Here is a 144,179-nt window from a genome sequence, read left to right as displayed (position 1 = left end):
TATTTAAATAGCCAGGGACTATGTTTAAGGAGACTTTGATTGGTTTTCACTTGGGAATGGTTTTAGGGACATACATCCAGTTGTGGATGCTCCTATCCAAGTATCCTCTGGGTAACCACGGAAAATCTCTTTGACAGCCCAACACCGGCGTAATAAGTTTAAAGGAAAATTGTAGGATTTCATAAATGACTTCTGGTTACCATGAGATGTGGGTGCAAGCGCAAACGTTTATAAACCTATTAACTATGTGCGGCATGTACCTTTTATTGGAAACGCTCCCTCCCTTTCGGTTAATTAATGCCCTCGTAAAGGCAAAAGCTGATGTAATACCAGAAAGAGAGCAACAGAAAATATAGAGACTTCATGATTACAATGCACATCCAAATAGTGAGCAATTTTAATAGATCAATAAATTTCACAAAACTGCCCATCCCTGTTTTGATCTTAGGCCTAGATTCGTAAAGTATTCTACAATTAATTTGAATATCAAAAATCAAACCTAAATGTTTCTCATTAATGCATAAAGTTCTCATTCTGGAAAAATTCATTCAACAATCCTTCGCCACATTAAATTTACTGAAATATGTTTTACTATGTATAAAGTAAGGGTAAAGAATAAACACAAAAAAACAGTAGAAAAACGAGTTATAAATAGAAATTTTCAAAGTGCATTGCTGTTCTGATGCGCTAAACGTCCAGCTTTAGATGTGTGGATCGCTGATGATAAACCGTCATGGGTTTTGAAATAGTCGGCTATATGGTCTATGAACTATGTCTTTTTTATAATTTACTCGCTTTGTAGGTATAATAATTTAATATAATATAACTTGTAAAATATACATTTTAAAAAATAACAAACTTGATCTTGAAGACAACAAATTAATATAATAATTAATTATTTACAGACAAGTAAAACCAAACATAAAAGTAGTTATTTCAATATAAATAAATTTTTAATTAGCTTAAATATTTCAATGTTTTTTATTTATTGAATTTACGAAAACTAATCGAATTGTTATTTATAATTAATTAGCAATCATGTGTTGCAATCATACTTTTTATCATTAAAAAATTTTGATGTATGCAAATTTTGTGTGGGAAAATATTTATCTCCATGCAGACAGTGTAAAATCAAGGAAAAAACTTAGAAAAATAAAAATTTAAAAATGCCAACTGATTTACATATGAAAACATGCGTGGAAGGAGCAAGGTCTTCGGTATACCGCAATGATCTGAAAATAAACAGATCATACAACTTGCTAGATTACTAGAGCCTTTTTTATTCGGAAGTAGTAGCCGTAACAAAATCGGCCGAAGCACTAGAAGAAAAAAGCTTAAACTGCAGTCGTTTCAACATTTATTTTGACAGCCGAGCAGCACTTAGGGCAATCTTAGCGCGCCCAAAAATTCCACAAAATTAGGTTTAAAAGCATATAGAATTAGTATGTACTTAAGTGGTGAGTACAGGAATAGCAACAAAAAGGCAATACTTAGAGACCAATTGCAAAGCGAGCAGCGTGGCATTCATATGGCTGAGTGGTTAAATGCATCTGCCTTTACACCAGTATGAATTATGAATGTTGGAGATTCGCGTTCAATACTCAGCTCCCGAGAAGCTAGCTGATGAAAAAATGAAATTCAGAAACACGTCCTAGTAACCAGCGCCGTTTTTACACTTTGCAAATTTTCTCTAATATCAAAAACCTTTACGCCAACGATAACGTTGCTATCGATTACAAACCGATAACTGGTCGATATTAAATCAATATGCTTTCAATAAAAAATCAATACTTTTTCGATAACAAGGCGGTAACTTTTCCATAAAAAAATTTATAACTTTCTATTGATAATTGATAAATTTTTTAAAAAAGACGGACAATTTTCTTGAATAAATCGATTAAAAATCGACAAATTTTAGATGAAAACCCGATAATTCGCCGATTTCAGTAAAACATCGATACTTCTCCGTCAAAAAACGGATAAATTTTCCATAAACATCTTATAACTTTCGATTGCAAATCGATACCTTTTCATAAAGTTCCAATATCTTGACGATAATGTTTGCTGTCGATAAAAAGCCAATAACTCGTCTTTACCTCGTTGATAACACGCTAATAAAAAATCGATAAACAAATGGTTACAAACCGATTAATCGTCGAAGATACTTGTATCAATCACACGCCTACAAGCCGCGATAATAGATCGATAATCCCTCATATAACGCCTACTTCTATCCTACACTCACATTATGTACTCCCACACGGTGACTGAAATTACTATATTTCTCCGGTTTTTTTTTTGTTTGTTCACGCTTAGGGGAGCTCTCAGTTTGTCGTTTCTAGCGCTACTACTCATCTACGACAACTTGGAATGCAACCTGAGAATGTATGTAGGTAAGGGTCCCGACGAAATTACAATAACAACAAAAACAAAAACAAAAACAAGAAGCAATAACAACAACTTAAAGACCGACAAATAAAACCACGAGTACAAAAACAATAACACCACAATGCTACATCAGCTCCACCAAGAAAAATAAGATAAAAGACAAAGTTCTTCATAACAATGCCTAACGGAGCAAATAGCAATACATTTTTTTGTTGCACTGTTCCCTCACACCATATCCACATACTTGTCCAACATATTACGCTTAATCTTACCTTACACTTCTATTAAGCACTCCCACATATTACATTAGCCTTACACTTAAGCTTACACCTACATTTTGGACACTGTCATATCGTAAGCATAGAAGTTTATACCAACAAGTCGATACTTAGGGGCAAATAATATTGTAACGAATATTAGCAGGACTAAGGGATTCTATCATCTCTAAGCCGATGCTAAGCAGTGATTCAAGTCACATCAATAATTCAATCATTATGACTACACATATGTACGTACACGCAGCAGATTACCAACGCACAACCACATGCAGATATCTTATCTGAGATATGCAATTATAACTGTGGAAGTGTCGCTCACAAACACACGCGCATATGAGAGCTATACACGTATATCTGTAGTTATAATTATAGCAGATAACCAACTAGTAGATTCTAGAACAGAAGCGTATAAAAGGCATGAACAGTAGAGGCGCTGCAATCAGTTTCGATTAAGCACGCTATCTGTCGGGCAATAGTAGAGTTATTTATTGTGAAGAACTTGAATAAAGGCCATTTTGCATTATTAAATATTGGAGTCATTTATTAAACAGTTTAGTGATTCGAACTTAGCAGAAGGTTTAAAATAAGAGGATTTGCAGTAAATTCGTTACAATTGGTGTCAGAAGAGGAATTGTTGAATATATTCCAGAGGACAACAAGGACATGGCAAAGTTCAGTAAATTGAAGATCCAGCAACTGAAGAAGGAGTTGAAGAGCCGTGGATTGAATACAACCGGCATTAAACTCGAACTTCAGGCACGACTGCGAGAGGCAATGGAATCAGAAGGATTTAACATAGAAGAGTATGCTTTTCATCTTGATGTCGACGAGACAACAAAAATTGAAGAGAAAAACGAAACATCGCAGACAGTTACGAGCACAGACTTGAACATGATATTGGTTGCAATAACTGCTCAAACATCGACAATGTCATTACAGATGGAATCCCAAGAGACACGCATAACATCCAAAATGAAAAAACAACTAGAATCGCAGGAGAACCGTATAACAGCGAAGATTGAAACACAGGAAACACAAATTTCATCACAGCTGGAGGAACAAAAGACATATATGGCAACTCAACTGAAAGAACAAGAGACACGCATAAAAGTACAACTAGAAGCACAAGAGGCGCGTACATCATCAAAACTCGAAGCGCGCATCGACAAAAAATAATGCAGTTTGAAGAAAAATTCGAGGCAGAGGTGGGTGCTTTGAGAGGTCGTATACAGGAGTTGCAACTAAATCGCCCAGTTGTTTCAGCAAGCAATACGAAGGTAAAAACTCCATCTTTTGACGGCTCTGTTCCTTTCCAGGTGTTTAAGACTCAGTTTGAGAAGACTGCAGCAGTGAACAACTGAAGTGTTGAAGATAAAGTTGCTGCACTATTCGTGGCATTGAAAGGATCTGCTGCTGAAATCCTACAGACTATTCCCGAGGTGGAGCGGAACAACTACGAAACATTGATGAGTTCTCTAGAGAGGCGATACGGAAGATACACCAGATTGAGTTGCAAAACCGTTACCAAAGAGCTAATGAGACTTTGCAAGAGTTTGCTTCGGATGTTGAAAGGTTGGCTCATTTGGCAAATGCGGACGCACCCATGGAATACACCGAGAGGGTAAAAATCCAGAGTTTTATAAATGGCATACGGGACGTCGAAACGAAGCGAGCCACATACGCAAAACCAAAGCCAACATTTGCTGAAACGATATCACATGCATTGACTCAGGAAACTGCCTCCCTATTGCGTAAACCAGTATATAAGGTCCATCGTGTGGAAGTAGAAAGACCAGAGTGGGTAGACACAATTTTGGAAGCATTGAAGGGTACGCAGCAGAAAAACGATGGTGCCGTCAAATGCTTTAAATGTGGAAAGCCAGGGCACATTGCACGTTATTGCAGTACCAACCCTAACACTTCCAATTATGTGGGTGGCCGTAAACGCAGAGCTGAAGGAGGTGAGCAAATCTCCAAGTCCACACAGTCGTTAAACTAAAGCGAGTCAGCCGCAAAGGGGGACAGCAGGCTCCCTCAATTGAATGCCCTATAATCTCTATCTCGCAAATTGGAAGAAGGTCAAGCAAACTTACTGTCGGAGGGCTTGTGGATGGAAAGGAACGTTTACGGACTGTAGATACAGGTGCATTTCATTCCATCATTCGAGCGGATTTAGTCAACAAGAAGATAAGACGATTGCATGAAGCAAGATTGCGTACAGCCACTGGAGAAGACACCACGGTTCTAGGGGCAGTAGCATGTGAAATCGCAATTGGGAATGTCACGGTAGTACACAATATTATAGCGGCAGAGATTGCTGATGAAATCATAATTGGAGTGGACTTCTTAATCAACCAAGGTATCAAGAACGATATGCAAAGCAAGACGATGCGATATAAGAACATGGATGTGCCACTTAATTTCGGCTACGAGAGAGGCTACAGCAGTAAGCGAGTGCTGGTGGAAGAGAGTCAGCAAATACCCCCAAAATTCGAAGCAGTCATCTGGGCAAAGGTTGATGGAGATTGTGGGACAAACAAATTGTGGATTGTCGAGGCAGCAAGCAAATCAACACCGGACATACTTGTAGGAAAAACCCTGGCTATAACAAAACAGGATGGACATACTCAATGAATTCAAGTCACCACTCAAACTGATCAAAGGACCTATTTTGGGAAGATGCCATGACGCTGAAGTAGTTATTAACTGTGAACAGTTCCAGGAACATGTTTCATCTAGTAATACTGATCTTTCAAATTACGTCACGGCATGGACGCAGGGGCTAGAGGAAGCCAATCAGAGTAAGGCAAAACAACTGCTCCTAAAGTACGCGAACATATTTGACCAGGGTAGTTCCAAACCAGGCCGCACCAACGCACAGTGTTTCGTGTAGAACAAGCTAGCTGGACAAAAACAAAGTTCTTATTCCAAGAAAAGTGTAATGAGAAATGAAAGAAAACAAACAAAGTAACGGGATTTTTGCTCTTTTTTGATATTTTTTCTCATATATATTGAGTAATTGAAGTAAAAAGGCAGGAGTGGCCGTAAAATGCATTGATTAATTTGCAAAATTCTTGTTGAATATTAAGCTTCATATTTCTTTTAAGTGAACACTTTTATATAATTTTTTTGATGGATTCTAAGCTCGAAGGTAAGTAAAATTTTTTAATAGTAATTCTTTCGCAATTAGAGTATTTTAAATATATTTAACATTTCGTTATTAAGAAGAAAAGGTATTTTTTCTCTATATTTTTAAATTTAGGGACAAAAAAGTTACATACATCCGCCGACATCCGGGCTAAATTTTACATATGTTATAGTCGCAAGTATTCTCTAATAGTCCAAAGAAAAAACCATTGCGAATTCTTTGCACATACATTTTAAATTTTTTTTTTGTAGATTTAGTTATCTCTACATATAAAATAGGATGTATGTACGTACCAGCTCCGACGAGATATTTGAACCTTTAAAGCTGATCTACAAACGGCAAAGCCAATCCCCAGGTACAGGAAACAAACACGTAGCCATAAAACACACAAAATGAACGCGCAAGGTCAACAAGAGCACACCAAAAGCAAAAAAGGCGAAGATCACTGACTTCAACCTGCCACAACCTACCGCACCAGTCACCAAGGCATAAAAACAGGTACATATAATGGATTGATGAAGATAAACCAAAACCAGGTTTCGGCAATACCAATGACGGCAACACTGCTCGTGGGTTTTTCGAAAATTCTGAGGCTAGTGCTGAGATTACGGGATTGGATGTAACGCTCATCAAAAGATTCGACACTCTCCTTCGCGCATTAGCATCTGGGTACAATATAAATATCCAAAGATTTGAAAAAATTTGCGGTCGAGACTAAAAAACTATACATATATCTCTATCCATGGTTCAATATGCCTGTTACAGTTCAAAAAATTCTTAGTGCATAGTACTGAAATTATAAAATCAGCAATTTTACCTATTGGTCAGCTTTCTGAGGAAGCGCAGGAAGCCCGTAACAAAGATTTGAGACGATGCAGGGATTATAACACGCAAAAGCAGACGCGTGAAGCCACGAATAGAGATCTTATGAATATGTTGCTTATAACATCGGATCCTTTAGTTAAAAGTTTTAGGGAGATACCTAAGAAAAAATTTAAAAGTCTGACTTCAGAAGTCTTAAATTTACTGTCCCCCGATATTGTTGAGGAGTCAATAAATACCCCAGTTGTTTCAAGCTTTCACAGTAGTGTTGCTGATGTTCATCACTATTCCACAAGTGACTCATCCAATGAAAGTGATGATAGCGAATAATAACATAATTATAAAAGATAACCTACCCTATAACTTTTTGTTGGATCAGGTTTTATTCAATTTAAATCTTTGTCTTTTCTACTTTGTATGATACTTTACTTTTAAGTTTTTGTAATAAGTAATTTTGACATAACTAATTTAATTATTTACATTGTTATTATTATTATTGTAATTCACTTTTACATTCCTGACTGGTACTATAAAATAATTCTGTAAAAATTGTAGTGCCAGGATAAATACTCAAATAAATACAAAATATGTATGTAAATATAACAGTCACTCACATAAATAAGTAGACACCCCTTTTTGGATAATTCTTACAATTTCCGCTTTCGCAAATTTATTTTAACTAATTACCCATAAGAAAATTTGTCACGATCTATAACAAAAACTAAATTATATTTAAAAAATTCGACGAATTTTCATAAAAAATTTTAATTTTTTTTCCGAATTTTTTAGAGTATTGAGATTTGTATTCCATTCAATTTAAGTACAATAAAGTAATATTCTTAAGTCCTTTAAATTTTTTTGGATCTATGTCACTTATTCACATGAGTTACTGTATATGAAATAAGCAAATGTATGCATATGAAGTAAAATTATGGAACAAAATAAAAAAAAGAACACATGGCTGAAAAAAATGACGTAGTTGTAATAAATGACTGCATATGAAACGGAAAATCTCATAAAATAATTTTGTCCAGCTAGCTTGTTCTACACGAAACACTATGCAACGTTGTGAAACATCAAATTGGCACTGGAGATGCGAGGCCGATCCGTCGAGCTCCACGTAGTGTTCCACTGGCGAAGCGGGAAGTTGTGAGTCAAATCATACAAGAAATGAGCGACAGCGGCGTCATCGAACCAGCAAGCTAGTCCATGGAGCTCACCGGTAGTACTTGTAAATAAGAAGGATGGAAATATGAGGTTTTGCGTGTACTCCCGGAAGTTGAATGACGTAACGAAAAAGGATAGCTACACTCAAAAAAAAAAGTATCACTATCATTTTAATACACGGTGTGCAAAAATGAAACTAAGAACGGTATCATTTTCGTGGTATCAATGCAACGATAAATATTATAAAAAGTATAATTAAAAGTATCAGTTTTGTATCTTGACTATTGATTTGCTCATGGAAAATATTTGTTTCGCCCTTAAAATGTATCAAAATGATAACTGTATAAATTTCGTAGTTTCATTATGATAACATTTAATACTAGATTGATTATAAAACGCACTACATTTGTATGTAATCTATTAACTTGACAAATACAAGTACCAAACTAGTATTTCGAAAATGTCAATAACATAAGATCATTGATGACGAAAAAAAGATAAGCAAAAATTGTACATTGATACCTAGATGGCATCGCCTTGATGATAACTTTTTTGAGTGTACCCATTGCCAAGAATTGACGACACTCTGGATTCGCTATCTGGTACGAAATGGTTTTCCACGCTGGACTTGAAAACCGGCTACTGGCAAGTTGAGGCGAAGGAGGAAGATAAAGAGAAAACAGCCTTCAGTGTCGGCGATGGTCTTTGGCAATTTACAGTGATGCCTTTTGGACTTTGTAATGCACCAGCTACTTTTGAGACACTCTTGGACCAGGTACTGAAAGGACTACATTGGAAAACATGCTTGGTGTACCTGGACGACATCATCGTATTGGGCAAGAACTTTGATGAACATCTTAAGAACTTGGAGGAAGTTCTCCAGAGAATAGCTGGCGCTAGTCTAAAGTTAAGTCCCAAAAAGTGTGCGCTGTTTAAAAAGGAAGTAAATTATTTGGGTCACAAGGTAACGACAGAGGGCATCTGCACTGCGAACGAAAGGTAGAGGCTGTAAAGGATTGGCCAAGACCACAGAACCTACATGAATTGAGAAGTTTCCTTGAGCTGTGCACATATTACCGCCGATTTGTACCAAATTTTTCCAGCGTAGCTCATAGCCTCCATGAGCTTACAAGAAAAAATAAAGCTTTTGAATGAAAGAAGGAGCAAGAAGTGACTTTCCAAACATTGAAGGAGCGTTTGTGCACTGCCCCAATATTAGCATATCCGATTCCAAGAGCAACATTTATTCTAGATACAGTGCGAGTGGATATGCTACAGGAGGCGTTTTATCACAACTGGTCGATGAACAAGAGAAGGTAGTTGCATATTACACCCGTTCGATTGGAAAACCAGAGCGGAACTACTGCGTTACGCGGAGGGAGCTGTTGGCATTGGTAGAGTGCATTAAACATTTTCACAAATACCTCTACCGCCATCGATTCCGTGTCAGGACAGATCACGCAGCGTTTAAATGGCTTCGGCAGTTCCGTAATCCGGAAGGACAATTGGCACGGTGGATCGAGCGACTACAAAGCTATGACTTTTCCATTGCGCATCGAAAAGGTAGTTCCCATGGAAATGCTGATCCAATGTCACGATGGCCGTGCATTTCGGAATGCAAGCACTGTTCAAAGGCCGAGGCTAAAGAAGACATTATAGATGTCCGGCTAATGACTATAACGTGTACGGATGAATGGGACAAGGAACAACTAAGAAAGTGTCAGCTAGAAAATGCAGATCTGTCACATGTTATGCAAGGGCTCGAACGAAACGAAAGACCAAACAGAGAAGAGATATCAGCAGAGAGTCCCATTGCGAACTCATATTGGGCACAGTGGAACAGTTTAGAATTGATATCCGGTTGCCTTCATCGAGTATGGGAGAGTGAGGATGGTAAATGCAAGAAGACTCTGATAGTTGTTCCCAGAAAGAGGATTCCTGACGTACTCAGTGAGCAGCATAATGGTCCAAGTGGAGGTCATCTTGGAATCACGAAGACGCTCGAAAAAATTAAGCAGATATTCTATTGGTTGGTTGCCGTCAGTCGATCACCGAGTGGATTGCCAACTGCGAGGTTTGCAACAGAGCGAAAGGGCCCAAGACACGGGGTCATGGCCAGATGAAGCAGCATATTTCAGGTGCACCATTTGAAAGGATCGCATTGGATGTCGCAGGACCATTTCCTACTAGCAACCGCGGAAACAAATACGTACTGGTGGTTATGGATTATTTCAGTAAATGGCCAGAGGTATACCCAATCCCAAACCAAGAAGCAGAAACAGTAGCAGAAGTGGTTACAAACGATTGGGTTGCAAGATATGGGGTACCAATGGAGTTACATTCTGACCAAAGCAGGAATTTTGAATCAGCTGTGTTCCAAGAAATGTGCAAGAAGGTAGGCATTCGGAAAACACGGACAACTGCATTGCATCCTCAGTCCGATGGTATGTTGGAACATTTCAATAGAACATTGGAGGAGCATTTAAGGAGAGTAGTAGACAAGTACAATAAGGACTGGGATATACACATATCATTATTCTTGATGGCCTACCGATCGGCAGTACATAAGACGACGGGCCAAACTCCCGCAAAGGTAATTTTTGGCAATGACCTTCGACTGCCAGCTGATTTGAAGTATGAGATAGATGCCGATGCGGAGAGAAATGTCGAGAAATCCACGGGTGTCTTGGAAGAAGAGCTGAGGGAGATACACGATCTGGTAACGCAACAAGCAAAGATTATGAATGACAAGATGAAATCGAGGTACGATAAAGCAATTAATTCGGAAGGGGTTCAGGAAGGAGAGTTGGTGCTGTTATACAACCCACAACGAAAAAAAGGTTTGTCCCCGAAATTGCAGTGTAACTGGGAAGGCCCATGCAAATTTGTAAAACGGATCAACGATGTAGTGTACCTCATACAAACCATTGGCAAGCAACGAACCAAAATGAAAGTGGTTCATTTGGAAAGGCTGGCAGCGTTTAGATCGAGAGATTTGTCTGATCGGGACGATCAGACTTAGGTGGAGGGCAGTGTAACTAATATTAGCAGCACTAAGGGGTTCTATCATCTCTAAGCCGATGCTAAGCAGTGGTTCAAGTCACATCAATAATTCAATCATTATGACTACACATATGTTCGTACACGCAGTAGAGAAGCAACGCACAAACACATGCAGATATCTTTTCTGAAATATGCAATTATAATTGTGGAAGTGTCGCTCACAAACACACGCGCATATGAGAGCTATACACGTACATCTGTAGTTATAATTATAGCAGATAACCAACTATTAGATTCAAGAACAGAAGCGCCTAGAAGATGCAACGAGGAAATCAAAGAGTCTAAAAGGCATGAACAGTAGAGGCGCTGCAATCAGTTTCGATTAAGCACGCTATCTGTTGGGCAATAGTAGAGTTATTTATTGTGAAGTACTTGAATAAAGGCCATTTTGCATTATTAAGTATTGGAGTTATTTATTCAACAGTTTAGTGACTGGAACTTAGCAGAAGGTTGCAAATAAGAGGACTTGCAGTAAATTCGTTACAATATTTAATGCAAATCTCGTGTGAACTGAAATCAGTATGATAATAGTGAATTTGCTCACATCGGTGAGTGGCGAGACCCGTCCCTTTTTTATTAATCTTTCCAAAATAATTTTAATGTTATAACTCGAACAAAAATATTCCAATCCAAACGAGATTGCCCATAAACTTTTTTTCATAGCTACAACGGTTATACTGCATTTGTTGTTGTTGTTGTAGCAGTGCTTCGCCACATCCAATAGGTGTGACCCAATCAGTGTTCTCAGGTTCCGTATTTCCTCATAATTCTCAGCTCCTGGGAGGTGCAGCCTCATCAATCTGTTGGGATGTCCGGGTTTCTGGGTATTCAACAGAAACTGTTTGTTCAGCATTTCATTTCTCTCCCTAATGGAGAGCACTCTCCCCTCATTGTGTAGGTGGTGTTCTGGGGACATAAGAAGACAGCCCGTAGCCGTTCTGGGGCAGTATTTTGGCTGGCCTTTGATTTCTTCTAGTGAGTAACCTTTAGGATTGGCGCTCGTTTAAGCTCATTAGTGGTAGCCTCTGTACCCTTTTGCTTCTTTTGAACGAAAATGAGTTCAGATTAGAACCAAATACAGGCTGCGTAATAGGCCTTATAACAGCGTTTCAAGTGCACAGCTTGGTATGTAATGTTCGGTTTCATTGACATAGACTTTCTTACTTGTTTTTTGTTATTCTTGTCAAGTACCTACTCGGGTGCCACATGATTAAACTGTGAGAGCTAGTATACATATCTTTTTTAATTTTTATTCGTTTTTAGCTTGTATGATATCAAAGCAGGTACACAAGCAGCAGGGAGGGCAACATCAAGTTACCAATCTCATTGCTTTTATGGCTTCCTGAGGCGAACCGATCCTACCAGTAAACACGCTACTGAATTCAAGATTAAATAATTAGGTAAATAATTTTAGTCGTTTTATTTTGAATATAATTCTATGTCTACCTTTAAGAATTAATTTGCTAAATTTAAATATCAAATAGCAACATTTTTCGCTCTCTGCATTTATTGATACATTTCTACGAAAATATGCAAATATTATTTTGGCTACTCTTAATAATTTTTTTGTTTTTGAATCACTACCCAGCAATCATTTTGATTCAAAAAAGTGTCAGAAGGAAGTCCTAATTTGGATCGTTAATTTATGAATCCGGAATGAATGTATTTACCTTCTTGCGAGGGTCGACCGACATAAGCTTAATTTCAAATATTATATGCGCCTAAATAAGAGTCTGATATGACTACTAATAGGCTCTTAAGCCTCCCATAATTTGCCTCTTATAGAACTCCTTTCGCAGTCATTTATGTGGTTCATATAAGGAATTAGATTGGCTAGATCAGGGCGGATTTTGGACGCATGGCCTCAAAAATGGGGAAGCATATCTCCAATATTAGTTTGAAAGCAGACATTTCCTAGGAAACCCATAAATGTAGGGCATGCCGACGTCAGCAGATTATTATGGAGATTTTTAGATAGAAGCGTCCATCCCAAATTAAAACGGGAATAGCAAGACACATTGCACGACTCTACAAAAAAAAAAAAAAAAATGTTGTTCTTTGTCCTAAAGTTTATTTCATGATTTTCTGTTTTATTATAAATAAAAACGAAATGAAAATACCTTTTTTCGGTATAAGGTTTGCTTTCGTAATAGTTATAGTAGCAATACTCATGGCGCTAGAGTGATAACTAAACAACGATCAGGAGTTTTGTACAAATCTAGAATAACCTAAAATGTCGTCACGAAAGTGTAAATATGAAGCTGAGACTTTTTGTTATATAAGTTAACATAGCAAACATTTAAGAACCAGAAATTCATTCTCTCACGCTGATTCAAAGTATCCAGATGCAAATATTGCAATTCTAAACGCGCAATCGCCAAAACTGCTGACTGCATGTCTGGACACCAGATATCTTGAATCAAGGCCATATTTTCTGAGCTGCGGCGGAACAACGAATATTCACCAAGCAGTGATGCGACAGCGAAGATCAGGGTATATAATTAAGCATATTTCCAAATTGTAATTCAGTTCTATTTTTAACATTAAATAAAAAACATACGGCTTCCTGCCGTAGAAAAAAATATTTTTTTAAACAATTTAGTGCAGTCTAAATTAACTGGCGCCCAACGTCAAAGGGTCTAGTCGCGAAATAAAAAGTGCATAAGTCGATCCAAAAAGGCTCTCCGTTACCATCGGACCAAGGACCAAGAGCTCACCCCCTTACCCACGCTTGAGGAAGGGGCAGCAAGCGAGTGTAATTCAAGTGGAATAGCCGATCTTTAGTACCCGGAAGGAAAAGAGAAGAAATCGAAAATCCATGCTTGCTGTTTTATCGTAAGAATATTTAAGTGAAATTATTTAAAAAAAAAAGAAAAATAGGTATTTTACCTGTATCAAATTAAGAGTTTTAGGGAGATATTGCAAATAGGTTATTAACATTTGCATTTCAGAGTTTTTTTTTATCCCTAATTGCACTGAATAATAAAGAGCTCGTACAGCTCATAAATTAAATAGGCAATTAAAAATAACACAAACCCAACTCTGCGATTCACCTGAAAAGGGACCCTCCAGAGATTGTTAAAGGAAAACACATCAATAACTTAGAGCAAAAATGGCACAAAATAATGTGCTACGACCACCCTTGTTGGGTAATGCAGGTGCACCTCCAGCAGGGGCTCCAGTACAACCACAACCTCAGCTGCAACCAGCTGGCATTCCCCAATCGGTGAATGCCTCCCCTGAGTTTAGGAACCTTATTAAGGATCTAATAACTGAAATTCTGGTGACGGACGAGAATAACATAGTTTGGAGCGTACTTCATCCCACACAACAACCCTTAACGGACCAAATAATTGACGAACAATTTCGAAGTAACCTCTCAGACATGGACAAAGTGCCCGACGTCGTGAGATCCCTGCGCGAGTTCGGTGGCAACCCAGCAGAATTCAGTAGCTGGAAAAAAAGTGTAGAGCGAATCCTGAAGATTTATGAACCAAGTATAAGTTCAACTAAGTTCTTTGGCATTCTAAGCGTGATTCGCAACAAGATTGTAGGCAGTGCAGACGCTGCACTCGAATCCTACAACACCCCCTTAAATTGGAAAGCAATTTCCTAGTGCCTCACAGCGCACTATGCTGACAAGCGGGACTTAAGCACCCTGGAGTACCAGATGACTTGTTTGGCCCAAAGCAGGAAATCGGTACAGGAATTCTACGCGGAGGTGTATTCCCACCTTTCGCTGATACTCAACAAGGTATCCTGCATGGATGTTGGCGGGGAGGCCATGCGTGTCCTCACGCGTACATACCGTGACAAGGCATTAGATACTTTTGTCCGAGGACTATCGGGTGACCTGTCTAGACTCCTCGGCATGAAGGAACCGTCTGATTTGCCCGAAGCCTTGCATTTATGCATTAAGCTGGAAAACCAGAACTTTAGAGCTGCTCACGCTAACAGCCAGTACAATTTACCCAGAAGACCAATGCTACCTGCAGCATCATTTGGCACATACCAACAAAAGCCTGCACTTCCACCGAGGAAACAACCCAATCAACCATTTTACCCGCACCTTGCGCATTTGCCCCAATCAATATCTCCATTTACCCGATTTCCCCAGCAACCTCAATACCATCAGCAACAACAGTATCAGCAACCTCAATACCAACAATATCAACGCCCATATCTACAGTACGCAAATACACCGAATACCCAAGGACCCATTCATTACGGTAATCCGCCGCCAAGGCCATTACAACCAAAACCACCACACCTATGGACGTGGACCAATCGATGCGAACAAGAAATATCAATTACATGAACAGGCCAGGATACAGCAACGTGACGTCGAAACGACCACTCCCGGCGAACACAGGGCAATTCAATAGAAATGCTGTTCCTAAACTTCAAAGGATAGAGCACATAGAACCATCACCTGACGCTGCCGTAGCCGAAGCACAGCAATACGAAGCAGGTGCGTACGGACGCAGGACTGACGAACTGAACACAGAAGAAACATAATCCTGGGAAGACTACAATCAGGATTATTCGCGGTACGCACATGACAGCGAAAAAGAAGGCGAAGAGTTTTGCGACGTTCATTTTTTAGGCTGACGCACTCGACATTGCCCTACATCCAGTGCAAAACCGGCAATGGAGAGGTATTAAAATTCCTTATAGCCACTGGCTCCAACAAAAACTACATACAGCCTTCATTAGCGAAAAACCCCTTACCAAACGAAAACATTTTTTATGCGAACTCTGTCGGAGGTAAAGTAAGAGTATCGCATCATATATTTTTCAATCTTTTCGGTTTGAACGAGGAACGCCTTAAGTTTTTCGTTTTGCCTTCATTGGTGTCATTCCACGGCATCATTGGGAATTACAGCCTCAAACAATTGAATGCGATAATTCATACCTCTAGGGATTACATGATTATTAAAAATGGTAAAAAAATCAGAATAAAGCAATTGTTATCAAGATCGGTAAATAATATGGAACTAAAAACTGAGCACCTAACAGAAGAACAAAGGGGAGGGCTTCATGATCTCTGTGACCAGCACTCAAAACTTTTCGCAGAACCCGATGAAAAACTGACATATACCACTGTAGTGGAGGCAGAAATTAGGACAACGACCGACAACCCTGTCTACTCGCGAAGTTATCCATACCCAATGTTCCTAAAATCAGAGGTTGAAAGACAAATTAATAAACTCCTGGAGGACGGCATCATAAGGCCATCACGATCACCCTATAATTCGCCTGTCCGGATAGTGGATAAAAAACAGATTCCCTGGGCAACAAGCAATACAGACTAGTTATAGATTATCGGAAGTTGAACTCTGTAACAATAGCAGACCGTTACCCTATTCCAGAAATTAACGGGGAGCAATAAACTTTTCTCGGTCATTGACCTGAAGAGCGGCTTTCATCAAATTCCTTTAAAAAATTCAGATATAGAAAAGACCGCTTTCTCCATAAATAACGGGAAGTATGAGTTCACCAGGCTACCATTTGGCTTAAAGAATGCCCCTTCAATTTTCCAGAGAACGCTGGACAACATTTTACGAGACTACATAGGACATTGCTGCTACGTTTACATAGATGACATCATAATATTCAGCAAAACTGATGCGGATCACACAGCTCATCTAAAAAGTATTTTCGGCACACTCGAAGATGCGAACATAAAGGTACAACTGGATAAGTGCAAGTTCTTTCAAAAGGAGGTCGAATTTCTGGGATTCTTTGTAACGCCAGAAGGAATCAAAACAAATCCTTCAAAAATAGAGGCTATTCAAAATTTCCCAGTTCCACGGAACCTCAAAGAGCTCAGATCTTTTTTGGGTCTGTCGGGTTATTACCGGCCCTTCGTTAAAGATTATGCGAAGCTAGCTATACCCCTTACAGCCCTTTTAAGAGGGGTGGAGGGACGCGTGTCCAAAAATCAATCGGCAAAAAAACAGATTACCCTTGATGAGGACGCAATGGTGGCGTTTACAAAACTTAAAAATGTTCCTGTCTCAGAAGAAGTAATGCTGACCTACCCCAACTTGAGCACAGGGGCGGATAATGGTCTCCAGATGAGGGGGGGCGATCATGGCCGAAAGCTCAAAATCCATTTTTGCCATGGAAGTCAGTAATATAAATTAATGATTAACTTCAGAACACCATTTTGCCATATTTACAAATAAAGGTATCGAATTTATCTTTAAGCACTCAAATTAGCTCAACTAATTGAAAGAATTCGAACAAAAAACAATCAAGAAATGATTTTATACAGCTCAAAGGTAGAAGCTAGTTCTTTCTGATAAGAGAGTTTCACTTGTGGCTTTAACTAAGTGGAGTTATTTTGAATCTATATCTATTGCAGCAATCAAAAAAGGAAAAAAAGAGATGAATAATTTGACTTCAGACCCCATTCTTGGAAATGAATGAACTTTTGTTTACAACGAATGAACTTTTGTTTACAATTGAATGAACAGACAGCTGATTTCGAGCCCCATTCCTGGAAACGAATTGAGAGAGAATAAAAGTTTCGTATCAGGTCATCAGTGGCTCTGATCAATGATGACATGATACGAAACATTCATTCTCTCTCAATTCGTTTCCAGGAATGGGTCTTAAAGTTCATTCAATTGTAAACATTGGTTCATTCGATTGTAAACAAACTTCATTCGTTTCCAAGAATGGGTCTTGAAGATCAGAGTTGCGTAAACCGCGCAAAAAAAAATCCAAGAAAATCGGTGCGTTTTCATTATTTTTCATTTCAAGTGTATTCAACTACATAGGCGGATCAAAAATTTGTAAAAAAGGTACAAGAAATAACAAAATTAAATGAGCTGTTATATTAACGCACGAAAAGAGATAAGTACGTTTTATCTTAGCTATCAAAAAATTAAATTTCACGTGTTGTCACGGAAAAATTTTTAACGGGTAAAATAAGCTTTTTTTTGTATTTGTGATCCTGAAAAAATTCGAGTTTTTTGATATCCCATTTGACAATCTTGAGTAAGTTTTCGGTGAAAATCATAAATTAAACCTTTACCATGTAAAATACCCCAAAGTTATTCCGAAATGCCCAAATTTGATTTTGAGGATGATGGCATCTATGGTCAATGTTATAAAAAATGCACATTTTCACGCGCTCTCAGAGAGCGAGAAGTTTCATATCATGTCATCATTGGCTCTGATATTGCATAAATGAAACGACATATTAGGTGTGTTCCGGAACTTTTATAAAAAAAAATGAAGTTGGTTGGTGATATGAAGAATTTTTGTTTACAATTGATTGAACAGACAGCTGATTTCGAGCCCCATTCCTGGAAACGAATTGAGAGAGAATACAAGTTTCGTATCAGGTCATCAGTGGCTCTGATATTGCATAAATGAAACGACATATTAGGTGTGTTCCGGAACTTTTATAAAAAAAATGAAGTTGGTTGGTGATATGAAGAATTTTTGTTTACAATTGAATGAACAGACAGCTGATTTCGAGCCCCATTCCTGGAAACGAATTGAGAGAGAATACAAGTTTCGTATCAGGTCATCAGTGGCTCTGATATTGCATAAATGAAACGACATATTAGGTGTGTTCCGGAACTTTTATAAAAAAAAATTAAGTTGGTTGGTGATATGAAGAATTTGTTTATGTTTTGCAAGGTCACCATGTTTCAACTATTTTATTCACAAACCATGGCATATCTGCGGCAATAAGCGGAAAAAGCAAAACTCACTTATTTATTATTCACCTTTTTTCGCTAGACGAGCAGACAAAAGAAGATAAGAAATATTTCATTCAATCTCAATTTTACGGAAATCTAAAAAATGCATTTCAATTTCTGGCAAATTAAGCACGCCCAATATTTATTCAGGTAGGTCTAGGGGGGGCGATACCCTATACAGACGCACCCATCAACACATTCAAGAACCAACTTTTCATTTCCATAGGTGAAATCTCCTCATACCAGTTTCAAATAATTTTCCCAACCTATCATAGGCACACTGTGGTGGAGAGAGAATTCACGGAAGATGGTATTATTGCTTTACTAAAAAGATATTTGAATCCCTCGGTTACAAACTGCATAAAGACAGAAGACAGTATATTAGGAAGAATCCAAACCATTTACCAAACCCACTTCAGTAGATACAGGGTGCGCTACACGCGAAATTTTGTGGAGGATATCCTTACCGAGTCTGAACAGGAAAGAGAAATTATCTGCTAACACAACAGAGCTCATCGCAACCCAGCAGAAAATAAAGCTCAACTTTTGGAGAGATGCTATTTTCCCCAGATGAAGGCGAAAATAAAAAAAATTGCGAAACAGTGTAGGATTTGCCTTGAAAATAAGTACGAGCGACACCCAGTGAACCCCATTCTAAAAGCCACTCCAATCCCCAATTATCCAGGACATATTGTTCACGTAGACCTGTATTATACCAGCAATAAAATAGTGTTAACAGCAATAGACAAATTCTCAAAATACGCCCAAGCAAAGATTGTAAAGTCCAGATCATCCGAAGATATAAAAACCCCTTTAAGAGATTTGGTGGAGATATTTTGATTTCCCGAAAACATTGTGATAGATAATGAAAAATCACTGAATTCGGCTCCCATAACCTTCATGCTGCAAAATCGATTTGGAATAGAAATATTCAGAACCCCACCATATAAAAGCACAGTGAACGGACAGATAGAGCGATTCCACTCCACCTTGTCGGAATTATTGCGATGTACCAAAGCAGAAAATGTTCACTCCGATTTCCGCGATCTCCTTAATAGATCCCTATACAAATACAATTTCTCAATTCATTCCACTACTAAACGAAAGCTCATAGAATTATTTTTTGGACGGACGGTTGGACCGCACCCAGTCGACCTGGACAAAGAGGAAAACATACAAAACTTGAAAATTAAACAAGGAAGGGGTTTAGAGGTCCACAATAAGAGAAGAACAGATTTCAGGACATACAGTGCCAATGACGTTGTTTATGTAAAATTAAACAAGCGAATAGGAAATAAATTGTCACCCCGTTACAGGAAGGAAATGGTACTTGAGGACAAGGGAAATACACTTACGAATCTGTCGGGAAAGTCGGTGCATAAAAGCCATATTAAGGCCCAATAAAAAAAAAAAAAAAAAAAAATAATAAAAAATTAAAAAAGAGTAAAAAAGAGTAAACAAACTTTTCAAAAAGCAAAGAAACAACAAGCAAGAAAGAGGGAAGAAGGAAGTTTTTCTCTTCTAAAAATTAATCAGTTAAAGGAATGAAAATAAAAATTACAAATTATAATAATAATAATAAAAAGGATAGTGCAGGAAGGTTTAAGGAATGCTCTGATTATGCGGGTCTTATATGACCAAAGAAACATAATTACTAATAATAATATTGACAAATATTTAATATACAGAATTTTAAGTTCAATACAATTAATCTTCTTAAATTTAAGTCAAATCGAGAAAAATGCCATTGGCTCGCGATCTATTCTAGCAATAATTTAAGTCAAGTCGTGCTATATGCCATAGGCGTACGATTTTAGATATAAGCAATAATTGAGTGTTCACGGTCATTAAAAAAATAAACCCCTTTTTCAGTCTCCTTGCCTGCATGGCACATGCGGATATCCAAATCCACGATTATTCATCATCCCACTTAATAACTATAGATAACGGCCTCTCAAAAATCAAAGATGGCACCCTCAACTTCATCCACATTATTAACACCCAAACATACAGAAACCTTTTGGAAAATATAACGGTGACCATAGGAAAAAATTTACCACCATCGAATCCTTTATATCCACCCTGCGGCATGAGGCCCAACAAGCTATTGAGATGTTGAAACTCATTGAACCCATCCGAAATACTAAAACCCGAAGATCCCTAGATTTTCTCGGTACCGCTTGGAAGTACAAAGCGGGAAGCCCCGACCATGATGACCTCAATATTATAAATTCTAACTTGGGAAAATTGATTATAAACAATAATAAACAAATTATTATAAATAATGTGTTGAAACACCAAGTAAATAAAATTACTGAAATTACTAATAGTTTGTTAAACGCTATAAAAAAGAAAAATGTTATAACAAATGAGGTAGCAGTAAGCCTCCAAAATAAGCTAAGATTAATCAAAGAAGAAATTGTAAATGTTAAGTACGCATACAATGGGCAAGAATTGGAATTGTAAGCCCAATAATATTAAATAAATTGGAAATTGGTTTAGCTATAGGAGAAATTAATAAAGAACATATGCCATTTGATACTGCCGAGGAGGCATTAGAACTAGCTGAAGTAAGTGTACTTAGAAATATTTCATCAATTTTATACATTGTTAAAATACCGTTAACCACCATGGATATATATGAAAATTTAATAATTAAAGCTGTTATAAGGAATAATATTATAATAGACCTAAAATATAATAATGTCATAAAAAATAAAGACCGTATATTTGGCATAACAAATGATTGTAGAAAGTATAAAAAAATAAGCATATGTAAGCAAAATGAGTTAATAGATTTAAGTAATGATTCTTGTATACCTAAGTTAATAAAAAGCCTCAACTCTTCGTGTCACTTCATCAACTGCCACCACATCCCAAAGGACGAGCTTGTTGCGCCCGGAATGCCTTTCCTAAACAACTACAACGGCAATATTACCACAAGCAGCGACGTGAGATACATGAATGGGACCTACATCGTAAATTTTAAAAATGAGACAATTGTAGTCAATGGGAGAACATATAGGAATTTCGAAGCACCCCCTTTAAGGATATTGCCAGCGATAGCACAACCAAATCCAATAGAAGAGAGCCTGACTAAACTTCTGTCATTAGAAGCGCTCAGTGAGCTACACATAAACAATACCATTGAAATCCAGTCACTCCAAACAGAAAGAGTAATAAACCGATTTTCTTCAGGACTTACCCTTATATTAATTATTGTCCTGATGGTTAGTTTTGGCAAATATTGCTACAAAAGGCACAAAACAAGTAAGCCGTTAAAACAGCCATCGGAAACTATTGGACAGGCAGATCAAGAAGAAGAGGCTGTCAGAAGTTCCCACACCCTCAACAAGAGCGTTTAAAATTTTTCAGACGCTTGGGGACAAACGTTTTTAAGGAGGGAGTAGTTAACATAGCAAACATTTAAGAACCAGAAATTCATTCTCTCACGCTGATACAAAGTATCCAGATGCAAATATTGCAATTCTAAACGCGCAATCGCCAAAAGTGCTGACGGTATGTCTACACAAGATGCCTTAACGCGCCATCGCCAAAACTGCTGACTGCATGTCTGGACACCAGATATCTTGAATCAAGGCCATATTTTCTGAGCTGCGGCGCAACAACGAATATTCACCAAGCAATGACGCGACAGCGAAGATCAGGGTATATAATTAAGCATATTTCCAAATTGTAATTCAGTTCTATTTTTGACATTAAATAAAAAACATACGGCTTCCTGCCGTAGAAAAAAATATTTTTTTAAACAATTTAGTGCCGTCTAAATTAACTTATACACCTGCGTTTGTATCATCAGCAAGAGAGGAAGTGTTCGTGGGGTGCTCACTTTCATAAATATATTTAAGAAGTTTTGGTGTTTTATTATCAAAAAAATGAATAGTCTTGTCTGCAACGAAAGGGTTGAGCGCTATAATCCAAATAAAATTATTTGCTTCGACTGCAAACACTTTTTTCATTGCAATTGTGTAAAATTAAAGTCTGTCGATATAGAATTTTTCAAAACAACAAATAATAAATACCGTTGTGACAAGTGTAGTACATTGCGAAGGAAATCTCTTCAACAAGCAACAATACCTACACAAATAACAGAGAGCCAACCTCAGCAATTGCCTGCTGTTGTGAGACAGCAAGAAAGCGCTAGCAGTGGAAAGCAAAACAAAGCAGTGGGTGAAGTTGAGCAAGTGAAGAAAACAACAATAGGTGCTGATGCACACAATGTAAATGATGACGGAATAATACTATGTTCAAACAGAAAAATAAATTGAGGAAATTTAGATTTGAATTGAACGCTGTTCATACAACTCGATTTAGCTTACACAATAGTAATTTGATAGCTGGTTGACTCATCTCTACAGCAAGAACATACCTTTGTTCAGACTGTCAAAATGAACACGCACATTATTGGGCGAATGAAATGGAATGAAAACATAAAACTTTGAAATTTTTGTGTGTTGTAAGAAAATGTGTTCAATGTTTTGGTTTCATTTTGAGTTTGCCATCTTCTTTTGACAATCCCTACTCCAGTGAAATGAAAGACATAAAAACAGCTGATGAGATGAGCCAACCATATAGTTCAGCCATGCGTAACTGACGTTTAAATATACTCAATAAACACACTTTGCAATGTTGCATTTGCAGTTTGAAACAATTTATTACGCAATTTTTTTTAAATTGGCAACTTATTATTACAATTTATTATATGACAAATTGCGTAATAAATTGCCCAAATAGTATAAATTGCCAATTTGGTGTGTGTTTGAACCTAGTATAACTCTTCAACTCTTATACAATGAGATAATTAGCTTGAAGCAAATAAATATTGACTTCCTCGCAACAATACAACAACTAAAGGAAGAAAACAATGAACTAAAAAGTAAAGTGAAGAAGTTGGAAAATAAGTTGAATTGGAACGAACAAAAAAAATTGGAAAAGTCAATTGAGATAGTGGGAGTGCCGATAACTAATGAAGGGAATGCTAAAGAATGTGTCAAAAAACGTTTCAGTGATGTATTGAATGTGGTGGTTCCTGATGATGAAATTGAGGAATTAAAGATAAAACATATAAAGGTAAGGGGACCTTCACCAGGAAGTAATGTTAAAAATATCTGTATCAAATTCAAGTCGTATGAAAGTAAAAAGAAAATTATGGTCGCTAAGAGAACTGCAAAGAAGAAATTAAATACATCGGTTTTTTCGAGCACGAACGCAAATTGTAAAAATATCTTCATTAATAATTGTTTTACCGGCTATAACCGTGCTTTGTTTTTAGAAGCTACAAAAGTTAAAAAGGAAAAAAATTTTAAATATTTGTGGCTAAGTAACTCAAGGTTACTTATGAAAAAATCTGAACATGATAGAGCTGTTGTCATAAGAACGTTTGAAGACCTAGCGGTTTTCTCTGTTTAGTTCTTTATTATTTCATTTTTCATTTCATTTTTCATTTCCATAAATGAATACTAGAACGTTTTTTATAGACGACAGCTCTAATATAAATGTCAACATAAATGTCATAGAAGATTTAAACTTTTTAACAGTAGAAAGTAATACGTTAACCATTGTTCATCAAAATGTGAGAAGCCTAAGACAGAATTTTAATTCATTATGTTTGAACTTGGAAGCCTTTGCACATCCTCCAGATATTGTTTTTGTGACGGAAATATGGATCTATTCTTATGAAGTTAATGATTATCATATTCCCGGTTACGATTTTTCGCGAATACTAATGATTCATACTCGGCTGGTGGTGTCGGAGCATTCGTACGTAATATATATGAGCACGATATTTCACGTTTTTGTCTACCAAGTGCAGATATTTTTAAACTTAAATTGAATATTAATAAGGAACTAATTAGTCTCGTATGTGTTTATAGACTTCACTCAAAATCGGTACAGGTATTTCATGAAGAATTTTCTTCTGTTTTAGATGAGGAAACCACAATTTAGTCATATTAGGAGATATCAATATTGATTTATTAAGCGCTAATGCTACAGTAGATAACCATTTTGAATTGTTGGCCAGTCATGGCTTAACATCTTTTATTAATAGTATTACCCGTCCAGTTTCTGGAACAAATATAGACCATTTTTATGGACGCTTTGATAATAGTGCACTTAGCCCATCTGCTGTTTTGAACTTTGATCTTGGAGTTTCTGACCATTGTATGACTGGACTGAAAATCAGTTGTCTAAATAATGTGCGTAATGTTAAGCACAAGAGTCCGGCAGTCGTTCAAAAAATAAATTTTAGCGCTCTTTATAATTCACTTCGTTACGAAAAATGGGAAACTGTTTATGCTGAAATGGATGTGAGTAAAGCTTACAATTTATTTTTGACTACGCTTCAATCGCACATAGCAAATTCTAGCTTTGTTACTTCACCTAAACGTTCTGAGACTATTCTAAAACCCTGGATCAATCGCGATCTACTTAAAAAAATTAAACTTAAAAATAAATTACGCGTCAAAAGTCGCAAGCATCCTACAAACACTCGCCTCCGGAAGCGTGTAAAACACCTCACATGCAGTATAAATAAAGAATGTCGTTATAGCCATGACATTTTTTATAAAAATAGATTTTTAGCTGCGAAGGGTGACGTGAAGAAAGAATGGAATGTCGTAAATGATATTCTTAATCGGAATAAGGAAGACCAAACTAATTCGTTTGTTCTAGATATCGACGGTAAACTTGTTTCTCACCCGTTAGAAATTGCCACTCACCTGAATGATTTTTTCATTACAATTGGTAAAGAGTCCGCTCCAAATAATAATAATATACGCTACACTTGCAATAACCGCTTAACTTACTCTGGAGATACTTCTCCAGGTTGTAGTTTCTTCTGCGAACCAATTTCTGGGTCAGAGATTTTAAGTTTAATAAATTCTTTAAAAAATACTGATTCTTCTGGGAATGATGGTATCTCAAATCGTACTTTAAAGAACATTGCTTTCTATGTTGTTGACATTTTAAAGCACTTATTCAACTTAAGTATAGTCACAGGTGTGTTTCCAGCCGATCTAAAATGTGCTATTGTCATACCATTACATAAGAAAGGTAATAAGAAAGATAAAAATAACTACAGACCTATTTAGTGTTAAATGCAGAGTCTTGCAATATTTGGATAAAATCAAGTTTTTTAGTCCATTGCAATATGGATTTCGGTCAGGAGTATCTTCTGAAGAGGCTCTTTTTAACTTATGCTCGTTTATTTATAAAACAATGGATGTAAAAGGGACTTGTGCTAGTCTTTTTGTTGATATTACAAAAGCTTTTGACATGGTTGACCATAATATTCTTTTAAGTAAGTTGCACTCAGCAGGTTTCCGTGGAAACGTTCTAGATTGGTTTAAATCATATCTAAATTTAAGAAGTCAAAAAGTGAAAGTAAACAATAATCTAACCTCACCTAGACTAATTGATTTGGGTGTCCCGCAGAGCTCAGTCCTAGGACCAATTTTATTTCTGATTTATATAAACTCGCTTTTTTCAATGTCTTTTGTAGGAAAAGTCACAGCATTTGCCGATGACCTGAAAATCGCATATAGATCAAACAATACTTTTAATCTTTATGTGGATATAAATCACGATGTGAGCCTCCCAAGAGAATGGTTCGCTTCTCATAAGCTTATTGTAAGCCATAAAACTAAACTAATGTATTTTGGTCTTGGTGGAAAGGAAGCAACTAGTGGTGATATTATTTTGCACTCTGCAAGTTGTTTGCGGCACAAACTTTGTACTAGTGCTTGTATTGAAAACGAGTCTCGAGCTAATTATTTTCCTTATTTAAACTGTGACGCAATGTGTTTCAACGTCGAAGTTGTGAATAATTTTAGATATCTGGGTGTTATAGTCGATCATAACCTAAGCTGGTCTTCGCATATCTCAGCTATGAAAGTTTACTTGCTAGCAACTGTTCGCTCTTTTTATCGCCTGCAAAAACTATGTGCAAATAGTGTATTGAAAATGATGTATTATGGACTTGTACAGTCAAAACTTCAATATGGCATAAGTTGCTGGGGCAGTGCATATTCTAGTAGAATTCGACCACTCTTAATGTTGCAAAAGTGTCTTATACGAAGAATTTGTAATGCTAACCGTTTAACGCACTCGATTATTCTCTTTAGAAGATTAAATATTCTCCCTGTAAGACACTTGTACTACTTTAAAGTATTAAAAATTTTTTTTATGAGAAGTGGTTATCTACATAGTCCAATATACACGTCACGTATATTAAGGAGCAATTCTAATGCAACTGTTACTGTTCCTGCCTCACGCACAACTCTTTATCGAAACTTCTATAGCATAGTATCATGTATGATTTTCAATAAGCTTCCCGAAGATATAAAAACAATTCGAAGAATAAGCGTTTTCTTAAAGCAGGTAAAACTATGGCTTCTTGGGTTGGGCCATGAAGATATTGAAGTTCTGTTACGGCCTATCACATAATTGGCTTCAAATTTAAAAACATTGCAACATATTTTATTACTACTTTTTTATTTTTATTTAATGAGTTCACTTGTAAGTTCCTTGCTATATAATGAACCGATGTACTTTATTTCTATTGAATTTAAATACGTTATTTCATTTTATTTTAAAAACTTTCATTTTGATACATTTTTTATCATCAATTTGTAACCTTTATAAAATTGCAACATGTTTTCTTGCTACGTAATGAACCGATGTGCTTATTTCTAGTTATTTTAATTACTTTATTTTAATATTTTATTCATCATCAATATTAAACCTTTCTAACTCTGTTTAAATGTTATTTGATTGCACCCCGCATTCTAACTTCCATTGTAATCATTAGAAGAAATGGCGTTATCACTGTTCTCATTTTGATCACTCAACGCCATTAGCTATTATCTTATTGTATCTACTTATTGTATGTTCACTAATGTAGTAATGTTAAAATCTGTTAAATTTCATTCATAAGATAATACTGAATAATAATAAAAAAAAAAAAAAAATATGTATGTGGACAATTTATTAAAGTTCCAGATATAAAATAAGAATTTAATACATCTCTCATCTTCTGTGAAACCTACGAAGCATATTTTGGCTGTCCTGTTTGGAATCAGGACAAGACATGGGCTCCACATGTTGCTTGTAGTTATTGTAAAAGATGTTTGGCAGGTAAGCAGATTTTATTTATATAAAGTAGATATATTGATTTCTCTTTGTATATTTTAGGTTGGTATCGAGGTGAGAAAAGATCTATGAAATTTCCAACACCAAGAATCCGGCGATAACCAAAATACCACGTTAAAGACTGCTGCTTTTGTATTGTAAATCCGAGTAAATGACGTAGAGGCAAAAATGCAAAACCTATTGAATAGCCTGATCTTGAGTCTTCTTCTGCTCCAGTCGCACACGATCTGACACGTCCAGTACCAGAGCCACGAAAAAAATTATCGTAGAGAAGTGGCTCATCTCTTAGTTCTTATAAAAGCAATGCCGATAAGGAGTTTGTACCGACACCAGAACAACCAAAACATCATTTCATCAATACTGAAGATTTTAATGCTCTGACTGACTAGAGATCACAACAGACTCTTACATAATCGCATATCTGAGGCTCATTTTTTTACATATTTGGAAGTCATATCGGATTCCTAAATTATGAGCGCTTCGAGAATGTCTCAGGGGTATTTATTGATGCAACAATTTATGTTTACATATATATGTACATATTTACATAAGTGCCTGTATACTCACGCATATGTTCATACGTATGTGAATTATTTTGTGGTGTATCGGCATATAAAATGTTTGCAGTTATTTTCAGCGCATTTGTTGAAATTTAACTGCACTCGAATTGTTGTTTTTTGTAAATATTTACAAAAGATTATCAGCCACTGATGGTTTGAAAATGATGCAGTTCAGGCAAATATGCTTTGATACGTATATCTATAAACTCATTAAATGCATTTTGACAACAACAAGAGCTATTTGCATACTAACATGTGTGAGTGCCTAAGTTTAAAAAAATAATAAATACTTGACGCGATTTACCGCCAAAGAGATTAAGGCACAGATTCTTTTCCAATTTGCGTTGTGGTAATTTAAATTTTCTCTACAAATTGACGGGACGGGACCTACAACTTTTATGCTGACACCGAATAGCAGCTGCAAGGCAGGTGAAGTTTTACTGAGAAGCTTTTCATGGCAGAAATACACTGGGAATATTTTCCAAACTACCGGTGTGGCGGTTCTCTGAATTTAAAATTTTATATTTTGACTGGAACTTGAGTCCACTTGTTATATAACTTTCACTTCAAAACAAATTGGTCAGAAAGCCTAATTTCAATCAAATTATAAAATTAAATTGACCGGAAAAGCAATAAATTGAGTCCAGGAGCTTCGGTGCGGTAGGCGGGGCATGCTACAATTATTATTTTTTTTTTTTTGCTTGGGGACTTTATGGATTTATTTAGTTGGAATTAAAATATTTAATTACATCAATTGTAATTTTTAAACACAGAGATTGTTGATATAATTTGCTGTGGGATGCAAGGGGTTGTGGAGCACAATTTATAGCTTCTTCAATCTAATTGTCAACCTCATCTACTTGTGGCGAATCCTGTTACTTTAGCAGGCGAGGCTCTGGCGATCCCATGTTCCTCATGATCAATGTTGAATGTGGTCATATTAAATGTGGTTGAATGTGGTCATATTAAATCGTTCCAGAGATGGTGGTCCTTGTACCTTAATGGTGCTTATCACTGGAACGTACCGAAGCTATATCCGAGTAAGGACCATCAACATCGACAACACTCCTCAAAACCTTTGGGGAGTGTATTTATCGCTACAACAACTACAACAATGATTTCTTGTACAAAGGTTATTAATTTAAAAGTAATTTTTCCAAACTCTGTAGCCATACCACCAATGAGTTACTCATGTTTAGAGTTGGTGTATGCTGATATGCCTGAGTTTGTGTGCCTTTTAGGCTTTATCAAAGAACATTTTGCAAAACCACCAGCTCAATTAGTATTGAGGAGGATCTAGGTTCAGGTTACAAAGGTACCAGTAATATCGTATGCAGGTCATGTTGATATTTTAGGTCTTGAAAAACGCTCCATAATTTCTACCACTTCTAGCTTGTATACAGAGTACGACGACAAGACACCGAAGAACTCACTATTAACAAATAATGAAGCGGCGCACTCGCACCTTCCCATCCATGCCACTGTCCATGAATATAAAGTAGGGACTGTGAAAGACTTTATCTAACAATATCAGCTTGAATATCAGATTACAGGCAATTGAATAGTAAAGTCCCCTTTTGTCGAACAGAAACTTAATGAAATCTCTCATCATGTCTAACTTCATGTATATGCTGAATCAAAGACGGTGTTGAGCGAAGGTGGGATGACGCCTGGAGGGTGCCCCCCATAAATTCAGAAAACAAAAATTCAGAAACACATTTTTTCAGAAAACATTAGTCAGAACCTTTTCAGAAAGACGAAATTCAGAGGTCAAAACTCAGAAGTCAAATCTCAGAAGTCTAATTTCAGAAGTCAAATTTCAGAAGTCAAAATTCAGAAGTGAAAATTCAGAAGTCAAATTTCAGAAAGCAAAATTCAGAAGTCGAATTTCAGAAAATAAGTACACGACAGAAAAAACATTCAATTTTTCTCAAAATTAATAAAAGTTTATTTATTTGAAGGAATTATGTATAAAGAAAAAGTAAGTAAAGAAATTTAATATTTTTTCGCTGTCTGATTACTTTCCGAATTTTGACTTCTGAAATTTGACTTCTGAATTTTGACTTCTAAATTTTGCCTTCTGAAATTTGACTTCTGATATTTGACTTCTGGATTTTGACTTCTGAATTTTGATTTCTGAAATTTTGTTTCTAAATTTTGACTTCTGAATTTTGGCTTTCTGAAAAAAGGGTTCTGACTAATGTTTTGTGAAAAAATGTGTTTCTGAATTTTTGTTTTCTGAATTTATGGGGGAAACCCTCCTGGAGTATTCGAGAGAAAAGTTCTCTGATGAGCTGTTTTGAAAGCAAGAGAAGGGCGAAATTTCCTCTGAGTTTAGAGGGAGGGACAAAGAAAGACTTGGACTCCATTAGTGTCCCCAAAGAGGTCAGTTATTACGGTAAATAAAGATAGGTTGCATGAATTATGATCCAACAGGCAAAATCACGTAGTTTGTTTTTCGATATCTTTTTGATGTGATTGCTAAGATTTATTGAATTTGACAGTCTCCAGAAAGGTGCATGGACTGCTCATTTTTCTTAACTTTACTACTACTTTTCCTTTAAGATTAATTTACCAATACTGTACTGGCTTATAATATTTAGTTAAATATTTTTTATCCCACTTCTCCATCTATTTCCATTCTTCTTCTTCTATCAGTGCTTCGCACCAATAGGTACGATCACTTACTCTTTCTCCTTCCTTTACTCACATATCCATTTAAAATTCTCCGATATCTCTTTCCCTCTCTTCCTCCCACCAGTCTAAATCATAAAAGGATCACTCTAGTAAGTATTGGCATTTTGCAATAAAGAATGGCACCTTACCTTGCCAGAACTGCCCTGCCGAAAAAATGGATGACAATCAAACAAGGCGACAGTTTAGCACTACACGGTTAACTGACTGCCTTCGACAGCGCGGAAGTCTAAACTATCTGGACTTAATTGTACTATTTAGCGGAGAGCTTCCTTTTTTGCTTTCAAGGTATGAAAATATTTTTAAAGCAACAGGTTTTGCCTTGTCCGTACTGATGTCACGTTGTAGAAAGCTTTCAAAAATTATTAAATATATGTACTTAAATAAGTCAGTCAAATTCTGCGGCTATCTCAGAATGGGGTTCTAGGGGTTCTTAAGCTTAATACCAAACTTTATAGCTTCAAAGCGTTCCAAACCCAATTGTCAACCTTAACTCCTAGATTCGATTCCTCCCTGCAGCGAATATAGGAAAAATTACGCAAAGCGAGATTTTCACTCCACAAGTTTATTGTCTTCTTCCGAACTCGTGCTAATTGAAAGCAGATAGCCACACTTATGTCAAGAGCACTTCAGTCAAAGCTCTGTTTAGTAAATGAGTCAATCAAAGGTTGCGACTATTTCAGAACCTCCTGCGACTGAACCACTTGAGAACGCGTTCAAGATATTTCCAAAGTGCAGCAATCGCTATTTCGTATAACAATACAATATCAAAATGGTTGAAAGTTGAAAGTACTGCGAGTGCGAGTAGACGAAATTAGTAATTGTTACGTTTCCTAATATGATAGCTATGTGTAGTTCGGAATTAGTAATCTATACTATTATATTTAAAAATTTTGTAACTCTACTTAATTGGCTCGCAGCTATGACGACTGCAATACATTTTTCTCAGAGCGCGTGGCAACACACCACTTTTGGCTAATAACTCTGCTCTTTATTAATTTTTCATTTTCTTCCACTTTCCCGTTCTATCTTGAGAGCAAAAATAAGATAGAGAGTAAGGGTGTTGAAATGGAAATGAATGGTGGAGCGAAAGAACAGAGAGAAGTGGAACCGAATTGTGAGAGGAAGCAGAAGACAAAGACCGAACCAATGACGAACATATTCGCCCATATTTCCTTCTTCTTATTCTCCGTCTTCCTCTCAACTCCTGTTCCCATTTCACTACCCTTTCTCCCCCTTAATTTAAATTTGTTTCGTTATATATGCCCTTTATTTTAATTTATTTTTGCTCTCCACTTTACTCTCTATTCTTTGAGTTTTCCACAGTCCACATTCTTTCGCTTACCTACCAGTTTCCCTTTATACCCAGCGCGCTTTGCACACATAGTATACTAACTTTGATTGGATAACGGTTCGTTGTACAGGTATAAAGGAATCGAGATACATAAAGACTTCCATATATCAAAATCATCAGTATCGAAAAAAAATTTGATTGAGCCATGTCCGTCCGTCCGTTAACACGATAACTTGAGTAAATATTGAGATATCTTCACCTAATTTGGTACACGAGCTTATCTGGACCCAGAATAGACTGGTATTGAAAATGAGCGCAATCGGGTGATAACCACGCCCACTTTTTATATATATAACATTTTGGAAAACACAAATTTATTTAGTATATAATACACCAAGAATGTTGAAATTTGACATGTGGACTGATATAGAGAATTTGAAAAATGTTTTTAAAATGGGCGTGGCACCGCCCACTTGTGATAAAATCAATTTTACAAATATTATTAATCACAAATCAAAAATCGTTAAACCTATCGTAACAAAATTCGGCAGATAGGTTGCCTTTACTATAAGGAATTCTTTGAAGAAAAATTAACGAAATCGGCTAAGGACCAAGCCCACTTTTATATAAAAGATTTTTAAAAGAGTCGCGGACGAATAAAATAAGCTATATCTTTGCAAAAAAGAGCTTTATATCAATGGTACTTTATTTCCCAAGTGAATTTTTAACAGTAAATTGGAAAAATTTCAAATTAAAAAAAATGGTCGTGGCACAGGCCCTTTTATGAAGAAGCACTTTTCTATGTTTCGGGAGACATGACTCGAAGAAAAATTAACGGATCGTAATAAAATTGTGTACACAAATTTTCCCTATAGCAGAAAATATTTCTAGTAAAAATGAACGGGATCGGTTAAAGACCACGGCAACTTAGATACAAAACAAATTTAAAAGGGTCGTAGACTAGAATAATAAGCTATAACTTAACAAAAATAGTTTTGAATCAATGATATTTCACTTATCAAGTTTTATTGTAAGAGGAAATCGGGAGATATTTTTTTTAAACGGGCGGTGCCACGTGTTATGTAGAAAAGTAATATATCTGAAACGAAATGTACAATTGAAGCTCACGCTGAGTATATAATATTCGGTTACACCCGAACTTAGACACCTTTACTTGTTGCCTTTACCCTTCACCCTTGGTTTACCACCCTTAATCTTATTTTTCTTTTGCGATAGGGAACCCTTTGAACTCCAAATTTACACTCCTCTTCCGCCTTTTTTCACTACTCATCATTTTTCTCCTTACTTACTTAATTGGCGCTTAACCGTCTAAACGGTTATACCCCTTATTTTTCTCCTACTCTTATTTATATTCTTGCCACCCGTGTTCTCCTCCCACACCCAAACGCTACATCAGCTCAAACAGCAAAAACACGGGAAAGGCAAAGTTCTGCATAACAATGATCTCGCTCCATTACAAAATGAATTTCGTTTGGAGTTTTTATTCTGCTCTTTGCTCTGCCCTAAAATATAACGTAGTTCGAAGAGAGCATAAGAAATGATATCACTTTTCTATGCTGGCGTTGTTCAGAGCCAGAGCAGTAACATAGCATGTTCTTCGTTGCTGCTGCTGCTCAGTAGCAAATTCAAACACTGTTTTAGAGCACGGGTGTGCCCTATTTATTCGTATGTTTAGTGCGTTTGATAAGTATGAATTTCATTTTATTAAAACTAATTGCATTAGCCACTCATTGTGAGCAGATGTCAATAATTAAGTATGACTCAATTAAATATTCATTAATTATAATCCATTCGTTGCATCATAACCGAAAACTTATTATTTATGCATACAAGGATATTAGTTTAATCTATTGCAGAGCCGGCCACACAAATACTAAAACAATTGCATAAGTGTGTGTAAAAATTGAGTGACAACTCCCCACAGTGTGCTAAAAGAAAATGTGGACTGTGAAGTTCGAAATTAAAAAGGACTATGGTTATTTGATTTCAAGCTAATCCTAACAGTATTTACTTACATTCATATAACTAAGAACGCGGAGGTCGGGCTAGCCAGATAAAACTTTTTTATAAAAGAATGTATGGTGTTTATTCAATGCAAAATTTACTTAAAAAAATCACTTTTTCATTAAGAAAGAACTATAAAACAAAGTAAATGTAAAGATAGAAATATATATTTTCAAAACATAAAGTTATTCAATAAAAAAAATGTAAAAAATTAATAAAATTGAGTAGAACGTACAAAAAGGTACTTATGTTGAATTGTCAATATTTCTTAATAATTAATTAATTATTATTAATTATTAATATTTAAATTGTCAATATTAATATGTATGTTCAAAGAAACTTAATAATACTAACTAAAACGTATTAAAAGTCACTTTAACCTTGCAGTATATTGTTTTTATTATGTGCCCAAAAAGTAGCATGGACTTTTCCTTTTGCATTCACTGTTGGTATTAGCGAGTGACAAGCGAAAGCAAACGATCGTGATCGCACATCGTTAGTGTCTGTGTGAAAATACGAACTCAAATTGCACAATGTGCAACTTTTGGCCGGCTCTGATCTTTTGCAAAAAAGAAGTACAGTCAATTAGTATGACATGCAATTGACAATTTCATAATTATATTTATGTTGATGAGATCTCTCTGGAGTTAAATATGAGTGACTTAATCAAGGATGCAATGTGAATTATAAACAAAAAGACACAGTTGCAACCCAAGGCAATGTAAACCATTTCGTTCTGTGAGGTCGACAAAGACTTCATAAATGGTTATGCCTATGTCTGCAAAGTAGTAGAATGTGCTCTTCCTATTTAGCCTATTTTGTGTTGATCGACTATCCTCACTTAATCTTCAACCGTCACGTCCAACTTAAGAAAATTTAGAGCAATTCTCAAGGACACTAAAATCGCGCAAAGCCGCAAAAGCTCGGGCCAAAATTTTTTTACTTTTCTCCTACTAAACACAATCACGTACATGTATAATGCTAACGAATAAAAGCTCAAATGTAAACTGCTTTGGTTGTTTTAATTTATATATGTACTCCCAAAACTGTCTATAATATTTCATCAATCTACAACCATATAAATGGGTTCATGTATTTGTCGTATAATTAGATGCAGATGTGGTCCGGTGATATTTGCGCCTGTGTCACATTGTATGTATGTATATGTATGTCTGTAACCTTATTGAATTATGTCGATTTGCATGTTTATTGCTGCTTAATTGGGTGTATTTATGCGTTGCTGTTGTTGTTGTTGGTCAGAAATTGTATTATAGTTAAATATTGTTACGCGTGATTACAATGCAATTTTTGTTATTGTCATTCAATTTTGAATATGTTAATTCCGTTATTGTTGTTGTATGTGGAACATTGGTCTCAATTTAATTATGGAAGCAATTAATGTGAAAATCCTTCAATTGTCAATAAACCGAAGTCGTCACCACATCATGCACTCACACACACACACACACACAAACACGTATACACAAAAAAAAACAAATACATTTTGACCAAAATCGTGTACCACGAGAGCGGGATGTGCTTATCGTTGATTTAACGGCTGAGTTATACACATCCACACAAACATACATATTGCGGCGAGTTTTAGCATCACTAAGCTGTTAGTAAATAAAGGTACAACAATTGTGGAGTACTTCTCCCAAAGTAATCTATATAAAGACCAGTTTGCAATACTGGATATTAATGAACGTTAGCAGAAGGTGAATAAATATCAGAAACCCCCAGAGTTCTTTACAATATGCTGTGTGGTACCGTAACCAAGGAAGCATGTCATTTTAATAATAATGGCAGGTATCAAGAAGTAAAATTTATAAGCTTAATATATAACACGGGTCAATACCAAATTTGACTTTGACTTCAAAGCTTAAATTTCAATTCTTTAGGTCATAATTTGACGAAAAAAAATATATGGCATGAAAAAGTTTGCTTTCCTATTTAGGAACCGCCTGAACGAAATTTTTCAAAATCTGTGGTTTTAGTTTTTACTTGAAAATGAAAAAATTCAAATAAATATTTTTATTAAGTATTAATATCGAAATAACTTACAAAAAAGTGGAAAATATTAAAGTGGAAATATTAATATCGAAATAACTTACAAAAAAGTGGAAAATGATCTAAAGTGTACACTTTTACTTTTTCTTTTAGTTTATAGGTACTATCCCTCAATAAACTCCAAATAGAGTATCCCATCATGTTTTCATTATATTGGCCTTGATAACGTTGTTCGAAGAAGAGCCTAAAATCTCTGCTTTATACTTTTTGGTAAATTTAAATCTCTAATCTCTCACAAATCATTAAAATCTTCAGTAGTGATGAAATCATGTTTTGGTTGTTCTGGTGTCGGTAAAAACTCTCTATCAGCATTGCTTTTATAAGAGCTAAGCGATGATCCACTGGCTCTGGTACTGGTCGTGTCAGATCATGTGTGTCTGGAGCAGAAGATTCAAGATCAGAATATGCGATAGGTTTTGCATTTTTACCTCTACGTCTTTTACTCGGATTCACAAATCAAAAGTAGCAGTCTTTAACGTGGTCTTTTGGTTCTCGCCAGATTCTTGGTGTTGGAAATTTCATAGATTTTTTCTCACCTCGATACCAACCTAAAATATACAAAGAGAACTCGCTATGTCTACTTTATTTAAATAAAATCTGCTTACCTGCCAAACATCTTTTACAATAACTACAAGCAACATTTGGAGCCCATGTCATTTATTGATTCCAAACAGGACAGCCAAAATATGCTTCGTAGGCCTCACAGGGGATAAGAGATATATTTAATTCATATTAATTTCAAATTGTCCACATACATATAAAACAAAAAGCATCAGCTTCATATTTACACTTTCGCGACGACATTTTAGGTTATTCTAAGTTTATCTTTACCTTTACCTTTACATTTACCTTTACCTTTATTTTACTTTTACCTTTACTTTTACTTTTACCTTTACCTTTACATTTAAACAAGAGGCGTATACAAGTCTTACGAGATGCTGTCTTCGTAGAAATTGGGGGGTAGGCGGCTCATCGATATTTTTTCCCATTATTCCAGATCCTACTTGACTGGATAAAAAATTTGGTTTAGGTGGTATACCTGCATTTCTGACCAAATTTTATTACATGTAGACATGTATTTTGAAATTGAAAAATTAGAAAAGTGTAGACATCCCTAAAAAGCATTAACAAACTTGAAGCGTGGCCTTCACTGATTTCCTTAGAAGGCCTGTAGAAGCAAACTATAACTTGGCGTCGCTCTTCATAACGTTCCTCTCCACCAACCATTTTAAATGAGGTTCTCTAGAGCAGAGAGTTATTTTTAAATTTTAGGTAACTATGGACTAGTTCTCGATCCTTTTTTCTGTTGTGAATTTGAAAAATTTTGGGTTTTTCTCAGTTTTGAGGTACCCAGATTGTTAAGCTTGTGGTTTGTTTACAATAAACTACACTAAAGACTAACATAATTTGCATAATTTCAAAATATCAAAATTCAGTTTATGTTAATATTAAAACTAGATTTATGATAGCAAAATATTGACAAATAATAGTGTGCTAACAGACAGAGTGTATCTGGGTACAGAAAGCAAGTGTAAACTTTGCCACCAAACTGTGGTTGCCCGAATTATCTTGAAAATTCACATTAGAGCGTATCACTAAAAAAATTTGAAGATGTGTTCCCGGGCACAAATAATTTTATCGGGAAAATTAAAAAAATTTTAACAAACTTTTTTCAGCACACTGTATAAAATGCGAAGCTAGTTTTATCTTTATAACGCATCTATTTGATAAATGTTCCATTGAGTGATGCATCGTTGTAAAGGGCACGACTCAAGCGAAGAAGTGATCAACCCATCTGGTCACATTCAACTTTCATAAAGATTTTCCTCAAAACGGCATAAATTTTAAACATATAAAAAATGATACCTTTTTACTATTTACAACAGAGTAAAGTAGAAGATCGGATATAAGATAAAGAAACCTTAGCTCAATATTGCGGCCTTACAGGGTGGCGAATTTTTTATTTTTTTTTCTCATAACGTATGTAGGCAAGTGTTTAAGCCCGGGGAGTATTTTCAAATTTCATTTGCTCCATACATCGTGATACGCTTTAATGTGTAGAAACAAAATATAAATTTGTGGAATTTTAAATAAAAAAACATGTGTGAAAATAGTTCACCGCAAATAAATAAATATATATATTAACAAGCAAAGTGTATTGCAATTCATTTAAATATTCAATGACGGAGTGCAGCTCATTCCGCAAACACTCGTCAAAATTAAAAACAAACAGAAAGTACTTTCATACAATAACAGATTAACAAATTTATTTATATACGTACATTTACATGTAGCATAGTACAAATAGGTAAATGCTAAGTATGTATGTATATTAGGGTGGTATTTATACATCAAATAAATGATTTTTTCCAGTCTCACCCCTTCAGACGGTAGGTTGAAAATAGTAAATAAAATAAAATAAATTGAAATAGAATAAAATAATATAAAATAAAATGAAATGATCATAAAATGAAATAAAAAAAAATATAAAATAATAAAACCAAATTTTAAAAAATATAGAAAAATTTAAATAAAAAAGAGTAATTATTATATTAATTTGTTGCCTTCAAGACCAAGTTTATTATTTAATATAATATAACTTGTAAAATATACATACATTTTACAAAAATAATAAACTTGAAAACAACAAATTAATAAAATAATTTATTATTTACAGATCAGTAAAACCAAACATAACCTTAAAAAAGAGTAAAGTAAAAAAATATAACAAAACAAAATAAAAAAAATCAATTAAAATAAAATACTATAAAATAAAATAAAAAGGTAAACAAAGGTAAAAAAAAACAAAAACAGAATAAATAACATAAAAGGAAACAAAACAAAATAAAGTAAAATAACATAAAATAAAATAAAGTAGAATAAAATAACAAAGAAATACAATAATTTAATATAAAATAAAACAAATAAAAAACAACCGCGGGCATTATGTCTCTGCACCATATCCTACTATAGGACTTTAGATTTAGGGTATTAGAAATCAAGAAATTTAACTTAACTTTGTAACCCCACGTAGAAAAATCTTAGCTTTGACGTATGTGCGACAGCCTTTACTGGTCTCCAATCGGGACTATGATATATGAGTAGCTGAGACTAGAAAATCTCGTTTATTTTAGTTATAAGGACCACCCTTATATTCATATAAATAGATGTGTATGTGCGTACAAGTTAATGAAGCTTGTTGAATACTGAAATTCTCTTTATTGTTATATTTCACTCAAACTCTGAGATCCATTTTATTCTCTGAGTTTAATTAATAAACATCAATTCTCTCAATCTATGGGGAGCTTATGTCTGCAGCTCTCAGATGCATAGGTATGCATGTACATATGTACATATGTACTTATACTAGATATGGGAGTGAAAAATCGGGATTTGCTGAATCAGCTTTACCCAAGAATTTGGAGCTTGCATCATTCGATCACATTGACAATGGTCTAAAAGGCTGCATTGATGTTTTGTTATGGATGTTGGAGCGAGAGGAAACGAGTTAAATGTCAGTTTTTGGGATATTTTTAAAAATGTTTTATATTGCGACATGATAGTGAAAATTGATTATTTGCGAAACATTCTACAAGTTATGGTTCTAGTTTCGTGTACTAAAACTGTTAGGTGGAACTTCGAAAACACCCTCGAAATCGGGTTACAGGGCTCGCATGCCTCTTTATATTAAAAAGGGGTATGTGGCCCCTTACTTAAAATTCTGAGAATGTATTTTAAATATTAGGCATACCGCTTTTGTTAACTCAACTGTATTTAAATTATTTCATATTTATTTACCACCTACGACTGAACTAATTCAAAGGTCGGCATACGGGACAATTGCCCTCGCCTTAGAATATTAGAATCAAAAGTATTAGCTGAACACACAAAGGTAAGAGTAAGAATAAGTACAGTTGTGACACTAGTTTGCGGGAAATTACGGAAAGTATCCCGCTTTCAAATTCCTACTAAGGGTTGCGAACAGAGTGAGCGCTGATACCGAACGGAGCCGAGCTTATTGATGCTTATTATTATGCGGGAAGAAAATTTTAATGTAACACAGCGAATGCGAGAATCAGCGCTGAAATTCTGTTTATTCCATGTGTTTTGCTTTTAGGTATTTTAGTCTTGTTGTTCATTTGTGTTTATAAGATTGCTGTACACGATAATGAATGCACCCGATGAAGGGCATTTTGCTTCTCCTAGTGTCATTAATGCAATTATTAACACAAAAGAATTTGGAAAACATCCAATTACACTAAAAAAATGTGTTTCACTTATTATTTAATCGATTTCACTTATTATTTGATTGATATTCATTTTTTTACTTTTAAACCATTAAAAAACACGACTACACGCTAAAAAGCAAGTATCAACAATGCAAAAAAGCGCGCAAAACGCTTCAAATCCGTTTTCCCGCACTCATCGGGTTTTCCCTCTGCTCTTGTCGGCATTCACTATGTTATACACAAGCTTATTTGTATTGACTTGTATGTAATCAGTTTTATTGCAGTGACAATCTTTATCGCAATAACAATCTCGGCTCGGCTTTCAGCGTTCACTATGTTCACACCCTAAGAAAGTGTTTCACAAACACGGTTGCAACAACCTGTTTTCATTTGGGACCAAAATTCGTCGGAAAAAGAACCAAATTTCCAAAAAACGACCAAAATTTGTTTTCATTTATTGGTATAAAAACAATGTAATAATCAACAACTTAAAAAGTACAAAACAACACAATGTTACAAACAAACAAAAAGTGCTTCAATTAAAATTGATGATAATTATTGGTGATGATAATTAAATACATTTTGTTACATATGCGCATATTTTTCAGTCTTATTAACATATGTATATGTATATATTTAAAACCTTAAACCATATATTTTTATAATATATTCTGGGCTACATCGAAAAAAACGTATAATAAAAACAATTTTATATCGGTCATTGTATAACTTTTCTAGGACCAGCCTATGTCTTTCACCGAGCAAACCTAATGAGGACCTGGGTTTTGCGTACAAAGTTCTTTGGCTAACATTATGTGGTTGATTGAAATAAACTCCAATTTATTGCGTAATTTGGTTTTAATAAGAGACAATTCAAAAAATTTTCGCTCTGCCGCCGAATTATGTGGCAGACTCAGTAAATCATATACAAAACCAAGCAATTCTTCAAAACAATTTTCGTTCATACCATTTCTATAAAAGCTTACTTTTTCCCAAAAACCTTAAACGTCTATGTCAGGCTCAAAATCACAATTTAACAGTCTTAAGAGCTTCCATTGAGTAACAATGGTATCTTGATCGCACGGTATTATTATGTTGTACATAAAACTTGTATATAACATCTAGAAAGATAAAAGCGTTTTTGCATTTGCTGTAAGAGTTCAATATAAAAATCTAAAATATTTTTGTTTACCGCAAGTCGTTGTACATCTGTAAAGTTATCGCTTTCAAGAAATACGTCAGCTTTACTAGCAACAAAAATATTTTTTAATTCAAGGTAGTAAGTTTTATCACTTAAATCAAAATTTTTCAAGGGAGTGTAGTAGTTTTACACAAAACGCCAAAAAATAATACGGCTATGCATTTGCTACGTCATGGCAAATACGCAACACAAAAACCCGTAGTTTTTTTTTTAAATTTTGAATACCAAATTAACAACTGTCAAAACAAAACAAAATATGCAAAATAAATTTAAAACGAAAAAAGTTGTTCAGGATCCGTAGCTTTCATTTGCTGTAACAGCGTTTCCAACACCAAATACACAATATTCTGAACTCCTAGGTATAAGAGTATAAGGGTACTTTTTGGTAATTTTCGTAATTTCTGCCCCATTTTAATAGATAGAAACTTCGAATTTCAAACAATGCTTACATATATTACAAAAAATGTTGTATAAAAAAATCGTAGAGATCGGTCATATATATAACTTATATCACACGTTTGCAACGCATCAACAAAAATAAACTACGGTTTTGCGGTTGCGTATTTGCCATGACGTAGCAAATGCAAAGCCGTATATATTTTTTGGAGAATGCAATGCTAAATATCTATTGCTTTTGGAATGCAATCCACAAAGCATGTTTTTGATCCAATTTGTGTGGTATATTTACAGGCGCGCATCAACAGAGCCTAGTTACATTGGATTTATAGCAGCGCTTTATTTAACAATGCCTCTGCTGTTCACTACTACTTACTTACTTACTAACTTACTTAATAGGCGCTTAACCGTTTAAACGTTTAAAAGCTATAAAACAACGAAATATTTTGTATGTTCTCATTATGCATGAAGTTGCTCAAGATAAGCTTGAAGTGTGCTTCAATTTGATGGTATAGCAATGGTAGGCGAATCTTTTGTGATTGGAAATCTTATTTAAGGTATTTATAATTTTAAGAATATAGGCGAGAAACCACATATACGCTTTTATTTCAGGATCTGACATTAATCTTGCTTATTGTATTGCACTAACTCCACTTACTTCGAGATACGCACAATGTTACCCGACAAAGCGTTCTACCTAAAAGCGGAGTCATTGGTGCCGTTTGTCGTATCGCTGTAGTCGTATCCCTAACGTAATCAGCTGTTTATCGTTATGACGGAAAACCAAAAACCAATTGGTTGGCTACGATACGGTTACGATCTTAGCGGCACCAATAATCGATTGCATTGATTCCCATAAGGTTGGTCGAATCAGCTGTTATAAGGTTACCGATAAAGCAACAATGTATACAGAATATAAAATGACATGACAAAACGAGGATTTTCAAAATTAAAAAAATTAAATAACTTACTAATAAAGTACAAGCAATGTTTCCTGAAATGAAGTTCTTCTTTTATTCAGCACACTCGAGATAATGATATAACAACCATATAAAAATAGTCATAAAAACCTTTCTTTCAAACCCAATTATTGCTGGTTCAATCTTCTATCCAAAGATCTTCAATCCAAAGATTCGAGTCGTCGGGGCTTCGATTTACAGAAAATATCGGTTATTTCTTCAATGTACGTTTATATTTCTTTGTGGACGTTCCCTAGTGCCAGACCAGTCAGTCGATTTTCAGACATATTGACTCTCCAATAAGTCTTCAAGGGCTTTAGAACAGAAAAAGAACACTCTACGGTCTCTGATGTCACGGGGATAGTCGCAAATATTTGCAACAGTGTCGTCACGTTTGGAAAAATTGAAGAAAAGTGTGCTGATTTAATGATTTTCAGGGCATCAGTAGCTGTTTGAGCACTCTTGAATGGATCACTTCTGCAATGGTTATGCCACAATAAAATCTCATTTTTCAGCACTGTCTCATTGTTAATGGTGAGATCTTCTTTTTAAACTTTAGCAGCAAGTACAATTTCTTCAATCGTTACTCCTGCAGAGTATGCTGGAATCAGTTCCTCCAGAGGCAGTATTTTCAAAAATTCACCTTTGAACCTTGACGTCAATGAAGAAGTAATGTAGTCCAGGAAAGGGTAGTAAATTGTAGCTCTGTAATTCGGGTTTAGCCCCTAGCCCTTTTTTTTTTGCCCTCTTTAAAATGTTTGCCCTTTTTTGGCTCCAAATCTATTTGGGCAACTTGGATTGTGAAATTTGTAATGTGTGTATCAAATGACATCGAAATTTTATTTTATTTTTTTCGTTATGATGATGTGGCAGCTTGGTAATCAGCTGATAATAAAACATTAATCGATTATCAAGTGTCATCACTTACACAACGTAGAAATGAAAAGGTAAGGAAATATTTTGCATAAAACGCTACTAAAGAATTTTTTTTATCAGATATTTAATAAAAAAGTAAGTGCCAGCAACAGCAGAAAACTTCGAAAATTAAGAAAGCGAGCCATATGTGCCGGCGTTAAGTTTTTTCTTATATTTGGCGGAACAAAGTAATTACTGCTTACTTAACGTATTTTTATTATTAAAAAATATAAATATTGAAGTGGATTGCGTCGTATCTTTCAAATAGACAATGCGTTGTTGAAATAGACAACGCCACGTCCCAGCCCTTCATTGCTTTCTCTGGGGTCCCGCAAGGAAGTATTCTAGGGCCTCTATTTTTTATATTATTTATAAATGATATCGGCTCATGCTTCGCTTTTGCGGAATACTTGTTGTATGCATACGATTTGAAAATTTTCGCCACCATAAAGAGTTCTCGTGACTCTGAAAAGCTGCAATCGGACCTCCTCAATGTTGAAAACTGGTGTTGTCTAAATCGTCTTACTCTTAACATCAAAAAGTGTTTTCACGTGACTTTTTCTAAATCGGCTAATGTTCTACGGACTTCATATAGTATTGCGGGCTGTGCCCTGGAATCCGTTGAGGTAATTAAAGACTTGCGTGTATTTTTTGACGCGAAATTTGGTTTCGCTAACCAAGTTAACTACGTTATTACTCGGTCTTATGCCATGCTAGCGTTCATTCGTAGAAATTGTTCAGCTTTCACTAACCCTCACACCCTCAAGTCTCTTTATTGCTCTTTTGTCAGATCGAGACTGGAGTATGCTGCTATAATTTGGAGACCATACCATACTAGTCCCTCTAATCGTATCGAGAGAGTTCAAAAAGTTTTTTTACGTTTTGCTCTCCGTTCTTTGTTTTTCTGATCCTTTGCCGTCATATGAATCGAGATGTCTTTTAATTGAACTGAGTACGCTTGTAAATAGACGAACCATCTTATCGTGCTCGTTTATCATTGGCTTAATTTCTAGAGCTGTTGATTGTCCATCGCTCCTGGAAAAAATTCAGTTTAATGTTCCCTGCAGAAACTTGCGGCACTTTGAGACCTTTAAAATTAGTTTTGCAAGGACCAACTATGCGGTAAATGCGCCTTTTGCGAGGGCTTGTGCGGATCTCAATTTGTTTTTCAGTTCTTCAGGTGTTGATTGCACTTCTTCGTATACAACCCTAATTAGTCATTTAAGATCTTTCTACTCTTAATATTATGCTAGTCTGTAAAAATTTGTAAATTTAAAGACTCAAATAAATAAATAAATAAATAACAAGTAAGGACGGGGCTGACAATATGCTGTTAAGTTTTTAACGAGTAGAGCCCTCTATGCCATTTATTTCAACTTTCAGAGCTTCATAACCATAAGAAAGTGAGTTTAATTAAATTTCTGTAAAAAATGCGAGATGCATTCGGTAAAAATATTCACAGTAGACAATTTTTGGCTTAAAAAATTTAAAACCATACCGTGTGTCCTCAGTATGCCGTTACGTGCAAAATGCACGCAACTCGCACGTATGATACCTCAACCTTGCACGTAATGACTTAGTTCGAACGGAGGTGGGGATTTAGCAAATGAAAAGTATTAATGAGTATTTTAAAATGGCGTGGACCTAAGTTCTATAGATGGACGTCTTTTCGAGATATCGCCGTAAAGATGGACCAGGGGTGACTCTAGAATGCGTTTGTACGATATGGGTATCAAATGAAAGGTGTTAATGAGCATTTTAAAAGGGAGTAATCCTTAGTTCCATAGGTGGACGCCGTTTCGAGATATCGCCATAAAGGTGGGCCAGGGGTGACTCTAGTATTCCTTTGTGAAAGATGGGTATCAAACGAAAGGAGTTAATGAGTATTTTAAGAGGGAGTGGGCCTTAGTTCTATAGGTGGACGCATTTTCGAGGTATCGCAATAAAGGTGGACCAGGGGTGACTCTAGACTTTGTTTGTACGATATGGGTATCAAATGAAAGGTGTTAATGAGTATTTTTAAAAGGGAGTGGGCCTTCGTTTTATAGGTGTTCGCCTTTTCGAGATATCGCCATAAAGGTGGACCAGGGGTGACTTTAGAATTTGTTTGTATGATATGGGTATCAAATGAAAGGTGTTAATGATTATTTTAAAAGGGCGTGGGGCTTAGTTCCATAGGTGGACGCCGTTTCGAGATATCGCCATAAAGGTGGGCCAGGGGTGACTCTAGAATTCGTTTGTGCAATATGGGTATCAAACGAAAGGAGTTAATGAGTATTTTAAGAGGGAGTGGGCCTTTCTGGACCAGGGGTGGCTCTAGACTTTGTTTGTACGATATGGGTATCAAATGAAAGGTGTTAATGAGTATTTTTAAAAGGGAGTGGGCCTTCCTTCTATAGGTGTTCGCCTTTTCGAAATATCGCCATAAAGGTGGACCAGGGGTGACTCTAGAATGAGTTTGTACGATATGGGTATCAAATTAAAGGTATTAATGAGAGTTTTAAAAGGGAGTGGTGGTAGTTGTATATGTGAAGGCGTTTTCCAGATATCGACCAAAATGTGGACCAGGGTGACCCAGAACATCATCTGTTGGATACCGCTAATTTATTTATATATGTAATACCTGCCAAGATTTTAAGGGTTTTTTATTTCGCCCTGCAGAACTTTTTCATTTTCTTCTACTTAATATGGTAGGTGTCACAACCATTTTATAAAGTTTTTTCTAAAGTTATATTTCGCGTCAATAAAACAATCCAATTACCTTACCATATTTCATCCCTTTTTTCGTATTTGGTATAGAATTATGGCATTTTTTCATTTTTCGTAATTTTCGATATCAAAAAAGTGGGCGTGGTCATAGTCGGATTTCGTTCATTTTTCATACCAAGATAAAGTGAGTTCAGATAAGTACGTGAACTGAGTTTAGTAAAGATATATCGATTTTTGCTCAAGTTATCGTGTTAACGGCCATGCGGAAGGACAGACGGACGACTGTGTATAAAAACTGGGCGTGACATCAACCGATTTCGCCCATTTTCACAGAAAACAGTTAACACCATAAAATCTATGCCCCTACCAAATTTCAAAAGGATTGGTTAATTTTTGTTCGACTTATGGCGTTAAAAGTATCCTAGACAAATTAAATGAAAAAGGGCGGAGCCACGCCCATTTTTAAATTTTCTTTTATTTTTGTATTTTGTTGCACCATATCATTACTGGAGTTGAATCTTGACATAATTTACTTATATACTGTAAAGATATTAAATTTTTTGTTAAAATTTTACTTTAAAAAAATTTTTTTTTAAAAGTGGGCGTGGTCCTTCTCCGATTTTGCTAATTTTCATTAAGCGTACATATAGTAATAAGAGTAACGTTCCTGCCAAATTTCCTCATGATATCTTCAACGACTGTCAAATTACAGCTTGCAAAAGTTTTAAATTACCATCTTTTAAAAGTGGGCGGTGCCACGCCCATTGTCCAAAATTTTACAAATTTTCTATTTTGCGTCATAATTTCAACTCATCTACCAAGTTTCGTCGCTTTATCGGTCTTTTGTAATGAATTATCGCAGTTTTTCGGTTTTTCGAAATTTTCGATATCGAAAAAGTGGGCGTGGTTATAGTCCGATATCGTTCATTTTAAATAGCGATCTGAGATGAGTGCTCAGGAACCTACATACCAAATTTCATCAAGATACCTCAAAATTTACTCAAGTTATCGTGTTAACGGACGGACGGACGGACGGACATGGCTCAATCAAATTTTTTTTCGATCCTGATTATTTTGATATATGGAAGTCTATATCTATCTCGATTCCTTTATATATGTACAACCAACCGTTATCCAATCAAACTTAATATACTCTGTGAGCTCTGCTCAACTGAGTATAAAAATAGAACATATAATAAAGTATACAAATCAAATTCACACGCCCACGTACAGTTAAATTTAGCTTTGTTTGGAAGATTTTCTCATTACAAAAGATTTATGTATTCGTCTCTTTGAATACCTAAATATATATCTACATATCTACTTATCAAGTAATTCAATGCATGTCTCAAGCCATTTGTTTTTGTTAGCAACAATCACTTAATTTGAGAGCCTCACTGGTGGCGGCATATCAATGTGTTGCTTCTGTTTTTGGCATCATATGATATATGTTTATATGTATTGTAAAGTAATAAATTTACCTGTAGGAAAAATAGTAATAGATTTTTTTGTAAATAACACATTTATGCATATTTTTAAGGAGTTATAAAAACCCATATATTCTGGAATTATGATGGGAAACTGTGAATGGTTAGAAGACTAGTCCTTTATTTCATTCGTTCGTAGAGTTCTAAGCCAGTTTATGAATACCACGAACCAATTCAGATTTCCGGTATCAGGTTTTTTCGGTGATCTGTTTTTCAACCTAAGGTAAATCTAACTGTATTTATATTGATTTTAATCTATTTTAGAAGATTTATAATTAAACTAAAGTTGACAGTTCGATGTGTTAATAGTTATCTACAGCAGCTACCCTGGAAATATTGAAAACAGCTTATATTGCAAATATGTATTCCCCTAGGATGAAAGCTTACCCTGAGATAAATTTGGATGATGAAGATTTTAGTCCTGAGCGAGTTCTAAAACCAAAATCTACTAATAAACTTGAAGTCGCCGTAACGAGTTTGTTTGTTAATATTTTTTCGTTTCAATTATTGTGAGAAAATAATATTTGTGTATTACTCGTTTTAAGCGATCTAACTCGACTTAGTGACTGTTTAAATTAAAAGGGCATTATAAGGATATATAGTACTGACAAATACCTTTCCAAGGGGGTATGAAACTTTACAATTGAAGATTTGAGATAAATAAAAACGATATGGCTATTTTTAGGGCTTGCAGAGGACGAAGTGTCTTTGCCTCAAGTTCACCGCAAAGTAAGCCCTCTTTTGTATGGGCTCTGACCCTGTCCAATGTACACTAAACTAGGTTAGGTTAGGTGGTAACTGCAGTGATAGGGGAAGCTTCCTTCGACAACATGATGGTGCGTTGTGATACCACATAAAATAAAATAATTGTGACGTAGATATAGCTACTTAGAGTATCGTTGGGTAGCAACGCTAGTGCTCCGAATGATACCGATATCAACCTTGGATAAATCCTCGGGAGATCCAAGTGAGTCGCGAACGAAATACTTTCGCCTAGTTCTGGCAAAAGCTGGGGAATCAAGCATAAAGTTACTTGATGATTCGACCTCATAATCCTACATATGGCTACAGCAGGATAGATTTTCCAGTACATTGAGATATACCGCATGGATACCCATCGGGCAGTGCTCTGCCAAAACCTCAATGACAATTGATAGGTGAGCCTTAGTGAAATCAACTATTTCGGCAGACCTCCTGCCACCCAATTCCGGCCAGAAAGTTATTCCTAACCTCCAAAATTTGCTGAGCTGACTCGAGACCAAGCTATGGAGGAGCAAACTACAGGTGGCTAGTGGAATCTTGAAATTCCTAAAACCATCATCATCCGGTTCAGTTGTACCGATGCGGGCTAAGATATCCGCTTGATAACACTTTGGCCCGGGAACCAGATAATCTTAATTATAAAATAGTTCGATGCAATCGTTCTCCCAGACCACTACCAACCACTAAACTATCTAAAGTGAATTGTAACAAAAGTAACAATAGTAAATACATGAAACAATTTTTATCAGTCTCCAATCTAAATAAGGTAGGGACAACGTTGCTGTGAAAATTATTTTTCAATATCATCACAGTTTCTCGCACCAGGGAAATATGTGAGCTTGCAACAATCACTTGATTGTCTCCGAAAGGAAACGAGCATTTAAACCGCTTTCTGATTTCACCAGCAACTCGTTAGAATTGTAAAAGAAAATTGTAGTTTGGTATTCACATTGCGCGAAGAATTTTAAAAGTGTCTAAAAGTTCTGGAAACTTTAAATAAAAAATTCGAAATTTTCGTGCAGAATTTTAAAAATTTTACGAAAACGATTTTGAGATTATTGAATAATTTGGGAAAAATGTAAACAACCTGACATCAGGACGGGCAAGGCGACAACTGTTTTCTCCCGGAAGTGGGATTTGAAACCGCATTCAGCCACGTCATCCTTTAGTTGTTGTAAACTTATCCCAATTGCCTTCATCGCATATTTTATTTTTAGCAAAGTACATGCTTCGTATATATTGAGTTAATGTTGAGGTGAAATATAGACACATATTTCAGTTACATCTGAGTATAATGTTCTATTTATAGAAATACAAAGAATTAACCAATTTTTCCCAAATTATTAAATAAATTAAAAATTGCTTCAAATAAATGTTCTCATACATTTAAATGCAAAAAAGGCAATACGATTTTAATTGCGTAAATTTATGAAAACTTACACCTTCTTGTTTTTTATGCTGGCAGCTGTATAATCAAAAGTAATAATTTCCTGCTGGGTGTAACGACGTATAGGCATATCCATAGATATGAATGTAAATATTTGCCATGTGTATATCAAGAGCGTTACCGCATATGGTGTGAGCTTTTTGTGTTCAGAATTCATTGGTGCATAAGATATATACACGGTGAAAAATTCGAATCGAGATATATTTAAAATGCAATGATAGTAGTTTTTTTAGGATGGAAAAGTAAGGTAGTTCATAATTTTGTGTATTTGACGTTGGAAACGCTTTAGTAGCAAATATGATATTTTTTGGAATAATATATAAGGCTCGCCCTATTAATGGCTCAGTTGAAATTACGTTAAGCATTCATTTTGATTGTAAGAAAAGTAATAATTTACTGCTAATACGCGTCCGAAAATATCTGGAGAGTTGTCAAACAACTCAAAAACAACAAAAATCCGAAGACGAAAAAGAAAAGTTTTAACTCTGCCCGAAGATAATTGCAGTTGAAGTTGGCAAGTTGTTGTAATTTTGTCGTATATAGGGGAAAAAATATGTATGTGTGCAAAGGGATTTTGCACGTATTTAATTTTGATCCCATACTATTAGTGGGCCTTCCAGGGTATTTTTTTTAAAAGCGCAACTGAGGGCGCCAATGTAGAACTGTGTTCTGCGCAAAATACTATGAACTCCACCCTCTATTTCGGAGAGACCTGGGGTCATTTTTCGGTTTTTCATTAACCTTCCTATACTCGCTCGTTGGTTTTTAGTGCTGTTTTGGCGTTTATGCGAGACGGACGTATTGGTGTATTTGATAGCAATTGATCTGTGAGACCGGCGCGAGTATATGTGTAACTGCAGGTAAAAAATTTTTACGTTGGCGGTTTTCGAAATGGTTCCATAGCAATATGCCAGTAAATGTTTTATTCTTTTCAGTTTCTCTTAGAAAACATAATAATTGAAATTCAATAATTATAAGCCGGTGTTAAGCTCATGAATTCTTAAATATAAGTATAAACTGAACACACCATTAAACAAACATACAAAAAATTGTTGTGTTTGTGTTTTTTCTTCATTCTTGTGTATTTTATTATTTTGCAGGTACCCTTAGTTATCAAAATGAATCAAGAGCAAAATCAGACTACTTTTGTAGAAAGAAATTTCGAGTTCTGAATATGAGGATGAAAATGACAGCGAGGTTGAAGATTTTGTTGTTCTAACTATTACCATAAGGATAGTGAAAAAGTTATCTTATTGTTTATTATTGCAAAAAAAGTATTTTTTAAGCTAAGGGAGTTATTTTTTTTTTCTAAAGGAAGCAAAATTTAAGTTTTCTTTTGCAGCAACACTAACGTGTGTGAAGGCTGTTTTTTTTATGAAATGTGATATGCCCTAATTTTTTTTAGGCTGTTAAAAAATTAATCAACCTGTGATTTATGTATTGCACAAGGAGTGCCCTTAAAATTCTTAGATTAATTTTCGTTTATTTGAAGACAAAAATATGTTTTTGTTTTATTTTTGTAGCATGTAAGAAAAAACGATCGATTTTGAAGACTATTATGTTAACGACTGAAAATCAATAAAATTACTGAATATCAATTTCATGAATGTTTTTATTTTTTTATTATATAATCGAGTTTAAATAAAAATCGTTTTTTTTTTTAGTCTTATTTCAAAAAACTAGTATTTCATCTAGTTCAAACTTTCGGTCCGTGAGACCGTGCGCGAGTATATGTGTTACAAAAATTGGCGCGAATATAGGAAGGCTAATATCGAGGTCAAGTCGCGTCGTTTTACACGCACCCCGATATTTTTGCACACGCATTAGCAGTCGACCCGTATTGTAAATTATTACCGTTAGTAGTATTAAGGAATGTTGAAAAATCATTTATGATATCTTAAAAAGCATGGATCCGAGAAATAAAAGCAACCTCATCGACTCTGTAAGTCTATCTTACAGTTTTGAAACAGTATGTAAGCATACATGTCTTTTCTTACTCATTTCAACAGCTAGAAGGCTGATATTTTACCCGATGCTTACTTATATGGCATAAGTTATTATTATAATCAATCGTTTATCAATATGGTATATATTCCATACAACTTATTGTACAGATTTTATGAATATTCCGTCCTAACTCGGTCCTCATGGACCGGCCAGTTCAACCTAACCTTCGTCCTAACTTTTTTTTAGGATAAAGTTCGATCAATTGGAGTTATTTTCAATCCCTGGTTCTCTGAGAAATGTTTACAAAACAAAAAAACTATTCTGCGTTCTTTGCCGCTCTCTGCTTCATCAATTATCGCCAGAATCATTGTACGTATAGTGCCGCCGACTTTTTTAAGACAGCCACTTTCAGTTTTACTGCTAGCTTCTGAGCATAAAAATGTTATTTTTATAATCGTGCGCCGGCAAATTGATCGTTCTTTGAAAGAAGTACATACATACAGATTAGTCTTTATTTTGTTTTGCATATATATGTACCCCGTTTGTGCTCTTGTATCCAATATTGTATAAATGGTTTAAGTGAGGAAATAAAAAATAATAATAATAAAGAAAACAAGAACTTAGTGCAGCGCGTCATATTCATTAAAATATTAAAAGCAATAATTAATGCAATTAAAAAAGAAACGTATGAATAAATGTGCAAGAATTTAATTGAACTAAATAATTGATAATTAAAAAATAAAAATTAATTGAAAAAAGTGTAAAAAAGTTATTTGAAAAACTTCACTTAACAGTCAAACAAATTTTGCCGTAATAGCTAAAACTGCAGGTAAGCAAAATATTGGTATGTTCTTATGATCAATTAGGCAAAAAAGTCGGTAATAGTCTAGTTTAGGGGTCGACTGCTAATACGGTACCAAAAATATCGAGATAGGTGTCAAACGACGCGTCTTGACATCAGTATTTATAATCCGAAGGTGGAAAATAAAAATTTTAACTCATTCAAAAGATATTAACGAAAAGCCGAAAAAAGACCCGCGGGTACCTCCGAAACCTGGGGTGGGATCCATAGTATTTTTGCGCAGAACACCTTTCTGCGTTGGCGGCCTTCGGCCGCGTTTATAAAAAACAACCCTGGGCTACGCCATGCCAAGTCCGGGTGTGTGGTTTAACCGTGGCTACCGCCCCGGTGATGCACAATTTTTTTGGTGGTTACTAACACAACAACAACCACATGAAAATCGCCAACTTCAACTGCAAATATCTCCGGACAGTGATACTATTTTTGGTAGCGTATTAGCAGTCGACCCCTCAACTAGACTATTACCAAAAAGTCTAGCGTCGCTGCCGCTACATTTCGCGTTGCTCAGGGCCGTTTTCACCATCTCCAATTAAGTTAGATAACACAGGGTGACCAACTAATGGTTAAATCGATAATTGTGAATATTTTGTAGACAAATTGCAAAAATCTATTGAGAATAAAGGACAACTAACCTAACAGCTGACTTTTGTTTACACTTTTTCCTTGCACCTAATTGAGACGCAAAGCTTCAATTAGTTTCGAGAAAATTTCGATAACGTATTATTAACTAAGGTAGTAGAGCAGTTTAGGGGCCCACCCTAAAGTTGGGCCAAGATTTTCGAGTGATGTATCAAAAGACGCGTATTAATCTCGAGAACAATAATCCTCTGTCCGGAGATATTTGCAGTTGAAGTTGGCGATTTCCATGTGGTTGTTGTTGTGTTTGTACCCACAAAAAAATGTTTGCATCACCGTGGCGGCGCAATTTTAGGGTGGGGCCACCAAACTGCACAATTACCATAACTAATTTAAGTTTGTGTAAAAAAAAAATTGCTGCAGATGCATATGTGTAAAAGTAGAAGTATCCCCAGGAAAAAAATCGAACCTTATATAAGCCTTATTTCATATGACCAAAAGGCTTATGGCATCATACCTTAACTCTATAAAGAATATTATATGTATGGCGTATTCCTTATAACATTTCTTATATATCTGTACTTATGTCACACCGAAGGTCGTGGGTTCAACTCCCGCTCAAAGAAACATCAAAAATTTAGACCCAAGTTGTTTCAATTAGAAACAAGTTTTTCTAGCCGGGGTCGCCCCTCGGAAGTGATTTGGCAAACACTTGAAGTGTATTTCTGTCATGAAAAGCTTTTCAGTGAAAACTCATCTCCCTTGCAGAAGCCGTTCGGAGTCTGCGTAAAACATGTAGGTCTCGTCTCGCCGATTTGTATTGAGAATTAAAAGGAGCATGATACAAATTGGAAGGGAAGTTCGGCCTAAAATCTGTTTGGAGGTTATCGCGCTTTACATTTTTTTTTATGTCATCAGACCTAAGGTTTATCTGAAAGATAGCGTTATGTATAAGGATTATACTTACTTACTTAATCGGCGCTTAATCGTTTAAACGGTTATGGCCGTCCAACAAGGCGCGCCAATCGCTTCTTCTGCCAACTGGCGCCAATTGGTCACACCAAGGGAGTATAAATCGTTTTCCACCTGGCCCTTCCAGCGGAGTGGGGCCGCCCTCTACCTCTGCTTCCATAGGCGGGTTCATAGAAACACTTTCTTGGCCGGAGCGTTATCTTTCATTCGCATAACATGGCCTAGCCGGCGCAGCCGCTGCGTTTTAATTCGCTGGACTATGTTGATGTCTGCGTAGGGTTCGTACAGCTAAGGATTTTAGCTTATATAAAATGAGGCTAACATAAAGAAGTATTATAAGCCATTAAAAAGAATATAATAACTTTATTATAAGGCTTATGGACCAAATAAAATTAGACTTGCATAATGTCTTATTGTAAGATACTGCTTGCCGTAAAGGCATTTTATATAAGGCGTATAACGCACTAAGAATCAGTCTTACATAAAGCGTTTTAATAAAATAATACATGGAGTACAATAACCTTATAATAAAAGTAAGATCCAATTTCCTAAAAATATGACGAATATTTATCGACTAGAGCTGGGTTCTATTCATCTTGTATCCTTTAAGTTAAGGCAAAGCTCCAAATAATTAAAATTAAGGCAACATTTACTTTTTATTTTTTGGTTTACCATAGGGCATACGTCTTTTTTGAGGCATACATAAGCCTAAAATAAGGCGTTTTTTAAGACGTATGATGTATTTTTTTTTTACCTTATTCTAAAGTTTGTCTGCCAGGAGTGAAACCAGTATTCCTTATTGCTTACAACCGCTTATGCCAGTTTTTGCTTGGTTCGTTCTTATTTCGAATAAACAATTGTAAATAATCAACAAAAGTGAAATAAACAAATGTAAAATTAAACGTATATTTAATAAAAATGTAAATTAGCAAAACAACTAAAAAAGTTTTAAAAGAAAAAACATTTAATTAGAATCATTTTTTTACTAAGATAAAACACGTTTTTATTCAAACAAAAGCCCACTCCTCCCAATTTTCATTAGCTTTAATTGGCGAAGAATATACATCTGTAGTAATAATTGACTCTTAAACACTTAAGTACACACACATGGGCGACCCCGCTTAGAAAAATTTTCTTCTGAAAAAACTTGTTTCTAAAATTTTGATGTAGCTTTGCGAGGGGCGTGAACCCAGGATTTTCGGTGTGGTAGGCGGAGCACGCTACCATCACACTACGGCGGCCGCCCTTGTTTTGCTTTGTTTTATTTATTTATTACTTTAACCAATAATGCTCATTGCTTTTAAGTATGAAAGAACTTCTTAACGTAATTTTTTAATTTTAATTTACATATTTAATAATTTCAAACCAATTCTATACAGTTTTGTAGCTCAATCAGTTTTAGGTTCATAAACTACAAATTCTAGTTCTTTCACAGTTTGGGAGCCGTATCGTGTCATACGATCACGGATGGAAGACCACTTTAACGATAAATATGAATCTGTCAAACCATTTGTAAAAATATAAAAAAATTATAGAGCTTATGAGTGTGCTTGGTCCCAAGTTCAAATATCTTTGCAGAGATATTACGTTAAAAAAAAGGTTTCGATGATGGATCGTATAACACAATTCAGGCCCATACAAAAAAGATTTTTTCACACTTTGCATGGAGAACGGTAACATATAAACCTTTTTTTTTTGGGTATAAGATGATCTATAGCAAGCGTACTAAAGGAATTTGACTAACAGAGCCCAACGACAACATTGCCGATAAAAAGGTAGGCGGCTTCCTTCCTGGAATTAAAACAAATAGTACGAGCAAGATTGGTTTTTCATTGATATATGAAAAAACATAGCAATGCAGTAAAATTCAAGATTGCACTGCTAAAGCAACAACAACGGCAAGTAACGAAGTACTATTAAACAATAGCAGGTGTAGGCCGTCCAGCAGAGAATGAACGTTGATCGATGCCGTTCGTTTGATTGTGTGACATGCCGGCACTAACGCAATTCTAACTTGGGTCCTTAAAATTTCAAAGCATGTTATGATCATTTTGCATACCGAAATCGATTCTGCTGTTGTTGGGAGCCAACGTGATGTTGGGATCCATGGGGAGCCAAAAGAGACATTGTATAGGCACCCTTAGGCTGCAGGCCACTTCATGTAAATATTAGCCTAAATGAAGTTACCTATATACCGGGACCATTTTCCGGAATTACGTATACGCCTGAAGTGGGCAACATGAAGGGTTTCACTTGTATGAGAAGTGAAAATACATCTAAAGAGGAGACATCATTCGGCATCAAAATCCTCGGGACAAAGATAGTCGTGTAAAGGCACTGAGAAAAAGAAACAGATCCCAAATGGGGAGTGCTTATGTTCAACTTCTTTCGGTTTCAATGCGGTCTAAACAAGATACTCGATATACCTTAAATAATTTTGTTTATAAATGAAAATTTATTAAACATTTATTAGCATATGAACATTCCTTGATACATACATACACATGTACATATGCTATAGCGAATTTTTTTCTTATACCAAGGGTAGCACATTATTAAATAAATTCATAAATCTCTGCTGATGTTAGCATAATTCCAGCCGCTACCACACTTATAATCGTCTTATGCCTTTCTTTTCATCTCTTCTAACCAAGTTTTTCTCTTTGTTTTAGCATTGACTATCTTTGTTTGACTGGCGCCTTTTACTTTTTAATCAATTTTTATTAATCAGCAAAACACAACAATGCATTTCCTACTTATGGTAACGTTTTTATACTCAGTTGAGCAGAGCTCACAGAGTATATTAAGTTTGATTGGATAACGTTTGGTTGTACAAGGAATCGAGATAGATATAGACTTCCATATATCAAAATCAGCAGGATCGAAAAAAAATTTGATTGAGCCATGTCCGTCCGTCCGTCCGTTAACACGATAACTTGAGTAAATTTTGAGGTATCTTGATGAAATTTTGTATGCAGGTTCCTGAGCACTCATACCAGATCGCTATTTAAAATGAACGATATCGGATTATAACCACGCCCACTTTTTCGATATCGAAAATTTCGAAAAACCGAAAGAGTGCAATAATTCATTACCAAAGACAGATAAAGCGATGAAACTTGGAAGGTGAGTTGAACCTATGACGCAGAATAGAAAATTAGTAAAATTTTGGACAGTGGGCGTGGCACCGCCCACTTTTAAGAGAAGGTAGTTTAAAACTTTTGCAAGCTGTAATTTGGCAGTCGTTGAAGATATCATGATGAAATTTGGCAGGAACCTTACACCTATTACTATATGTACGCTTAATAAAAATTAGCAAAATCGGAGAAGGACCACGCCCACTTTAAAAAAATTTTTTTTTTAAGTAAAATTTTAACAAAAAATTTAATATCTTTACAGTATATAAGTAAATAATGTCAACATTCAACTCCAGTAATGATATGGTGCAACAAAATACAAAAATAAAAGACAATTTCAAAATGGGCGTGGCTCCGCCCTTTTTCATTTAATTTGTTCAGGATACTTTTAATGCCATAAGTCGAAAAAAAATTTACCAATCCTTTTGAAATTTGGTAGGGGCATAGATTTTATGACGCTAACTGTTTTCTGTGAGAATGGGCGACATCGGTTGAAGCCACGCCCATTTTTTATACACAGTCATCCCTCTGTTCTTCCGCATGGCCGTTAACACGATAACTTGAGCAAAAATCGACATATCTTTACTGAACTTAGTTCACGTACTTATCTGAAATCACTTTATCTTGGTATAAAAAATGAACGAAATCCGAGTATGACCATGCCCACTTTTTCGATATCGAATATTACGAAAAATGAAAAAAATGCCATAATTCTATACCAAATACGAAAAAAAGGGATTAAACATGGTAATTGGATTGGTTTATTGACGCGAAATATAACTTTAGAAAAAACTGTGTAAAATGGTTGTGACACCTACCATATTAAGTAGAAGAAAATGAAAAAGTTCTGCAGGGCGAAATAAAAAACCCTTGAAATCTTGGCAGGTATTACATATATAAATAAATTAGCGGTATCCAACAGATGATGTTCTGGGTCACCCTGGTCCACATTTTGGTCGATATCTGGAAAAGGTGACCACCTATACAACTACCACCACTCCCTTTTAAAACCCTCATTAATACCTTTAATTTGATACCCATATCGTACAAACATATTCTAGAGTCACCCCTGGTCCACCTTTATGGCGATATTTCGAAACGGCGTCCACCTATAGAACTAAGGCCCACTCCCTTTTAAAACACTCAGTAACACCTTGCGTTTGATACCCATATTGTACAAAAGCATTCTAGAGTCACCCCTGGTCCACCTTTATGGCAATATCTCGAAAAGGCGACCACCTATACAACTACCACCACTCCCTTTTAAAACTCTCATTAATACCTTTAATTTGATACCAATATCGTACAAACACATTCTAGAGTCACCCCTGGTCCACCTTTATGGCGACATCTCGAAAAGGCGTCCACCTATAGAACTAAGCCACACGCCCTTTTAAAATACTCATTAACACCTTTCATTTGATACCCATATCGTACAAACATATTCTAGAGTCACCCCTAGTCCACCTTTATGGCGATATCTCGAAAAGGCGACCACCTATAGAACTAAGGCCCACTCCCTTTTAAAATACTCATTAACACCTTTCTTTTGATACCCACATCGTACAAACAAAGTCTATAGTCACCCCTGGTCCACCTTTATTGCGATACCTCGAAAAGGCGTCCACCTATAGAACTAGAACTAAGGCCCACTCCCTTTTAAAATACTCATTAACACCTTTCGTTTGATACCCATATTGTACAAACGCATTCTAGAGTCACGCCTGGTCCACCTTTATGGCTATATCTCGAAAAGGCGACCACTTATACAACTACCACCACTCCCTTTTAAAACCCTCATTAATACCTTTAATTTGATACCCATATCGTACAAACAAATTCTAGGGTCACCCCTGGTCCACCTTTATGTCGATATCTCGAAACGGCGTCCACCTATGTAACTAAGGATCACTCCCTTTTAAAATACTCATTAACACCTTTCTTTTGATACCCATATTGTACAAACAAATTCTAGGGTCACCCCTGGTCCACCTTTATGGAGATATCTCGAAACGGCGTCCACCTATGGAACTAAGGATTACTCCCTTTTAAAATACTCATTAACACCTTTCATTTGATTCCCATATCGTAGAAACAAATTCTAGAGTCAACCCTGATCCACCTTTATGGCGATATCCCTAAATGACGTCCACCTATAGAACTATAGCCCACTCCCTCATAAAATACTGTTTAATGCCTTTCATTTGATACACATGTCATACAAACACATTCCAGGGTTTCCCTCGGTTCATTTTCCTACATGGTGATTTTCCCTTATGTTGTCACCATAGCTCTCAACTGAGTATGTAATGTTCGGTTACACCCGAACTTAACCTTCCTTACATGTCGTATTTATTTTTGTTGTCATCTCGTTTCTGTTATCACGCCAGGGACCCAAATTGTTACACCTTTAATAATAAGTCTTTCAGAAAAATTTATAGCCGGACTTTAAATTTTTTCGTCCAAAAAAATTATTAAATCCGCACTTTTATTCGTTTATTTTATTTTATAAGTCCGATAATAAAAGTTAAATCCAGAATTTCATTTTTTAAGGACAGAATAAAGGTCCGGCCATATAACTATGGAACGGCTCATCCAAAGGAGACGAAATTGTTTGTTGTTTGTATTTGTTTTATCCTTCTTAATTAAACAGAAAGCGATGTATTAAATTTTAAGGAAATATCTCAATTGGATCAAACTTTTTGGTTGAGAATTAGCTGCAAGTTTGCTATGGAAGGTTATAAGTAAAATACTGTGAGAGTTGGTTTTAGTTTTCAATGACAAATTTCTGGTATTAGTAGCAAGAACTTTCAATTGATCATTAAGGCTTCAAATATAGACATTTAGAAGAATCTATTGATACAAACTTCATTTCCGTTCCGGGATTTTATTTGTTCTTAAAAAATGTAAGTGTAAAGACCGAATTTTACTTTTTTTCGGTATTTAAGTTACTTCATTGCGCATAAATAAAATACCGGATGAAGGTCGAATCAGATTCGAATTTTACTTTTTTTTAATTAATTTAAGGTTCGAAAAAAAGGATGCATGACTCGTCATGAAAATGGTATGGAAATCCCTGGGATTGCACGAATTTTCACCTCGGATAATTTTTTCACCTGGACCTTTTCGTCTCAAAAAAAGAAAATAGTTATTTAAATTGGTGCCTGTTTTATGCCGGTGTATGAACCATTCGAATTTTAATGACACTGCACAACAATGATTTTGCAACAAAATAACCATGATATTTTTTCGAAGGGCCATTTTTCACAGATATATTTTTCTAAAGAAACTCATGGTCCAACTAGTCAAGGTACTTTTAATTTGCGTTTGAAAGTTAAACCGGTCACAACTAGCCCATGTGAGCAGAATCCTGTATGGTTCTTAAAAAATATTTGTTCATATAAAATAAGTAAAATTTCATACTAACACTTGGAAACGCTATCATTTCTCCTTACACCACTTTTTCACATTTTTCCCGAAAGTACCTCGTACTTGCTACGTGTTGATGCAACATGTTGCTAAAGATTTTTGCGGAATTTTCTCATTAGGTGTACAAAAACTGGGAAGGAGGAATATTTTCAACCAAGTTGCAACTCGTCCACATTTGTTGCAACCTTACCAAAGGCCCCTTATAACCCCTTAATCTTTAACTGCAAACAAAAAATAATTCTAATGTGTTGGACTATAAGTTTGTTCAGTAGAATGATCTGTATGATGTGTGTTATCTGAAAAATACCATGATTATTCTGTTGCACGAAAAAGTTCAAATTTTGTTGGACTGTTTAATTAAGCCGTACCTACATCAAAAATTTTGCCATATTGTCAAAATCCGATATAGGCATATATGTACGTCGTACACACTTTAAACTTGGTCACAATGGTCGCTGTTTATTTTATATTCAGTTCAGCAGAGCTCACAGAGTATAATAAATTTGATTGGATAACGGTTGGTTGTACAGGTATAAAGGAATCGAGATAGATATAGACTTCCATATATCAAAATCATCAGTATCGAAAAAAAATTTGATTGAGCCATGTCCGTCCGCCCGTCTGTCCGTCCGTCCGTCCGTCTGTCCGTTAACACGATAACTTGAGTAAATTTTGAGATATATTGATCAAATTTGGTATGTAGGTTCCTGGGCACTCATCTCAGATCGCTATTTAAAATGAGCGATATCGGACTATAACCACGCCCACTATTTCGACATCGAAAATTTCGAAAAACCGAAAAAGTGCGTGGCACCGCCCACCTTTAAAAGGAGGTAATTTAAAAGTTTTGCAAGCTGTAATTTGGCAGTCGTTGAAGATAGCATGATAAAATTTGGCAGGAACGTTACTCCTATTACTATATGTATGCTTAGTAAAAATTAGAAAAATCGGAGAACGGCCACGCCCACTTTAAAAAAAAATTTTTTTAAGTCAAATTTTAACAAAAAATTTAATATCTTTACAGTATATAAGTAACTTATGTAAACATACAACTCCAGTAATGATATGGTGCAACAAAATACAAAAAAAAAAAGAAAATTTTAAAATGGGCGTGGCTCCGCCCTTTTTCTTTTAATTTGTCTAGGATACTTTTAATGCCATAAGTCGAAAAAAATTTACCAATCCTTTTGAAATTTGGTAGGGCTTAGATTCTAGGGCGGTAACTGTTTTCTGTCAAAAAGGGCGGAACCGGTTGAAGCCGCGTCCAGCAGACGACGGTCTGTCCTTCCGCTCGGCCGTTAACATGGTAACTTGAACAAAAATCGATATATCTTTACTAAACTCAGTTCACGTACTTATCTGAACTCACTTTGTATTGGTATAAAAATGGCCGAAATCCGACTATGACTACGCCCACTTTTTCGATTTCGAAAATTACGAAAAATGAAAAAAATGCCATAATTCTATACCAAATACGAAAAAGGGATGAAACATAGTAATTGGATTGGTTTATTGACGCAAAATATAACTTTAGAAAAAAACTTTGTAAAATGGGTGTGACACCTACCATATTAATTAGATGAAAATGAAAAAGTTCTGCAGGGCGAAAGCAAAAGCACTTGAAATCGTGGCAGGAATAGTGCTCGTGATATTACATATATAAATAAATTAGCGGTACCCGACAGATGATGTTCTGGGTCACCCTGGTCCACATTTTGGTCAATATCTCGAAAACGCCTTCACATATACAACTACCACCACTCCCTTTTAAAATACTCATTAGCACCTTTCATTTGAGACCCATATCGTACAAACAAATTCTAGAGTCACCCCTGGTCCACATTTTGGTCGATATCTCGAAAACGCCTTCACATATACAACTACCACCACTCCCTTTTAAAACCCTTATTAATACCTTTAATTTGATACCCATATCGTAAAAACACATTATAGAGTCACCCCTGGTCCACCTTTATGGCGATATCTGGAAAAGGCGTACACCTATAGAACTAAGGCCCACCCCCTTTTAAAATACTCTTTAACACCTTTCATTTGATACCCATATCGTACAAACAAATTTTAGAGCCACCCCTGGTCCACCTTTATGGCAATATCTCGAAAAGGCGTCCACCCACAGAACCAAGGCCCACTTCCTTTTAAAAAACTCATTAACGAAAAGTGTTAATGGTCCACATTTTGGTCGATATCTCGAAAACACCTTCATATATAAAACTACCACCACTCCCTTTTAAAACCCTCATTAATACCTTTAATTTGATACCCATATCGTACAAACGCATTCTAGAGTCAACCCTGGTCCACCTTTATAACGATATCTCGAAAAAGCATACACCTATAGAACTAAGGCCCACTCCCTTTTAAAATACTCTTTAACACCTTTCATTTGATACCCATATCGTACAAACAAATTTTAGAGCCACTCCTGGTCCACCTTTATGGCAATATCTCGAAAAGGCGTCCACCCACAGAACTAAGGCCCACTTCCTTTTAAAAAACTCATTAACGAAAAGTGTTAATGGTCCACATTTTGGTCGATATCTCGAAAACGCCTTTATATATAAAACTACCACCACTCCCTTTTAAAACTCTCATTAATACCTTTAATTTGATACCCATATCGTAAAAACACATTATAGAGTCACCCCTGGTCCACCTTTATGGCGATATCTGGAAAAGGCGTACACCTATAGAACTAAGGCCCACTCCCTTTTAAAATACTCTTTAACACCTTTCATTTGATACCCATAACGTACAAACAAATTTTAGAGCCACTCCTGGTCCACCTTTATGGCAATATCTCGAAAAGGCGTCCACCCACAGAACTAAGGCCCACTTCCTTTTAAAAAACTCATTAACGAAAAGTGTTAATGGTCCACATTTTGGTCGATATCTCGAAAACGCCTTCATATATAAAACTACCACCACTCCCTTTTAAAACTCTCATTAATACCTTTAATTTGATACCCATATCGTACAAACACATTATAGAGTCACCCCTGGTCCACCTTTATGGCGATATCTGGAAAAGGCGTCCACGTTCTCTAGGCCTACTCCTTTTTAAAATACTCATTAACACCTTTCGTTTGATACCCATATCGTACAAACAAATTCTAGAGTCACCCCTGGTCCACCTTTATGGCGATATCCCTAAATGACGTCCACCTATAGAACTATGGCCCACTCCCTCTTAAAATACTCTTCAATACCTACACACAATACTCTTTAATACACATGTCATACAAACACATTCCAGGGTTACCCTAGGTTCATTTTCCTACATGGTGATTTTCCCTTATTTTGTCTCCATAGCTCTCAGCTGAGTATGTAAAGCTCGGTTACACCCGAACTTAGCCTTCCTTACTTGTTTATTTCTAATCTCATAAAGATAGCAAAGGTTCTTGTTTATTTTTATTGACCAGAAAAAATATTGATTTATGACAGGTTAACTACGAATTTGTTAATAAAAAATTGATAATAATTTATGAATAGCAAATAGCAATCTGTCATATTAATGATAGTATTAGTATAGTATGCAAATATTAAATTTAAAATCATACCTTTGTTAAAATCACACAAAGACGATTCGGAAAAAAATATTGTTATCTTATTCAGAAGTGATTTGGCTGAAGATCATTTAATTTATTATTTATATATTTTCTATTCACAAATGATAGATTGATTTAATCTTATAAAAAACAAGTAAAGGTATCCAAGTTCGGGTGGCACCGCCCGTTTAAAAAAAATGTCTCCCCATTTCCTCTTACAACAAAACTTGATAATAAATGCTTGCATCGATTGTAACAATATTTAAGTGAGTCTCAGTCTGACTTTTGCAGAGGCTGTACGACTATAGACAATATTTTTGTGCTTTCTAGCATTGCCCAATTTTTTACGTAATAAAAGAAAATTTGCCTTTTTTGTAGATTTCTCGTGTGCTTTTGATACGATTCCCCGCAACATGCTCTTTTATCTAGCTCCTATGGTCTTTCAACTCTTGGGATTGAAATTTTAAGATAAGTCTACGCTAATAGGTCTTGCAATGTTCTGTTTGATGGCAATATGTCAGAACCTTTCCCTGTTAATCACGGTGTCCGCCAAAGCTGCCTCTTAAGCCCTGTTCTATCCTCTTTGTACTTAAGTGACCTAAATGACTATTTGTGCGGGGTTGTCAGGGTTAAGAACATTAAGGTGAAGGTGCTTATGTATGCAGATGATCTGGTCTTGCTTGCGGAATCACCGGAACAGCTACAGGAAATGATAAACTCCCTTTACAACTATTGTAGTCAATGGGCACTAACTGTCAACTTGAACAAGTCAAAAATCATGGTATTTATTAAAGGTGGTAGAGCCCCCGGCTCATGGAAATGGATCTACCGTAGCGAAGTTATTGAAGTAGTTAACGAATACAAATACTTAGGTGCACTTCTCATTTGTCAACTATCTTTTAGTAAACATTTGGACCCAAAGCTAGTGGATGCTAAAAACGCTATTAACGCAACGTGGCTGAGCTCTATTAAGAACCCTCGGATCTGTTTGTCGCAGAAAATCAAAATCTTCGAGGCTGCTTCCAGGTCCATTATGTTTTACGGCGCGCAGGTATGGGGGGTTAGCGAATTCGACCAAGTTGAGGAACTTCTTAGATTTTTCGCAAATAAACTGATATTCCTTCCCTCTAATACGGCAAAATACATGTTGCATCTGGAAACACGCTTGCAGCCCCTATATTTACATACGCTTCGCCTGCACATGCTCTATATCGCCCACTGCTTTAGCTAATTAAATGACATACTTGCGCGTATTCTAGCAGAGGAGACTTCCAACCTGGGGATTTCTTGGATAAAAACTTGGAAAGAACTTGCCAACACCTTTCATTATGCAATTGCCATCAGCTAATATACAGTCCTTCACTTCCTCGCTCTTAGAACGCTTAGCTGAGTATAATACAAATAGGTTCCTCGAAATGGCTCGGAAGTCCACTACACACGACCTTTACCCGGCCCTTGTGCCGTTGGAGAGTATGTATTTCACTGATGATTACAATGCATATGCAGGCAGTCTGATTCTCCGGGCACGGGGAGGTTTGTAGAATCTAAACGCAATAATCTATAAAAATATATCGTCTCCTCTTTGCACAGGATGTAACTCGCAGGAGCCAGAAGACGTTTTTCACTTTATTGGCACATGTCCGATATATAACAACATTCGTTCCCTTTACTTTGGTAAAAGAACTTTAGATATGGCCAAGGTGGTTGCCAGTTTAAACGGATTTAACTTCGAGGCTCTGGCCAAGTTTCTCGCGGAAAGCTTTAAAATTAGAGACTTATTATTGAATAAATTTTTGTAACTCGATAGTATTTTATTTAACACGTGGTGCGACACACAGCATACTCTGTTATTGTCGCTAGTATCTACTTTAATTTATTTATTTAAGTGTTTTGATGTACGCAAAAGCATAAATCATACTCTGTATCTGATTTTTTGGAAAAAGTAAATGTATACTACTACTACTACTACTTGATAATTGAAATATCATTGACTCAAAACTATTTTTTGCTAAGTTATAGCTTACTATTCTAGTCTACGGCCCTTTTAAATTTGTTTTATATCTAAATTGCCGTGGTCTTTAACCGATCCCGTCCATTTTTACTAGAAATAATTTCTGCTATAACGAAAATAGGTGTACACAGTTTCATTACGATCCGTTAACTTTTCTTCGAGATATGGCTTCCGAGTCATAGAAAATTGCTTAGTCATAAAAGGGGCGGAGCCACGCTGACTTTTTCCTATTTATTGTTACAAATCTACTTGGGAAATGAAATACCAATGATATAAAGCTCTTTTTTTGCAAAGCATTCCATATAGTAAAGGCAACCTCTCTGCCGAATTTTGTTACGATAGCGATTTTTATACTCAGTTGAGCAGAGCTCACAGAGTATATTAAGTTTGATTGGATAACGGTTGGTTGTACATATATAAAGGAATCGAGATAGATATAGACTTCCATATATCAAAATAATCAGGATCGAAAAAAAATTTGATTGAGCCATGTCCGTCCGTCCGTCCGTCCTTCCGTCCCTTAACACGATAACTTGAGTAAATTTTGAGGTATGTTGATGAAATTTGGTATGTAGATTCCTGGGCACTCATCTCAGATCGCTATTTAAAATGAACGATATCGGACTATAACCACGCCCATTTTTTCGATATCGAAAATTTCGAAAAACCTAAAAAATGCGATAATTCATTGCCAACGGCGGATAAAGCGATGAAACTTGGTAGATGGGTTGATGTTATGACGCAGAATAGAAAATTAGTATGATTTTGGACAATGGGCGTGGCACCGCCCACTTTTACAAGAAGGTAATTTAAAAGTTTTGCAAGCTGTAATTTGGCAGTCGTTGAAGATATCATGATGAAATTTGGCAGGAACGTTACTACTATTACTATATATGTGGTAAATAAAAATTAGCAAAATTGGATTAAGAACACGCCCACTTTTTAAAAAAAATTTTTTTTAAATTAAAATTTTAACAAAAAATTTAATATCTTTACTGTATATAAGTATATTAAGTCAGAATTGAACTCCAGTAATGATATGATGCAACCAAATACAAAAATAAAAGAAAATTTCAAAATGGGCGTGGCCCCGCCCAGAATAGAATGTCTAGAATACTTTTAATGCCATAAGTCGAACAAAAATTTACCAATCCTTAAATTTGGTAGAGGCATAGACTCTATGACGGTAACTGTTTTCTGTGAAAATGGGTGAAATCGGTGGAAGACACGCCCAGTTTTTATACACAGTCCACCGTCTGGCCTTCCTCTCGGCCGTTAACACAATAACTTGAGCAAAAACTGATATATCTTTACTAAATTTAGTCCACGCACTTACCTGAACTCACTTTATCTTGGTATAAAAAATGGCCGAAATCCGACCATAACCGGGCGGATATCGATATCGAAAATTACGAAAAATGAAAAAAATGCCATAATTCTATACCAAATACGAAAAAAGGGATGAAAGATGGTAATTGGATTGGTTTATTGACGCAAAATATAACTTTGGAAAAAACTTTGTAAAATGGGTGTGACACCTACCATATTAAGTAGTAGAAAATTAAAAAGTTCTACAAGGCGAAATCAACAGCGTTTGGAATCTTGGCAGGAATACTGTTAGTGGTATTGCATATATAAATAAATTAGCAGTACCCGACAGATGATTTTCTGGATCACCTGGTCCACATTTTGGTCGATATAGCGAAAACGCCTTCACATATACATCTAAGTGCCACTCGCTTTTAAAACCCTCAATACCTTTAATTTGATATCCATATCGTACAAACACATTCTAGCGTCACCCCTGGCCCACCCTAATGGCGATATCTCGAAAAGGCGTCCACCTATAGACCTAATGCCCACTCCCTCTTAAAGTGCTCAGTAACACCTTTCGTTATTTACCCATATCGTACAAACATTCTAGAGTCACCCCTGGCCCACCCTAATGGCGATATCCCAAAAAGGCGTCCACCAATAGACCTAATGCCCACTCCCTCTTAAAATGCTCAGTAACACCTTTCGTTTGATACCCATATCGTACAAACATTCTAGAGTCACCCCTGGCCCACCCTAATGGCGATATCTCGAAAAGGCGTCCACCTATAGACCTAATGCCACTCCCTCCTAAAATGCTCAGTAACACCTTTCGTTTGATACCCATATCGTACAAACATTCTAGAGTCACCCCTGGCCCACCCTAATGGCGATATCTCGAAAAGGTGTCCACCTATAGACCTAATGCCCACTCCCTCTTAAAATGCCCAGTAACACCTTTCGTTTGATACCCATATCGTACAAACATTCTAGAGTCACCCTTGGTCCACCTTTATGGCGATATCTCGAAAAGGCGTCCACCTATAGAACTAAGGATTACTCCCTTTTAAAATACTCATTACCACCTTTCATTTGATACCCATATCATACAAACACATTCTAGAGTCACCCTGGCCTACCCTAATGGCGATATCTCGAAAAGGCGTCCACTTATAGACCTAATGCCCACTCCCTCTTAAAATGCTCAGTAACACCCTTCGTTTGATACCCATATCGTACAAACATTCTAGAGTCACCCCTGGCCCACCCTAATGGCGATGTCTCGAAAAGGCGTCCACCTATAGACCTAATGCCCACTCCCTCTTAAAGTGCTCAGTAACACCTTTCGTTTGATACCCATATCGTACAAACACATTCTAGAGTCACCCCTGGCCCACTCTAATGGCGATATCTCGAAAAGACATCCACCTATATACCTAACGCCCACTCCCTCTTAAATGCTCAGTAACACCTTTCGTTTGATACCCATATCGTACAAACATTCTAGAGTCAGCCTTGGTCCACCTTTATGGCGATATCTCGAAAAGGCTTCCTTCCACCTATAGAACTAAGGATCACTCCCTTTGAAAATACCCATTAACACCTTTCATTTGATACCCATATCGTACAAACACATTCTAGAGTCACCCCTGGCCCACCCTAATGGCGATATTTCGAAAAGGCGTCCACCTATAGACCTTATGCCCACTCCCTTTTAAAATGCTCAGTAACACCTTTCGTTTGATATCCATATCGTACAAACATTCTAGAGTCACCCCTGTCCCACCCTAATGGCGACATCTCGAAAAGGCGTCCACCTATAGACCTAATGCCCACTCCCTCTTAAAATGCTCAGTAACACCTTTCATTTGATTCCCATATCGTACACACACATTCTAGAGTCGCCCCTGGTTCACCTTTATGGCGATATCTCGAAACGGCGTCCACCTATGGAACTAAGGATCACTCCCTTTGAAAATACTCATTAACACCTTTCATTTGATACCCATATCGTACAAACATATTCTAGAGTCACCCCTGGTCCACCTTTATGGTGATTTCGCGAAAAGGCATTCACCTATAGAACTAAAGCCCATTCCCTTTTAAAATACTCATTACCACCTTTCATTTGATACCCATATCGTACAAACACATTCTAGAATCACTCCTGGCCCACCTTAAGGGCGATATCTCGAAAAGGCGTCCACCGATAGACCTAGGGCCCGCTCCCTCTTAAAATGCTCAGTAACACCTTTCATTTGATTCCCATATCGTACAAACACATTCTAGAGTCGCCCCTGGTTCACCTTTATGGCGATATTTTGAAACGGCGTCCACCTATGGAAATAAGGATCACTCCCTTTGAAAATACTCATTAACACCTTTCATTTGATACCCATATCGTACAAAAATATTCTAGAGTCACCCCTGGTCCACCTTTATGGCGATTTCGCGAAAAGGCGTTCACCTATAGAACTAAAGCCCATTCCCTTTTAAAATACTCATTACCACCTTTCATTTGATACCCATATCGTACAAACACATTCTAGAGTCACCCCTGGCCCACCTTAATGGCGATATCTCGAAAAGGCGTCCACCGATAGACCTAGGGCCCGCTCCCTCTTAAAATACTCATTAACACCTTTCATTTGATACCCATATCGTACAAAAAAATTCTAGAGTCAGCCCTGGTCCACCTTTATGGCGACATCCCTAAATGGCGTCCATCCATAGATCTATGGCCTACTCTCTCTTAAAATACTCTTTAATACCTTCCATTTGATACACATGTCATACAACCACATTCCAGGGTTACCCTAGGTTCATTTTCCTACATGGTGATTTCCCTTATTTTGTCTCCATAGCTCTCAACTGAGTATGTAATGTTCGGTCACACCCGAACTTAGCCTTCCTTACTTGTTGAATTATAATATTTGTAAAATTGATTTTATTACAAGTGGGCGGCGTAACGCCCATTTTAAAAAATTTGTTTAAATTTTTATCGAGGGTCGCAATGTCAGTCCACATGTCAAATTTCAACTTTCTAGGTGTATTATTTACTAAATAATCAGATTTTTTGTGTTTTCCAAAATATTTTATACATAAAAAGTGGGCGTGGTTATCATCCGATTTCGCTCATTTTCAATACCACTCTATTCTGGGTCCAGATAAGCTCGTGTACCAAATTTGGTGAAGATATCTCAATATTTACTCAAGTTATCGTGTTAACGGGCGGACGAAAGGACAGGCGGACGGACACGACTCAATCAAATTTTTTTTCGATACTGATGATTTTGATATATGGAAGTCTATATCTATCTCGATTCCTTTATACCTGTACAACCAACCGTTATCCAATCAAATTTAATATACTCTGTGTGCAAAGCACGCTGGGTATAAAAAAGAAACAAAGGCCATAAATTTACTACTGATGGGAAAATTATAAAAACGAGCATTGCTATAAATGTATATTTTAGTAAACATATAAACAATGTGACATTAGAATAGACAAGGCAACACCTGTTTCGATTAAACTATACAAATTTCCTAGAAGCCTTTCCTTCTTTAATAAGTGTGACCATATATGCATTAAAACCTTTTGTTTTATTTTATTTTTTTATTTTTTGCTGTTTTCATACCATTAGTCTACCTGCAAGTACTTGTATATAAATACATATATAATTCCTTGTATTGAAAATAACACCGGTACATTTCTGACTTTATCAAATATTGAAAAAGCCAGCGCTGTCAGCCCCTATCAGCAAATATTTAAATTCGCTTTATCCCCGTATTATTTGAATCAGGTATCCAATATTTGGTATAGAAATCCCAAATATCAAAAAAATTAAGTGGTGTAAGTGAAGGGAGTAGACATGAAATTCAAAGTAGGAGCAAGAGTGGAGGTAGGAATTAGTGGGAGTGAAACAAAAATTTTAAACTCGCTATATTTCCTTTGGTATATATTTTCCGTATATGAGGTTATTTAGGTTGGGAAAGGTCGAAGGAGCGGATGTGGGAATGAGGGTGAACAAATATTTAAACTCACTATATCTCCGTTATTATTTGGAGGGGTATGCAATATTTGGTACATATGAAGATTCTATAAAAATATTTTAAATATTGTGTTATTTGGGTGGGAGAGTAGATGCCGTGGAATAAAAGTGTGAACTCGCAATATCTCCGTAAAGATTTGAAGCGGGTATCCAATATTTGGTATATAGGTTCCATATATGAGGTAAGTTGGGGAAAAAGGTAGAGGCCGTGGAAGTGGGGGAGCAGTGAGAGCGTGAACGAATTAAAAAATTTAATCTCAAGGCCTCTGTGATTTTTTGAAAGGGTATCCAATATTTGGTATATAAATTCCATATATTAAGTATTTTAGATGGGAGATAGAGAGTGGAATTGGGAGTTAGAGTGGGAATGGGAATGAATGAGGGAGTGAGATTGAGAGTGGGAGTAAGAATGAGAGTGGAAGTGAAAGCGGTAATGGGTTTGGGAGTGAGAGGGTAATTAGAATGATAAGGGATTTGAAATAAAGGCAATAAGGAAAGGCCAGAAATAAGAAGGAGAAATGGAAGAAAAAGTAGAAAAGTTGTATTGTATTCAATGATAAGGAGAGTCATAGAGGGCAAGGAAGTCCACTTATCAAATACAGTGCAAGACAATGTCTGCTGGGTACGCTAGTTGTTTATATTAAAAGTACTAGCTTTACCCGGCGTACGTTGTAACGCCCGAGATCGAATGAATGTTGCGTTATTTTTTCTGTTTTTTTTTTTGTTGATAATTTAATTTATTGTTGTGTAAATTGAACTGAATTTTGTACGAATATTTGGTGAAATTTTCGTTTAAAACATTTTATTATTGTATCTTATTGTAATGCATGTGTGTACACAATAGTTTTGGTTTATTCGTTCGGTGCAAAGATAAACAAATTTTTTGGTGCTCCAACTCTAGAGCAAGCATCATATAGCTGACCATGGGAAAAGCACGGACTCTCTAAATTTAAGCTTGCAACAGTAAGCGATTGTCCTTGTGCTTTGTTGATTGTAATTGCAAAAGCAATTCGTACAGGAAACTGTAAGCGCTTAAAATGGAATGGCAAATCTGTAGGAATCATTGGGATTCGTGATATGAGCACATCTTCTTTTACCGCTGATTATTGTTGCTTCGATTACATTCGGCATTAATTTCTAAACGCAAAGTCTGGTCCCATTGTACAATTTTGGTGGGTTTAAATTCCGAAGAAGCATGATTGGTGAGCGAATTTTCAAAGTTGATATATGCGCAGGCATTCCTTTTGGTTCTAAGGAGTTTAGAAATTCATTTGGATAATTCACAATTTTATCTTCATCTGTAACTATGTCGATCGATTTATATTTCGTCACTTCACCAGGAAGTTGGTTTTGAATGCGATCATTGATTTTGTTAACATGATCATTTTTTGGAGCTAAGATAGTTCGTTCGCATAGCCAAAAAAACATTTAAATGTAAAATTCTTAATTCTGAAATATGAAAAACTTTCGTCTTGAACGAAGGAACCCAGAGACAAAATTTGGTGATGATTGAAGTATGGCAAACACGTTTTCATATGGAACAAACACACAGAATTTGATTTTTATATATATAGATGTATATAGACTGAAGTAAACATTTTTTTTTAACGGCGGCAGATTACTAAACGTCCAAAAGGCATAACAGCCAAACTCAACAATGCAGTCAAACTTTAGTTGTTAAAATAACTTAAGTTTGTATGGCAGCCATAGTTTTTCCCAATTCCACATTTTACTGGAGGTGTTAGGACTTAATGTCACATAGCTCCTTACCAATTTTCATTATCCTACCATTACGACATCCAGATATAAGCAGTGTAAGATATTCCATTTGTATGGGAGGTGCCACGCCCCCTTTTCCCAATTCCATATTTTCTTGGTGGTGTTTGGGATTGACCTCATATCACTCCTTACTAAATTTCAATGTTCTGGCTTGTATACCTTCAAAGTTATGCATTACCAAAGATTCCATTTGAGTGGGAGGTACCACGCCCCCTTTTCCCAATTCCATATTTTCTTGGTGGTGTTAGGGATTGACCTCATATAACTCCTTACTGAATTTCAATGTTCTGGCTTGTATACCTTCAAAGGTATGCATTACCAAAGATTCCATTTGAATGGGAGGTTCCACGCCCCCTTTTTCCCAATTCCGCATTTTCTTGGTGGTGTTAGGGATTGACCTCATATAACTCCGTACTGAATTTCAATGTTCTGGCATGTATACCTTCAAAGTTATGCAGTACCAAAGATCCCATTTGTATGGGAGGTGCCACGCCCCTTTTTCCCAATTCCGCATTTTCCTAGTGGTGTTAGGGTTGACCTCATAACTCCTTACTGAATTTCAATTTTCTGGCTTGTATACCTGCAAAGTTATGCATTACCAAAGATTCCATTTGTATGGAGGGTGCCACGCCCCTTGTATATATCGAAATTATTTTTAGCCTAAAACCTTCCGAAGGAACCCATGACCAAAATTTGGTGATGATTGAAGTGTGGGAAATACGTTTCCATAGCGAACACACACACACACAGAATTTGATTTTTAACACGCTTTTATTTGCTTGGCCTGTATGTAGGCCCCGGTTTCTAGAAGTCTGATTCATTTGAAACTTTGCATACGTATCAAGGACCGATGACAATGCATTAATGTGGTGGTGTGGTGACGTAAGGTCAACGGCCATAAGGTCAATTGGCCTTATCACCACTTTGAATGGTCATAAGTTTAATTGAAACTTTGCACACATATCAAGGCTCGATGACAATGCATTAATATGATGGTGTGTTGACATAAGGTCAACGGCCATAAGGTCAATTGGCCTTATTACCACTTTGAATGGCCATGTTTGATTGAAACTTTGCACACGTATCAAGGGTCGATGATAATGCATTAATGTGATGGTGTGGTAACATAAGGTCAACGGCCATAAAGTCAATTGGCCTTATTACCACTTTGAATGGCCATAAGATTCATTGAAACTTTGCACACGGATCAAGGCTCGATGACAATGCAATAATGTGATGGTGGGTTGACATAAGGTTAACGGACATAAGGTCAATTGAACTTATGACCAACCGAAATGGCCATAGATTTGAAACCTTGCACATAATCCGAAAAACGCATTCCTTTATTAATGATAGAAGTGGATGCATGGCACATCTACGAAAGAGCATACTGGAGCCCTTTTTTAACAGGCTTTTATTAGCTTGGCCTGTATGTAGCGGAATCTTTGAGCTTAATTTTCACCAGTTTCTGGAAGTCTGATTAATTTGAAACTTGGCATTCGTATCAAGGACCGATGACCATGCATTAACGTGATGGACTTTGAATGGCCATAAGTTTTATTGAAACTTTGCACACATATCAAGGCTCGATGACAATGCATTAATATGATGGTGTGTTGACATAAGGTCAACGGCCATAAGGTCAATTGGCATTATTACCACTTTGAATGGTCATAAGTTTGATTGAAACTTTGCACACATATCAAGGTTCGATGACAATGCATTAATATGATGGTGTGTTGATATAAGGTCAACGGCCATAAGGTCAATTGACCTTATTACCACTTTGAATGGCCATAGGTTTGATCTGCCGACCCTTGGCAATTTCGGCGAAAGACCGCGTCCAACCTTCCTGCGTCTTGGCCCTTTTGGGTGCCGTGGGGTTGGATTCATCCATGGACCGTGGCGTTTCGAGGTTTCATCACTCTCGACTAAAACTTTTAAAATTATTTGAACTAAAAAATTAAAAATAAATAATAGTTTAAAAAAACTAAAAAAACACGCTTTTATAGCAAACCGAACTAAAAAATAGAAAATAAATTTCAATTAAAAAGAGTTTATATAACAGTAGTAGAAGGTTAAACAATCGTTTATAGTTAATCACCTCAAAATAAAATTATAATAATATTTAAGTTATTAACAGAATAATTTAATTCACAGTAAAAAGCGTGGGGTGCTTGATATTGAATGTTACAATCATTCTATTGGCAGCTATCTGAGAGGAAAGGTATGAAATGTAGTCAAATGCACCCCACGCTTTTTACTGTGAATGAAATTATTCTGTTAATAACTTAAATTTTATTATAATTTTAGTTTGAGGTAATTAACTATAAACGATTGTTTAACCTTCTACTACTGTTATATAAACTCTTTTTAATTGAAATTTATCTTCTATTTTTTAGTTCGGTTTGCTATAAAAGCGTGTTTTTTTAGTTTTTTTAAACTATTACTTATTATATATAAAGATTAACTCTTTTGGTAATAAAATACATACATTTAACAAAAACAATATGCTGTTATTAGTTTGAAGAAATATGTTTTTTATTGAAGACATTTAATATTATTGAGCACATGATGTATTTCACAATAAAGTGCTTCATTTTTCGATAATAGTAGAAAAATTAAAAAGAAAAATTCATTATACAATTATGAGCGTCTCTGTGTCATGGGCATTGATTAAAAAAATGTGTTTTTATCAACCATGCTTTCAGCTGTAAATAAACTAAGCAGTAATATGAACAGTATTAGTCATTTGTATGGAAATTATTTAATAATTTTATTAATGCTGTAGTTTGAGTATAGATTGTAGTTGCTTAAATTTGATTTCTTACTTAAGTTAGGCTGACGGCAGAGTGCTTGCTATAAGCTATGCTGGGAAAGAAGCGAATTTTATTTTCATATACTTTACCAGCTTGAAACGTTCTGATACTGTGACTTTTTTCTGAGATATATTGATAAAATTTGGTCAGCAGCTATATTTTGGTGTCTAATTAGGCATTTGTCGAAACGGACCGGATCGGATCACAATAGAATACATATATCCCGCATAAAAATGGATTTTCAGAAAAGTGTCCTTTGCTATTTTTTCCTGAATTTATCAGATAGAAGCTTAAAATTTCACCAAATGCTTTCATATATAGCACATATTGTTGCCTGAAAAAATCGTAGGGAGCGGTCGCATATATCCATACAACCGATTGTTCGGAAAAGACACTTTTCGTAATTTCTGTCCGTTTATAACATCTAGAACCTTCAAATTGCATTAAGTACGCATATGGCATTTATTGTAGTTTGAAAAAATCTTGTAGAGCGGTCGTATATAAAGCTTGTATACCAAACAACCAATGAATAGGGAAGGAGCTTTTCGTCATTTTAACAGGTAGAATAATCAAATTTCATTTCATCAAATACTTACCGAGTACGTCCTATATTGTTCAGATATGTAATTGATTCATGATCATAGCTTTCTCATGCAGGCGGCCACCGTGGTGTGATGGTAGCGTGCTCCGCCTATCACACCGTATGCCCTGGGTTCAACTCCCGGGCAAAGCAACATCAAAATTTTAGAAATAAGATTTTTCAATTAGAAGAAAATTTTTCTAAGCGGGGTCGCCCCTCGGCAGTGTCTGGCAAGCGCTCCGATTGTATTTCTGCCATGAAAAGCTCTCAGTGAAAACTCATCTGCCTTGCAGATGCCGTTCGGAGTCGGCATAAAACATGTAGGTCCCGTCCGGCCAATTTGTAGGGAAAAATCAAGAGGAGCACGACGCAAATTGGAAGAGAAGCTCGGCCTTAGATCTCTTCGGAGGTTATCGCGCCTTACATTTTTTTTTTTTTTTTTCTCATGCTGACAACAAGAAACGTGAAAATTTATGTGAGGATTACCGATCTATTTTTTATTATTATTCGGATATAACGAATTGGATAAGTTTATTGGTGAGCTGCATTCATGAAAGGTGTGAAATCTTCAGCATAGACGAATACAGTCCCGACCTTGTTTTTGTCTCAGATAGTTTAAGAAAAAATGTCGATGAATTTCGTAACTGAAACTATGTAAACCAATCCCAAAAACGTTTCCGAAAATAAACTATAAAATATTACGAAAATAAGCTATAAATATTACGAAAACTGTGAACTTTTTTGAGTATGCAATTTTGCAGTAAAATAAATTTTATCCTAGCAAAGTACAAGTTATAGTTCCCGAATCGTATTCGTACCGATATTTTAAACTTTTTTTTCCTCATCGTTCGGAGTTTTGACGAGATCGATAGCGACAAACTATAAAAAAAATTCTTCTGTCGAAAGCATATTGAATGAGCCACTGCAGCGCTGCAAAAATTGGTTTAACTTTCAGTTCGTATCAAATATTTCGGTACGATTTTAAATTGGCTAATGATTTAGTTATTCAACAGAAAATTGCAGTTTTCCGGCCAAAATAAGCTCACGTCCCTGAAATATACAACCAAGCATTAAGATCGCCGATTGTAATAAAATCAAATAAAAAATAATTGTTTGCAACAAAAATCATCAGAAGCTATTTACATGCTTTTAATAATAACTTTTATGATGAAAAAGTTATTTGCATGATAAAAACGCTTGCGAGGTATAACCATAAAAAATAAAAAAAAAATTGAAATAATAAAACTTTTTTATGTTTGAGAAATAAATAAATCAGCCCAAAGCTAAATATTCCCTTGGAGTTTCGTTCTCCCGGACATTTTTATTCCCGCTGAAAAATTCTTCCAATTCTTTTCTACTAGGGAGAACAACAATTGGAAAATAGGGATTTAGAATTTTTGAATTCGAGCAGTTTTGGTAAATTACATTTTCTTGTGCATTTTTATTTTAGTTTAACAAACTAAAAAGTTTGATTAAATTTGATAAATAAAATATAAACAAAGAACCGTATTGTATTTCCTGTGCTATTGGACGAGACGACTTGCCATATAAGACTGCGCGATAACGCAAATCTGTTGAAGCAATTTTCTGACGACCATGTCATGTTCAACTGCTCTTTCGTCATACGCCACATATCTTTAAGTCTTCTTAAATAATCCTTGCCCAATTTCTGGATGGGTATTCTCGCCTAACAGCGTTTCGCTTTTTCGAACATTCTTCAAATTAAGAAGAAAGGGAGAAGTGAAAAAACTCCGAAGGATATTTCATTTAAAATATGAGGAATGGGAGAAGGGAAAAGACTCGCAAGGAATTTTTGTATAGAATTGGGCTGAATAGATATGTATGTGTGTAGTTTAGAAATTTGAAATTTTTTCATTGATGAAAAACGTCAATAATGTCAGAAACGGTTATACCTTGTAGGTGTTTTGTTTGTGGCTGTTTGTGTATCAAGCGAAAAATGTTCTATCAAATCATTTGATTTAAGTGGAATTTTTTCGCCGCCTTCCTAAATTTTTTATATGTGTATTTTTTTCTTTGAAATATTTCCTTTATTGGTAGTCATAAGGCAGGTTTGTGCGTTTGTGCAAAATATTTGTTTACCTTAGTCAAATGAGTGGAAATATTATTTACTGCATTTGATTGCGGTATCGTATTGAGCAAATTTACGCATAACTTAATCGAAGAAAACAGCTGGACGCCATCAAATCCGCAAACGAAAAGGCAATGAGGGACAAATGATGGGGGAAATAAAAAAATTAGCAAAAAAATCGTAAAAAAAACAAAAAAAAATGTATGTAGGCCGCGATAACCTCCGAAGAGATTTAAGGCCGAGCTTCTCTTCCGATTTGCGTCGTGCTTCTTTTAATTTTTCCTACAAATTGGCGGGACGGGACCTACTTGTTTTATGCCGACTCCGAACGGCATCTGCAAAGCAGATGAGTTTTCACTGAGAGCTTTTGATGGCAGAAATACACTCGGGGTGCTTGCCAAACACTGGCGAGGGGCGACCCCGCTTAGAAAAAATTTCTTCTAAGGAAAAAAACTTGTTTAAAAAATTTTGATGTTGCTTTGCCCGGGTCGTGAAACGCAGGATCTTCGGTGTGGTAGGCGGAGCACGCTGGTGAAGTATATAAAATTTAACTGGCGAATGTAAATATTCATAGTGTGAACGCTGCATAAATTATTATGTTGATAGTTTATTTTATATTTACTCAAAGCAACCGAGGTGGAAACTTTTTTTGGCCAATTCTCTTTTAACACATATTTATAATTTCCTTTTTAAGTAATTAATGTTTGTACATAATTTACCTACTTATAACTGTAAAAGGAAAATTTCAGTGCTACAAACATGGTTTTGTGTTGCCCGTAAAGGCGGTGATTTTGAAGGAACTGCTAGGCAAACATGTGCAGGTTTTGTTGATTTGCGCATCCATTGCAAGTGTATTCTAAAAAACAGAAAATATTTGTTATTTTTGTGGAGAAAAACTTCTTTATAACATGTTTGTCAGTATGTTTATAAACATATGCATGAGTCTAAGTACCGTGTTATCATATACATAGGTGTACTTCCAGAAAACTAATGTTTTTAAAACAGAGGTACATATATGTATTAACCAGATAAAAATAAATATGTAAAATATTAGAGATAAAATATTAGGGATTCGTTTTAATTTATTGCTTTTCCGACAGAGTGGATAATTCGATTGCTGAGTGGAATATCACCCTATCTCGGCTGCCGTTCAAAAACAATCTATCTCAAAAAACGTTTGAATAATGCTCTATTTCAGAATTTATTTCAAAAACTCCCTCTCAAGCCAACCTAATATAAACGCACGCAAGTCATTTTCTGTCAAAAATGTCTCATGCACATACAACTTCTATGAGAGCAACCCAAATTGAATTTGCTGCGTGAAAACCTAACTCGATTTCCAATTTTTGTTCTGCGTGACATTTAGATTTGACGTTTGTACACATGCTATGCATTGTCGCAACGCATGCTTATTTGGGTTAGAGCAAAAAAACGCCGGTTGTTTGCGTGCGCTAAAAAAACTCTGTGCGGTTTTATTAGGTTGGCTTGTCTCTGAGCTCAAATTCAATACATTTTGACATAAGCTGATGTGTTAATGAAAATAAAATCTGAGACAGAGCGTTATTCAATCGAATTCTGAAATAAAGCGTTTTTGAAACAAATTCTGAAGTAAGGCGTTACGTAAACGTTTTCTGAGATATGGCGTTTTTGAAACGGCAGCCGAGATAGGATGATATTCCACTCAACAATCAAATTGATGTATGTATATTGGAAAGATTTGGTTTAGAGACAAAGCGGGTTGGACATTGCGCAATCACCAGTATCATTTTTCGCTCTGAACTGTTGCAAGAGCATTAGCATTTCAGCAGGAAATTAACGTTAAAAAGACAACCCGCATTTATTATAAACGCTTTTATCAACTTTTTGAAAAGTTTGATTTTTGATTCAGAAATAGTTTGAATTATTCCCAAATCCATTAATTCATTAAATTGTAGACCAGGCTTTGGTCGTAAACCGACGAATAAGCACACTAGCTACCGTTAAGGCACTATGGTGAGCCTTCCTAATTTAACCGATTCTTTGGCTTACGTTGCCCAGCTAGTACAACTCCACACTACATTTAGACCACAACGTATAAGGCTGCAGATGGTGGTGTTTAGTGGGACAACAAGATTTGTAAGACTAAAACAGTATCCTAAGGCGCTATACATGTGTGATATAAAATAAGTATCTACGGAACGAAGTATCTTTCTCTAAACTATACCTTTGAAAAAGCATGCCCCGCCCAACCTAAAATTCCAAAGCCTACTCCGCTTGTGATGGTCCTAGTACCCAACAAGTGCCGCACACTTTCACACCGCAGCCAAACTGGTGCCGTATTGATACTATTTGCAGCTGCTTTCACCATTGGTTGCTTCATTTTTTAGCTGGTGCGACCCGCTACTACCGTCTCAATTGTTCCACCACTCGTATGATCGTATCGCTCAAATGTTGCAGTCCACCGATCAGCCTTAGAAGTTATTCCCGATACCCTCGACCGTACACCATTTTTTTTCGTCTCATACCGGTAAGCTGGGACTCCTTGCTTTTCGTTTTTGCATGCTGTGGGTTTACCTGTCTGTCAAGCTCTCAAGAAAGTTTGAACAGGTAAGATGTTCAGGTCATAAACCTGCAGTTTTTGCGGTACAAATGGCTGATTTTCACGTATTTGGTATTGGCACACGAATTTGTCATATGTACACATCATGAGCCATTCTATGATCCCTTTTTCCAGTGTATAAAGCATGTCAGAGAATATTTCATTTCAACGGAGCGACATAAGTCTTGAAAAATGCTTGCTTTCCACTCGATTTTGTTATTAGGGCCAAATTCTCTTGAGTGTGTGACAATAAACCTGAATGCCTTTGTGTGGTTTTTGGTACTATATAGTGGTGAGTAGGAACAAAGGTGACTGCGACATAAACTGTCACATAATTTGGCCTTTTGGACTTAGTCAACAATATTGGCAGTTACTGTAGAAGGAACTCTGCAAAATAATGTCGATCCTGCAGGCGGTATCGGATCGGATAGGGCAGATGGCGTTCGATACCAGCTAAAATACTGCGTCGACTGACTTCATTCCTTAGAACTTCGAGAGATATGTACAGTTAAAATATTAAAATATTTTTTATCTGCCCCTAAAATTTTAAATCCCGATGAAATCAGAAAACAAGTAGATCGTGTACTGTCTTTTTTCCGGGTTGATGAGTGTTCTGCATTATCGCCTAACGTTGGGTTTTGTAATTTTGGAGATTATGTGTTTGGGGACTTCGTGTTTGAGGCTTCGAGTATCAATTTTTTTTCGATTTGAGCTCTCATTTGCAAACACTTTCTTACCTCATCGGGATTTTCAGCAGAATACCACTTTTCTGCCTTCAATAGACTCGCCACGGCTTCATTTAACTGTGTCTTATTCGGCTTTCTGCTGAAAAACTCATCCACTCTATAAAAGAAAAGTTAAAAATTATATATATATGCATAGAGTGGATTTATCCATCCTCTCCCTTATTATACGCACTCGTCTATTTCTGATGAGCCACGTCTCGAGCCTCTTCTTTGCTGATTATATAACGCTTCATTGGTTAGTAAACAACGTTCCAATTCTACACGCATACAAAATGCTTCCAATAGGGAAATCGGTTCGACAGGTGGCAGTGTACATGGCAAAGGGTCACAACCAAATATCAGACGAAAGGACATTTCATTAAAATCCTCGTCACAATCAATTGTGCTTTGTATGGCACCAGGACAATATTGATCTTTCACTAAATTTTCCATTTGTAATTTACGCATGCGACACTTGAATTCAGTCTCGGCTGGAAAGACAAATGGAAATGTCTATAGTCACTAGTATATGCTGTATGCAGAGTCCTTAGAAATTAATTTAGTGCATAGTACAACAACACATACACTACTCCCATACGCCTATGCGTTGCACTTACGTGTTCGTTTCTCCTCCTTTGGTGGTTGAGCCTTTGCTCTACAAGGCAATGTACGCTTCGGTGGCGGCGGACATGGGGGTGATGATGCTTGTAATGGGTCTTGTGGTTTACCACATTGTGGACAACAACAACAGCAAGTATTTGTATTTGTGTTTATATTTTGACTGCAGCTTGGATCTTGTATTAGAGATGACACCGAGGGTCTACAGCTTCCATGTTGTAGCGAGTACGATGCCTACATAAATTTGAGGTAAAGTTAAGTTCTTGTTGGTGGACTTTTACCGCTTTATTTTTGTTGTTGTTATTTCAATTTGTAGCACATATTATCTGCCAAGCTCTTAACTCACCTGTGGTGTTGATGATATTATGCCGGCTGATAATATGCCCACGCCTGAATTGCAGTCACTTGTACGTGATTTTGTTGTTGTATTGTAAGTGCTATAACGGTTTGGTGGTAATGATGTCTGTTGTGGTGTTGATGGGAGAGATGAATTGCAGTATAAACTCGAACGCATTTGTTCAGATTTTGCGGTTTGGCAGTCATTCGTCGTCTTTTGGGGGCAACAACAACTTTCGTAACTTTCACGCGTTATTACAGCTGCTGCTGCATTGGATGTGGAGGGCCCGCAACTATTCCTCAACGCAGAAGATTTTTGTTGCTGAAACTTTGGGAGGTTTTGGTAAAATATTTTGGAACTTGTGTGGGTGGGTGTGTGTGCTTTTCACATATTGCGAATACCTGTGGTCTGCAATCAAAGCCGCGTTGCCGCTCGCTGTTGCTGCGAAAGCTGCGTCTTGTGCTTCCGCTATTGCAGTAATTCTAAAGTGAAAATTCTATGAATTCTTATATTTTTTTGGTTGTAGTTAATAAAGCACTTACTTCTACCATTTTACTATTAATTTGGATGTGCTTTGCTAATTTTTATTTTGCGTGTACTATAAGAATTTATTTTTCAAAGGAATTTATTTAACATGTTTTGTTATTGTATCACAGCTGTCATATTATGGAAAGTAGTATTGGAAAATATTTTTTTAAAAAGAAAACTACTTCGATATACATATACTTAAGCTCTAGGAACATCTGCGTATCGCCAGTTGCTGGGAAAATCGCTTTAGCTCGGAAGCTTATCCAAGAAAGCCTTCACATCGCAAATTGAAAGAAAAATGCTTTAACTGGCAATCATAACTTCTTATGAGAAATAAAAATCTATCTCTTTTTCTGATAACTGACACCAGATAAGCATGAAAGGTCAACATTTGGTCAAAAATTATGTGACAATTAGCTGCGAAGAAAAACCTGTTTGCCGCGTTCTTCTTGGTGATTCGCTAAGTACATCCAAAATGCACTTAAAAAATGGTGACAGCACTTTTATTTTCGCAGCTAATTAGCCAAAAATACGAAGCAAATTACCACGCTTAAAAAAACGTGAGTCAATTTTGACGGAAGCGTTTCGAAATTTCACGTCTATTTAGCGAAGAACCCCAGTAAGTACTTAAAATAGAATGACGGAATTTTTCTTTCCGCAACTAATTAGCGGCTAATACGCATCAAACTACCAGCATAGTCGCATTTCGATGAGCGAAGTGTGAGTCAGTTTTTGCGAGTGAACTTAGCGAGGCAATCAAAAAAGCTTTTAAGAAAACGGGAAAAATTATCTAATCAAAATACGGATATAATAAGTTTTTGATTCGCCAAAGGTGCCTCGCTAACTTCATGTTGATGGCACCAGTTGGGAGTTACAAGGAAGATGAAGTCTACCTCCACCTGCCACTTCTAACACAGCGATAATGTCCACCTTCCCATGCTTCCAAATGCGGGTGTCGGTAGGTTCTGAGCCCTATTTGCTTATTGCCTTTGGGTTAAGGAGGGGAGTAGCTCGAAGAAGTACTTCAAAATCCTAATGGGGCTACTACTGTCACTCAACGATATTTGACAAAGCGTCTAAGACGTTGCACTGAACTTAGATTCAGACATACCGGTAGAGAAGACACTTTTTTCTTGTCATCCAAAGCTGCTTTGAAGTCGAAAAATTATGAGTAGTATCGATTCTCTTTTCCAGGAAGTGACGCGGCGTGAAGATCTGGTCGATAGATTTCCCAGGTCTGGATATAAAGCAGGTTCATTCCACCATTATAAGCTTACAAATTAGACTGCAATCTGGAGGCATGCATTCGCATGATCTTACTTTGCATAGGAGTTAGCGCCTTATATACTTTTCGACCCCGTGATTGAACAGCTCGTCGGCGTCTCCGTCCGGATATTTCCATTCTAACTTATGTCATAGTAGGGTGGTAGAACAGACGTTCCGTCCTCAGGGTTTTTGTAGCGAATTCGACATCTCCCTTACTATTTAGCCCAGACGATAAGTGTTCCCTACATAACCTAAGCATATTCTATACGTCGGTTAAAAAGTCGACCTTATGATTCCTGAAGGTATCTTCTTAGGTCTGAAAACCCCTCTTCATCTACCGTAATTTATGATGTGAGTTTTTGCGATCATTCCTTTACGTCAACATCTGCAGCTTATTGTACTCATGACGCTCTACTTTATTTCTGTCACAATAGAACTCCAATGCATGACGCGTTGCTGCCCTCTTGCGCAGAGTGCAACCCGACATTTCTCATACCAATAGTTGCTTTTAGAGCTCCATGTAAGTCTACGGTGTGTCACGCTCAATTACTGGGGCTGATCGTAGACTGCTCTTAGTGAGAGTAATGAATCAGCTTCTTCACCACATAATTTCTTTGGGTCGTTGTGTGTATTCTTTAAACCGCACTAAGCGTTGGCGTATCTGGGCTGTTCCGCGGTAGTAGGCCGAGTTGTTATTTGGGTGTTATAACGCACATTCAAACCATTGATGCAATTTCCTTTCTTCTTTTTTGATCAGGAGAGTAGCTTCGTGTATGCGTTTATGTTAGAAGAACCCAATCTAAAAATATTCTGGCTACTGATCCGGACTATTTAAAATAGTACTGACAGTTCTGAAAACGTTCCAAAATATTCCAGAAATCATTTTAAAATGAGTTCGAATCATTTCTCTCAATTTTGTTTTTGTAAAATGTTTTATCTAAGAATATATTTAGAATATATGGTTATTTCATATGTAATCACTGCCAAAAGCACAAACCACGGTTGGCTTGAATATTAGCTCATCTAGCGATGATTACCTACCTTTTTTCGGGATTAATGTGAGTTCTTAAAATATATTTAGAAAATAATATAACATTTCTTGCCAGTGATTTATTTGTTGAAATATAAGCTTTTCTAGGATATATAATAAAATATATTCATTCTGAAATATAGTTAATACAAAATGTTTTGCATAAATTATATAGAGTAAAATTTTTTGCCAAACTCAGTTCCGCGGTTTGGTAGTACCAGTATAACCTTTTATAGTTATTGGTATACCCGGCAAATCGAAACTTGTTTTATCCAGAACTAAATTCATAGAAGGTAGTTCCTGAAAATGAAATTGATATTAAGCGGTATAAATGAAAACTGAGGAATTGCGCTTGTTTAAAGCCCAAAATAGATGTGTTGCAGAGGCCTGTATGTAGCGCTTCTATTCGTGCTGCTGTCCTTTTGTTTTGTAGACACATGTGCAGTTTGAAAAAAGGGTAAATGCATTTGAGTATTTGGAAAACATATTTCAGATGAGATCTGAAACATTAGCAAAACATATTAGTGAAATACACTTGCCTATTTTTAAACAAATTCGGAATACTTGGATGTAGCTCTGCGCACAAAAATTCCGTTTTTGGAGGCCACGTATTTCAGAAAAACTGCAATGCATATCAGAAAAGAGGTAATGAAATTCAGGCAACTTTAAATATATCTCCAATATTCCAGCTGTATTTTTTTAATTCGGACAAGCTCAAGCATATTCCAGAGAAGTGGAAAGTATGTATTTCACATTTTCCACATGTATTGGAGAAAGTGGCAAGTGTATTTCAAAAAATCATAAATGTTTTTGGCAGATGGGAAAGCTATCCATGACGGAACCAGGAACAGGTGACCGCCGGAAGTTTGTTGAATGGCACCTCCCCAGCGGGTTAAGGGGGCTTAGAATACGCCCACGGCAGGTATGCCTGTCGTAAGAGGTGACTAAAATACCAACTTGATTCATGGGTTGTGCAGTGCAACCCTCTCAAGGGGTTGCCAGCGCAATATATAGCTGCTCCAACCCAATTGTCAACCTCACTTATCCGTGGCGAATCCTGTTTCAACCCGAGGCTTAGGCGACCCCGATCTCCTGATGGATGTAGGAGGTGGGAGGGCGGAATGGCCCAGAAGGTTTCATGTGGTTATACCAAATTGTTCCCGAGATGGTCGGGCTGGTGCTTCTTATGTATGGTGCTTGTTACCGGAGCGTACCGGATCTGCATCCGGCAAAGGACCATCAACATCGATATCACTCCCCAAGGCCTTCGGTGAGTGTCCTTATCGCTACAACAACACACCAACAAGCTGAATGGTACCTTTTTAATATGATTTGACACATCAAGTTTTTGACATTAGTTCATCGATTTAAAAACCGAACTACCCCACCCACCTCTGAAATGTTTTTGAAAAAATTCGCGAAAATACCACGAAAATTTCGAAATTTTTTTGTAATGATTTTCTGAATTTTTTGATTATGCAATTTTGTAGTCCAATCAATTTTAGTCTAACAAAGTACAAGTTAAAGGTTTCTCAAAACTCGCACTGATTTTTGATATTTGTTTTCGAAGGATATATCACATTTTCTTCCATATAGAAAATAAAGCTACCTATGGAAGAAAATCTGAAACATTCTTCGCAAAAAAAAAAAAAAAAAACACAAAAATTGTCAAAAATCAATGCGAATTTTGAGGGACTTTAACTTGCACTTTTTAGACTACAATTGATTGGGCTACATATAGAAAATAAAGCTACCTATGGAAGAAAATCTGAAACATTCTTCGCAAAAAAAAAAAAAAAAACACAAAAATTGTCAAAAATCAATGCGAATTTTGAGGGACTTTAACTTGCACTTTTTAGACTACAATTGATTGGGCTACAAAACAGCATACTCAAAAAATTTAGGGAGCTTTAGATAAAAAGTTCGAAACTTTCGTCAAATTTTCTTGAATATTCGAATTATTTAGAAAATATTTTTGCGATTAGTTTCCACAGTTTCGGTTAAAAAACTCACGAGTATTTTTTTTTTTTTTTTAAATTAACGAAAATAAAAAAAGAGTTTAGCTGACGAAATTTGATATACTGCCACTAACATTTTCATGTTCGCTGCTGTACACCAGAAAATCAAAAATTTTTTTTTTCAGAAAAACCGAAAAATATTTACGGAAGTGGATGACTTTAGACATTGGTTGGACAGATCAAATAATAAAATTCGAAAGTGCTAATATATGAAGTATTTGAGATACATTGGGTTTTGCTGAATTACCTTTAAACTCTTCTAAAAAACATTTGAATTTTTTCGAATTACATTTGAGACTGACTGAAACACGTTTTGACAATCTGAAATACATTTGACTTCCTTTTGGAATACTTTTTAGCTTTTTTGAAATGCATATGGAATATCGACAAGCATTGAGCGTTTTTAAATATAGTGGCCCTTTCTGCAATTCATTTTTTCGGAGAAATATTTACGGTTTTCTGAAGTACAATTATTTTCTTCTGAATTGTAAATGGAGAAGGTGAAGTGTGTTTCAAATTTCTCTGCTGCATATCTATTTTGGGCATAAGGTGAAGCAAATGTTATGATTTAAAGATAAAATAAGCTTTTTCAGTGCACAGCAGGGTGGACCAATAAAATAATTTTTTATCTGTTCGTTTAGTGGTAACATTTTTGGACGTCCTAAACAATATTTTCCCTATATCAAGGGAAAAAATTATTTTGGTCCACCCTGGTGTACAGCATTCTTTATGAATAAAGTACTTCGTGTTATGGGAATGTGCACATGTGCTACTTACGGGATCTGGATTTTCGAAATCAAATCCTTTTTCCGCTTTCAGCAGATTTTCTATTGCCTTATTCAATTCCGTTTGATGTTTACGTTTAAAACATTTTTCAATTAATGAGCAGCTATAAACAAACAAACCAATGCAAAAAAATACTTCCTTATAAGTATAGTGGGGCCTGGTGCACTAAATATTTAGAGCACTAAGCATTCCTCTACCGCTAATTGTGAAATGTTGGCACTACCATTTAAAATTTATTGAAGTTATTTTAATTTGATTAACTATTTGTATAGTCATCACATAATTTAAGTCGTAATAGAAATTCAATGCACTGTGCCCAACTATGCTTATATACCATCATAAATAAAAAACCCACTCATCATTTCGTGGTGGTTGCTGATGACGATCATCATCATCGTCGGCATTCTCCTTTTCATACGTCAATTTCTCCAATTTCCTTATTTGACAACGCTCAAAACTGACGCGCATAAAGAATGCTTCGATCAATGTAATCGGATCAATAGGCGGTAGACATTGGGGAAGACGTGCGCCACCAAAAACAATATCATATGCCACCGCATTGAAATTGAGCTCACCATCGGTGGTAGATTGTATAGCGCCTGGACAATCTTGATCCTTAACAAGAACTTCCCATTGTTCACGGCGTTTTGTGCAAAAAAATTCATCCGCTACTGAAAAAAAGGAAGAGTTTCTTTAATACAAATTATTCAGATATTTTTTAATCTAATTTATATTTACTGCATCTTGGTATTTGGAACGGCGGTAAATCGCAGCATAATTTCTATAAAAGCAACAGAAGTTGGCATAATATAAAGCAGCAGTACAATATTATAAAAAAAGCCTACTTTTGCGATTTCCGGATCAAGTGGCTTACAACGCGGCGGTGCCTTGAACGATTCACCTTCCTCCTGATCTTCTTCACAACCATCGCATGGCAAACTTATGCGCTCCTTGGGACATGGACCCTTAAAGAAATTGAATGCGCATAATATTAAGAAATGTTTGCAAGATATTTGCATTAAGTTAGTACCTCCTCTTTTGGTGGGCAACTAAGAGGTTGATCCATATTCTTTGTAATGAAAAAATTTAGATTATTACACGTTTTTATGTATCCTATATTTGTGTTTAAAATGACACAAATGAAAGTGTAATTACCCGAGGACATGGCGGCGGGTCCCAACGACTTTGCTGAGCAACATAAAAATATATTTATTGGGTCAAATATTACGAGCACATACATTCGTATTAGGGGTGGGACTGTTTTCAACTCTTTTTGGAACAAGCGTATCTTCTTATTATAATACAAATTTTGAATGCAAGTTGTCATATTTTTTAATGCTTCCATCTATACCTTAGAGCTTATCGTAAAAGCTACTTTCATTGATCGACTTCAAAACCGTCGGTATATTCATAGCAGCAATTTATATAATTCCGTCGTTAGGTCAGGTTAAGTTGAACTAATCGTTCAATAAAGAACTTACACAGACTAAATGTGTTCATAATGCAACCAGAATTTGTTTGACGACCAAACAGAGAAGCTCAACAAAATATATTATAGCACTTACTTATTCCTGTTGGCAAATACAAGAAGTTTTCTAGGACCTAGCTTAACTGCTGCCACTAGTAACTGGAGCCTTAACCACGCGGGCGGTGAATACGTACATATTTATTAATTTATTTAAAATCATAAAAACATCTTTTTTCTTTCCTTTGAGGTGTTATACAACTTTTTTCTGCAAATAATAAAAAAATAAAAATAAATCTATACTTTTTAAATGTTTGAATAAAATTTTTTAAAATCAATTTTTGTCATGGTGCTGAAATTGTTGATCAACGCGGCACCTCATTACTTATTTGAACAAAAAGCAGAGCAGAAAATCATTACCAAATGACAAAAAAGAAAGGAGGAATTTGAGTTGCGTTTGTGCCTTTTAGCTTAGAATATATACATAACTTAAAAATCGATCAAAATTTGAACCCAGTAAGGTCTAAAATTTATTTGTTTCATACGAAAATATCGACTATGACACGCCTGATATATGGCTTCAATAAATGGTGCCAGTTTTAGGAAAACGTCCATTAAGGTTGAACGTGATCAGATATTTCAAAGACTTCTTCGGATGTATTGGGTTCTTTACAACAATTTATTATTCCTTTAAATCGATGATCAGATACATAAGTTATCAAGAAAAAAGCAGTTTCGCGGTTTTTACAGGGTGCTAAAGAAGTTTTTTTTTCAATTATTGAAATCTCCACGAAATATTCGAACCCAGGGGCACATTTACAACTTTCTTTTGTGGTATGGTGTTAAAAGGAACTAAAGCAGGGGCTGAAATCTACCATTCTATTAGCTGTAAAATTTTCGAAAACACCGAACAAAATGTAGCCCTAGGTATGTTCAATATATGCAATCAGCTTCGCTGTAACTCAGAGTTTCTTTGAATGTGTCGTCTCCCGCGGCGTTGCTTGTCAACTTTTCCTCTTTTCTGTGGGCCTTTCTTTTGCCTCGTTGGTGTGCTTCTACGCTCAAGATCGAACAGGTTAAATATTGGAATCCTCGCGGTTTTAAGTGCATGCGCTTCATGAACGAGCTTTGCTCCCTCTTCCCTTTGCGCTCTGATTGTATTAATGGCAGAAAGCTAATTATTCTACTATCTCCCTGTGAACAGAATCGCAGGGAAAGGCTAATAAGGCCATAAAAGGTGACACAGTTGTCACTTTATGAGAGAGCTAGTTCTATATTGAATTTCAAACGTTCAACTCATGACCCTCCTGTCTACTGCTGGGTTTAGCCCTACTTCAGCCCTACCCTACTCCAGAGCTATGTAGCTTGAAGAGCGCTCTGTCTCAGAATGTGTATCAAAAACGCCTTACGTTGGAATTGTTTTCAAAAACGCCTTACAGAGCATAGATTCAACCCTTTTGATATGAGATATGGTGTTTATGAAAATAATTCTGATATTGTACGTTCTTCACCCGTGTTCGGAGATAGGGCGTTTATATAAAAAATCGAGCGATAGAGCGTTTTAGAAGTGGCAGCCCAGACAAGCTGATAAGACACTCCGCAGTCAACATTGAAGTCAAAGTTAAGATTTTGTATGGACAAACAAATTTCTCATCACAAATCAAGAACGAAATCTATAGAATGCTAAATTAACTCATATTACCTATGTACACACAAATAAAATATAGGGTATATCGTATATAAATGTATACTGTGAAATTTAAATGTCAAATCTGTTTATTTATATAATTTTTTACCTGAATAACAAAATCACGTCTTTAGCAGAATCAAAAGCAATTCAAAAGTTCATTTATTGTCTTGACTACTCAAAATGTTGATAGTTGCTCCCACCCCTAATTCCATCTAATAAAATAAAAGATATTCCTCTAAGGTACCTGTGGCGTTGAAGCCGGATATAAAGATGATTGCTGCCCAAATCCAGATGGCATATTACCTGGTGGTATCAACCATTGTGTTTGCATTGCTTGCCGTGATAGGCCCTAAGTGAAGAAAGAAAAAAAGTACACTATGAATATCGATGTGAAAAACTTTCACTATACGTGCAATATAAATGAAATTTTGTTTAAATATATAAATAAACCAAAATTGTAACTACCGGTATTTTAAAAGGTTGCCCTGGGAGTTCCATGTATCGTGTGCTATTCAGTGGCTAAGAAAGATTAAAAAAAAAAAATTTAACGGTTTCAAACGTATAGGAGAGCGTTTTTTGTTTTGAAGGTACCAATTTTTGTACTTACTATTTGCGGGGCATATTGATTGCGTCTAGGGGACTCATACAAAATGCTGGAAGTATCCCGAGAGTACTGAAGAAAGAGAGAAAAAGTTTTGAGTAATTATTACAATCAAAATCGGTGTATACATAAAATATAAAATTGGATGTTTCTTTCATTGTATCTACTAATATCGAGCTACATTCGGTAAAAAGACGTAAGCGGTACAATTACGACTTTTCATTTTTGATAAAATTCGATAAATTATAAGCAGCTCCATAAACTTAAAAGCTCAATACAGCAACAAAAAAGTCATTATTACTTGGCGTTTTTACTATTATGTCTACAACTGTACTTACCCGTGGCCTTGAGGACGGTCTGGACATTGTCGAAGTTTGCATCATTGGTGGTGACCATGGCGACATTGGAGGACAAATTGTTGACTATGAGAAAACGAGAAGAATTATTGAAATTAAACTAAATTATAAGCGAAAATTTACCGGAGGTCTTGCAGGTATGCTTGCGTACTGATCATAAGACTGAAAGTATCCACAAAGTGAGAAAAAAGTGTTTTTATAAATATTACATTTAGGCCCGGTTTATCAGTGGTTGGTTAAGCTAAGCTTAAACTAAGATTGCTTAACCTCTAGTCAAATTTAAACGCCAGTTAAACTACTGAGCAGTTTTTCAGTCACAGTTTAAGGCCGCCTCTGGGGTATGCCTTTTTTTTTTGCGGCAACATTGCTTTTTTTATTGTCTAGATAATTTGTAGATACGGCAACATCTGGATTTTGTTTACCCAACAAACATGAAAAAAATTCTCCGGCGAAATATACATATATCTATTTCCGGAAGTGATATCCAACTTCATTCTCCAGTCACTATCCAACCTTTGAAAAATTTTGTAAAATTAAGTTTTCCAGTTGATCTCCAACGTCATTAGTATTTTCCAATCATTATCCTAATTTCGAGAGATTTTGAGAAATGTACAGTTCTCAGATGAATATTCAACCCATTTCTCCAGTTGATATCTTACATTATATATCGAGTTGAGGTGGAGTTGATAAAAATCCCCAAGGAGGTACTACCAAAACCAACAGCTGTTTATTGTGAGAAATAAACACCTGGCTGATAGCAGTAATGAAGCGTAATTAATCAAGAATAAATTATATAGGCGGCCGCCGTGGTGTGATGGTAGCGTGCTTCGCCTACCACACCGAAGATCCTACATCAACATCATTGAATCTTACATTTGCGTCCAGTTAGAGAACCACAAGTTGTTAATTACATTTTTTTCAGCTTAAGTAATATCATATTTTGCTTTATAAAAAGTTCCCTCTTTTGCTGAGAACGCTATGATTCTCGAGATGAGCCATTGTTTCGAAACAACTCTTGAGATTTTAGAAGTATGCCTAGTTATCAACATGAGCTCTAATGGTACTCAATTCCAAATGCTTGTTGGGTATATTCGACGCCATTTCGTACTGATAGGTTAACTAGAGTTTAAACGTGGTAGATCGGCCGCGAAAGCTTAGGTTAAACTTCAGTTAAAGTACACTGAAAAACTTCAGAATAAGTTTAGGCTTAGTTTAACTGACAAACTGAGTTGAACTTGTGCTGAAAAACCGGGCCTTAAATAGAAATACAGGCCTAAAAGTATGCAACATTTTCAGCAAGAAACAAAAACTTACCGAACGACGTGTTGGAGATGGAGAGCCCCCACGATGAGGCTGTGCGAAAGAAAAAAATATTAGAAAACTTTCAACGTAAACATTTTTTAAAAAACCTATTCCACATTTTTATTAGAAAACTCCCTATCTCAGTGATAATTTCAAAAAAAAGTTAGATTGGCACTTAAACGGTTGAACGGTTTCGACCGTCTAGTCATTTCTATGTTGCCTACCACCGAGGGAACTCAAATAGCTTCAAGAGGGCGCATTTCCCTCTTGTTGTTGTATCGACTTAGACATTCCCCGGAAGTTTTGCGGAGTGTTATCGATGTTGATGGCCATTTGCAGGATATAGATCCGGTACGTACCTGCAACATGCACCATTAAGGTACTAGCCGTTTTGGTAGAGAACGTCGAAAAATAATTTTTTCCCGTCGGCGTTGGTCTTCTGGATTACTAAGTAACTTGTAGAGCTTGATATTTATTTACCAACATAGGATGTTACCTTTCAAATGCTTAATCAGCACTAAGGTAGTGGTGACTCTACGCGAGTCCACCGCATTTGAATAGCTCCGCAGGCTACCCGTCAACTCGTGTGGCGGTGATGGTTTTTAATCTAAATATAACTATGTAATCTATAACTAGACGTACCTCGTCATTGTCAGAGGTTCAGAAGTCTGGGATTCCGGGCTCTGGAGCACCATCCTACCTACTTAGTGTCATCGATATCTTCGTTTGCGAACAAATGTTTGCTCCATAATCTCAGCACGTTCTGGTCATCGATAACCAGATTGTCTTTGTCATCATCCACATGCATGAACGGCAATACTTGAAAATGAAATCCCTTTCCCAACACTAATCGGAATTCAAAACTGCGCTTATCTATTTGATCCATCTATGTTTAAATGGTCCCTTTCCATGTTGCGTCCTTCGCATCTCTTGAATGACGGTGATGCCGGATTTTGCCTTCCCAGGGGCATGAGAGGTGCATAACTTCCAATCATTTACTTTTAGTTTTTTCAAAGGGTTATCGGACTTATGTTTGGGTTTCACCACAATGTAATTTTATATGTCGGGATTCCTTACCCTGAGTCATGACAGACTTGCAGTTGCACTCAATGATCGTCAGACGCTGCCGTCGGAGTCCTGAAAACTGCCCTCTGTGATGGCTTCAGGACCTCAATTCCCTCGAAGAGGATTGGGTTCAGGGATGTAGATGGTGCAGTGAACTAGGTGGGAAAGATGGCAGAGGGTTTCCTGTCAGAAGGTCAATGTAAACCGCAGCTTCAAGCTGCCTTAACACTTTTGTATCTCCCAGGCCGAAGTCACCGTGGTTAAGAATGCAGTTGATGGCATGTTCTCCACTGCTACTATAACCATTCGACTGTGTAAGCACTATGCAGTGGTATGGGAGAGCCTGACCTTGCTTGAAAGGATAAAGGATCATATGAATTCCGTGGCTTAGAAGTTTCCCACGAAACTGACACGTGGATCACTTACTGCGATTGAGTACAACTGAACCGCTCTTATTGGAGTTCAGTGACCTTGGTTTTCTGATGGCTCTTTTGAGTTTGTTCTTGCACTGATGGACATTCAGGCACCTGAGCAAACGCTGGGTAAGCGCTTCCGTTTGTCGCTTGGGTTCATTAAAGCTAATTTATACCTGATAATTGCAGTTCTGAAAGCTCAGTATCCAATGGGAGTCATTTTTGTCCTCATGTTGTGGAGTCACTGAGTCACTCCAAGCTTGACTATCCAGATTAAGCCAGAAATAGCCGAAAATATTTTGGCATAGAGTTACGCGAACCTCCAGTGGATTTATCTAATACTGCGATTACCCAAATAAGTTAAGCCTACGTCACCAGCAAGTCATATTACTTAGGAAAGGTTCTTTATGTAGTCTATTTAGACTCTCTTCTTTTATGCGGATAGCTGTCACATATCCTAACCCAACCTAAATTTAACTTTGTCATATTCGCATTCGTATCCGTACTCGTATTTGTCGTCAGTCTCTATTTCTCACTAACTCCTTACCCCTGAGGTGTTTCCCTGAGGGCAGAATGATGAAAAATTATGCGGCCGTGAGTATTGGTCGCAGTGTCTGCCATAGGAGGAATTTTGTTGAGATTGCGGTGGACAATTAATTGGTGAACCGGCTCGTAAACGCATTGTTTGCTGTTTTGTCGGCCGTGGTGGTTCAAACTCCAGCTCCAAATCATCAAATATAATGCTTGGATCAATAGAATGATAAAATTTTTTCGTTTCTTCATCCTCACTAAAATGGTCGCACCCAGCACGAAGCTATAAAGAGGTTTGTGAAAATTAATGAATAACAACAAAAACTCATACCTATACCCGAATGGGGTTAGCACGTGCTGATTGCAAATTTATCATGCTATAACTGCGACTAAGCGCGGGCAGGGGTATGCTTTGGTCCGAGCTCTATGGTACAAGAAAAGAATTAAATATTTTGTTATTCCTCACAACTGTATATTCTCATTTTCGAAATCTATTACCGAATTTCCCTTTGCACAAATTATTGTTTTTGTTCTAGTCGGCTCCAATTGTTTTCCTTTATCAATGGGTCGTGGTGTTAATGTCTTTACCGCATCTCTTGGTGAGTACTAGCAAAAAAAAATATAGTGTCTTATATTGTAGCTTCGCATCAGATAAAACCGTTCTTTAAACCTTTCCGCGTTGTCGCAGTGTTTCTTCACCATCATTGCAGTTGCGTAGATCCAAGTCTCGTAAATCCCGTTGCCCTGGTGTGCGTTTCATGGATGGCTCTAATTTGAATCGTAAGAAAAACACACTTTTATTGCACTGCGAAGGAACTTTCAGAAATATTTGTAAACAAATTTCCAGGCTCAAGATAATTCCTAACTTACCGTGTCCGCGAGTTCAAAGTTGCAAAGAGCTTGCAAAAGAAAAGCTTCTAGATCTGTTTAGCTTTACAAATTTGTAAAATCTTTATAGCTGCAATATTTTTTTTAACAAATATATTTTTTGACAATTTTGAAAGTTTTTAAATTGATGTAATTTCTTCTCTCAAAACTGACAGAATTGCATGATTCAATCAATCATGACAGAATTACTCATGGGACTTTTTTTTGGAGTATAAATTTTTGTAGTTTCCACATTGACCGAAAATAAGGAAAATCTTGAAGAAGTATGTGCCATACGGAGCTAGGCTATGATATGGAATTAATTAAAGGAATCTTGATCCGTGTCGAATGTTGTTGTTGTCGTAGCGATAAGGATACTCCCTGAAGGACATGGGGAGTGTAATCGATGTTGATGGTCCTTTGCCGGATGCAGATCCGGGACGCTTCGGTAACAAGCCCGACCATCTCGGGAACGATTTGGTATGACCACATGCAACCTTCTAGGCCAAGCTGCACTCCAACTCCCTAGCTCCATTATAAACTTGGGGTCCCCAGAGCCTCGGTTGTTAAAGAAACAGAATTCGGTACGGTAGGTGAGGTTGAAACTTGGGTTGTGGAAGCTTTAAATTAGGCTAGCAACCCCTTGAAAGGGGTGCGTTACACAACCCCTTGAATCAGTTTGGTATTTTAGTCGCCTTTTACGGCAGGCATATCTGCCGTGGGTGTATTCTAAGCCCCTTAACCCGCTGGGGTTGACGTGTCGAATGTTATCAAGTAGCGCAGATCACTCGCATCAATGATAAACAATCACTGCTACAACAACAACGGCAGCATACCTTGCAAAAAATAGTGCGACTAACCCCTAAAAAGAGTGATCTCCGATTGAGCTCTTTTGTCCACATTGTGGCATAATTGATCTCCTCTAGTCCCTTTTGGATACAGTTGGAATTAGGAAGGTTGAAATCTATGTAGCCCATTTTAAGAAACATAAAAAAGCGACAACGACGTGAGGTAAATAAAAAAAATTATACGGATTGATTCGAATAATTTAAGAAAAATGCGGAGCCCTATACCGGACCTAAATAACTTGGACCATATGTTCCATTATCGTCGACTCATATCTCTTGGAATGGGCTGGCGACTTAATAATTTTTTGACATAGATGCAAGTTTTAATATTGCGTTAAAATGTTCATAACCTCGTACCATACGCATATTCCTTTGCGACACATTCCGGACTCATCCTATACTAATCGCATTTTATGCAGGGTAAGTAAAAGGTAGCGAAAGCTACACACACACAAACACATGTATTCAGGAACGTGGTTTACGTCGTGTGTCAATGTATCAATGAATCAATCAGTCACAAAATTATTCGAGAATGTAATACGCGGATAATCCAGATCTGTGTGGAAGCTAACAAGTGAGAGAATGTGCATTGGCAGAGCTATAAAAGCGTAAGCTATTAAGTTCGATTTTAACTAATCGTTAGGTTAGGTAGTAGTGGCTGCCCCATGGGCACACTTAGGCCAGTATCTGTTGGCACGTTGTGGTACCACAGAAAGACTCCATTAGCCCTCCTCTACGAACCATTTCGAGGACCTGATAAAATCTACCAAGTCCCTTATTTCATGCTCCCAGACCTGGCGGAGATTGCTCACGAAGGAAACTCCGAGACAGTGTTGTCTGGGGCGACTTAACGCCTGGCAGTTGCAGATGAGGTGCATCACCGTTTCCTCTTCCTCGTCTTCTCTACAACTTCTGCAGCATCATCGAAGGGGCGCTCCTAGCCTTTCCGCATGCCGTCCGATGAGGCAGTGCCCTGTCATAACTCCTACAAATGAGGAGATTTTGTGTCTGCTTATGGTGTATACGTGACGGGATCTCTTAGTATCCCATTTAGGCCAGGATTGCTTTGAATTTCTACACCCCGGGGTTAGTAGTCATCTTTTGTTGGCTTGACTGTAGGTATACTCTTTTAGCATTAGCTTGCAAGTGGCAAAAGGCATACCTAGGCGTTCTTTGTCAGGACGAATCTGTCTGGTCGTACCCTGCCTAGCAAGTTCGTCTGCAGCGCAGTTGCCCTCTATGTCCCTGTGTGCCGGGACCCATGTGAGGTGTACACGGTTCTGCTGGGCCATCTCTTGAAGAGATCGTTGACAGTTTAGTGTCAATTCGGAGTTGAATGAATAGGAACCAAGCGATTTTATTGCCGCTTGGCTATCGCTGAAAATAAAGATATCCTTGCCGGTATTGTGTATACCCATTTCAGTCGGGGCTTCTATGATAGCTGCTACTTCTGCTTGGAAGACGCTGCAATGATCAGGTAGTCTGAAAGAAAGTTGGATATCTGGGTCATTTGCAAATACGCCTCCTCCAATCCTATCGTCCAGCTTAGAACCGTCGGTGAATATGGAAATGCTGCCTGTGGTATCCAGGAACCTTCCCGGCTCCAATAAAGTTGCTGTCCGCATCTGTTGTGTTCGCACACCGGTCTGTAGTTCGAGGAATGAAGTCGTAATTACACAGTATGCTGCCGTGACCTGTAGGCTTAGTGCTCCAACTGGACGATTCTCTTAACCACAGTGCTGATATTGCAGCTGCGCGGTATCCTGCTAGATCCAAAGGTAGGATGTCAATAATGATTTCAAGAGCAGCGCTTGGCGTTCCTCTCAGAGCACCACTTTTGCAGATCATACTAGATCTGTGCACTTTTTCTAGTAAGTTTCGGTTTGACGCCTTGTCCAAGGCTGTCCACCATACAACTACCCCGTACAGCAGTATGGATCGGATAATCGATGTGTAGATCCATCTGCAAATCCATCTGGGGGTTAGATGCCATTTTTTGTCTATGGCTCTTTGCATGTGTATAAAGCGATATACGCTTTTTCTGGCGCTGGATAATATTATCTTTCCAGTTCAACCTTTTGTACAGAACTACGCCTAGGGATTTAGCCCTATCGGCCAGATTAAGGCGCGCTTCGTTTAGTTCCGCTAGACTTAACGGTGGTATTTTGTACCGTTTGGTGAATAGAACAAGTTCCACCTTGTCTGAATTGACGCTGAGTTCGCATATGGAGGCCCACGGGGAAACCTCCCACGGTGCTACTTGCATCAAGTCACACAAGGTTTGGGGGAATTTGCCCCTATAAGCGATAGCTAGGTCGTCCACATATGCCACAACCTTGCCGCCACCACAGCGTATGTCTCGTAATAACGAGTTCACCGTTAGGTTCTGAGGCTGTGCAGTCTCAGTGGATTTGCCCTTGATGTAGGCATGTGGATAGCCAGATATGACCTTGCTCTCAATAGTGGTCGTGATGAAATCACTTAAGATCCTCTCTAGGGCCATTAGCACAAAGGACGAGAGACTAATCGGTCTGTAGTCCTTTGGCTCGTAATGAGAGGCTTTACCAGCCTTGGGAATGAAGATAACCGTAGCGTTTCTCCACGCATGCGGAATATAATTTAAAGCCAAACAGGCATAATGGATATGACATAGCCATCTGGCTGTTACCTCCAAGGAGCTAATGAGTTGTGCGGAACGATCCTGACTACTTGACCCTCTCTTCCGTTATGGGTATATTTATGGCTAGATTTTTTACAGGTACTTCTGGTGAGTAGTTCTGGTTTCCAGGAAAATGTGTGTCCAGGAGCAGCTCTATAGTCTCCCCTTCTGAGCTGGTCCTGGTACCGTCATGCCTCTGTAAAAAGCTCATTCCTGTTTGAGATTTTTAAAGCAATCATCGCAGCCTTGCTGTATCGTTAACGCTTTCTACTCCTGTACAGAAGTTTCCCCACGAAGTTCTCTTCGCCTTTCTTAGAGCTTTTTTGTATGCCCTTAATTGTCATTGTGGCTCATTGTCTAGGCTTTTTGCCCTGTTAAACTGTGTCCTGCAAGAATTGCGAGGTAAGTCCAGGTCATGGAACCACCAGTGGGGTTTACGCTTTCCGCGTGGTTTTGGCTCTGGGCAAGCCTGATCGAGGGAATTAGAGAGTGCCGTTGTAAAAGTCACTACCAGATCCTCACGCTCCTCATTAGAAAAGGAGATTTGTGAGGGCAATTCCTTTAGGTACCTAGATAGCAGAAAATTGTGGGTTTCTCAGTTCGTATTGCGTGGGTTACGTTTTACGATGGGTTATTCCACCAAAAAGTCTATCAAAACTTCGATGTAGCGGTGGTCTTAGAAGCAGTGTTCCTCTAGAACACGCCATTTTTCTACACATCCGTACATACTTTCACTACAAATGGTGAGGTCTATGACCTCTACGATTTTTAGTAATAAAAGTTGGTTCGTTACCAATGTTGCAAGCTACCAGGGTAGTTGCTAAAAGGTAATCAGAAAGTGACTCATCACGAGTGTTGATATCGGAACTTCCCTATTGGACGTGATGTGCATTTGCGTCCGCTCCGATAATTAAGTGGCCTTTGCTGAGTTCGGCCACCAGATCTTTCACTATCCTATGCGGAGGAGGTTCCTCAGTATCATACGACATGTACACAAATGCCATCGGTATGCCAGTGTTCCCAACTGCCAAGCTGACCGCAGTCGTGTCGCCATTGCTATATTTAGGTAAAAGAAAGATGTTTAGCTCAGACTTTACCAGGATGCAGGTTCTAATTTTACCTTCTGCTGAAGCTCGGATGAGCTTGAACCCACTGGCCCCAAACCGCAGATCCTGGAGTTATTTCCGCAGGGTTCTTGGATGAGGACCACGTCGAAGTCGCCTTTATAAAGAATTCAGACTCCCCTCCCTCCACTACCGTAACGTCGGCCGCTTCCCCGTCGCTATCCAGGAAGTAATCCTCCATCGTCAGCACCTGCACAAACTGACGAGGCGGAAACCATACTCTCCGTGCCGGGGCATTGACGATGCCGTAATACACCCTTCCATTGCACCTACTGAGGAGCTCTAGAGTATCCTTATTGAGGGCCAAGACGACCTGCCTCCTCGGCCCAACAGCGTCCTCGACTCGGATTACACTGCAGTCGTGCGTCGGGAGAGCGGGTTCATGACCTGCAGAATCCGCAGAATTCTTTCTGGTTCAGCTGGAGTTGCTGGAACCCATGCTCTTGCCCTTGGTCTGGCTGGAATGTCAATCCAGTCGACGTCATCTATCTTAACCCGGGATAGACAGGGCCCAGCCTTGCAGCTGATGCTTTGTATAAAGTAACAGTTCTTGCGTCGTCGCAGGCGAAGACCTTGATCTGACCCTGGTATCATCCCGCATCAGTACCACGTGGCGGAGTGCCCGGAGACTCCGTCATAACGCCAAGAACGGCGTTACCGATTTCGTTCCTGACATACGGCCGCCGGTCTTTCGGGATGGCCCCCGGTCAATTCCGCGGTTTAAGATACCTATAAGAATCTTGTCCTTGGCCTTACCTACCCCAGGGTGTATTTGGTGCCTTTTCGGTGGAGGTTTGATATCCTCGTCCGACCTTTGGCATTTGTAGGGGGTAGCGCTGTTTGCAGCCGGTCCGAGATTGCCTCGGAAATTTGGCAGCAGGGCCTGCGCCTTTTCCTCCGCGTTCCTGGTACTATGTGGCAGCGAGTCCAGCGGTACCCCTTCATATTTTTTAAGTACCTTAGCGGCCCGCTTTTTATCCCGGTGGTCCCCGGAAGAGTTCAGACCCGAAGTTTCCTCCGCGATCGCTCTCCCGGTTTGACGCTTCTTTGCCGCCTCCGTCTCCCTTGAGCAAGCAGATCGGGAGACCCCCGCTGCGGTCATAGGGAGAACGGTTAAGAAACTGGCGTCTGGTGGGCGCACAGTAGCAGCAGGCGCTCCGGTGTCCGCCGTTACCGGCACGACTGCCTTCGCAACCTTACTGGTACTGGCCCCCGTCGAGTCGCTAGAAGCTGTTGAACCCGTTGAAGTTGCCCTCATCCGGTTTGGGGAGAACCGACCCGTAGTTGCCATTGCGGTCAGTCCCCCGGTTGTACCTTAAATTGCGGCTACCTCTTCCCTTGGGTCGGAGTGGCCAGGTCGTGAGACCCCTGCCCCAGCCGCGCTTGGTCGGCATCGGCAGGTGCGGTGGCGTTCGGCGTTGGTAGCGCAATTCCACCCGCAGCCGTACTGATGCTAACCTCCACCAAGTCACTATTCCCTCTATTTGAGGCCCCCCTTAACTCCTGTTGCATTTGCGCCCTCAGGGCGTGTTTCCTCCTTCGGCAGTTGCGCCGACGGTGCCCTTCCCCTTGCGGAGGAGGACGAAATTTTGTTCTTATTTTTATTGGAATTCGTCTTGGTCGTACGACTCTTCGCCAGACGAGGCCAGCTAACGGTCTAATATTTTCGAAGGGGAAATGATTCGTCCACCGCGGCAGAGCACCTTACCGCGGTAAGACCAAAATACTCTCTGAGGCGGCCCGGTATCAGAGAGGCTCCGTTCAAATACAGCCTGATTTACTTCCCGGCTGCAAACCTCCAATGGGCACGGTGTCGCATAACACCCTGGAGGGGTTAGTGCCTACCCGTCGCGAGCGTAACTAAACATTACTGAGTCTAGTTTGTTGGATGCGAAATACTGGTCGGTTTTGAAAACCTTTCTATTTTTATACAAATAACTGCAAAGCGCGACAGCCTTCGAAGAGATTTTAGGCCGAGCTTCTCTTACAATTTGCGTCGTACTCTTTTAATTTATTCCCACAAATTGGCGGGACGGATTCTACATGTTTTACGCCGACTTCGAATGTCATCTTGAAGGCAGATGAGTTTTCGCTGAGAAGATTTTTATGACAAAAATACATTCGAAAGTGTTTATTCGCTGCACTATCTTCATATCCGCGTTAAGCTCATAGAGCTCATCATTATACATCCTTTGATACTCGCTGTCAGCAGCGCGGACAGAACCATGCATTTTCCGTAGAATTTTTCTCCGAAACCGTCCATGATTACGAGCCATATATCAGGACAGGTTTGAGGAGCGACTTGTAGAGCATGCTTTTTGTTCGTCGAGGGAGGTCTTTACTATTCAACTATCTATACTTTGATTTCTTAGGTGACATTGTTTTTGCTGTTACCAAATAGACGAAATCCTTCACAATTTCGGTTTAATATCTGTCAACAGTATAGTGGTTGCCAAGGCGCGTATGCGTTGATTCTTTCTTGGTTGACAGTAAGCACTTCGTCTTGTCCTCATTTATTGCAAATCAACTCTTTTTGCCTCTTTATGTAATGAAGAGAAGGCGCAACTCACGTCGGGTTAGCTAAGGCCAATAATATCAATATCGTCAACATATCCCAGTAGTTGTATGCTCTTATAATAGGTTCCACCATCAATCAGTTTTTTGACAATGGGCTTCAGTCGGTTCTCAGGATCGTCTTTCTTGTGGATTGAGCAGAGCAAACTTAAATTCCGATCAGGAAGCATGCGCTCATTCGACCGTATTTTTTATAGTTGATGCATGTTCTTTAGGTACATTTTTCTTCCGACGAAAATTCATTTGCTGTCGGAAAATATGCGAATATATTGGTTTTAAACGCACGGGAAACTCAAAAAGTTCGAATATCATTAAAAAATGCTATGTGTGTAGAAAAAATATTTGATCACAAACCTTCAACAATAACGCATTGCCCAGATATTCGATGAAGCGTGAATAATCCCCCTTACGTGTGGGTGCATAGATTAGACGCGAACCAATCCAATCTGATTGTAATGCACGAAAGCGTAAATCAGCATTACGCACAGCGTGCGTCGTATTCAAAATGGTAAAATTACCATCATGCAAATCATATAGCTATGCAGAAGATAAAAGTAGCTTATTAACTTCAAGAAAGTCTCTCAATTAATATCATATACTCACCACCGGCAGTACAGATCGTATTTCCAAATATTGCACGCCATCTGCATAAAATTCTTCCAAAGCCCTATGCATACACGCCTCCCACACGGGTGCATAAGAGAGTAGTCCAATAACAAGACGAAATATGTTACGAAAACTACGCCATACTGCATCTTCGTTTGGGAAGTGCTCATGCGGATATAACGTCAATTGCGCCAGTAATTTCTTATCAACAACATCGCTGCTCTCTACTGAACGTAGCGCACTCAAAAGCATCCATTCACAACTCCTCTCGCTTTGCGGTTGCAACAAAGCGAAATGCATCTTGATAAACTCTTTGTACTTGCTAAGCGCTATACAAATCCACAAGTGCTCACGATATGTCAGCTGTAGTAGATATTCACTACTGCATAGAGCCATATCGTGTGCATGTAAAACTGCACCTTTTGGCATAGCTTGCAGCAAGCGAAAGAGCGTTGTATTTTGAATCTTCACATATGAGCGGAAGAAATGTTCAGCCACTTGAAGGTGTGTTAAGTTTTTCATGCCCATCTCTAGGTCGTGCCTTTTCTCCAACATAATTTTTTCATTGACAACTCTTTCGTTAGCGTTGAGTAGCACGCGCCCACCAAGTTGAATGTTGGCTTCACGCTCCAAGGTATTGGCGCGCATTGTTTCATAGACGCGCACGCGTTCTGCCAGTGGTGAATAGCTCATCAATGTGGGTAACTCTAGCAGCACTACGAACACTAAGCAGTTGGCTAAAAGAAGAAATATCGCTACATTGCGCAACCAACGGGAGTGCGTCATCGTATCTTAATCGCTGTAAATCTACGTTTAGACTTGATAGTGTCTATGATCGCTGTTGCTGAGATGTACATATGTCTAACAAAGTATGTAATTTTTTTCTGTTCTTCTATTAAAATCACAGCTTATTGTAGTCAGTTTACAAACAAATCGCGGCCACCGTGGTGTGATGGTAGCGTGCTCCGCCTATCACACCGTATGCCCTGGGTTCAACTCCCGGGCAAAGCAACATCAAAATTTTAGAAATAATGTTTTTCAATTATAAGAAAATTTTTCTAAGCGGGGTCGCCCCTCGGCAGTGTTTGGCAAGCGCTCCGGGTGTATTTCTGCCATGAAAAGCTCTCAGTGAAAACTCATCTGCCTTGCAGATGCCGTTCGGAGTCGGCATAAAACATGTAGGTCCCGTCCGGCCAATTTGTAGGGAAAATCAAGAGGAGCACGACGCAAATTGGAAGAGAAGCTCGGCCTTAGATCTCTTCGGAGGTTATTGCGCCTTACATTTATTTTTTTTTTTTTTTTACAAACAAATTGCCCCTGGCCCCGGCTTGTAATTATCTTGAGTGAAAACAGAAACTTACGGTGTGATTTGCAAATAGCGCACGGAAATAATACCGAGAATTCGCAACATTTATTAATTAAGTTATATTTTTTTTAATGGTATAAAATTGAGAATTTTTATTTAATTTTTTTAACATTTTTTTTTTACAGCTCGAGCTTGACAAGAAAATGATGTTTTTTTAAAAGGTATCGGAAGCAACTGTCGATAAAGCAATCTTCAAAGGTCACAAGAAGTAAAAATTCCCCAAAAAATGAGCAGAAGTGATTAGCTTAGACAATGTGGCCCAGAGATGACGATTTTTGAATTTTTTCATCTCGGGATTTTCGGGAACTGAAATTTTAATCAATCAAATATGCAAACATTTTGCACACAACATTTTTTTATAATTTTTAAGGTGTCATCTCTAGATTGAAGTGCGAAATAAAATGGAAATGTGAAAAATTTACTGTGGATGCGAGATGTATGAAAAATTTTGTTATTTAGTTACCAATTAGCAAATCAACATATATGTAATACTCATATATTGCTACAATAGGCCAGGTACATTCCCAAACATCAGAGTGCCGATATATTGCTGTTTAAAGTTTTTCTTTTTGTATTCAGTAATCGAATGTACCTAATTTTAAATTCTTTCTTGTCACACTCATAGTACAGATTTACAAGTATGATATGCATGAGAAGGAAACAATTCCTTTCACTTTCTAACACACTGCCGTTTGACACTTCGGTCAGTGTCAAACTAGTGTGGAACTCAGTGGAACCTGAGTGGAACATGCGTTTGACACTGAACGAAGTGCCAAAATTACCGGGGTTGCTGTCGTGGAAAGCGACGCAGGGAAATAAAAAAAGGAGCGGAATATCAGATATGGGTTGCCGTGATGGTAAATTTTTTTACGAATTTAGTATGAAAATGTATTGCACCTATATGCGTCCTCAGAAAATTATACAAAAGTCTTGAATTGGGGTATCTGAGGACGCGTAGTTATAGCAGCATTAAGAATAGAAACACGAGTGCTAAGTTTTTCTACCCGTTCAAAAGTTCTCCGCGAAAAACAGTTTAAAACCGAAGTCGACTGCAATAACCCGTTCAAAAATGCGGAAAGAGAAATAAAAAGACGCGTTTTGTCCTGTTATCTACAGTTCATAGGCGAAAAAGTATTCGAATTATTGGAAGCAAGGCAAAACGCCTCTATTAATACCCCCTCGACGGTTTTGGTCGTGTCTTAGCAATCGTCCCCGGTAATAAAGTATGACAATTTGTTAATTAAAATTGTCCAAAATATTTGGATTTTAAAGAGAGATGTAATTAAGTGCTCATTTGAAAGTAAATAAGGATGTTTCTTTGTAATTTTGCAATAAAAATTTTACACAGTTTTCGTTAGCAGCTACTACACTTATCTTGGACCTAAGAAGTACAACAGTGCCAAATAGCATCCACACAAAAAACGAACAAGAACAAGCATTTTATCAGGTGAGCGTGGCTGTGTATGTGCGCGCTGCTACATATCCTACTTGTAGACCTGTACTATTATCACACTATGATGCTACAATCACAAAAATTTTATAGGCTGTCTTGTTTTGATTTCGAATTCAAAACACATTGTGAGCATTTTCTATTAGCAATATAAGAGTTTTACATATATGCAAATCAATGAACATCGAAACAAAATTTCGTCTATGTTACCTAAAACCAAAAAAAGTAGACGGCGCGATATACCTTCGAGAAGATTTAGGCCGAGCTCCTCTTCCAATTTGCGTCATGCTACTTTTAAATGTTTTCTAAATATTGGCGTCACGGAACTTACATACATGTTTTATGCCGACTTGAAGTGGGATCTGCAAGCAGATGCATTTTTATTGAGAAACTTGTGGCACTCGCAGTCTATGCCAAACCACTGCCGAGAAGAGATCCCGATTAAAAAAACGACCATAACACCGCAACACCACGGTGGCATAGATCAATGATGTGTAATATATGAGTCATATAGATCGATGTCTAGGCAGTTTCGGGAAAAGCGAGCAAAAGCACTCGAACGCACAGGGAAGAGAGATTGTGGGCTATTGCAGAAAAACACTAGCGTAGTTTCGAGACTATTCCTCGGCTTTTTCGCGACTATACAGTGACTGTTATAAGGATCTGCCTATTTTGGACCGTTTCGCAATTCCACGGTTGTTTTCGAAATCAATTAGGAACTTTTTCTCGGGACTGTTTATGAATCGCTTCAGAAAGCTAGTTGTTTAACTAAAGAAAGGTTTAAGTAAGAAAACGAGGATAATCTCGTTATATTTAAACTAAGTCTAAAACACCTAAAAACAAGGTGCCTTATAATAACGGACTTCCCGCCGAACAACTTTTTATGGTGTTTTTGGTGTTTTCAATAAATTACTTTGCAGGGAGTAATTTTTGACTCATCCTTTAAATGATTAACAAGTTCTAGCGGGGATCCAAGCAGTTTTAACACAAAAAACGTACTTTAAAAATTATTTTTGTCATTTTATTTTTCGCTTGAAAAATAAAACTTATTTTTATAAGCTTTTATTTAGTTTCACTTCTGTTGTATGTAATGGAATCTTGCAAGTTAAATTTGATACACTTCCCGGTGTCCGATTGAGCTGAATCCCACGCTTGCGAAAAGCGGAGACACAACCCTCTGTTGTATTTCTGTGTATAACCAACATAGCTGATTTTTTAAGGCTGTTTAACTCTGTAATCTTTGCTGTAATTTATTTTGCTTTTGAAAAAATTACCTATTTGAAAAAAGCTGTCTGAAAAATATTGGCATAACAAATTAAGTTAAATCAACAATGGAAAATCTTGGAAAATTTGAGCAGATGTGGCAATTTCGCGCGTTCGTTGAACGAAATATTGACAATCTATTGATCATCGCTAGGAAATTAGCGACATTCCATCAACTAAGCAGCACTTTAGCAATACTACTGCTATTATTTGGCTGCTCAAACACACCCATATTAATTGTGCATTAAATCTAAAATATAAAACTCAAAAATGACTCCGGTTGTTATGTTCGCAACATTTATTTGGTTCAAATACACAAGCAGTAATAGCCAAAGCCATAATAATTTACACGGGCCATTAATTCTTTCTCTGATTCAAAAGCTGAACTACCAGCGCTACCGTCATCAGCTCAGTGCCATCATTGCCAGTAGCGCAAATAACACCAAACTCGTGCCTGACACACAAAAGTCGTTTCACTCAATAGCGCAAGTGAAATGTACTTCGCACTCACCACTAAGTAGCGTCAAAAATTCGCTTGGAGTCATTGCGCCAATGAGCTACATTGAGCTGGCACCGCATTGGCGCTGGCGCCATGCAATTTACATCACTAAAATTGCGCGAATGCCCAGGCTCATGACCTTTTTAATCCAGATGGTGAAAACGAAGCATGGGCAAAACGTATGGTGTATTCCTGGCGCAGCCGTCTCCTCATTATCAAGTCATTTCTCATTATCAATTGTATGTATTCTCAATATGAAGTAACATTTTTCACTATCAATTTATATTTTCTCAATAAGTAGATACGCTTCTCATTATCATATTTTATTTTCTCATTATAAAGTTGGATTTCCCATTATCGATTTGCGTTTTCTTAATAACCGTGTTTTTTTTATACGCGTATACGTTTCGTTTCCGCGTGAAAAAAACGCCTTTCCTCGCTTAGATAAAGCTTAGGAGACCCATCTAGCGGCTGTGGTTAAACAACTAGCTACAGCAACAGGGTGTAGCGAAAAGCGGAGACACAACCCTCTGTTTTATTTCTGTGTATAACATATAGCTGAATCACTTGTGATAAATAGTGGATGCGCATAGAATACACCGAATTAGTGCAGAGGGTGAAACATAGACACATATTTCAGTTACATCTGAGTATAATGCGCATTGAAATTTAGTAGTAATAATTTTATACGAAGCAATTTCAGAGGTGTATTTAAAGTTTGTCGCTTAGCAGTCCATATAAAGTTTAAGCGTAAGCGTACATATATAGATGAGAAAAAAAAACACAGCTAATATAAACTTATATTTCTCAATACAAAGATATATATTCTCATTATAAACTGGAAAAATTGTAGTGCGTAAACGAACTGTCAAATTTGGTATGAAAAATCATTTACAACATTTCATGGTTTAAACGCGATAAACTCAAAGAATGCAACCTTGCAAACAACAGCCGTCATTTTCATGTGTAAAAATTCTGTGATACAACGAACGCTAACGCGGTTAGGTTGTTATCGGTAAGTGTTGCATACTTTTCTGCGCACTTGATTTTGTTTTACAGATTTTTGGCGATGGAATTTTAGCTAAGCGAAAGTTGGAATATTAGCCGTTTTTTTATACACGCGTATACATTTACGTTTGCGCTGGAAAAAAACGCCTATCCTCGCTTAGATAATGCTTAGGAGACCCATCTAGCGGCAGTGGTTAAACAACTAGCTACAGCTACAGGGTGTAACGAAAAGCGGAGACACGACCCTATGTTGTATGCCTGTGTATAACATATGTAGGGTTATATTTATATTCAACTTTAAATGTACCTACTTTAAATAAATTGAATTTTTGGTTCTTGTTAATTTTTATACTCAGTTGAGCAGAGCACACAGAGTATATTAACTTTGATTAGATAACGGTTGGTTGTACGGGTATAAAGGAATCGAGATAGATATAGACTTCCATATATCAAAATTATCAGTATCGAAAAAAAATTTGATTGAGCCATGTCCGTCCGTCCGTCCGCCCGTTAACACGATAACTTGAGTAAATTTTGAGGTATCTTGACGAAATTTGGTATGTAGGTTCCTGGGCACTCATCTCAGATCGCTATTTAAAATGAACGATATCGGACTATAACCACGCCCACTTTTTCGATATCGAAAATTTCGAAAAATCGAAAAAGTGCGATAATTCATTACCAAAGACGGATAAAGCGATGAAACTTGGTAGGTGGGTTGAACTTATGACGCAGAATAGAAAATAAGTAAAATTTTGGACCATGGGCGTGGCACCGCACACTTTTTAAAGAAGGTAATTTAGAAGTTTTGCAAGCTGTAATTTGGCAGTCGTTCAAGATATCATGATAAAATTTGGCAGGAACGTTACTTGTATTACTATATGTATGCTTAATAAAAACTAGCAAAATCGGAGAACGACCACGCCCACTTAAAACAAATTTTTTTTAAAGTGAAATTTTTACAAAAAATTTAATATCTTTACAGTATATAAGTAAATTATGTCAACATTCAACTCCAGTAATGATATGGTGCAACAAAATATAAAAACAAAAGAAAATTTCAAAATGGGCGTGGCTCCGCCCTTTTTCATTTGATTTGTCTAGGATACATTTAATGCCATAAGTCGAACAAATATTTACCAATCCTTGTGAAATTTGGCAGGCGCTTAGATTCTAGGACGATAATTGTTTTCTGTGAAAAAGGGCGAAATCGGTTGAAGCCACGCCCAGTTTTTATACACAGTAGGTCGTATGTCCTTCCGCTCGGCCGTTAACACGATAACTTGAGCAAAAATCGATATATCTTTACTAAACTCAGTTCACATAATTATCTGAACACACTTTGTATTGGTATAAAAAATGGCCGAAATCCGACTATGAACACACCCACTTTTTCGATTTCGAAAATTACGAAAAATGAAAAAAATGCCATAATACTATACCAAATACGAAAAAAGGGATGAAACATGGTAATTGCATTGGTTTATTGACGCAAAATATAACTTTAGAAAAAAACTTTGTGAAATGGGTGTGACACCTACCATATTAAGTAGAAGAAAATGAAAAAGTTCTGCAGAGCGAAATCGAAAGCCCTTGGAATCATGGCAGGAATACTGTTCGTGGTATTACATATAAATAAATTAGCGGTACCCGACACATGATGTTCTGGGTCACCCTGGTCCACATTTTGGTCGAAATCTCGAAAACGCCTTCACATATACAACTACCACAACTCCCTTTTAAAATTCTTATTAATACCTTTAATTTGACACCCATATAGTACAAACAAATTCTAGAGTCACGCCTGGCCCACCTTTATATCGATAATTCGAAAAGGCGTCCAACCATAGAACTAAGACCCACTCCCTTTTAAAATACTCATTAACACCTTTGGTTTGATACTCATATTGTAAAAACGCATTCTAGAGTCATCCCTGGTCCACCTTTATGGCGATATCTCGAAAAGGCGTCCACCTAAAAAACTAAGGCCCACTCCCTTTTAAAATACTCATTAGCACCTTTCATTTGATACCCATATCGTACAAACAAATTCTAGAGTCACCCCTGGTCCACCTTTATGGCGATATCTCGAAAAGGCGTCCACCCATAGAACTAAGGCCCACTCCCTTTTAAAATACTCATTAACACCTTTCATTTGATACCCATATCGTACAAACAAATTCTAGAGTCACCCCTGGTCCACCTTTATGGCGATATCTCCAAAAGCCGTCCGCCTATAGAACTAAGACCCACTCCCTTTTAAAATTCTCATTAACACCTTTCATTTGATACCCACATCGTACAAACAAATTCTAGAGTCACCCCTGGTCCACCTTTATGGTCATATCTCTAAAAGGCGTCCACCTATAGAACTAAGGCTCACTCCCTTTTAAAATACTCATTAACACCTTTCATTTGATACCCACATCGTACAAACAAATTCTAGAGTCACCCCTGGTCCACCTTTATGGCCATATCTCTAAAAGGCGTCCACCTATAGAACTAAGGCCCACGCCATTTTAAAATACTCATTAACACCTTTCATTTGATACCCATATCGTACAAACAAATTCTAGAGTCACCCCTGGTCCACCTTTATGGCGATATCTCGAAAAGGCGTCCACCCATAGAACTAAGGTCCACTCCCTTTTAAAACACTCATTAACACCTTTCGTTTGACACCCATATTGTACAAACCATTCTAGAGTCACCCCTGGTCCACCTTTATAACGATATCCCGAAAAGGCGTCCACCTATAGAGCTAAGGCCCACTCCCTTTTAAAATACTCATTAACACCTTTCATTTGATACCCATATCGTACAAACAAATTCTAGAGTCACCCCTGGTCCACCTTTGTGGCGATATCTCGAAAAGGCGTCCACCGATAGAACTGAGGCCAAAGCCCTTTTAAAATACTCATTAACACCTTTCATTTGATACCCATATCGTACAGACAACACATTCCAGTGTTACCCTAGGTTCATTTTCCTACATGTTGATTATCCCTTATTTTGTCTCCATAGCTCTCAACTGAGTATGTAATGTTCGGTTACACCCGAACTTAGCCTTCCTTACTTGTTTATATTTCAATTTTGTTTCAAAAATTTTCATTCTGATATAAAATTTTAAAAACGAATTATTAGCATACATTTAGGAGACATTATAATAAAGATATTTTATAAAATAAAATAGTGCGTGTATAATAAATAGTGGTATAATTAACAACTACCACATTGGCGATCAGCCAGCTTTTTTAAAAGCGTACAAAACAACCCATAATATAAAAAGATTAGCAGAAAATTTACGAATGCTCAGTGCCATTACTTGGTCATCTTGTTGAGATCCTGAACGCTGAATGTATTAAAAGATAGAAAGCAACCAAGCAAATATTAAATAATAATAACACAAAAACCGTGCAACAAAAGCAAAAGCAGTAGTAACAAAAATAGCAAGAAGAAAAACGCTCCTCGTTGATGTAAATTGCTAGAGCAATCAATAATTAAAAGAAGAAAAATATCTCAGCTAAAGCTATAACGTTGGTTCATACACAATTTTCATTTTTTATATGATATCAAATAACAGTAAAACAAAATAATTGGAACCGAACAATATATTGAGCTGAGAGCGTAATCCTTGTGCATTTTAAGCCGAAATTTTATTAAAAGACAAAAATTAGATACACAAAATAAGCGGTGCGATTTATTAATATTACAATATCCTGTATACAATTACAATAACTCAAAAATAAAATTTAAATTTAACTAAAGAATTCATTTGAAATAAAGAGCAGTGAACTACAACAACTATAAAAGAAAGCAGGAACAAACAACAACAACAAATGTAATAGAAACAGCAGCCCGCCCGTGAGTACAGTGAACGTCTGGAGAAGGAACTTAGGACATTTGTTACGAAATTTTGGATCTTCTGGACAAACACCTTATTTCAAAATCAGTAAAAAATATATAATTGCGACAACTATCAACAACAATTAAAGGGATTTGGTGAGCTGTATCTAACATTTAGTTTATTTAAATTTATATCATTTATATGTATATGTATATGTTTCAAAATAGATTAAACATTTTTGTTTTGTAAACGCTCCTTTCCGGAAATTTTTTTATTTCTTCTATAATATAATTTTTGTAATTATTTTTATTAACAATGTTTCATACACGTACATCTACACCACGAAATCAAGTAAACGATTCGCTTATTGATTTGGATAATGAAAATTATCAAAATGATTTACCAAATCCATATGCGAATCAAAATAACGAAATTTTTGCTACATCGGTAAAACTTCCCCAATTTTGGACTAATTGCCCTGAAGCATGGTTCATCCATGCTGAAATGCAATTTAGTCGAAAGAACATTACTCAGGAAGGGACAAAATATGAATATGTCTTAACTGCACTTCCGCAGGAGGTAATTATGACAATTCTTGATTTTATTCAAAATCCTCCTGAAGATGACAAATTTTCTGCATTAAAGAAAATTTTAATTGAACGGCATTCATTAAGTGAGAATGCCAAGTTAGATCGAGTGTTATCCGATTCAGAAATGGGAGATCGTAAACCTTCTGAAGTTTATCGGTCTCTAGTGCTACTCTCTGGAAACTATTTTAGCAAGGAAGTTCTTAAAAAGCTTTGGATAAGGAAGTTGCCAAAAAATTTAAGTATTATCCTTGATAGTTCAAATTCTACTGAAATAAGTGAATTAGTTAAATTAGCCGATAATATTTGGGAAGCTTATAATGAAAATGAAATAGATTCAGTTAGGTATTTTCCAAAATTATCATTAGAGATCATTGAAATTAAAAATCAGATGAGTCAAAATTATTCAAGGTCCCGATCTTTTAGTAGGAATCGCTTTAGAAGTTCCTGTAGATATAGATCAAATTCTCGTGACAACCCAAATTGGGTCTGTGGGTATCATTATAAGTTTGGCAATCAGGCTTTGAAGTGCGAACAACCATGCGCTTTTAAAAATAACAATAGTTCGTCAAACTAAAGTCATCCGTTGTTGCGGCGACAAGCAACGGAGATTTAGACACCTTTACACGTCGCTTATTTATTTTTGATAAAACAAACATATTGAATTTTTTAATAGATAGTGGAGCAGAAATTTCAGTGCTTCCGGTTTCAAAATCTTCATGTTCGAAAAAGTCATCAGATTTTATTTTAACGGCAGCTAACGGTTCAACGATTTCGACATACGGTAAAAAACTTTTAACTATAAATTTGGGACTGCGTCGCGAATTTCCGTTCACGTTTTTAATAGCAGATATAGCTAAACCAATTATCGGTGCTGATTTTCTGTGTAAATATGGTCTCTTAATTGATGTTAAACGCAAATGCTTAGTAGATCCGGTAACAAGTCTTTCAGTTAACACAATTTCATGTGTTTGTAATGTTTCGCTAGCAAAACTTTTCGCTGTTGATAACAAATTTTCAAAGTTATTGAAAGAATTGCCTTCTTTATTTTCTGAACCAGATTATTCACAACCAGTTAGACATACATCAGTTCACAGATTAGTCACTGAAGAAAATTTACCATTTTCTAAACCAAGGCATTTAGACCCTATTAAATTCAAAGTAGCTAAAACTGAATTCGATTTTTTAGTAAAGACAGGGATATGTAGGCCTTCTAATTCAGCGGTAGCATCTCCTTTGCATCTTGTACCCAAGAAGGAGTTAAATGACTGGCGTCCTTGTGGAGATTTTAGAAGATTAAACGTTTTAACAGTCCCTGATCGTTATCCTTTGCCACATGTTCATGACTTCAACATGAATCTCAGAAATAAGAAAGTATTTTCGAAGCTATATTTGGTAAGAGCTTACCACCAAATTCCAATGGCAGAAGAGGATATCTATAAAACTGCAATTACTACGCCTTTTGGCGTGTTTGAATTTGTACGAATGCCTTTCGGGCTTAGAAACTCCGCACAAACTTTTCAACGGTTTATTAATGAAGTAGTTAATGATTTAGACTTTGTTTTTACATATATTGATGATCTCTTAGTGGCAAGCGAAAATGAGGAACAACATTTCAAAGATCTTCGCGTACTATTTCAGCGTCTCACGGTGTACGGTTTAAATATAAAACCAAGTAAATGTACTTTTGGCGTAACAAATGTTGACTTTTTAGGACATAATATTTCTGAAACGGGAATTAGACCCTCGGAGGAAAAAGTTTTAGCCATTCGAAATTTTGATCGTCCAAAATCTATTAAGCAGGCACAAAAATTTATTGGTATGGTTAATTATTACCATCGATATATACCAAAATTAGCAGAGTTTACGACAGTTATCTGATTTAATTAATAGAACAAATAAGAAGCGAGACAAGATTTTAATTTGGGATGATACATCTAATAAAGCTTTCGAATGCATTAAAGAAAAGTTTGCATCTGCGATATTGTTAAATCATTTTAACAAAGATGCAAAACTTTCTTTAAATGTATATGCATCCAATACAGCAATAGGTGGTGTCATACATCAAACGTTTAATAATAAATCAGAACCACTTGCATTCTTTTCAAAGAAATTGTCTCCATCCGAAATTAAATATAGTGCATTTGATAGGGAACTGTTAGCTATTTATTTGAACATTAAACATTTTCGTTACCTTCTAGAAGGACGTCAATTTACAGTGTTCACAGATCACAAGCCTCTAGTATTTGCTTTAAATTCAAAAACAGAACGCAGTCCAAGACAAACTAGACATATGGAATTCATTGCACAGTTTACGAATGACATTAGGTATATGAAAGGACAGGAAAATGTTGTGTCTGATACATTATCTCGTGCGTTTGAAGTAGAAGCGATTAATAATTCGGACATTAATTTAAAAATTTTACAAAGTGAACAACAACAAGATAGTGAATTAGGCAAACTTACCTCAGAGCAAACATTTTTAAATTTGAAACTAATAAAAATTCCTGTTCTTAACTTTAATATATGGTGCGAATGTCAGGAGAAAATCCTAGACCATTCATTCCAAACAATTTAAGAAAAATAATATTTGATATGCTACATGGGATTTCACATCCTGGTAGTAGAGCTACACGTCGTTTGATAGTTAGGAAATATTTTTGGCCAAAAATGAATAAAGACATCAATACTTGGTCCAAAGAATGTATAAGTTGTCAAAAATCGAAAGTACATCGTCATACAAAATCTCCAGTTGTGAAAATTCCAATTCCAAAAGCTAGATTTGAACACATTCACTTAGATATTGTCGGACCCTTGCCTGTTTCAAAGGGATATCGTTGCATATTAACTATAATTGATAGATTTACACGTTGGCTAGAGGCATTCGCGCTAAGAGATATTTCTGCAGTTACGGTTGTAAATAAATTTTTTAAGGAATATATTTCACGTTTTGGGGTTCCATTGGAAATAACAACGGATCAGGGATCTCAGTTTACTTCCAACTTGTTTTCAGAATTAATGAAATTTCTTGGAAGTCTTCAAATAACGACTTCTTCCTATCATCCCCAAGCTAATAGAATGATAGAACGTTTCCATAGACAGCTTAAATCTTCAATAATGGCTAGGAATGGGTCCAGAGATTGGTATGAAGAGTTACCAATAGTGCTTATGGGTTTGCGATCGATTTTTAAGGAAGATATTTCGGCAACACCAGCTGAAATGGTTTATGGCCAAAATTTAATATTACCTGGTGAATTATTTGTTTCAACTACAGAGAATATAACATCAGCGGATGTTTTAAGTAGTTTGCTTGAACATTTTAAAAATTTTAAATCAAATTTGGAACATCATCAAAATTCTAGCGGTATTTTTGTTCCAAAAGATTTAAAAGATTGTCATTTTGTTTTTGTACGTGTAATAAACAAACATTTCTTGCAGCATCCGTATAAGGGTCCTTATAGAGTTATTGAAAAAGATATTAAAAACTTTAAAATTGAGATAAATAATGAAATTGAATCTATTCCTATTGATCGTTTAAAACCAGCAATGATTGATAAAATACAGATACCTAACACAAAAACAAAAAAGAAAGTTGCTTTTAATTTATTTAACGTTAAATCTCCGGAAGGGGGAGTATTGTAGGGTTATATTTATATTCAACTTTAAAGTAACCTACTTTAAATAAATTGAATTTTTGGTTCTTGTTAAATTTTTATATTTCAATTTTGTTTCAAAAATTTTCATTCTGATATAAAATTTTAAAAACGAATTATTAGCGTACATTTAGGAGTCATTATAATAAAGATATTTTATAAAATAAATTAGTGCGTGTAAAATAAATAGTGGTATAATTAACAACTACCACAACATATAGCTAAATCAGTTGCGAGGAATTCTGGACACACACAGAATACATAGAATTAGTGTATAGGGTGAAACAAAAACACATATTTCAGTTACATCTGAGTATAATGCGTATTGAAATTTAGTAGTATACATTTTATGCGCAGCAACTTCAGAGGTGTATTTAAAGTTTGACGCTTAGCAGTCCATATAAAGTATAAGCGTATAGACGTTTACGTGTTACGTTACGTTGCAGAGATCTGCAATGAGTAGTTGTAAACTGAATGCGACATAGGCAAAGTCACAATAAAATATGTTTGACACAATTTTATATGTGCCCTCTGTCAAAAATGCTTCATCTAACTTAGTCACATTTTATTTCGATTATGAATATGCTCCAATATATTCGGATCATGATATAAAAAATCGTGTACTCATACTCAGTCAGGGTTATTCAAACGCAGCGATTCGTATCAGTAATTTGGTTGAGAGTCTTTTTTCATCCTGACACCGCGTTAGCGTTAAACGCGAAAGATCTGACAACCGAAGATGCTGATATCCGAAGTGAAGCTACTTTTGACAAACACATACGAAAATCTGTATATTCATATGTATATATTTAACGTTTTGTTGTTGCAAGAACACGTGAACATGTGTATGCACATATATACAAATTCATTTGAATGAGTTTAACAACGCATAGGGTGCATTCCAAAAGCAACACTGCTGGCGAAGTTGATTAGTGATAACTTCTTGGAACGCAGAGTTGGAACTTTACGGCAAATTAGTGAGCATAAAAATTTTCCGCTCCATTCACTCAACGTTTTTATCGATGGGTTGTTGACAGTTGGCTCAACGTATCGTTTCAAAAGCACAATTTCTTTCACTCAGCTGATAACTGATTAGCTGAGCTAGCAGTTGCTCTTTGAAATTCACCCTTCGAAGCAAACTTTTGCTTCGTATTTCAATTAAAATTTCATACGAAAACAAACCAAACACGAGAATAGTTCGCGAGAGACCGTTGTAGCTTGTATCCATATGCATCATATCTTATTCTTACACAATAATTTTTGTATGTAAACGAATAGATCAGACTAGCTGCGTTTGGTTGTTTTATACGTACTCATACTCAAATTGCTGCGGATATATTAGAATATCAAAAAAGTTACCTGATGCCGATCTCTGCCACAGAGAAAATTTGTTGGTTATGAATGTGGATTTTTTCTGATTTATTATTAGTATTTATGACATAGATTAGATTGATACGAATCTTTTGTTTACGCTCTCATATTTTCGCTCTCACGAGGGATTTATCTTCTAGTTGTTGCTGGCAACAATCACAGATAAATCCCTCGCGCCAGCTGAAGCGGGTGCCAGAACAAAAAATGTGCCAGCCAAAACGAAAAACGTGCCAAAAATTTTGGTAAACTTTAGTTTGACCTACAACTGTAGAATAGCTTTCAAAAATTATGGGAAAAAGGATAAAAATACTTGTTTTAGTGTAAGTATTATTAGTTCGAAAGCGGAGGGTAAATATTATTTCCCATTCAAAAGTTATAACTAAAAAACGGTTTTGTAAATATGAACTCCCGATGCAACCAGTCTATTTTGATCACAGAACCTGGAAAGCCAGACATGTAGGATAAGCCCTATCCATTAAATAATGTTAACTATTATATCATAGGTCCGATTTACTGAAATTTCAAAAGAATATATGGTTTTCACTGCGAGTTAAATGCGTTACAATATTTGACTAATTAATTTAATCGAAATGTTAGTTTTACTTCGATTTGTTTATATTTAACTCTAACTAGTCGTATTATTGTAAAATAATCTTAAGGAAATAAATATTTTACGACTATCACTTTATTAAATGACTGAAACTATAATCGCCGAAATGTATGTCAAAAATCCCCATTTTCAGATCTATTCATTTTTGTTTGGAGTGGCATCATTGATAAATGTTATAAAAAATGTGCATTTTGACAGCGCTCTCTCGAAACAAAGAGTTGCAAATCCATTCATCTATGATTTATGACCCAATGCCAAGGTGAGCACGTGCCGAGGGCTGAATGATAGGAGGGTGTATAAAAATTTCATATCGCTAACGTTACGCCTCAGGGTACCAGGCCGAACCCTGTTGTACTGAAGCCCTTAACCCTTTACAATAGATCGTTTTTGTCCTATTCTCGTGGGAACAAAATGAACAATAAAATTAAAGAAAAAAACTTTTTAAAATTAACTAAAAAGTAAAAAAATAAAATTAAATAAAAAAAATAAATAAAATAATAAGCTTTTATTATTGGTTAATAAAATTAACTAAAAAGTAAACAATAAATTGGCTCTAAAGAAATATAACACTTTATAAGTTCATTGTAACCTTTAACGATAATTAGGCTTTTTCGTCTGCGACAAAAAAATTCTATATTGTACATAATTATATATTTTTAACATTAAAACTTTACACCTAAATTATTAAATCTTACAGTTTATATCACAGTCCTAATTGTTCTAATAAAAAACGAGTTAAATTTTGATGGTATAATTAAGAACATTTAGGATCTCCTTTTCTTGCTATCGCAATGTAACACGCTTTTATTAGAACAATTAGGACTGTGATATAAACTGTAAGATTTAATAATTTAGGTGTAAAGTTTTAATGTTAAAAATATATAATTATGCACAATATAGAATTTTTTTGTCGAAGACGAAAAAGCCCAATTATCGTAAAGGTTACAATGAACTTATAAAGTGTTATATTTCTTTAGAGCCAATTTATTGTTTACTTTTTAGTTAATTTTATTAACCAATAATAAAAGCTTATTTTTAAAAAAGTTTTTTTTTTTTAATTTTTTGTTATTTTTATTTCACTCGGAAAATAATAGTTTTTTAAAAGTTATTTAGCTTTTACCTTCCGTTGGAAACAAAAAACTCAAAAAGAACTTTTATTTTCTGAATGAAAAAAATAGCCAATAATAAATTTTGGTTCAAAAAAAAAAATTACTTAAAAGTTGTTGTCAATTCCCGAGCGAAATGAAAAACTGAAAAAATAAACAAACATTTCCACGCAAAATAACACAACTCAAAATATAACCGAAATAAAAACGTCAAAAATTTATTTTTTTTCCTGACAAAATAAAAAATTTAAAAAGAATAAAAATTTTCCGGGCGAAATATGAGCGCGAAAATAACTTAATTTTTCCTAGCAAAATAAAATACTCAAAATTGATCAAAATTTTCCAAGCGAAATAAAAAACTCAACAAAATAACTTTCCTACCGAACGAAACAAAACTCCATAAAATAACTAAACCCTTCCAAACAAAATAAAAAAATAACGGAAATTTTCCGAGAAAAACAAAAGAGCACAAAATTATAAAAATTTACCAAACAAAACAAAATACTTAAAAATGGCAAAAATTTTTCGAGCAAAATAAAAAATTCAAAACTAAAACTTTCCCGGGCAAAACAAAACACTAAAAAAATAACAAATATTTTTAAAGCGAAAGTCAAAACTCAAAAAACAACCATTACGGAGCAAAATAAAAAAACTCAAAAATAACTTACTTTCAGACCGGAATAAAATACTCGAAGAATATTTAAAAGTTTCCGAGCAAGAAAAAGACGATAACAATTTTCGGAGCATAATAAGAAACTTAAAAAATAACAAAAAACTAAAAAAATTACCAAACTTTTAAAATAAATTAACTTAAGAATAAGTAAAATAAAAAACTTAAGAATAACGACAATTTTTCGAGCGAGAAATAAGACTCGTTAAAGTTAGAGTTTTAGAAAAAAAAAGCTCAAAAATAACTAAAATTTTCCGAGCGAAATAAAAGATTCAAAAGTTTACTTTTTTTCGGACCAAAATGAAAAATTAAAAAAGGAACTAAAAACTACGAACAAATTAAAAAATAAAAGATTTGAGCAAAATAAAAATAATCAAAAATAACTACATCCTAGCAAAATAAAAAAATTATGTTTGCTCTCGAATAAAAAAAAAATATCGAAACAGATATCGATAGTTTGTGTAGAAAGGAACCCTTTAAGTATACTTTGTTTGGTTGAAATTTTAACCCATAACAGTTAGTTGCACTCCCTGCTTTTTAGTCAACAAAATGGATCAAAAACGACTGATTAAAGTAATATTTGTCCAAAAATTGACTTCCAGATGCTATGTAGGTAGAACTCAAGTTAAATGCGCTTACTTCATTCTTTCCTTTCTCTCACACCCTAGTCCCACTTCGGCGACTACTTAGCTGGCTTCGATTTAGTTGGCTACGAAGGTGAGGGTCGTCCATTGCGCGACTACGCTCGCGACTTGCTTTCCGTGGAAGATTAGCTTAACTTCTATTTTCATGCTGGCGAAACAAATTCGTATGGCACAAGTGTTGATGAAAATCTTATTGATGCTGTTCTAATCGGCGCGAAACGTATTGGTCATGGATTGGCGTTACTTAAGCACCCGGAAGTGATGCGTTTGGCGCGCGCACAAAATATTGCTTTAGAGATTAATCCAATATCAAATCAAGTCTTACAATATGTTGGTGATATACGCACACATCCAGCTGCCATGCTTCTTGCTGTCAATTATCCAATTGTCATAGCTTCGGATGATCCTTCGTTTTGGAAGGCTACTCCTTTGACGCATGATTTTTATTTGACATTCATGACGATTGCTTCACAAATAGCTGATTTGGGAATGCTTAAACAATTGGCTTGGAATTAAATTGCTTATGGAGCGTTTGATCGGAGTCAAAGAGAGGATGCGTTTAGCAAATGGAATAAGAGGTGGGACAAATGGATAGCGGATACTGTGGGAGCTCTTTGAATCGTTGATGTTAAGACGAAGATGCAAAAGTATAAATTGTTGTGTAAAATTTGACTTAAAAAAATTGCAAGTTTCGTTGAAAAGTAATAAACAAATTTCTTGTTTTCGTAAAAGCTGTTCACTTTTATTCACGATTTTAAAGGGCCTGATATGTTGCTGTACATTTACATCTCGCAGCGAAGATCAGCTTTGCTTGGGGAAGATAGGGCGCCACGTACCGATAGTATACTCTCATCCTATAAGTGAGAAACATACTTCTTACGATGGTCGACGCATACGTACCTTAATAAATGCTTAAGCCTATCGTTGGTACAGAGGGGAGCGCGTCAGTGTTAAGATAGGTTTGAGTGGGAAGCTAGTCGTACACGCAGACGGTGTCGACACACACGAGATCTCCTAGTTAACGTGGCTTAACCACCTTTTGAAATTACACTGTTATTAGCTTTGAAGCATAAATATATCACAAATATTTTTTGTGCTAGTGACAGGGTATGTATCTACTGCGGTGGTGAGCTGGCTTTTCGAGCCAGAGACTATAACATTATGTTTAGTTGTTCAGTGTTGGGAGTGAGCCATGTATTGTGTGGTTGACATATTGTTTTAATGATTTTGGTGTCCGGGCATCGTAACATATAGGAAAATTAAATGGCTGATGCGGTAGAACATCTTATGTCGACGCCTGTACTGGCGAAGGTGGTCATGGCACCCGTAGGGATCTTCAAGGGTCGTCTTTACAGCTCTGGCTTAGCGAGCATAGGAATAAGTGGAGGTGTTTGCAGGTCTATGTAGTTTGTAAGAGCATTTGGTACACAAATAAAAACGATCTTCTCCCATTCCTAAAATAGATCGTAGGAATATACATATTCATATTGGCTGTAGTGTTAACTGGGGACTGAGCAATTGGGGTTCATTCCGCAAAAAAGGGATGGGCACACAATACCTCATATCGCAACTGCAATTTTTATGGGCAAGGAAACGATGGAGCACATACTGTGCGACTGTCCAACGCAATGTCGAATCAGAATCAAGCTTTTGTGGAAAAAAATTTTTCGGGAGCATCCCAGAGCTCAAGGATGGTACAGGATGGTGCACTACAATTACGACCGGAAAAATAAAGTCCGCGGTTCCCTTATTTTAAGAATATAACGCTCCGGATTTTTGAACGAAGTACGCCCAGTACCCCTTTTTACATATTTATATTCTTTATACATATTTTTTAGGCCCACATTGAAATAAAATGAAGTGAAAAAATACAAAGTAAAAAAAAAATAATAAATAAAAACAAGTAAGGAAGGCTTAGTTCGGGTGTAACATCAGCTGAGATCTTTGAAGACAAAATAAGGGAAAACCACCCTGTAGGAAAATGAACCTAGGGTAACCCTGGAATGTGTTTGTATGACATGGGTATCAAATGAAAGGTGTTAATGACTATTTAAAACGTATCGGGCCTTAGTTCTATAGATGGACGACTTTTAGAGATATCGCAATAAGGGTGGACCAGAGGTGACTCTAGAATGTGTTTGTACGATATGGGTATCAAATTAAAGGTATTAATGAGGGCTTTAAAAGGGAATGTGCCTTAGTTGTATATGTGAAGGCGTTTTCGAGATATCGACCAAAATGTGGACCAGGGTGACCCAGAATATCATCTGTCGGGTACCGCTAATTTATTTATATACGTAATACCACGAGCAGTATTCCTGCCAAGATTCCAAGGGCTTTTGATTTCGCCCTGCAGAACTTTTTCATTTTCTTCTACTTAATATGGTAGGTGTCACAACCATTTTCCAAAGTTTATTCTAAAGTTATATTTTGCGTCAATAACCAATCCAAATACCATGTTTCATCCCTTTTTTCATATTTGGTATAGAATTGTGGCATTTTTTTTTCATTTTTCATAATTTTCGATATCGAAAAAGTGGGCGTGGTCATAGCCGGATTTCGGCCATTTCTTATACCAAGATGAAGTGAGTTCAGATAAGTACGTGAACTAAGTTTTGTAAAGATACATCGAATTTTGCTAAAGTTATCGTGTTAACGGCCGAGCGGAAGAACAGACGGTCGGCTGTGTATAAAAACTAGGCGTGGCTTCAACAGATTTCGCCAACTTTGGCCGAAAACAGTTATCGTCATAGAATCTATGCCCCTACCAAAAAAGGATTGGTAAATTTTCTTCGACTTATGGCATAAAAAGTATTCTAGACAAATTAAATAAAAAAGGGCGGAGCCACTCCCATTTTGAAATGTTCTTTTATTTTTGTATTTTGTTGCACCATATCATTACTGGAGTTGAATGTTGATATAAAGATATTAAATTTTTTGTTAAAATTTGACTTAAAATTTATTTTTCTAAAAGGTGGGCGTGTTCGTCATCTGATTTTGCTAATTTTTATTTGACACACATATAGTAATAAGAGTACCGTTCGTGCCAAATTTTATTATGATATATTCAACGACTGCCAAATTACAGCTTGCAAAACTTTTAAATTGCCTTCTTTTAAAAGTGGGCGGTGCCACGCCCGTTGTCCAAAATTTTACTATTTTTTTATCCTGCGTCATAAGGTCAATCCACCTACCAAGTTTCATCGCTTTATCCGTCTCTGGTAATGAATTATCGTACTTTTTCGGTTTTTCGAAATTTTCGATATCGAAAAAGTGGGCGTGGCTGTACTCCGATTTCGTTCATTTTAAACAGCAATCTGAGATGAGTGCCCAGGAGCCTACATACCAAATTTTATCAAGATATCTCAAAATTTACTCAAGTTATCGTGTTAACGGACATACGGACGGACGGACGAACGGACATGACTAAATTAATTTCTTTTTTCGCTCAGATCATTTTGATATATATAAGTCTATATCTATCTCGATTAGTTTATGCCGTGAAGGATTGCCGTTCTGCGAACAAAACTAATATACTCTCTGAGCTCTGCTCAGATGAGTATAAAAAAAATTAAAATAAAATAAAACTAGTAAGAACGGGACTGTCTTCGGCTGTGCCGAAGACTTCATACCTTTCATGAATGGGGCTGAACTATAATCTTATCCCATTCGTAATCTCCAAATAATGCGCTGTATAAGATAAGAAATATATAGTGAACAGATGTACATACCTAAACGATTTTAAGATAAATATAAACAAGTAAGGAAGGCTAAGTTCGGGTGTAACCGAACATTACATACTCAGTTGAGAGCTATGGAGACAAAATAAGGAAAATCACCATGTAGGAAAATGAACCTAGGGTAACCCTGGAATGTGGTTGTATAACATGTGTATCAAATGGAAGGTATTAAAGAGTATTTTAAGAGAGAGTAGGCCATAGTTCTATGGACGGACGCCATTTAGGGATATCGCCATAAAGGTGGACCAGGGCTGACTCTAGAATTTGTTTGTACGATATGGGTATCAAATGAAAGGTGTTACTGAGCATTTTAAGAGGGAGTGGGCCTTAGGTCTATCGGTGGACGCCTTTTCGAGATATCGCCATTAAGGTGGACCAGGGGTGACTCTAGAATGTGTTTGTACGATATGGGTATCAAATGAATGGTGGTAATGAGTATTTTAAAAGGGAATGGGCTTTAGTTCTATAGGTGAAAGCCTTTTCGAGAAATCGCCATAAAGGTGTACCAGGGGTGACTCTAGAATATGTTTGTACGATATGGGTATTAAATGAAAGCTGTTAATGAGTATTTTGAAAAGGAGTGATCCTTAGTTCCATAGGTGGACGCCGTTTCGAGATATCGCCATAAACGTGGACCAGGGGTGTCTCTAGAATGTGTTTGTACGATATGGGAATCAAATGAAAGGTGTTACTGAGCATTTTAAGAGAGAGTGGGCATTAGGTCTATAGGTGGACGCCTTTTCGAGATATCGCCATTAGGGTGGGCCAGAGGTGACTCTAAAATGTTTGTACGATATGGGTATCAAACGAAAAGTGTTACTGAGCATTTTAAGAGGGAGTGGGCATTAGGTCTATAGGTGGACGCCTTTTCGCAATGTCGCCATCAGGGTGGGCCAGGGGTGACTCTAGAATGTGTTTGTATGATATGGGTAACAAATGAAAGATGGTAATGAGTATTTTAAAAGGGAGTAATCCTTAGTTCTATAGGTGGACGCCTTTTCGAGATATCGCCATAAAGGTGGACCAAGGGTGACTCTAGAATGTTTGTACGATATGGGTATCAAACGAAAGGTGTTACTGAGAATTTTAAGAGGCAGTGGGCATGAGGTCTATAGGTGTACGCCTTTTCGAGATATCGTCATTAGGGTGGGCCAGGGGTGACTCTAGAACGTGTTTGTACGATATGGGTATCAAACGAAAGGTGTTACTGAGCATTTTAAGAGGGAGTGGGCATTAGGTCTATAGGTGGACGCCTTTTCGAGATATCGCCATTAGGGTGGGCCAGGGGTGACTCTAGAATGTTTGTATGATATGGGTATCAAACGAAAGGTGTTACTGAGCATTTTAAGAGGGAGTGGGCATTAGGTCTATAGGTGGACGCCTTTTCGAGATATCGCCATTAGGGTGGGCCAGGGGTGACTCTAGAATGTGTTTGTACGATATGGGTATCAAATGAAAGGTGGTAATGAGTATTTTAAAAGGGAGTAATCCTTAGTTCTATAGGTGGACGCCTTTTCGAGATATCGCCATAAAGGTGGACCAAGGGTGACTCTAGAATGTTTGTACGATATGGTTATCAAACGAAAGGTGTTACTGAGCATTTTAAGAGGGAGTGGGCATTAGGTCTATAGGTGGACGCTTTTTCGAGATATCGCCGTTAGGGTGGGCCAGGGTGACTCTAGAATGTGTTTGTACGATATGGGTATCAAATGAAAGGTGGTAATGAGTATTTTAAAAGGGAGTAATTCTTAGTTCTATAGGTGGACGCCTTTTCAAGATATCGCCATACAGGTGGACCAAGGGTGACTCTAGAATGTTTGTACGATATGGGTATCAAACAAAAAGTGTTACTGAGCATTTTAAGAAGGAGTGGGCATTAGGTCTATAGGTGGACGCATTTTTGACATATCGCCATTAGGGTGGGCCAGGGGTGACTCTAGAATGTTTGTACGATATGGGTATCAAACGAAAGGTGTTACTGAGCATTTTAAGAGGGAGTGGACATTAGGTCTATAGGTGGACGCCTTTTCGAGATATCGCCATTAGGGTGGGCCAGGGTGACTCTAGAATGTTTATACGATAAGGTTATCAAACGAAAGGAGTTACTGAGCATTTTAAGAGGTAGTGGGCATTAGGTCTATAGGTGGACGCCTTTTCGAGATATCGTCATTAGGGTGGGCCAGGGGTGACTCTAGAATGTGTTTGTACGATATGGGTATCAAACGAAAGGTGTTACTGAGCATTTTAAGATGGAGTGGGCGTTAGGTCTATAGGTGGACGCTTTTTCGACATATCGCCATTAGGGTGGGCCAGGGGTGACTCTAGAATGTTTGTACGATATGGGTATCAAACGAAAGGTGTTACTGAGCATTTTAAGAGGGAGTGGACATTAGGTCTATCGGTGGACGCCTTTTCGAGATATCGCCATTAAGGTGGACCAGGGGTGACTCTAGAATGTGTTTGTACGAAATAGGTATCAAATGAATGGTGGTAATGAGTATTTTAAAAGGGAATGGGCTTTAGTTCTATAGATGAAAGCCTTTTCGAGAAATCGCCATAAAGGTGTACCAGGGGTGACTCTAGAATATGTTTGTACGATATGGGTATCAAATGAAAGCTGTTAATGAGTATTTTGAAAAGGAGTGATCCTTAGTTCCATAGGTGGACGCCGTTTCGAGATTTCGCCATAAAGGTGGACCAGGGGTGTCTCTAGAATGTGTTTGTACGATATGGGAATCAAATGAAAGGTGTTACTGAGCATTTTAAGAGGGAGTGGGCATTAGGTCTATAGGTGGACGCCTTTTCGAGATATCGGCATTAGGGTGGGCCAGGGGTGACTCTAAAATGTTTGTACGATATGGGTATCAAACGAAAAGTGTTACTGAGCATTTTAAGAGGGAGTGGGCATTAGGTCTATAGGTGGACGCCTTTTCGAAATGTCGCCATTAGGGTGGGCCAGGGGTGATTCTAGAATGTGTTTGTATGATATGGGTATCAAATGAAAGATGGTAATGAGTATTTTAAAAGGGAGAAATCCTTAGTTCTATAGGTGGACGCCTTTTCGAGATATCGCCATAAAGGTGAACCAAGAATGTTTGACTCTAGAATGTTTGTACGATATGGGTATCAAACGAAAGGTGTTACTAAGCATTTTAAGAGGGAGTGGGCATGAGGTCTATAGGTGGACGCCTTTTCGAGATATCGTCATTAGGGTGGGCCAGGGGTGACTCTAGAATGTGTTTGTACGATATGGGTATCAAACGAAAGGTGTTACTGAGCATTTTAAGAGGGAGTGGGCATTAGGTCTATAGGTGGACGCCTTTTCGAGATATCGCCATTAGGGTAGGCCAGGGGTGACTCTAGAATGTTTGTACGATATGGGTATCAAACGAAAGGTGTTACTGAGCATTTTAAGAGGGAGTGGGCATTAGGTCTATAGGTGGACGCCTTTTCGAGATATCGCCATTAGGGTGGGCCAGGGGCGACTCTAGAATGATACGATATGGATATCAAATTAAAGGTATTAATGAGGGTTTTAAAAGCGGTGGCCCTTAGATGTATATGTGAAGGCGTTCTCGCGATATCGACCAAAATGTGGACCAGGTGATCCAGAAAATCATCTGTCGGGTACTGCTAATTTATTTATATATGCAATACCACTAACAGTATTCCTGCCAAGATTCCAAGGGCTGTTGATTTCGCCTTGTAGAACTTTTTCATTTTCTTCTACTTAATATGGTAGGTGTCACACCCATTTTACAAAGTTTTTTCCAAAGTTATATTTTGCGTCAATAAACCAATCCAGTTACCATGTTTCATCCCTTTTTTCGTATTTGGTATAGAATTATGGCATTTTTTTCATTTTTCGTAATTTTCGATATCGATAAAGTGGGCGTGGTTATGATCGGATTTCGGCCATTTTTTATACCAACATAAAGTGAGTTCAGATAAGTACGTGGGCTAAGTTTAGTAAAGATATATCGGTTTTTGCTGAAGTTATTGTGTTAACGGCCGAGCGGAAGGACAGACGGTGGTCTGTGTATAAAAACTGGGCGTGGCTTTCACCGATTTCTCCCATTTTCACAGAGAACAGTTACCGTCATAGAATCTATGCCCCTACCAAATTTGAGAAGGATTGGTAAATTTTTGTTCGACTTATGGCATTAAAAGTATTCTAGACAAACTAAATGAAAATGGGCGGAGCCACGCCCATTTTGAAAGTTTCTTTTATTTTTGTATTTTGTTGCATCATATCATTACTGGAGTTGAATTTTGACTTAATTTACTTATATACAGTAAAGATATTAAATTTTTTGTTAAAATTTGAATTAAAATAAAATTTTTTTTAAAAAGTGGGCGTGTTCTTCATCCAATTTTGCTAATTTTTATTTAGCACATATACAGTAATAGTAGTAACGTTCCTGCCAAATTTCATCATGATAACGTCAACGACTGCCAAATTATAGCTTGCAAAACTTTTTAATTACCTTCTTGTAAAAGTGGGCGGTGCCACGCCCGTTGTCCAAATCTTACTAATTTTCTATTCTGCGTCATAACGTCAACCCATCTACCAAGTTTCATCGCTTTAACCGCCTTTGGCAATGAATTATCGCATTTTTTCGGTTTTTCGAAATTTTCGAGATCGAAAAAGTGGGCGTGGTTATAGTCCGATATCGTTCATTTTAAATAGCAATCTGAGATGAGTGCCCAGGAATCTACAAAATGAATTTCATCAAGATACCTCAAAATTTACTCAAGTTATCGTGTTAACGGGCAGACGGACGGACGGACGGACGGACATGGCTCAATCAAATTTTTTTTCGATACTGATGATTTTCATATATGGAAGTCTATATCTATCTCGATTCCTTTATACCTGTACAACCAACCGTTATCCAATCAAAGTTAATATACTCTGTGAGCTCTGCTCAACTGAGTATAAAAATGGCAAAAACCCCCTTATATGAAGGATCGGTTGTATGGGATATATATTATATATAGCTCCGATCGGAATGATTTTTACAGGAAATCTTCTATGATATATTAAAATATATATCACCGAGTTTCACGTCTATACTTTCGAAATTAAGGGAGAAATGGCCAAAAATCGATCAAAGTGATTTTTTCAGGATATCTTCTATGATATAGTAGAATATATATCACCGAGTTTCACGTTTATAAATTCTAAATTGCGGCAGGAATGACCAAAATCGTCTTATTTGAACGATCGGTTGTATGGGAGATATATGTTATAGTAGTCCGATCCTACCGGATCCGAAAATGTCTAATATAATACAAAAATACATCCTTGTACCAAATTTCATTGAGGTATCTCAAAATTTGAGGGACTAGTTTGCGTTCAAACAGACAGACGGACGGACATGGCTATATCAACTCAGTTCGTCGCCCTGATCAATTCGGTATACTTAATGGTGAGTCTATCTTCTATATTTCTCAACGTTACAAATATCGGACCGAAGTTAATATACCATTTCATGTTCATGAAAGGTATAATGAAAGATGTGCACACAGAAAAGAAAAGAAAGTACATTGGACTTGCTCAGGAAATGAAGTATTTATGGCAATGATAAAGTAAACATAAAGCCAATAATCATTTCGTCAGCAGGTATGGTACCCAAACCCTTATAAGGACCCTGGAAAAACTACCATTAGAAGATAAGCTTCTAGTTATTCAAAAGGCAGTATATCTATCAAAAAAATGTATTGTTCCTTCGTTTTTAGACAGTGATATGTAATTTAGAGATTATTATTAATATACCTTTATATGTCTTGTTGTATACAACCGTATAATGTATAGCCCAAAGTGGAGCTTAGGGCGAAAAAATTAAATTGAATTCAATAAAAAAAAAATTTAATAAAAAAAATATAATAAAATAAAATCAAATTTGAAATTAGAAAAGAAAATAAAAAAATTTCAATATGTAAAATCATGGTTCAATTATATGGTTGGCTCATCTCATCAGCTGATCTTATTTATTTCATTGCATGGTCGATGAGATTGTCAAAAGGAGATGGCAAACTCAAAATGAAACCAACACATTGGCAACATTTTCTTACACATACAAAAACTGCCAAGTTTTATGTTTCCATTCCATACCAGTCGCACCAACACCAATACACAGATTATGACAATTTGAACAGACATAATTTGTTCCTTTACAGATGAGCCAACCATATAATTGAACCATGTGTAAAATAAAAAAATGAAATAGTATAAAATAAAATAAAACAAATATATTCAAATAAAATCAAATGAATAAATTGTAAGAAATTAAAAAAAAGATATAACACCTGCTTGGATTAGGAAATAAAGCCTGCGGTTATCATTTCCCTACTTGACTAAATATGAGTTGAAATTAAGATTTAAATTTTATGAAAACTAGATTTTCTGATTTAAGCGATTATTGCTGAAAAGCACTATATTATAACTACACGAGTAATATTACTTGAAAGAGTTTCAATACCCTATAAGCTATAATCAAATTGAATCTCAATTTATGAGCAAAAATTTATTTATGTACTTACAGTTTAATATTGCCAACAAATAAATCAATGTGAGAGCTTCCGTATTGATTCAGTTACCAGTGGTGGAGGTGATCGCACGCGTTACTTCACATTCACAAAGTTTTCCATACGACAACTAGCGTCAATATGTTCCATTGTGTGCGTTTCTCATTCACCATTTATCTCTTAATAACCATAGCATCAGCGCACACACACAAGCGGAGTCAATTGGCCGCATCCCAACTTGCCGCATACGTACGCGAAATCGATAGCAACTACACGCATACAGCACGCCCCACACCCGACGCTTACGATGCCAAACGTAGTACATTCTTCCTCTATGAGAAGTCTAAAGGACTGGGTGCTGAACTTGAATTGAACTCACGAGAATTGCTTGCCAATCAAATTATTATGGCCGCAAAAACTTACGAATATGAAGAGGGTATTACAACACCACATCTCTTCAAGCCATCACAGCATTTTTTCAAAGTCTTGGATGACATCGCGAAGACGCCGTTATTTGCTTATCTACAAGCCATGCCGAAGGGAGCCGTTTTACATTCGCATGACATAGCTTTGGCTAGGACAGAATTTTTAATTGAATTAACTTATCGTGATAATTTGTGGGCTTGTGAGCGTAGCGGTGGCTTGGAGGCTGTAGGAATGTATTTCTCGAGAACACAGCCAAAGTACGAAATTCCTCATATGCAGTGTTCATGGACTTTGGTGGCAGAGATGCGTGATCGTCATGGTGCTACGGCAGTTGATGACTATTTGCGTGCACGTTTTTCGATGTATCCCAAAGACAAATTTTCGGATAATAATGCAGCTTGGAATGAATTTATGTCTATTTTCATATTGCTTGAAGGACTTATCACGTATGCACCAGTGTGGGCTGACTATTATTATGAAGCTTTGAAAGAGTTTCGTGCTGATAATGTGCAATATGTAGAATTTCGCAGCACATTACCAACGGTAAGTAGGTTGAGTAAGAAAGGGCGAGGTTTGATAATAAGTTAAGTAGTTGAGTGGGCCTACGTAAAATTTGATAATTGGATGTTCAGACGGCTGAAAGGTTTTAAATGATATGTAGTGGCTATATTTTTTTGAAAAAAAGGAGCGAGCCCCACGCCTCTTGTTAACGGTAAATGTATCAAAGATTCCAAAAACTTATTAATTTAGGAAAAGTGAAGGAGCCTTCACCTCCCCATATGCATTCGGGAAATAATATTTCGGGTCCGTTTCGGGATTGGTTGAAGAATCATGTCAGAACTATTTCTGAACCAATTCGTGATATTTTCGGTAGCGTTTTCTGTACCATTTCGAAACTGTTTCAGGATAATTTCGGATTATTTTCTGTAACATTTCAGGACTGCCTCCCGATCGCCTTTGCATGTATTTTGGGATAAATGTAGAAATATTTCAGAAAAACTTCCGATTTGTTTTGAGAAATACTTGGCCTATTTCGATATAATTTCCGTATTGTTAACGTTATCATAATCTGTTGTTGTTGTTGTCGTAGCGTAAGGTTACTCCCCGAAGGCTTTGGGGAATGTTATCGATGTGACGGTCCTTTGCCGGATACAGATCCGGTACGCTCCGGTAACACAGCACCATTAAGGTGCTGGCCCGACCATCTCGGGAACGATTTATATGGCCACATTAAAACTTCGGGCCATTCCTCCCTCCCCACCTCCGCCGCCAGAGCCTCGTCTGTTAGTGAAACAGAATTCGCCGCTCGAAGGTGAGTTTGACAATTGGGTTGGAGAAGCTATATATTGCGCCTCCTCTTGAATCCCGTTATCATAATCTCGTTGCTGTTACTGGTACTGTTACTGTTACCCTTACTATTACTGTTACCGTTACTGATACTGTTACACTTACTGTTGCTTTTATTGTTACTGTTACTTATATACGAATTTTCATTTGTTTTGAATTTTTGCTTATATTATTATTTCATATTAATTTGCAGTTATACGATATGGACGGTAATAAGTACACTACAATGCATACCGTACGCGTATATAATGAGACCTTGACTAAATTTATGAAAGACTATCCAGACTTTATTGGCTCAAAATTGATCTATGCCCCCTTAAGAGATTGTGATGAGTCCACAGTCCCCGAATACATCAAGATTTGCACTGAAATAAAGGTAAGATTTGTTTTGCACTAAATTATTATTAATAAAAATAATGTTTGTATTACTAAAAATAATACTCCTTTCAGGCCAAATACCCCACTTTCCTAGCCGGTTTTGATTTGGTTGGTCAAGAGGAGCTCGGTCGTCCGCTTAAGAAATTCATACCACAACTTTTAAAAATGCCCGATGATATTGACTTCTATTTTCATGCTGGTGAAACAGATTGGTATGGTTCCACAGTAGACGAAAATCTTATTGATGCTGTGCTACTTGGCACTAAGCGTATTGGACATGGTTTTGCGCTCACTAAACACCCCCTCGTTTTGCAAACTGTGAAGGAGCGTAACATACCCATTGAAGTTAATCCTATATCAAATCAGATATTACAATTGGTAGCCGATTTTCGTAATCATCCATGTTCGCATTTTTTTGCTGATAATTATACGGTGGTAATCTCATCGGATGATCCATCCTTTTGGCGTGCTACACCACTCACACACGATTTCTATATAGCGTTTTTAGGTATCGCTTCTGCTCATGCCGATTTACGTTTGCTTAAGAAACTCGCCATCAATTCGTTGCAGTATAGCTCATTGAGCAGGGAACTGAAACAATTGGCATTGGAAAAGTGGCAATTGCTATGGGATGAATTCATTGAGAAAGTTATTGGCGGTAATATTGCGGGTGGTGGAAGTGGTGGTGTTGTTGGCGGTGGCGCTGGTTTTGCGCACCCGAATCGGCTCGATTGACTAGCACGGGTGGTGGCGGCGCTTTTGCTGCTGTATGGTATGCTAATGCGATGATTAGACTGTGTTTGAGTTGAAAATATGGGCACAGTTATGATAAATATTTCCGCTTGCTTTTTTAATGAATACCACCACAACTTTTTTCAGACATACTTTAGATGTTGATGTGAGGGAAATAAAGTTAAGTTGAAATTTTAAAAAATTTCCTTAAATTCTTAACATGCTTTTAGTTTAAGATTATCTTCAATAATCTTGCAAATTATCAAAATCCGTTTACCGGCAGATATAGGTCCTATATAGTTGCTTATTCAGACATCACATTTCCGGGGTATAGCTAATACATCTAAGCAGTTAACGATATAAAATATTTACTATGGGAATACTGTGGAACAGTTTGAGAGTAATTCTCCGAAACCGGGGCAAATATGCTATGGAGGAGAGACCTAAACCCATATAGTTCAAACAACAAACTGAGTTCTTTCGTCAAATGTTTTTGCAATGGTAATTTTAAGTTTGCAATATTCTCCTTAGGTGGCTTTTAGTAAAAATGAAAAGGGGTAAAATACATTGCGAAACAAAGACGTAATTAAGGGAGAATTCGCACAGAGAATTCGCCGAAGAATTTCACTAAAGGTGCTTTCGCAAGAAATCTTTCTATAAAGAACGTAAAAAGGGAACGTAAACAAAAAGAAAAATTGCTCTTTGACGACGATTGAACAGTTATAGGAAAGTAATATGATCTTAACCACGGTTACAATCACTATTTCTAATAAACGCAATCACAAGCCCAATTATAACCTATATACTATACTGGATAAATGTCGCAGTAAACTTTTTGGTAAAAAAAAAAAAAAAAATAAATGTAAGGCGCGATAACCTCCGAAGAGATCTAAGGCCGAGCTTCTCTTCCAATTTGCGTCGTGCTCTTCTTGATTTTCCCTACAAATTGGCTGGACGGGACCTACATGTTTTATGCCGACTCCGAACGGCATCTGCAAGGCAGATGAGTTTTCACTGAGAGCTTTTCATGGCAGAAATACACCCGGAGCGCTTGCCAAACACTGCCGAGGGGCGAACCCGCTTAGAAAAATTTTCTTCTAATTTAAAAACTTTATTTCTAAAATTTTGATGTTGCTTTTTCCGGGGTGCGAACCCAGGGCATACGGTGTGGTAGGCGGAGCACGCTACCATCACTCCACGGTGGCCGCCGTAACCGGCTACTTAAACGCCCGCAACTGCAACTAACTGCGATATAGTGCTACTAAGTTACACTATCATCACACACCAAAGCTGTGACAAATTGACAAAGCTGTGGTTTTATGATTGGGTTTGTGATTGCTGTTATTGGTTAATTGCCAACGAGAGACAGATGGCGTAATACTGTTTTCACACAGAAACTTAATGATCTCATTTCACCTACTAATGAAATCGTAAATTTTTTGCTTTCACACAGAAGTAACTTCTCGATTAGTATGAAGGATGAGACAGACAATCATTGCGGAACGATACAAGGTGGGAGTATGGTGACATACCTACAAAGAAAAAAATTCCATGTACTTGTAAATTCGATGGGCAAATGTCAAAATCGTACTGCGCCGGTAGTTGATGTATCAAATCAAATAAAAAAGGTTATAATCAGCTGTTCGATGCGGCCACCTTGTATCGTTCCGCCATGGAGACAATGACTTTTGCTTTGACAAATGATATTTTTAAGCACTGAACACACCAAAAACTATGAAGCGGAAACGGGAGCGGAACGCTGCCAACAGAGTTGCATTGTCATTTTGACTTCATTAGGCATTCGATTAGCTACTAATGAAATAATAATAGCTTCGAATTTTGTAGGGAAGATTGAGCTCAATAAGCGTCTTAATGTAGAAAATTGCCTTTATTATTCAATAAGCCGTCTGTGTGAAAATAGTATAAAAGTATACCAATGGTTTTTTCGAAGATGTCACTGCGGTTTACTGTGAAATTACAGTCGCTGTGATAAAACTCAGATACCAAACACACTGCACGTTAGGCCATTTTGTTTTTTTTTAATTTATCATTTATCTCAATAACTAGAGTAAAATAGCATAATGGGGACAGTCTTTGAATTAAAAAGGACCATATAAAGCATAAACTAAATTTCAATACCTTTGCCCAAAAAGAAGTTCAAAATCCGAACGCAGCGGGATTAATGAAGAGAGATTGTTAAATGATTTGATACGGCGCTTATGTTTGGCTAAATTTTTGTGTACTAAAGCTTATTCAAAAAAATCAAAAAACAAAAGTTTGAGTTTAACTTAAATTTTATACCTCAAACACCAGATTGATGGTGGGTTTGATATTTGGCTTAAATTTAGAGAATTGAAAAATTTTTTTAGATTTTCTTTTTTGTTTTACGAACTATTAAGATCTAGACTAAACTAAATATATGAAATGAAAACACAAATTGTTTTCATATTTCTCACTTTTTATTATTGTCCATATTTCGACTTCATTCTGCAGTCATCTTCAGATACTATTGAATGCACCTTGTCGAATATTCTTTCTTTTTATTAAGAGAAATCAAATATTTTTATTTTATTTTACTTTATTTAAACTAAGACTCATACAATCATAGATAGGGCTGTGCGATTTATTGCTTACTAAACATTTTGATTAACAGCATTTTTAATTACACAGTTAATCGAATATTTCTATTTATTGATTAATTACAAATGAAAATTTCTGGACTAGTCCGTTTTTCGATTGATCAAAAACGAATGAATCACAAATGAAAATTTCTGGCTAATCCGTTTTTCGATTAATCAAAAAGCGAATGAATTTAGTAATCGCTTTTAGAGTAATCACATCATAACAGCCAATAATTCGTAGATTTATGTAATGTTAGTAGGAATATAATATACTGGTTAATTTTTACGTAATAGTAAATATATATTTGAGACACATTCCTTTTTGACTCAAAACAATCAAATGTATGCACGTGGCTGTATCTAAGTAAACAAATTTGTATGCAATTGAATAATCCCATATCAAAATGCAATGAGTCTGCTTCGAACCCTTAGAGGGTTTCGATGTATTCATATTTCACATTTAAAAATCTGCACGATAATTCATAAGAAATGTTAGGATACTTTTCACTTCAAATAAAAATAGGGAATTGCACATATTCTAGGTATTTATTAGGTCAAAATAACTGACAACCGGAACTGCCTTAAACAAACCCGCTGGTCATTTGTTGCCAAAGGCGTTTCAAATATGTCACACAACTAACTTGTATGGTCAAAACCTCAAACCAAATATTGGCCATGTCTTTGTTTACATGTATATACATCTACATTTGCAACTAAAAAAATGAAAGTTCAAGTGCATATGTATATACATGTAAAAAAAAACATAGGTTTATTATTATAAATAATGTAAAATTTTCTAATAATTGTTCGATTATGTATACGTATCTATTCCGTTTTTCAAATGCACTCTCCTTTTATCAGAGAAATATGTCTAACAAACAATTTAAGTTAATTAACAATACTGGCTGTTATATGTATGATATTTTAATGTTACTATGTAAGGTCATTTTAGCTATTATAATTTTCGAGAAGAAAAGATGTTGGGTTTAATAATACGACAATATTTTACATGCAATGATGGGCAAAAGTCGACATACAGCCCCTACTTTCGTTGTTTAGAAAAGACAAACACATCGCGGAAAAATGTGAACATGCAATTTTGCTTTACACTTGTTCTAATCGTTTTACCTCAAAAAATTGGTCCTTGAATATAAAACAACTAGGTTGTGACGAAAAAAATCATAATCAGCCTTGACAAAAGTGTACATACAGCACCAGTTACCTAGCTTACATTCCAATATGCTGTGCTGTACTAACCGTAACTTCTTTGTTGATTTGCTTATATTGAGTTGAGCTGTAGCGGTGTCTTGAGTTGGTAGAATTACATTTATTGGGGGTAATTGGGATCGCTTTATATACATATCTCTATTAGAAGATATTTAAAAACCATCGGTGTATACATTGGAGCTCGGTGTAGGCTGGATCTTACAGAAGGATGAGGATCCAAAACACATGACACATATTATTATGAATTGGCTGCTTTGCTATGCTCCAAGCCAATTAAATACACCCCTAAAGCTCTGATTAAATTTTTGAACGAAAATTAGGAAACAGCAGGTTTCTAGTGCCGTTGTTCTGAAAGAAAGCGTCATGGAAGCTTAGAACAGTATAACACCTGCAGAGTTTACAAATTTAGTAGTCTCAATGGCACGACAGTTTCAAGCTAACGGTGCGCCCACAAAATACTAAAAAAAAAACAATATTATTTAGTGTTATGTGTAGCTGTTTATACTAAACAGGTTATTTATGTACTGTATGTAGACGTTTGTTAACGTTGTTTTTACGTTTTATTCGCATAACTTCGTTATTTTATGTTAAGGTTTAGATTTTTTGGGTTTATTATGATTAGAAAAAGGTTTCAAATAAAACTCTTTTAACACATTTTTCAGACAAATTCTTAGTCTTTCAATCCAGCGGAAGTAGTGGGTGTATGTAGACTTTTGTCCGTCACTGTATAGTATTAACATTAAGTTTTAAAGAAGAATGATTGATAGCGCAACTCACTCAAGCTCGTATCTGCCTCGTTATCATTTAAAACTTGCAAATGAAGCATATTTCCATAAAAGTTTGCCAGGCTTACATGGTTTACGAGATCTTCCGAGGTATATGCGGGCTTTCATGGGTTGTCCTAATAGTTTTTTGATTATTTAAATTTAAACTATAGGTTTACACAGTAAAATATATCTGTGGTAATTCCATTTCAAAAGGAATATCGATTTTGATGGATAACAACATTTTTATCCCCAAATTAATTGACGAAATCAATATATAAGTATACATACATATGTCATATTATAGACACACATTCAATAATAAAAATATTTTTAGTTATTTTAAGTTTTTAAAAAAGGTGTATAACTTGAAAACAACAACACTGTTTTTATTTTATAAATTAAAGAAAATGTATGTTAGTAAAATAATGACTACTTTGAGTATGCTCCCTGTTTGGATAAACTAGCTCATTCTAACTAAACTATTATTAACCTAATTATAATGTCAATCTGAAGCAGTTTGGTCTTACTATAATCACCACATTAATGTGTATACATTTTTTGTAAAGTAAATTGAAAGCATTTTACTTACATCCAGAAACTTAAAAAAAAACTATATTTTTTTATAACTACTTATATATACGACTATACAAACAAATAAAATAAAATTATAATTCGCTTATTTATAAAAAAATTTTGTAAAACAATTCTTCATTATTAGGTTAAGCCATGTTGTTGTTGTTGTATCGATAAATACACTCATCGGACGTTTTGGGGTGTGTAATCGATTTTAGTGGCCGGGTATAATTGCGCCACGTTCAGGTAAAAAGCACCACTAAGCTACAAGACCGACCATCTCGGGAACAATTTAGTATGATCACATTTAACATTCTAGGCCATTTCCTTGTTCCGTGAGGAGCTCAGGGTCATCAGAACCTCGGCTGATGAATAAACAGAGTTCGCCACGGGTAGGTAAGGTTGACAAAGTTGAAAACTCTGTTGGAAAGGCTATCAATTTCGCTCGAGACCCATTGAATCATTTGGGTGTTTTAGTCACCTTTTACGATAGGCATACTAGCTGCGTGTATATTCTAATCCGCCCTAATCCGCTCGAAATAGCTGCATTGTTTTATTATAAAGCAACAATTACACGCAAACATATTCATACCACCTAAAAATATGGGTACCGATGCGCTTATGTAACATTTTTTATTGTATCTTTAGTGGAATGTGAAACCTATGTACTTGGATTACACTTATTTAGCACATCGTCCATTCAAATGGTAACTTGATTCGTAGTTTTGATGTTATCAATACATAAAAGAAAAAACTAATACCTGGCGCGATTTACCTCCGATGAGATGTAGGCCCAGCTTCTCTCTCAATTTGGGTCGTGCTCCTTGTAGTGTTTCCTACAAATTGTTGAGACGCGACCTACATGTTTTATGCCTATTCCGAACGGCATCTGTGAAGCTTTTCATGGCATAAATATACACTCGGAGTATTTGCCAAATCACTGCCGAAGGGCGATCCCGCTTAGAAAAACTTTTGTCTGCTGAATTGAAAAAACTTTTTTTTTTTTTAATTTTGGATGTTGCTGTGGGCGGGAGTTGCACACAGGACACTCGGTGTGGTAGGCGGAGAACGATATCAGCACACCACGGCGGCCGTCATCAATAAAGAGTCGGGATTAAATGTGCAAATATTTTGTAATGTCCTGCGATTACAGGTACATTTTTTAGGTTTCGTGGAAAGAAAAAATATTTTATGAACCAGCTGGAAGCTTTAAGGCCAATTGCGTTTGCGCAGCGCTTTCAAGGGCTACATATTATCCACTAGAACCTATCCTTCACATTTCACATCATTTTCTGTTCCTGGGATCGCGTTCATGTGCACTACATAAGATATTTAGCTACTTTTATGCTAAAAAGCAAAGAACTAAATTTATTGTTTGATGCGAAGTATGTGTCTCACATATCCGCTGAGAGTTTCCTGCTGCCCTGGGATAACTCGGAACAATTCCTCTGCATTCGACCATAGTGAGAGTGCTACGGTACTTCCTGTATTTCATTGCGACTATCCAAATCTTCACCGCCTTTAAGAACATAGAATCTGAAGAAGATGTGAGCAGCTTTAAAAAAATGCAGGGCACAACATAATTCCGGGGAAATTTACAAAGAGCTTCACCTCCACTTTGCTTCTAGCTGCTGTTTTATTTATCCGACAAATTAGTGGAACGGTACCAACTCCGAACGTCACTCCCTAGCAGAAGAATGGCAGAAATACCGTCGGGGTGATTGCCAAACTACTTCTAAGGCGTGAAGCCGCTTAAAGTCCTTTTTTCTATCTGAAAAAAAAACCTTTTTACTGAAGATTTCGATGTTGCGCTTCACTGGTCTTGAACCCAGTAGACGAGGATCACACCTCTACACCACCGATGGCACGTAATTTTTGCCGCTTATCGACTCACATTCTCCATAGTTGCACGTCCATTTCATTGGCTTCTTGAATATATTTCGTTGTGCTCGGTCTTTCTCTCTATTCGCTCTCAACAGTCGTCACAGTGATAATGCGTTTCCACATATGTATTTGTGAAGATCACGATCCCCGTTTTTGCTTTTACCAGCTGAAGACCATGATCGGGAATCCATCTCTATATTTTGCAGTAAGCTGTGACAGCAGTGAGAAAGGCGTTTCCTGACAAATCTAGTGC

General features: G+C 36.6%; 4 protein-coding genes across 6 annotated transcripts; 1 reads left to right on the top strand and 3 right to left on the bottom strand.

The window, feature by feature from the left end:
• The first annotated feature begins 52,886 nt into the window (after positions 1-52,886).
• LOC137253779 (adenosine deaminase 2-like) lies at positions 52,887-142,139 on the top strand. Of its 3 annotated transcripts, none has more exons than XM_067791226.1 (5): positions 52,887-53,282; positions 107,118-107,153; positions 133,989-134,940; positions 135,938-136,120; positions 136,195-142,139. In XM_067791226.1, the coding sequence occupies exons 3-5, from the start codon at positions 134,113-134,115 to the stop codon at positions 136,855-136,857; spliced, it is 1,674 nt and encodes a 557-aa protein (XP_067647327.1). In that variant the 5' UTR covers positions 52,887-53,282; positions 107,118-107,153; positions 133,989-134,112; the 3' UTR covers positions 136,858-142,139. The 3 variants fall into 3 exon arrangements, with proteins under 3 accessions (XP_067647327.1, XP_067647328.1, XP_067647326.1); XM_067791227.1 differs by lacking the exon at positions 107,118-107,153 and having other exon boundaries at positions 136,195-136,557; positions 136,622-136,750; XM_067791225.1 differs by lacking the exon at positions 107,118-107,153.
• On the bottom strand, positions 80,285-84,545 carry LOC137253649 (uncharacterized). Its single transcript, XM_067790977.1, has 7 exons — positions 84,440-84,545; positions 84,299-84,379; positions 83,907-84,224; positions 83,560-83,794; positions 83,136-83,433; positions 82,955-83,060; positions 80,285-80,495 (listed from the first exon to the last, which is right to left on the bottom strand). Exons 1-7 carry the CDS (start codon positions 84,446-84,448, stop codon positions 80,391-80,393), a joined length of 1,152 nt encoding a protein of 383 aa, XP_067647078.1. The 5' UTR covers positions 84,449-84,545; the 3' UTR covers positions 80,285-80,390.
• On the bottom strand, positions 86,917-97,708 carry LOC137254309 (uncharacterized). Its single transcript, XM_067791974.1, has 17 exons — positions 97,619-97,708; positions 97,447-97,554; positions 97,286-97,372; positions 96,965-97,231; positions 94,952-94,990; positions 93,761-93,799; positions 93,620-93,703; positions 93,288-93,353; positions 93,146-93,199; positions 92,925-93,029; positions 90,681-90,713; positions 90,556-90,594; positions 90,371-90,490; positions 90,264-90,306; positions 89,881-90,196; positions 89,517-89,628; positions 86,917-87,021 (listed from the first exon to the last, which is right to left on the bottom strand). The coding sequence occupies exons 1-17, from the start codon at positions 97,706-97,708 to the stop codon at positions 86,917-86,919; spliced, it is 1,707 nt and encodes a 568-aa protein (XP_067648075.1).
• Positions 105,195-106,412, bottom strand: LOC137254308 (adenosine deaminase 2-A-like). The gene is made up of 3 exons (XM_067791973.1): positions 105,624-106,412; positions 105,375-105,557; positions 105,195-105,311 (listed from the first exon to the last, which is right to left on the bottom strand). Exons 1-3 carry the CDS (start codon positions 106,410-106,412, stop codon positions 105,195-105,197), a joined length of 1,089 nt encoding a protein of 362 aa, XP_067648074.1.
• Positions 142,140-144,179: the final 2,040 nt, after the last annotated feature.

The sequence above is a fragment of the Eurosta solidaginis genome, chromosome 5, assembly GCF_040869045.1.
Source record: "Eurosta solidaginis isolate ZX-2024a chromosome 5, ASM4086904v1, whole genome shotgun sequence".
In the NCBI taxonomy this organism is placed as follows: Eukaryota; Metazoa; Arthropoda; class Insecta; order Diptera; family Tephritidae; genus Eurosta; species Eurosta solidaginis.
Note: the sequence above shows the minus strand (reverse complement) of the source record. Positions and strands in the feature narration are given on the sequence as shown.

What these genes read in the sequence shown, in the direction of transcription:
- LOC137253649 (XM_067790977.1), bottom strand. An exon ending in TAATATCATCAACACCACAG is followed by an intron (nt 83,795 to 83,906) that starts GTGAGTTAAGAG and finishes AAATTTATGTAG; the next exon opens with GCATCGTACTCGCTACAACA. An exon ending in GGCTCATCAGAAATAGACGA is followed by an intron (nt 83,061 to 83,135) that starts GTGCGTATAATA and finishes TTTCTTTTATAG; the next exon opens with AGTGGATGAGTTTTTCAGCA.
- LOC137254309 (XM_067791974.1), bottom strand. Translation starts at nt 97,708, where the DNA reads ATGAAACGCACACCAGGGCAACGGGATTTACGAGACTTGGATCTACGC. An exon ending in GGCAACCTTTTAAAATACCG is followed by an intron (nt 93,030 to 93,145) that starts GTAGTTACAATT and finishes TTCTTCACTTAG; the next exon opens with GGCCTATCACGGCAAGCAAT. An exon ending in ATTTCGAAAATCCAGATCCC is followed by an intron (nt 87,022 to 89,516) that starts GTAAGTAGCACA and finishes TTTCATTTTCAG; the next exon opens with GAACTACCTTCTATGAATTT.
- LOC137254308 (XM_067791973.1), bottom strand. Translation starts at nt 106,412, where the DNA reads ATGACGCACTCCCGTTGGTTGCGCAATGTAGCGATATTTCTTCTTTTA. An exon ending in TACGATCTGTACTGCCGGTG is followed by an intron (nt 105,558 to 105,623) that starts GTGAGTATATGA and finishes TCTTCTGCATAG; the next exon opens with CTATATGATTTGCATGATGG. An exon ending in GCAATGCGTTATTGTTGAAG is followed by an intron (nt 105,312 to 105,374) that starts GTTTGTGATCAA and finishes GAACTTTTTGAG; the next exon opens with TTTCCCGTGCGTTTAAAACC.
- LOC137253779 (XM_067791225.1), top strand. Translation starts at nt 134,113, where the DNA reads ATGTTCCATTGTGTGCGTTTCTCATTCACCATTTATCTCTTAATAACC. An exon ending in TTCGCAGCACATTACCAACG is followed by an intron (nt 134,941 to 135,937) that starts GTAAGTAGGTTG and finishes ATTAATTTGCAG; the next exon opens with TTATACGATATGGACGGTAA. An exon ending in AGATTTGCACTGAAATAAAG is followed by an intron (nt 136,121 to 136,194) that starts GTAAGATTTGTT and finishes TACTCCTTTCAG; the next exon opens with GCCAAATACCCCACTTTCCT.